This window comes from Natrix helvetica (genome assembly GCF_964273705.1).
Source record: "Natrix helvetica genome assembly, chromosome: 3".
Classification (NCBI taxonomy): Eukaryota; Metazoa; Chordata; class Lepidosauria; order Squamata; family Natricidae; genus Natrix; species Natrix helvetica.
In genome coordinates, this window is record NC_138549.1 from 32579697 (window position 1) to 32723875 (window position 144179).

The window sequence follows — 144179 nt, forward strand, 5'->3', positions numbered from 1 at the left end:
AGATGGTTCTGGCATGCCCACCATTGAATCCAGGGAAGTAAAGAGCATCTTAACTCCTTCCAAATCTCACTTCATCAACCTATCCTTCACCTCACTTTTGCCACTTGGGACATAGCACTTGCTTTTCTGGGACTGAAAGTATGGAGGAAACAGCGGCTGAGAAATTGTCTGTTGGGGAATGTGGTAACCAGAGGTGGGTTGCTCCCGTCTCGGCCCCTATCAGCCAAACTGGTAATAGCGGCAGTGGGAGGGTTCACTCACCAGCCGGATGCGCCCCAATGGGAGTGCGCCCGAACCAGTAGTAAAAAAATTGGCAACCCAGCACTGGTGGTAACCTGTTGGTTGGACTGAAAGTCTTGCAAGTTGCTACCAAAATATCTCACACTGGACATTTTTTCCCCCAAGGACCTGGATATCTAGTATGTAACTTTGTTACAAGGATCAGGAAAGTTGCTAAAGAACACCAACTATAGCAGCGATGGCAAACCTTTTTTGGCTCGCGTTCCATAAGTGGGGGAAGCACAGGGGGGTCGTGTGCAAGTGTGCTGCACCTGTAATGCAATGAGTGACCCCCCATTTTTGCATGTTTTTTTCACCCTCCCCAGGCTCCAGAGGCTTTATAGGAGCCTGGGTAGGGCGAAAACAGCCTCCCCCGCCCCCATGGAAGCCCTCCGGAGGCTTCAGGAACCTTCAGGAGGCTTCCCTGAAGCCTCCAGAGCAGTCAAAATGACCCTCCGAGCAAACAGGAAGTCCATTCCCGAACTTCCGGTTTGCCTGTAGGACCGTTTTTTTTTTGCGCTCCGGAGGCTTCAGGTAAGCTTATGAAGCCTCCGGAAGGCCTCCGGGGGGGGGGGGATGCTCCTTTCGCCCTCCTCAGGCTCCTATAAAGCCTCTGGAGCCTGGGGAGGGTGAAAAATGGCTTTAAAAAGGGTGAAATCAGCATGCGCGTGCTGGCCAGCTAACAGGGCAGCACCTTGCGTGCCCTGACAAATGGCTCCGCGTGTCACCTGTAGCACGCATGCCATAGGTTCGCCATCACTGAACTATAGACTTGAAATGTAAGCCGTCCATAACAAATGAATGAGCTAATTCTAGTGCTTCTTTCTCAAGGACTAATGTCAAAAACTGCAGAAATTTTATTTTAAAAATTGCACAGCTTACTTTTGTTTCATTCAGTTGCAAAGCTGAGTGGTTTTTTTTATTTGATTAAAAATGTAACTTTCCATGTAATATAGATCAGTAGCAGGTTCTTCTAGTATATGCTGAGGTGCAAGCTTAACAATTCAAGCTAAATTATTTGTGGCGTTGTGTGATCTGAAATACAAAACTGAGATATTTTGAAGTGTTTTTCTGCTATTTCAGACTTTTAAAAAGATAATGTGTGCGTGCATTTGTATAGCGCTTGGGGAGAGAAGGAGAGACAACTGAGTGTTTTTCAGGTCAAAGGAAAATGCTAGATTCAGATCTATGATAGGGAATACATGTGTGAGAAATCAGTATGAGTAGTTTATATATAGCTAGTATTGTGAAAGTTGGCAAAGTTTTGGATGTTGATGATTAGTTGAAACCTTGTAGTTCTGGAAAAAGGTTAGAAGCCCTAGCATTTTAGACTATGTTTTACATTTTTAGTCATTTGAATTAAGCAGATGGTTCCATAAGCACAGAATACATCATATGGTAGAAGGACAAATTACATAGGCTAGAACTATCTGTGTTCTTGCTTTAGTTTAAACTAACTACTAATTAGAGATATCTCGTGATTTTCTTGACTTAGAATAAGAGTAAGGTCCTTTTAATAGCAAGGGTAGTTCAAGGCCTACATAGATTCAAAGTAAGATGTGATAATAAATATACATGTGATTATTTCCAGGTGTTTCTGCTTTGGGGGGAAGATATTTTAGTGGGTTTAGGTTTTGTCATTTAAGTGTATATTACATTTGTTATGTAGTTCTCAACTGATGTAATCAGCTGAAGTAATCAATGACTTGTGGGCCAGTCTACTTTTACTGTAAAGTTAGTAACACAGTCTTGTAAATCTTCATATGCTACGCCTCTGACTTGACCTTCATATAAACCAGGCAGGGGCTTATCTGAGAGGTTTAGTCATGTTACATTCTTGCTGCAATAGAGACTACTTTTATCATTGTTTTGGTAGATGCTTTTTCTCCTGTAGCTCAAGGACATTCTCTCTGCCCTCTACACCTTAAAATGGTGAGAAATAAGCTTAACGTGGAATTTGGTAATGACATGAGCTACAGAAATGGTTGTCAGAATCCACAAATACTCCTGAGGACACTAATGGTCCACCCACCCAACCCTGCTTATAAAGTTAGTGCACCATAATACCTGTCTCATATGTAATACATGTGTTGTTATTTATCCTGGATATTAGTATGAGCCAGGGAAAAATTCAAGTACTTTTTCTCTTTCAATTATCCCTTTGCTTCCAATGACCTTACATCAATTTTACGTGGCTTTGCTTTTATATTTATAATAAACATAAATATGATAGTCTCAAATGACATTTTATTGGTCAACACCAACACTATGAACTGATATCAGAAATAAAATCTGAACCTGGAAAAATAGAACAGAACAGAATAACAAAGTTGGAAGGGACTTTGGAGGTCTTCTAGTCCAACCCTCTGCTCAAGCAGGAAACCCTAGATCATTCCAGACAAGTGGCTGTGTTCAGGCTTTTCTTAAAAGCTTCCGGTGATGGAGCCCCCATATCTTCTGAAGGCAAATCGTTCCCTTGGTTAATTGTTGTCACTGTTAGGAAATGTCTCCTTAGTTCTAGTTGCTTCTTTCCTTGATTAGTTTCCATCCATTGTTTTTTGTCTTGGTGCTTTGGAAAATGGGTTGACCCCCCTTCTTTGTGGCAGCCTCTCAAATATTGGAACACTACTATCAATAATAAAGAACCGGTGTGTTCATATTATCTGATTCCAGTCAGTATTTTTGCAGCAATGTCTGAAATAACTGAATGTTTTGAACTGTCTTCAACACATATCACATTGCATAGATTGTTATTGTGTTTTATATCTATCCAAATAAGAATATAGCTAGCATACCAGCATAAGACTGTGAAGAATGCTGCTCACAGAGACCATATGCGATTGTAATGTCAGCATGGATTCAGGAGCACCCACTGTTATATACTTGAAAATTCAGACTACCTGTTCATTTAGGGCAGGGGTAGTCAAACTTTTTATACCTAACGCCCACTTTTGTATCTCTGTTAGTAGTAAAATTTTCTAACCGCCCACCGGTCCCACAGTAAAGGTGATTTATAAAGTAGGGAAGTAACTTTACTTTATAAAATTTATAAAGCAGAGTTACAGCAAACCCCTACCGCCCACCATGAAAGCTGGAACACCCACTAGTGGGCGGTAGGGACCAGGTTGACTACCACTGATTTAGGGAAACTATAACCCCATCCACTATAGCTTAAATCCCATTCTTCGGGGCATATAAACCATACATGAAAGGCACATCTGCCTTGTGTGGATTAAGTTTGATAGCCAATCATTTATCATGGCCAGACACTGATTTAGCAATTAGAGTTCCACATCTGGATCTGATAAAGAGAGAAAGAGAGAGGGGGGGTGGAGGGAGAGATGTCATCAGCATACACAACATTTCTGAATGATCTCACTAAGTAATTTTTAGAGCATGGGGAATAAAATAGAACCTTACAGATCTGTAAGTGTCATGGAGTTATGTGGAAATCCTACAGCACCATGTTCTTAAAATGACCATCAAAATCACAGGTGTCAAACTCGTGTTGTCACGTTGCCATCACATGATGTTTTACGATGTTTTTCCTCTTCATGGAACTGAGGTGGGCATGTCCTGTGCATGATGCATCCGGCCCATGGGCCACCAGTTTAATACCCCTGATCTAAATGATAAATAGAATCACTTTAAAGGTATTTTAGCAATAGCTACCTGGAAGAACTTTTCAAGAGAAATGTCTTGGTCAAAAGCTGCTGAGATAGTTACAAGGATCAACAAGGTTGTACTTTCCTGTCAAGCAGCTAGTTTTATGAATGTTTTTGACATATTAATTAGTAATCTCAATTTATTTATTTATATCCCATCTTTATTATTTTTACAAATAATTCAAAGTGGCAAACATATCAGGTGTACCTTCTTTCTCCGATTTTCCATCTACGTTAAGATAAAGATTAAAATGATTAATGCTGCAGTTATGAGAAGAAAAATCTCAATAATATGAGCATTTATGAAGGAGCACTTTAGTAGTTTGCGCCTAATACTTGGAACCAGACACAAACAGATTATTTGATCTTTTTTGACCTGTAGAATGTTAAACGTGTGGAATGTTTATAAAGAGTCAACAGAGTCTGTCACAAAGGGAAAATACTGAATTTATGGAACAAAGGAGACAAAGAGTGCGCTAGTGGGCACTTGAGCATGATTTTATGGGTGCAGTGCAAGTTTTATGTTGAAGAAATTATGTAAAGTAACCTTTCTCAGACTTGGCAACTTTAAGATGTGGAAAATTCTTCACAATCCCAGAACTGAAGCTCGTACATCTTAAAGTTGCTAGGTTTGAGATTCCTGAAGCCAAGTTTATTTATGGATTAGATTTTTACCCTGCTTTTCATACTCAAGCTGGTAAACATACATAATTTTAAATGTGAAAACTACAAACAAACAAACAAACAACACTACTTCCTCCTCGTATTTTCCACATAACAACTATTTATGTTGTTTGTATTTTTTGCCATGGATTGCACCAGTGAGGTTAAAACCAATTTCGTTGTACATATGATGTACAATGGCAATAAAGGCTAAGCTATGCTATGCTATGCTATGCTATGCTATGCTATGCTATGCTATGCTATGCTATGTTATGCTATGCTATACCTCTTTGAGATGAGGTGGCCTGAGAAAGAGTGACGGTACCAAAGCCACACAGCTGGTTTAGCTTATTTTAAAAAAAAATGAATGAAAGTAAGCTTAATATGTTACTGTGAAGTAAATTGGGAATTTTTTTTAGATACAATAGAATGCATTAGGGTACAGGTACATCTGAGGTAACTTTATTAAGTAGAAAGAATAAAGAACCGCATGGTAACTTAAGGAGTAAAAGAATATTGTCACATGAAGTTTCATGGATCAGTCTCTGCTTCAGCAGATAGGCACAGGCCTTTGGTAATTAGATGTGATACAGATGGTCTTCTTTTGATGAGCTAGTTAATACATGTAGCATCATGCAATAACTTTGTCTCTGGTTAATTAATGAGAACTTGATAGGATCCGCATGTTAAAATACTGGCAATCATAATTGGATTGTGTGTATTTAATGATTTCCCCCATTCTCACTTCAGCATATTTTGAAATTTTTTAAAATTTTACTCTAATTCTACAATGGCTCTGACATGCAGTCTATATTGCTTTGAGTGTTACTTTAATGCAGAATTATACCACAATTTCTATCCATGCTACATCTACTGGTGCACATATTTTTTCTATTTGTAGTTCACCAGATTCTTGACATTAGAATATTAATGAAATTATAAATAATGAAATGAAATTAAGCTCTTTTATTTTCAAATCTGTTTATCAATTGCCACACATATCTATATCTTGTTATAAAGGACCAAAAGAAAGCTGCAGTGGGAATTCTATAATCACTCATCTAGATCGAATAAGAGTAAATCATTGTAGGATAAGCAAATTCCATAGAATTTAATGGAATTTGTCTTTTAGAAAGCATGCAGATTTTGTTAAGTGTTCTACTTTAGTGTATAGTACAGAAGGCATGTTTTTGTTTTTGTAACATAATATTAAAGTTATAGTTGACTTTATTGCTAAACTTCACCTGGAATGGTAGAGTTGCTTCATAACTAAAAGTTAATATTGAACATCAAACTGTCATTACTGGATGTAAGGCCCACTGACCTAAGTAGGATGATTCAGGAAAATACAGTATGTCTTGGAAACAAAAGGAAGCTAAGGATGACCATTTGTGACATTTATTAAAGTCTTGGTTATATTATCATCCATCTTATTATCTATTAAAAGTTCATTTTCATTCTATTTCCTAGTTATTTTCCACTAAGTAATTTGCCTCAGATTTAAAACTTACATCACAGTTGATGTCATTTATAGCATGTTAACAAGATATCAAATATACTTTAGTAGATCTTGCTTTTCTTTCCATTCGCCTCATATATTTCCTTTTATCTCTAATTTCAGTATGAATAAGCTGACTCTGATAGAGGGCAGGTAGGCTGAACAACGCTGGCTTCATGTTTGCAGCAATATATGTTTGCAGCAATACATAAGAACATATTAACTTAGAGAATTTAACACTGTATAATAAAATGGAAACATATTTAAACTCATTCTCACATTTGAAGCCCCAAATATAACCATCGAAGACTGCTTTAATTCTAAAATTATGAGAGGTGAATGATTGGCTTAAAGCTGTTCTTGACACAGAATATTATTCTATTACTGAAAATTCTCTAGAGTAATCTGCAGTCATTTTCTGTCAAGTTCTTCTTGGTAAGATCTTTTGAAGACTTGGTGTCATTTTTGCTATCATTTTACTAAAAAAGGAAAGACTTGAAAGAACAATGCCCCTTTTTGATGAATGAAAAGTCAAATTCAAAAAACTACTTGGAGATTAAGGAACACAGTTCCTCCATAGTGTTACAACAAACTTAATGTTATTTATCATTTGTATTTTCAAAATAATTTTCAATTTGTTTCCAAAATAACAACAGAAAAAGAAGAAAAGAAACAAGAAATTAAAAATAATAAAAAATAGGACTACTCCTATACAAAAAAAAAAGTCACAAAGCGCATCAAACTTCTGTGAATGTACTGCATTCTGAAATGGACTGAGCATAAGTGGTATGATATGACAGAACCCTTCCTGACTGACATTGCTGCTAAAACTTATTACTATACGTAATGGAGTTCAATCTCAAAAATTTTGAGAACACAACATTCTCTAGAGCAGGGGTGTCCAAACTTGGGAACTTTAAGACTTGTGGACTTCAACTCCCAGAATTCCCCAGCTGGGGAATTCTGGGAGTTGAAGTCCACAAGTCTTAAAGTTCCCAAGTTTGGACACCCCTGCTCTAGAGTATAAGCCAATGACCTTCGTCAAGGACAAAGGAAGCTATTATCTTAAAACTGTCATTCATGGAATGTCCTGTGAATGTTCTCAATATTGCTTTTATTTGTTACTTTCTATCAAAAAAAATAAACAACAATAATAAAAGAAATGAAAAAAAAGACAGGAAGGCTGCATAATCTTACTATTTGTGATTCTAGAGATTATAATACAATTTATCTGGAATCAGAAATAATTTCTCCTTTTAAAACAAACAAGCTCACAAAATTTTCATACTTTAAATAAAGGACAATCAAAGCCAATTTAAATGCTTTGAGAATAGGATAAAATAGTTAATTAGGACAGATAAATAGCTATAGGGAAAAAAAGCTTAAACACCATGTTAACTGTTAGCAAATCCAATACACAATATTTTTCCAGTCCAGATGTCAGCAAATCCAAAAAGAACCACTTAAAGTAACAAACCACTTAAAGTAACAAAATGTCCCATTTTAAGCCTGATCAAATTAACTGACTTTATGTTCCTTCTCTTTATTTAAAACAATCATGCTCTTTAATCCATTCAAATGGTTGTTGATCTTTGTTTTGAATTTCTTCAATTCTTTAACAGTCTCTTTTGTATGTCCAGCAGAAAGAAATTATTTCAATTGCTTTCTAAGATTGTCAGTTTTTATTTCCTTCTTAATTTTTAAAGTCTCATCTATTTTTTAAAATGTTTAATGCCAAATTCTTGTTCTTGTATAGACTTAGTTGGATATCTTTTTCTGTAACACTTTCTGAGGACAGACTGTCACAAGACATCTGACATTGCTGATTCAAAGTCTCAGTGCAGGTTCTCAAACGTGTCTCTGAATGTCATTATAATTTTTTTGTCTTGTTATGCCTCCAATATCAGAAAGTGTGAAAGGACTTGATCTATTTGTTGGATCCCTGTTCTTAACTGCATACATGGATTCCACTTTTCATGTTCATCTTCAGATTACCATTCTTTCCAAGAAGTCATGGGCAAGAAAAGAATTGTTGCAGAAGAGAAAATGTGGAATGCCACCATGATCATTCCATATCTACCTAGGAATAACTATAATAATAATGTATATGCTGCCCACTTCCAAAAGGCTTTGGGTAGTTTACAGTAAACATTATTTCTCTCTCTCTCCTAGTAGTCCAACACCTTAAAAGCTCCTAAACTAAAGATTTATCCTACCTTGAAAAAGGAGGTTTGCCCCATTTCTCTGCAGTCTCTCCCTAAATGTAAACTGCTTTGTTTTTAGGAATAAACATTTCTTCTTTCCTCACAGCTATCTTCTTCCATTTTTTAAAATAAACCTTTTGCTTTATCATAAAGAACAAAATATAAAACAATAAAACAAAATGAAACAAAACAAAAACATGCATTCAACCCTAATAACAACAAAAAGTGTACCAAAAAGAAGGGAAAAGTGTTCAATTAAATTTAACATTTAACATGTAGAATCTACCCTGGTTGGGTGCTGAAAAGAAAAGAAAAAGCAATAAATTCTGCTCCCTTTTTACAAATACACTCTGTGCACAATTATTAGGCAAGTTGTATTTTGGAGGATTAATTTCATCATTGAACAACTACTGTGCTCTTAATCAATCCAAAATGTTAATAAACCTCAAACATGAACATTTAAGAAAGTAAAAGTGAGCTTTGGCTTTCTTAGGAGAATATCTAAATGTGCACATTTATTTGGCAACTATTAGTGTGCAGCAGTGACGTGCGGTGAGCTTTAAGGCTGGTGAGGCTGGTGACATCATCAGCGTGAGCCACGGTCCCCTTCATGTTGACTCAGGAGTCAGGAGGGAGGGGAATTCCCCTCCTTCCTGACTCCTGAGTCAACATGAAGGGGACCGCGGCTCACGCTGCGTGATCCCTCCTCCGCAATCCCTCCAGCCTCCCTCCTGTGCACGTCCCATTCCCCGCCTTCCTAAGTCAACATGAAGGGGACCACGGAGCGTGCTCCGCGGGACCGCGGCTCACGCTCCGCGGTCCCCTTCATGTTGACTTAGGAAGGCAGGGAATGGACGTGTGCAGGAGGGAGGCTGAGGCTAGAGGAGCCTCCTGCACACGTGGTCCCATTCCCCTCCTTCCTGACTCCTGAGTCAACATGAAGGGGACCACAGAGCGCTCCCATTCCCGACCACGTGTGCAGAAGGCTCCTCAGCACCTTTTCCCTTTTCCCTTTTTTTTAATTTTCATGATGAGAGCGGTGCGGCTCTGCCTCCCCTGCCTCCCCTGACCGCACGTCGCTGGTGTGCAGAATTATTATGAAACTAAATGAAAAATCAAAAATTTTCCATCTCACTTGTTTAGTTGCATCTGTTAAAATGAGAATAATAAACAAACAACTCAAAATGTACAAATAAACATTTCTGACATTTCACACACACACAAAAATCAGTGACCAATATAGCCACCCTTTTCAGTTCTCTGTAGGCCTTATCACATAGCACAATTTTTGATGAGGCTAGATTTATTTATTTATTTATTTATTTATTTATTTATTTATTTATTTATTTATTTATTTAATATTGCCGCCTATTCGCCAATGGCGACTCAAGGCAGCTTAAAGAGTATAAAACCACATTTAAAACTAATAAAACTAATAAACTAATAAATAAATTAATGTAGTATAATATAACAAAATCACACACACACACGCCCTGGTGACAGCAGATCACAAAATTCACTTAATGGGCTCCATTCTGCGCTGGGTTCCCCAGGATGATGGCAGAACCAGGTCTTCAGCACCTTTCTGAAGAGTACTAGATGGGGGCTGTTCTAATCTCTGGGGGAATGATGTACCAGAGAGAAGGAGCCACCACAGAGAAGGCCCTTTACCAGGTGTATCTCCCTCGGGGATGGGACCCACAGTATTCCCTGCCTTCCCGCTCTGATGGTTCCGGTAGATGTGACCGGCAAGAGACGGTCTCTTGGATAACCTGGTCCCAAGCCATCAAGGGCTTTAAAGGTGACCAACAGCACCTTGAATTGCACCCAGAAGCAAATCGTCAGCCAATGCAGTTCCCGCTGGAGAGGTGATACATGTGCACACTGAGGTCTGCCCAAAACCATGTGGGCTGCTGTATTTTGCACCAACTGGAGCTTCCGTATGCTCTTCAAGGGCAGCCCCATGTAGAGTGTGTTGCAATAGTCAAGATGGGAAATGGCTAGGGCATGAGTGACTGATCGCAAAACATGGGGTCACCTAACCAGTTGTTAAACCGGCAGGATCTCATCACTAATGCAGATCCAAGCAGCGTGGCCTTTTGTAACAGACACATTGTAATTTTGCAATTTTGCACATTGACACAATTATAATTTTTGCAGATTTTCTAAGTGTCATCCAAGGCTTTATAATCTGGCACACAGTGCCTATTCTTTATTTATTATGTGCCATCAGGTTGTTTTTGATTTTGAGCAACCTAAAAACAACAACACCCCAATCTACTAGCAATAGATAGATTGTTTCCAGGCTAATGTATTCCTAACCTGTTCTTTCCAATCTCCACTTTTTTTTTCATGTCTTCCAAATTTCTAACTGCTTCAAGTAATAGTAAAAGTGAAGTTCTTTAGCTGGAGAAGAGAAACATAAAAGCAAGATTGTAAACATGCGTCCTATAATTGATGCTTGATAAGCACAAAATATCAATAAACAAATAAATTTCCTGGGAACTTTTGATGCTTCAAACAATTTCAGCAGATCAAATCAAAATTAATTACTTATAGTTGATTGCCACCTTCCTAAATCTTCCTAAGATGTGATTTATTATACTTTTATTGCTCCAACGTAGAGGTGAAGGTAGATGACACAATGGTAGCATGGAGCTAAACACTGTTCAAATAGGAAAGTACTGTTTAACCATTTGCACAGGTGTTTTCAGATGTCCACAATATGTTTTTAAAAGTCAAGATGGTAACTATGAATGTACAGTTGTGGCCCTGTACCTTTTTTTTAACCTATGTTGTGCATGTAACACATGTAAAAAAGAGGCAGGGCTTTAATAGTATAGTTGAAGTAACACCTTCACTTCTTGATACTATCGTCCACCTTCCAGATGCCCCTTTCAGTATCATGGTTAGCAATGGAGATGGAATACTATTGAAGACTCTCTTTTCAATATGTCAACATTGCTGCTACATCAAAGCTACTTTATCTTATCTCATATTAACTAAGATGTCAGATACTTGCTTAATTCATAAATAGAACGAAACACAGATACCTTCTGTTTCTCTCATGCCAAAATGTAATATTGCGTTGGTTTCACATTTTGCCTGTTTGTTCCTTAGTAATATTTCAAGGCTTATTTGTAAGGAGAGACTAAATTGCCTTTCAACAGCATAGCTGTATATGCTATTTGTTGATTAATTACTTTTCTTTTGGTGCTATGTCTCTGTGAAACAGCCAGGGCTACATAAAATAAGAAGCCCCACTGATAGCTTTTTCATAATCTATTGTAGTTCTTCTACACATGTTAGATTGGGTTCTCATTATCATATTTTGTATTATTCAGGCATTCAGGAATATATCAGCAGTTATGCACAGTACGTTCCTAAGTATAAAATGAGCTGTTTGCAATAAGGAGACCAGTAATATGCCTAGGTCTCCTTGATCAGCATGTCTTTCTTGTAGATCAAAATAACTTTGTTGAGCAAAAATACCAAAGAAGAGTGTAACTCCAGTTTTGGGGTTCTAAGAATTAAGCTGTTGTGTGTAATTAAAACATTGATGTCAGTGGTGTTTTTTTGTCAGATTATGTTTGATAAAAGAAATAGAAAGATTTTATGTTATTTCATAAAAGAAATACCAACACTAACGTTTTATTTCCTCTCTGCTGCCATCTAGTGGTCATTTGGATATTTGCAGCCCAGGATTTGGTCCCTCTAAAATAAATGATATCTCATAAGATTATGCCTTAAACTGATGTACAAAAAAAGAGAAAAAGGTAATCCAAATACCAAATAAATTTAACATTTAACATATACAATCCATCCTGGCTGGATGCTGAAAAACAACAACAGTATATTCTCTTCCCATTTTACAAATAAATATGGTATATATCAAAGATGCGAACCTTTTCAGCACCAAGTGCCGAAAAGGTCATGCGGAAATGTTGCATGTGCATTCGTCAGAACTGCGCTCCAGAAAAGCCGAACTTCCGGGTTCTAGCATGCATGCGTGCCCAACAATCAGCTGGCCCGGTGCACATGCACAGACTGTTTCCAGCAGCGCCGTGCATGCAAATAGATTGCGCTCCATAAAAGCTGAATTTCTGGGTTCTGTGCACCCAACAATCAGCTCACCAGCGCACATGCACACCCCAGTTTTCGGCACTGCTGCATGCACAACAGACAGCTGATGTTGCACGTGCATGCGTGCCAGAAACCCAAAAGACAAATAGGCAAGGTCGCGCATGCCTGGCAACATGGCTTTGCATGCCACTTTGGGCATGTATACCATAGTTTTGCCATCATGGGTATATATGAAAGAAGAAAGAGCAGTCACCATTTTTCTTCTTCTTTGTTGTTAGTGCTGAATGTATGGTTTTGTTTTCTTTGTTTTTCTGTTTACCTTTTATGATAAAACAAAATATATATACTTAAGATCATGTCTTAAACTGAGTCTGCCTTTATGTATTTTTTTAGTCCTAATACCGGTAGGTATCCTGTGTAGTCTTGTTTTTCAAGGAGTATTCCTCTCAAAAACGTCTAGGAGATCAATGGGAATGCCAAATAATAAGGTTTTGTTTCCAGTTTTAATAGAAGGCTAAGATCTGAACTATTATAGCTGTAAACTAATACCTACTGAATTAAGGAAGGTACCTTGTCATTCTCCAGCTCCCAGTTTCATCACTTATTTCCGTAAAAGGCTAGCATACTACTCAACATATTGACAAAGAGCTTTGATCGAACAGTGCAGTTATAGGATATAATAATGTGGGATATATGATATTCAGGATGTATCCATATCATAATTCTATTTTTATTTAAAAACACAGTGCATTTGTTAATAACAAGAGTCCTTAAATACTTCTGATACCTAAGTCTTTTCTGGTAATAAAAAATATGTGGTAGTTGTGACCAGGTACTGTATGTATCCTTCCACCATTTCCTCAGATAGGGCTTTGCATTTTCTCTTTTATTCGCTCCTGATAGAAAAATAGCATTGACAACTAGCTGCCTGGCAGCAAATAGAACTTCAATTCACAAAGATACTAAGCTCTCTTTATAGAAACTACCCCTGTGAAATTTACCCAATGGCTTTGCTACTTCCATGCACTGAGTAAGACTGAAATAAAAGGTCAGTACTAATTGCAATATCTTACATTCCCAAGAAAGCCATAGAAGAGGAAACATCGAGACCTAGGTGTAAAAAGCAAAATTACATCTGTATGTGCATTTTACAAGTTCTTAATTTCCCAATTGCCCAAGCCACAAATGGAGACAGGAGAAAGGGGAGCAAGAGATGATTTTCCTTTCATCAGTTATGCAGTGAAGGAGAATCTAGGTCATAATTATTTCATCTGAGATTCATAGTTCATGGGTTTTGAAGCATGCTTGTGACTAAGTAAAAATATCCAAAGTTTGTGCATGTTCCTTTTACAATAAAAATGGTTTAAATAGTCAACAACAATCATAATCAAGCCATCCATCCATGAAAGCATTGATGGGCAATTCATTATTAAAGCACAAAAGAGCTCCATGCTCCCTGACACTTTTAACACTTTCCTCCATGTCAGAAAACTCTTAATTTTTCCTGGACATAATTGTATCTGCTAGTAGAAGATTCTTTAGTAAGTATTCCAGGTTAACTCTTAGCACTAAGTTTTGATCTGTACTCGGTTTTGAATTACTGCAATCATCATCAAAGAAATTACAGAATATTCTGGGGAAAATTGTTTCTAATACAGTCACACCAAGAATTGTCACTCTTGGCAGCCAAAGTGTATTTACATAAGGAATTATCTCTATGATTATGTAAAGCAGGATTGCTCTGGAAATACTATTAAGAGGCAACAAATTTGATTGGCAATCAAAATATATATGCCTAGAACTGTAAGATATGAACCATATGGAACATTCTTGACCAAATCTCCAAGCAGTATACTCCCCACCCCCACCCCCCACCTCCAATGAAAGATTAGGGAGAGAGGAACTTTCAATTTATATTATATTGCTATAGGGCTCCCACATCTGTGTTGAGAAAATACAGAGAATTCGGTATCTCTTTGTAACCATCTAAGGTTTACCTAGATTTTTACAGCTTAAATATGGCAGTGCTAAGTGCAGCACAAAAAGGTTTAATCCTCCCAAACCAATCCCTTAATGCAATCACAGATTCACAGAAAATGGGATGGGAAATAGCACCCTGGCTGTGCAGCTAAAGCAGAACGTTCCTTGGAGATTAAGGCAAAGATCTGTACTATTTGTAGTCTGTAGTTTGAGCTAAGAGAAAAAGGAAAAACTGAAAGAATAGTTATCCCAAAAGATCCTAAGAGGAACCGGGTTAGAACTGGGTTCTGCGTATGAAATCTTATCTATTCAAAGAGGAATACTCTGAAGCAGGGACATGTCAGTTTCTATTTATTGGTTACTTGCAAAAATAAGGACAATCATCTATGGAATAAATGTTGGCTGATCATTTATGTAGGGAGCAGAAAACAAACATCTGGTTCACACAAATGTGTGAATAAACAGAAAATAAAGTTTTCTTTGATTACAAGAACTTCTATTGATTCTTTGCTGTCAGAGTTGATAACTGTTAGCCTCAACATAGAACTGGATGGAAAGAAGACTCAGAAAAGACTTAGATCTTTTCTAAATGGAATGTGGATAAAGTATTCATATCACTTTTCTTCTTCATCTCTACTCCTACATTATTCCAAACAGTTCCACCCAGAGGAAATTTGAGGAGTGGGGCTACTCTATGAGGTCCGCAAAGCAATTCCTCCAGTACAAAACTTATTCTGAATTAAAAGCTCATTCTTTCCTGTTTGATTATTATTATTTTTTTTGCAATTTTTTATTTTCATTAAACAAACAACACAAAAAAAATCACCTTGCATTACATCTTGTAGAAAGTGTGTCAATTGGTTACAAATAACTTTCGTGCATCTCTTCCACAGTCATTGCTTATATTCATATCAGATATTAAAAATTATTTATGAATCTTACTGTCAACATAGCATAATTCTCATTTGACTAAAATTGTTTTAACGTCCTTTTGCCTAAAATAATCCATAGTTAAAAACACAACCACCTGATGGCATTTCATTAGTTATTACAAAAATCATCCAATAACCTTAAGCCTTTATAACATATTCTAAAGATTAGTTAACAAAGTTTCTAAGCCTTTTTTTCCAAGTCACTATTTACAATTTGTGTCCAAGTTCATTTTGTTATGATAGTACATATATATATCATTAACTATATCCCTTATCATTATCATTCCATTATTTATTGTTATAGTTAATGTTGGTTAACAGAAAATCCTTTACTGTTTATATCCAATTTCTTCTCATCAAGCCAACACATATGTGTACCTTATTGACATTATCAATTATTTATTTAACATAACAATCTAAAAGTTACTAAATTATTACTTACTAATTATAAAATTTAGTTAATTTTTTGTTATCAACTTTCATATATCCAGGAACATTATACCTTTATAACACATTCAAAATAAGGATTAATTAACAAAATTTCTAAGCCTTTTTTTTCCAAGTCACTGTTTGCAATTTATATCCAAATTCCTTATGTTAAACCAGTACATATGTAAATCATTAACTATATCTCTTATCATTTCATTATTATTGTTATCATTAATATTTGTTCACAAAATCATTTACTATTTATATCTAACTTCCTCACATCCAGCCAACACAAACATGTACCTTGTTGCCATTATCAATTATTTATTTAATATAGCAATCTAAAAATTACTAAATTACTACTTACTAATCACCAGACTTTTTTATTATCAATTTTCATATATCAACCTGTGTCTTTCCAATAGGCATATAGTCTTATTTCTTTTGCCATTTGTGGAATTAATCTTCTGTTTATTTCCTTAGTAAAGTTTTTATGGACATCTCTCCGCACCTTACTTGTTGCATTTCTCAGGTAATCTCTGTGCCCTCCATTTGTTACTTTAATTTATTTATTTTTGGTTGTAGATCGTGCGTCTGGTAAGGTTTCTCTCCTTAAAATAAACATTTTTCCCTTTTTTCTTCTTCTGTGCCTTGAAACTTGGGGTAGAGCTCCACTCCATCAAATTCCCTTTTCCATACTCCCATTTTTTTGCTTTCAACCACATTCACTCCACAAATCAAATCATCTGTTTTCTTATCTTTGTATTCATTTTTCTCTTCATTTTTTGGTGCTCCATCTCCATCTTTTTTCTAGTAAAAACTCTATCTTCTCAATTCTCCCAGTTACCTCCAGTAAATTCCATCCTAAATATTTTGCAAAATTAAAGTTTCCTTTTCTGAAAATTGATCCATATTTCCAAATTGTACATTGCTGCCACTCTAGCTTTCCAGAGTTTTTAAAAATATATTTAACTTAAACACAAGATCATTTGTAATCTTCACAAGAAAGGGGTTCTATTTTTTCCCATCTCCCAGTGCTGATAAAGCTCTCAAAGGACACCTGTATAAACACTTTGTGCCCTTGGCTCGTATCACTTTTAATTACGGAACTTTAAAGTACAGAAACAGTAAGATCAAAGGAGAAACAAGAGAAAATGAGTAGTTTCAGAAATTCTAGCCTCTAGTCTCCGAGTGGCAGTATTGCTTCCTTTCACTCTCTAATGTTGTCTTGGGCTTAAGTGAAACAAAGTTCTTAGATGGAATTTAATAGCAAATAGTAGAAACTTTTGTTAAAATAGAGAAGGAGATTTTAATCATTAAGTTAAAAAGTAAAGCAACGAAAAGTAGAAGAAGAAAAACTGGTCCATTCACTTTAAAAAGAGGAGAGAAAAAAAGTTGCAAGCACTTCAATCCGCAAAGTATAATTACCAAAAAAGAAAAAGAAAAAAGAATATACTATTGAAAACAATCCAATGCAGGTTAATTTCACCATTTACTTCTTCTGCTTAAGGATTTAATTTAGCTTAAAAAGAGAAATTTTGGGGGGCAGCCTTTTTCAAAACAGAAAGGATTCCTCATCAAATGGACCCTTTCCGCTTTCCTTCTGTTCTGGAGCCCTCCCAACTTCATCAGCCTATGCTGCCTTTTGTCGCCAGCTTGAAAACCTTCTCTTGGATCGATCAGGGACTTTGTGGGGTCCCTGAGATCAGCAAGATGGAGTCTTCCTGTTCACCGTCTCTTCGGGACGGTTTAGGTTGGATTGGACCACCCAGCAGCAAAAGTATCGGTGGCAGTCTTGGAGCATCGAGACCGCACGTCCGTTCCGTTGCGACGTTGGCACCTCCTCCATATCTGCTTGATTATTGATGGACAAATTGCTCTCACTTTGGTCTGATTACAAATAAATCTGTATCTGATTACAATAGGAGAGAAATTTAGCAAGATGCTTTCATGTTTTGATGAGTTAAATTAATTCACTTCTAGTTGTTTTTGTTTTCTATTTTTATTCTGGCACAGACAATGATTGTCAGATTTTCCAGCCATCTTTTTATTATTTGGTCAGTCTCGTCTGCATACTCTCACGCTGATATTGCTACATATCTTTAATTAGTTTCAACACAGTCATCATCTTTGTGATTAGCTTTGCATCTTGAAACACCTGGTGTGATTTCAGAAATTACTTGCCATCTGGCTTAATATTAGATAATTATAGTAACTTAATGGCAGAATTTTAAAAAGGAGCACCATTTGCTGAGACACTTGTAATTTCTTCACTTTAAATCATTCACGCTTATTTACACTGAACCACATTTCAGAGTATAGCATACAGTATATCAAAGATTTTTAGTTGTAAAACATTAAGTTTCTTCTCTGCATGTCTTCTCTGATCATGTCCCCTTTGTGGACTTTCCAAGCGAAATATTTGGGAGCTTTAAAATCTCACTTTATTTTAATTGTTGGCAGTCCTGTATATTAAAAGGCCTGTATGAATTGCAACTTGAAATTTACTAGAATGGCATTTAATGACTTCTTTTGCTTATGAATAAAAGAGACAGCAAATGTGTCTTACTTGGCAAGTAAATGGCTAGACTATGTAGGGGGCTACCTTTGAAGCATACACATAAATGGAAAGTCTGTCAATGTGGCACAGATGTGCTCTTTCTTCCTTATAGAATGTAATGCTGTTAGAGGGCCAAAAACAGCTGGTTGATAATATTCAACACAGTGCTATACAAAGATCTCTCTCTCTCTCCCCCCCTTCCCTCCCTCCCTCTCCCCCGCTCTGAAAATCAATGAATGAGTAGTGAATTTCATGCCACATGACTTATTTTATGATTATTTCATTTTTTTCTTGTGATCAAGGTAAGGAATGAATCCTCCAGACAGACTTTTCTCTTAATATCTTTTAGTCAATGCTATTGTGAAAACAGCACCTTACGGCACGTGCTTTCCTATTCTTTGGTAATTTCTGAAGGAATTAATTTGTCTATTCTATGTGGATTCATAGGAGCTAACAAAGAAAAATACATACAGATAGTCCTTGATGTATGACCACAATTAAGCCCGAAATTTCCACTGCTAAGCAAGACAGTCATTAAGTAAGTTTTGCCTGTCAGTTACCAAAGCTGTTAAGTGAATCTCTGCAATTGTTAAATTAGTAACACGGTTGTTAAGTGAACCTGGCTTCCCCATTGACTTCATTTGTCAAAAGGTCAAAAAAGGTGATCTTATGACCCCAGGACACAGCAACGGTCATAAATATATGCCAGTCGCCAAGTGTCCAAATTTTGATCATGTAGTCGTGGGGATGTTGCAACAGTTGAAAATGTGAAAAACTGTTATCAGTCCCTTTTTTCAGTGCTGCTCTTTGAAAGTCACTATACAAATTGTTGTAAGTTAAAGACTAAGGTAAAGGTAATGGTTCCCCTCACACATATGTGCTAGTCGTTCCCGACTCTAGGGGGCGGTGCTCATCTCTGTTTCAAAGCTGAAGAGCCAGCTCTGTCTGGCCATAGAAGAGGGAGGAGGAGCTTCCTGGAGCAATGGCGGTCTGCCTGAGAGCTCCTTAGATCCACGAGCTCTTTTAAGGGAGCAGGGGTGCTGCCGGCCCCCTTTTTACATCATGGGGGCCAGGTGTCCAATAAACAGCCACCCTGGGTCTTTTTATGACCCAAGGGGGTCTCCCAGGGTGGCTTGAAGACCTGGAAATAGCTCGGAGAGTGGACCGGTGAGCTGCCGATGAGAGACGCCGCCCAAAACCGCCGTTTTTGAGACCGGAGGAGTTGAGTTCGCCGTTCTGGGAGCGGAGAGGTTTGGAGAGCTTGGAAGAATGGCGAAAGGCGAAGAAACGGCGCCTGGAGAGTGCGGGGGGCATGCTGTTGTCGTTTTGGGAGGCTTGTGGCTTGGAGCGAGCTCTGGGGCGGCGGTGAATGGAAATGGCCATCCCTGGGGCGGCGGCAATCCAAGCGGCGGCGGTGGCTGAACGCCAAATTCCCCGGCCTGCAGCAGATTGGGAGAGATGTTGGAGATGCTGGAGGTCGAGTTGGGAGGATTGGAGGTCGATAGGACTGGATAGGACTGGAGCAGGAAGGACTGGAGGCCGGTAGGAGTGGCGTTGGGGCTTGTAACGGTTTGGCTGGAGTGCTTAGAACATGGATGCAGGCCTAGGCAAGACCTAAATACCGAAGGCCTGGTAGGAGAAGGGCTGCGTTCCAGGAGGCTGCTTGGAGGCTGGGGGAGAGGCTTGCTGGGAACTGGCAGGCTTGTTGGGAACTGGCAGGAGGTTTAACATCAGACTTGGCAGGGGAGTTTTTTACCCCCTGCCAGCCACCTCCTTGACTGTTCCGTTTACCCCCCCCCCCCCTGCTGACTTTTGGACTAACAACTGCCCCTGTTTTTCATCCGTGCGTGCCCTGGAGGTTTTTACCTCCCTATCTGCATCTGACTGACCATCTGCCCCTTGCCCATTATCAAGCAAAAATCCATCTACCCCTCGCCATCCACCATTGACCACCCACTAGCCCCCACTTACTGACCGGCACCTGACCATCTTATTACCATCACTACCCCCCCCCACCTCATCTTGGACTGGACGATTCTCTTTGCACCAGAACCCGGCTTTTTCAATTTTATTGGACTATGGCGTATGACCACACCATCCCCGCCATACATCAGCGACCCTGCCTGAGCTCCTCGAGCTGATCTCATCGGTGGCGGTTGAGACCCCCAAACTTTTAGTGATGGGGGATTTTAACCTGCCGTCGGTGGGAGAAGCATCAGAGGGGGTTCGGGAGTTCATGGCTTCCATGATAGCCATGGACCTGACTCAAATGATTCAGGGCCCGACACACGAGGGAGATCACACCTTGGACCTTGTTTTTGTCTCTCGCCAGTGGTTGAGTGATCTGGGAGGAGTGAATTTAACCATCACTCCTCTGTCATGGTCAGATCACTCACTCCTCCGTCTTGACTTCCCTGGTGCTACCCCTCGCTGCGGGGAGGCGGAACCGGAAAACACTAGATGGTTCCGCCCCAGGCGCTTGATGGAACCAGACAGGTTCCAGACGGAGCTTGGGCCACCTCCTGCAGCTGGCTGGGGAATTCTGGGAGTTGAAGTCCACAAGTCTTAAAGTTCCCAAGTTTGGACACCCCTGCACTAGAGCAAACAAAACAAAACAAAACAAACAAAAAAACCCCAACCCCATTGATATTTGGCCTCAGCCCCTTTCTTGTCATGGAAGTCATAATCAGCTTCTCCAGGAATCTACACGTTAGAATTAATGCCCGTGTAGGGAGTCAATTGCACTTGGAATTACACCCAGAAATCTATTAGTAACACCCAGAAGGCCTATGTACCGGTAATAGGTGAAATATGATCAAGACCTTTCTAGATGGTCTTCAAAGGCAACTGCAGAAGTCCAAGTGATAAAGTTATAAGTTACTGTAGCCAGATTCTCTTGTATTAGTATATATATATATTGGTCTGTATATTTTCAGTAGTGTGCTATTTCTCCACAATTCTAATGAAGCTGGTTAGCCAAGATTTTGAAGCACTTCAGGAAGCTTATTGCTAACAGAACTATAATCGGAAATATGAAACAAATTCCTTCCAATGAATATTAATCAAGATTGAAAACATAGCCATTCATAACATCTGGCCAAAGCCTAAATAAATTATGTTCACAAAACCATGGAAAAGAGAAAAACAAGTTTTTATAAGACTAGCTGATAACATGGGTATTTATTTATAGGGGGAAAATGTCCGGACCAAACGTAATTTCTAATGTTGGATTTTCCCCCTTACCAGAGGGAGCCCCCTTGTGGAGTACTGTGAAGCTGTTACCATGGCAACTCCATTGCGCTGTACTATAGAAGCCGTTTTACGTCAGTAAAATTCATTTTAAGGACCACAGGCTGTATCTTAACAGAACGCACACCCTGAGGGGTTTTAGGGGTGTCTTACCTCCCACAGTGTTTTCAGAGAGTAAGCCATCTGTGTACCAAGTTTGGTTGAAATTGCTCAAGACGTTCCAGAGTTATACTGGAACATACGCACACAGCCGTTTTTTTTTTTTTTTAATATAGATTGGATTTATTTTGATTGGTTAAATTAACAACCTCCAAAAAAGCAAGGATAAATTATCAAATTTTATTTATTTATTTATTTATTTCTTAGCGCTTATATACCGCCGCCTCTCCCGAAAGGGACTCGGGGCGGTTTATTAAATAGGTGAGCAAGCAAGAGGCTGACACCGCTGAGGTAAATTAACAGGTTTAATTTCAATAGGTCTTCACAAGCAATACAGGAGAGAATCAAAGCTTTCCCTGCTTGACAGCTATTTATGTGGAGCTGTCAAGCAGGGCGACCAATCAGGGGATAGGAAGTGCCCGCGTTTAGCCAAGCCGCGTCTTGTCCAATCAGACGTGGCTTGGCTGTTGCCGGCAGTCAGGCAGGGAGAGCCTGACGTCACTGTAAGAACGCTACAAAATTATTGGTGTAACATGAAGAACAAACATGAATCTTACAATTGTGGCTGGAGTCATAATCCTAGCCTACATTTGGTACATTTATTTATAAAGTGTTTTTTCTTATCGGGGCAACCTGATCTACCTAAATATGGGCCAGAGCATATTGCTTCCATTTTCACCTTTCAGTCCCAATCGGGGAGCCTTCGCAGGCAGACTCTTTCGCGACCAACTATTTTTGTGTTTTTTTGTGGTAAAATATACATTGGAACACATTTATTTATAAAGTTTGTAGCTCCTTTTTATACAGAAGTTCGAGATGAGTGATAACATGTTCTTATTTTTTGCTACAATAACCACCCCGTAAGATGGGTTGGACTGAGAAGAGCCCCTGGCCCAAAGTTTCATAGAGAACTTATGTGGCTTAGGCAAAGTCTCCTAATCAAACACCCCAATTATTGCTCTCTTTTTCTCATACATACTGCATGGCTTATGATAGGGTTTTTCACAGAATATGAATTTTGACATGGATCCGGAGAATTTTGAATGACTGCCATTTAGACGAGACAATCCAGATAGACCTAACTACTTCCTTCTTTTTCTGTTAAGCTTCATCACTGATTTGTATCTCTGGTTCACTGATGTTCTGTGAATGATGGCATCATGGCAATTGCAGCAAATGGAAGGGGGGGGAGCTTTGCCCTTTGCATTGTGTGCGAGGGAGGGAGGGAGGAGATTGGACACAGGGAAGTTTATCTTCAACTCACAGTAATTCTTGAAATCACATCACTGTCAATCACTCCAATCACAGCGGCTTGGATAAGTGATGGGATAATGGGAGCAAACAGAGGCAATTCTTGGGCATGATTCAGAGTTCAGGATAACTAGAGGCATAAAAAAAAATGGTTGGAGCACTTTAGTTAAATTGCAGGCACTCAGTGGATTACAGGAAATTTTGGGAACATGGTGGAGGAAATGAACACATTATGTTTTTAGAACTGGAGATTAAATCCTAAACTACCGAACAAGCTTTCTCTGAACAGCAGCACTGAAAAAGGACAATGGTCTGACTGGCAAGACATTGGAATAACTGATGCCAGGATACTGTCAAGGTTATATTTGGAGAGAGGAACGTCAGTATACTTTTTCTTCCCACTTTACAAGAAAAGAACCCTGTTTTTCTTACAGAACTAGGCAGTAGGGCCATGATCGCGAACGTATAGCACGTGTGCCACAGGTGGCATGCAGAGCCATGTCAGCTCCAGTGTGCATGTGCACGTTGGCCAGCTGATTTCTGTCTTCATTTTTGGCCATTTTTCACCTTCCAGAGGCTGGCCGAGAAATAACTCAACGCGCAACCTGGAAGTTCGGAAACGTATTTCTGGTTTGCACGTTGGGCTGTTTTTCTCCCTCTGGAGGCTTCAGGAGGCTTCCCTGAAGCATCCGAAGGGCGAAAAACAGCCCAACACACAAACTGTAAGTCAGAAAATGGTCCATTTCTGGCCTCAGGAGAGTCTCTGTGAGGGTCAGGGGTGCGTTTTCGTCCTCCCCAGGCTCTTAAAAAGGCTCTGGAGCATGGGGAGAGCGAAAAAAGGGACTTCTGGTTTGACCAGAAGTCAGCAAATGGGCCATTTTTGGCCTCTGGGGGGGGGAGGGAGACCATTTTTGCCCTCCCCAGCCTCCTAGAACGGGTCTGGAGCCTGGAGAGGGGAAAAAACAGGTCCACCGTGCCATCGTGTGGCAAAAGCGGGCAAAGTGTAGGCGGCATGTGTGGAGGCTGGCACATAGAATTATGGGTGTGGGCATGCGTGCACACAACCGCCTGCACTCCCCCCACTTTTGGCACGTGATGGCAAAAAGGTTAGCCATAACTGCAGTAGGGCTTCCGTGGCCTTGTTTTTGAGCTGAAGAATTCCAAATGGTCACTAGAGGGTACCAGACAGAATCAGATTTTTTTATTTCTTTGCTGCCATTTATCATATGGAATTTGGAGCCCAAACATGATAGCCCTTATCATGTGGGGAATGCATGCATTTCAGTCTCTACATAGAGATTTGTTCCATAAAATATTCTAAAATGATAAAAGAGTCTAAAAAACAATGTATGGCTGCACCACATGTTTACTGTTTGATAGGGCAGTTGTCTCATTTTACTTCAAAATTAAAGAAGAGAGGAGAGAAACATATCCAGAGAGAGAGAGAGAGAGAGAGAGGGAGGGAGGGAGGGGGAGGGACTGTTTTTTTTTCTTTTTACTGCTTTGTGAAGAATTCTCTTTGTATCTGAATTGCAATCTTTAATTAAGAAAGACATCAAAACAGACTATCCCTGAACTAAGTCAGAAAAAGGACAAGTAGTTTCATAAACCTCAAGTTTATCCCTTGAAGTGGGCAGGACCTCTTTGTACAGTGCTAATATATTGCCAAGCCCAAGGATCATGTCTTCTTTCCCAGGGTCAGGCTAGTGGAGACGTTATTAAGAGACAAGGCAGTAGCAGAAACAAAAGCTGTAGTAAGCCTGAGCAAAAGTAGAAAGGGTGCAGCAATATGTAACTCCAGCAGTTCCATCAATACAGCCAGCAAAGCACTGGCTGAAGACAGTGGAAGTGCTTCCTTTGTTCTCCCAGCTTGAGACTAGGACTCAAAAATACTGAGAATAAAGGAAAAGGTCATAACTCTGAAGTGCCTCACTTAGCGGTGAGGGAGATGGGGATGATGATAATGATGATGATGACCACGATAGGTGTTGGCATCATTTGCAGAAGACTTGGTAGATTTGTCTATTCCAGTGCAGCCTGCGTATGAAATTAAAGCATTCAACATACCCCGTTTCCCCAAAAATAAGACCTCCCTGGATAATAAACCCTCCCCCAATCGGGCTTTTGAGCGCATGCGCTAAAATAAACCCTCCCCCAAAAATAAGCCCTCCCCAAAAATATTGCAACACAACAGCAGCCATGAGGTGACCACACTCGCTGCCTCCTGCACCTTAAAAATAATAAGACCTCCCTGAAAATAAAGCCAAGCAGTTATTCTGGGGGGTCAAAAGAAAATAAGACCCTGTCTTATTTTCAGGGAAACACGGTATGTCTATGGAGATTCTCAGTCATCCACATCAAGGTTGTCCCAAAGGTGCTTTTTCAAGAAGCAACTTTCTGGTTTTTGTTTGAGGATGTTTCGCTTCTCATCCAAGAAGCTTCTTCAGCTCTGGCTGAATAGTGGGGAATGGAAGGATTTTTACTCCTTGCAGACAGCTGGTCATTTGCATCCTTTTAGCATCTGTTAAGGCCACCTGGAGGTTTATCAGTGTCAACAGGGTCTCCTGAGTAGTGCAAATGGATGTGGAGCTTTCTTGGAACTGTTGAAAGGACTGTGTTGTAGACTGGAGATAGATGATGTCGTATCCCTCCCTCTCTTTTCAGGGAGGTCTGTTCAATTTTGACATAAATGGCCTCTTTGACTCCTCTTTCAAACCAGTGGTCTCTGTCCAAAATGTGGACTTTTCTGTCTTCAAAAGAATGGCCTTTTTATTAAAAAAAATGCAGATGGACTGCTGAATTTAGTCCCAAAGAAGCTTCTTGAATGAGAAACAAAACATCCTCAAATAAAAACTAGAAAGTCCAGTTGCCTCTTGAAAAAGCACCTTTGGGACATTATACATATGCTGGTTGTCACAAAAACATGCACATTTTAAAACCGTTACAGCTCCAAATATTTCTTTGTTTGTTAATATCCATATCTTAGTGAGTGGAGCGTTAAATTGCTGCTATGTGTAAAACAGCTAGAAACGAACCAGATCAACAGTCTCTTTCTAAGCTTAACCCCTCCCTCTTTCTTGGTCATCCCATATTAGGTGATGTTCTGCCAGATCACAGAGACTCCATCCTAGTGATTATTTCTTAATCAGTGGTGAGTTCCAGATCCTGTTCCAACTGGTACGGTTGGAACGGGCACAGCGTCGTCCACATGGACATGCGCAGCAGTGCACGCATGCGTTGTACTGTCCAGGGATGCCTCCGTGAACCTCCGTGACACTCCAGCTGCTCAGCGGAGTGTCACGCAGGTGCTGTACATGCTGTGCACATGCGCGGAAGCGGCAAAGACTTTAAAGACAGGTAAGGAGCGAGGGCAGGCGGGTGGGCCCTCCAGACACCGTACCGGAACAGTACCCGGTGCTCAGGGCAGGCTCCGGTACGCCCGTACCAGGGCGTACCTCCTGCAACCCACCACTGTTCTTAATCCTCCCACCTATGCCATGGAAACAAGTTGATTTCATTTCCGTGGGTGGTCATGGATAGACCTTTTGTCTGATATTTTTGTTAGTATATTTGCACTTGACAATTTCTTATCAGTGTGAAAACAGAGGAAGCTGAACAGGCAAACCGAATAGCATTGCTTGAGTTGATCCAAGTAGGAAGCCACTGCTTTTGACATAGGAGGAAGGAAAAGAGGAGTGTAAATTTTCATCCTGACAGATTAGGGCAAATAGAGTGTGACATTAGAAAATGGTTACAATCACTTATATTCATACTAAGGACACTTGGTTATGTACATTAAACTTTATAGAAACAACCAGGATTTTTGGGGGGAGGGGGGAGAGAAACTGGAAGAAGAAAAATAGTTATACATCACTTTTGTTTTTTAAAAAATCATGTATTGGCAAATAAAACCCCCTAATCTGGCTTGCCAGCAGTGACTCTACTTTCCTTCTTGGTCTCTGCCTCTTCCTGCCCACCACAGTACAGGAAGTTTGGGTCCAGACTACCATAATTAAGTGGATATTGCAATAAAGTGATTTTTTAAAGTTTCCCAATGTAAAAGTTATTTTTACCTTACACTGTAGTCTATTAAGTATGTAGTGGCATTATGCCTAAAAATGTATGTATTTTAATTAAAAAATATTTTATTGCTAGAAAATGTAATCGTCACCTGTGCCTTCAGGGAGTCGTAATCTTTTTGCTGGTAGGGGGTCTTGTTAAAAACAAAAAGCAATATCTTTGAAGCGCCATAAAGCAAAGCACAATAAAAGAATTTGGAAAGGCAAAAAACAGGAGAGAAAAATAGTCCCTATTTTTCTGGAACAAAAACCCAGAAGTGGAAAAGAGATAGTTTCATTGCTTTTGTTGTTCCCTGATGCCCATTAGATCCTGGCAATGAGAGGCAATAGCAGTGTCGGCATAGAGCCCATGAATAAGAAATACAGCGACTACAGAGAACAAGGAACCGGGCAGAAGAAGCTTTGTAACATCTCATTTCACTGATTCAATTTTTTTTTAAAGGCAAATCAACATAAAATAAAAGTTCAGCAATGCTCATTCTAAATCAGCATATGGGTTTGGGTTCTTGCTTGCCTATCTTCATTAAAAGATAAATACAAGCAGCTTTGGATCAAGATTTGAAAACTGTTCACATGTCAGGGTGAAGGGATTCACGCCTTATGACATCACGACATGTATTTTGTCATCTTGATGTAACGGCAGTGTGCTGTGGATTCAGGTTTTCTAGAATAAATAAAGGTATCTTATGATTAATGATTAAACTATGATTTATGACCGATGACCTATTCCAGTGATGGCGAACCTTGCACGCGTGCCCACCCCCATAATTTAATACCCCCCACGCTGTGCCCCCTGCGCATGCGTACGTGACACCCCCCCACTGCTGTCTCCGGAAGCCGGAAATGGCCCATTTCCTGATTTCTGGTAGATCCGTTTTTCACCCTCCCCAGGCTATAGAGACTTTCTAGGAGCCTGGGGAGGGCGAAAAATGGCGCAACACACAAACAGAAGTTTGGGAATGGACTTCCAGGTTGCCCATTGGGTGGTTTTTCGCCTTCCGGAGGACGAAAAATGGCCGAAAATCAAGGTCAAAAAGCAGCTGCGCTGGGGCTGACAGGGCAATGCCTCGTGTGCCCTCAGAAATGGCTCTGCATGTCATAAGTTAACCATCATGGACCTATCCATTTTGCTGTTTGTATGCACACTCCATATGCACTGGAGACTAATTCCTTGTGTGTCCAATTACACTTGGCCAACAAAGAATCCTATTCTATTCTGTTCCGTTCCATTCCGTTCCATTCCATGCCGTGCCATGCCATTCTGTTCCGTTCCATTCCATTCCATTCCATTCTATTCTATTCTATTATTTTTTCCCATCCCCAACCTGGATAAATGTTTATGCTGATTCAGTACTTATCTTGGCCAGTACTTTGTTAGGTGGCTTTAATCAGTTGACAGGCCTTCTTCTGAGTCTCCTGCTGGTATACAGTTGATGAAGCTCTTGTCTGCTGTATGGCACTATTCAGCCTTTCATAATCAGGATCTTCAGGGAGTATTTGATTTATACCTACATTTTTCTTTTTACTATGGGTAAGACCTTCCTTTAGATGACGAGCAACCTACTGTTATTGATTATTCAGCTCTGTCTTATAGTTTCCTCTATCTCAGCACAGAAAGGACACTTAGAAATTTTCACTGACTTAGGCAGGGAAAGCTGCAGAGAATTTGAAACCCAAGAGATAATTCTTTTCACAAAGTACAACTCTCTACTGTACATTCTAGGTGTTGGTGGTGATGGTATCTATATATTAAAGTTTCAGAAACCTTATTAAATCAGTATTTATATTTCATATCTTTCTTCATACAATATTCATAAAATTCTCCTCATGGTAGAACAATATGAAAGTAACTTCTATAAGTTTGGCAAGCCAGTTGAAATGAGAATAAAGCATCTTTTCCAGCATCTTATTAATAAGATTATAAAATATATAATGAATGCAGAAGAACCTGGAAGATGTCTGATGACCAAAGCTAGAAATGTTTTGAATTTCTTATGAATAATATTTTATTGATCATTTTAAATATTATACTGTATTGTTTTCCATACTAAGAATTTTAAATGAATCTGAATCTAATTTTCTTTTTAAAGCTGGCATTTGTGCAACAAGAAAATAAGATACTGAAGTCCCTTTTATCTGAATATTTTCTAACTAGGCTTATCATATTCTTATTTTTAAAGCAATGCAGCTTGTCTTATGAATAATTTTGAGGGCAAGTTTCATATATATTTCACATAAATAAATAAATAAATAATTCATAAATAAGTCATTCATATATTTAAATGCTTGGACGATAGTTTCCTTTTTACAAAGAAGTTGAGACCAGTTAAAAATAGCAGATCAAAGAATTTTAACAAAAATTAGCAACAATCCTTAATGCTCAATTTAAAGCATAAATATCTAACTGCGGTTAGCAGTTGGAGACACAAATGGCAGGGAAGGGAAAATGTGACATTAGATGCTTTTCCCATGATGCTTTTTATTCATGCTTGGTAATTGTTACTTTGTGTTACATCCTATTTCTTTGTATTTAATTATCGTAATAAAATGTTTTTAATAAATAATTCTATCATCACCTTCTATACTATGGAGAAATATTCCAGTAATTATGGAATAACATGTTAATGCTTTGTTCTTAATAGTTACAAATAATTGGTTTGTGTCAACTTGCCTAACAAAGGATGGCTGAATTAATCTTTAATTCAAAATAGTTTCCATTTCCATAAAATCAAACTAGGCTATTATTATTATTATTATTATTATTATTATTATTATTATTATTATTATTTATTATTATCATCATCATCATCATCATCATCATCATCATCATCATCATCATCACAATTGTATACATTTAATTTCTAATTCCACATTTTGTTCAACATTTGTGTTTATCACAATTTTAGAACTGTGTTACTTCCTTGGATAGAGAGAAAGGCCACACCTACAGGGTTCCAAGTAACACCCCCAACGAAATAAGAATCCCAGGCTCGAAGTTCGTCGAAGTTTTATTTTATTAGAGATGTTATATTGGCACATCTGGGAAAACCTGAAGCTGAAAGCTTCCAAGTTTTCCACACCCAAAAGAAAGTTCAAGCCCATGTCCCAGGACCCACATGTCTACCACATAGTCCAATCAAAGCACCCTCCCAACTGCAGATGCCTCCCAGTCACACCCCTCAAGGTATGGGGCAGAATGGCCTTGACTCTCAGAGAAAGACGTATTATTATGCCTATATATCCATCCAGCTCCATACAACCCCCCCTCCCAGTTTCCCACAGCACTAAATGCGGCAGGCCTGAAGGCCCAATGCAAAAGATGGCTTCCAGGCCTGACACATTTATAGATGCAAGAGAAAAAAATGAACTAATTAATTGTGGGTTTTATGATTAAGAAGAAAGTAGATAATAGATAAAAAAGAACTTTTCTTTTTGAAATGACAGAATAAGAGATAATTTTGTAATTATACTTGTATTTGCTGCAAATAAAATCAGTAGTTATTTTATATTTTTTTTCTTTCTGCCCATTTGTCTTTTTTCCCTTTTCTTCTTTTTCTATACTTTAACTTAGTTTTTGTGACTTACCTTCTTTTTAAAACTTTTAATGCAATTTATATATAACAAGCAAGTTTAAAACTGCCTTAAATCTTCCTTAAGAAGCATCTGTTATGCAAACTCTAAATTCAAGCTACCAGCATTGTTGAAGACCTGGATTATTATTTACTATGAATAATAACATTATTATTGTTAAAGAGCTATGGAAAGATACATGCTCGGCATCACAAGACAAAAACGAAAGACCTACACGTGGATTAGAGAATGAACAAAGGTATATGATGTCATCAAGAGAGTAAAAGAATGGAAATGGAAACGGGCTGGTCACATAGCAAGAAGAACTGATGGCAGGTGGACTATATAGGCAGTCATAGAACGGTTTCCACTTCATCAAAAGTGTTCACAAAAAAAGACCTAAAACCAAATGGAACAATGACATCAGCAAGTGTTGCGAGCCCAATTGGCAAAAGAAAGCTCAAGCCCATATTGGTTAGAAACATGTGGAAGAGTCCTTCATCCTGCAGTGAATAGACAATGGCTAGAATGAATAACATTCATTCATTCACTGCAGGATGAAGGACACTATTTTAGCCCAAGAATTAGGATTACCGTACTTTTTGGAGTATAAGATGCACCTTTCCCCCCCTAAAAGACATGGAAATGTTGGTGCGTCTTATACACCGAATACAGCTATTTTTGGCCTCCAACCCCCACATCCCATTTTTCAAAATACGAGCTGTTTTTTGCAAAAATGAAGGCATTTTTGCCTTCCCCCAGCCCCCAGCAGCACTCTGCAGGCTTAAGCAGGGCTGGGGAAAGGCAAAAATGCCCCCGTTTTTGCAAAAAACTGCCCATTTTCCGCCCGGTTTTTGCAAAAATGGGGGTGTTTTTGCCTTTCCTCAGCCATGTTGAAGCCTACAGTGTGCTCCTGGGGGCTGGGGAGGACAAAACATTTTTTTCCTTAGTTACCTTTATGAAATCTTTGTGCGTCTTATAGTCTGAAAAATATGGTATATATGTCTTTCAATAGGAGCTTTAGCGCCAGAGACTGCTAATTAGCTTGTAGCTTTCCTCTGTGGCACAGACATCTGCTTTGCCTATTATGGAACTAAAACTCTTTGAACTGGACTGTTCCATCCTCAACTTTTTGAGTTTTATATCCAAACTGATAACTCCCTTGTCTTTCCTAGTAGGTGGACAAAAAGAGCAGGCATTATTCCTAAGCATTCGAGGTCCTCATTCCAGGGATTGCATTTGACCTACCATAACTTGTTGGAGATTTCATGGCCACATATGCAATTTAATAGAAATAGTGAGCTTTCAGTTCACTACTCAGAGGTAGCCTTGTCATTTTCCCCCACTGGCCATAATTTGAATGATGTCAGGTCATTTTCCGAATGAGCTATCTTAGCAGTAGCTGCTTAGAGCACTGCTAATGCTGGATGACAGAGGTGAACAATGACTTCTTTGTCAAGTGACTGAATCATTTGAACAGCTGCAGTTCCTTGGAGCCGTACTGGAGCCCCGAGCACTCTATTGCTCTTATGATAAATTTGAGCTACACTTGTAAGCCCTTGAAACACACATCTGTTTTTCCTGTAAAGTGTTAATAAGTCAAGAAATTGTCAGACCATAATTTTTTTAATGATGTTTAATATTTTCACCATAGGTATGTATAATGACACATTGGCACCTTGACTAAGAGGTTATGGTGGAAATATTGTTTGCTCTGAAAAAGTTACTTTAACTTCATGCATGCGATTCACTCGAGCTGTGTGAACTTTTGCAGTTCCTCTCTTTTCAAAAATGCTGATTCTCCCATGACATAAGCCAGTGACGGCTAACCTTTTAGACACCGAGGGCCCAAACTGCACACACACATGCCCAAACGGGTGCATGCATGGGCATGTGTGAACATGCGCATACACAGAGATGCCCACACATGTATACCTGCATGCACACCCAAAGACCACCTGGCCGGCAAGAGGTGGGGCATCCCAACACTGGCAGTGCGGCAAGAGATAAGATATATATTTCTTGTGAGCTCCTGTTTCATCGTCTGCAGGGAAACAGAAGCTCACGAAAGAAACACCACAGAGATCTGACCTGGGGCGACGGTGCGCATGCCAGCAGAGAGGGCTCTACGTGTCACCTCTGGCACAAGTGCCCTAGATTCGCTATCACGGACACAAGCTGATTTTCCATATGTATTTATTTAATATTTTAAAAAATAAATATTACAGTCTAGCAGGGGTAGGCAACAAGGGCTCCAAGGGCCAAATGAGTGCATAGGAATATTTACAAAATCACATTAGATTCTTTATCCCACTAGGCATTATTTGTTTTTGAAAAAAATTCTTTTAATAATATTTTATGCATTCTGTCAAGGAAAGGGCCACTTTCTATCACCACCTGCATGCAAGAATGCCTTTGGATGCATGAATGCTGACATTGTAAACCACTCAGAGAGTGCTGTGAATTACTGTGGAGCAGTATATAAGTCTAAGTATTATTTCTATGGCTAATTTCTTTTCTAATCACCTTCAGAAATTGCTTATTAACTACTTGTCACTTATTAGGAACTTTTGGGTTAGCAAATCTGAAAACATAGGGTGAGTCTGCCTTCCATCCTTAATTGCAAGCTTAAGAAATTATTGTTTTAAATGAACAGCAAAAAGTTTATTACAATTTTTATTTTAAAATTCCACAAATGGACAGAGTCCAGATAAATTTGAAATCATATTTTGGAATTAATTATGATGAAATCTTCCCCCTGGGAAAATGCTTTTTTTTGTTTAAACAAATAAGATGAGATTTTAAAAATTGGATACTAAAGGAAACTAAATATGTCAGTTAAAGGAGAACACATACACTTGACATAATGGAGCAAAATATTCTAACTTTGGAAATTTCAAAAGGTTGCTTTCAAAAAATGAAACCAGAATTTAATATTAACAATGTCCACAGCAATATCTGTCTCTGTGAATAGATTGTGTATAAAAGAAAAGGAACAGGTTTTACTGGATAAGACAGAGACTGAGTTGAAAATACCATATTTTTCGCACTATAAGACGCTACAGACTAGAAGAGGCACATTAGCTTTAGAGGAGGAAAACAAGAAAAAAAAATCTGCCTCTACCTCCTAGCATTTATCCAGTATTCATCTGGCTAGCATCCTTGCAGTGTGTCTGCTGCCTCCTCTGTGTGTCTGCTGCCTATGCCAAGGAATGCTGAAGCCTTCACTGCTGAACAGCCAATTGGCGGGTGGATCAGCCTCCTGGAATATCGCCTATCAGCTGTTCTAGGTGGCGGGGATCACCGCTGCCACTGCCTATTACCATCCATTTGCTGCTGCCCATTTGCCGCTGCCTATTTGCCACTGTCCATTTGCTGCTGCCCGTTCGCCGCTGCCAATCAGTGGCAATAGGCGGTGGTGAACATGTGGCAGTGATTGGTGGTGGCGGTGATTGGTGGTGGAGAACAGGTGGCAGAGAAAGGGTGGCGTCAAACTGTAGCAGTGAATGAGAGGCGGCAAACGGCAGCAGCAAATGGGCAGCGATGAACAGGCGGGGAAAGTGCGTCTTATAGTGCGAAAAATACAGTAAATTACAAGAATGACATAGAAAATGATGTTACATTGGACGTACAAAAGAAATCAGCTGATGTTTCTTTTTAAAAGGGACAGATGAACAATAAAGCAACAGAGTGACCTGGATAATATTAGACCTTTTCTATATTGGTCTTACAAAAGATACAATACAATACAATACAATAGCAGAGTTGGAAGGGACCTTGGAGGTCTTCTAGTCCAACCCCCATGCCTAGGCAGGAAACCCTATACCATTTCAGACAAATGGCTATCCAACATCTTCTTAAAGACTTCCAGTGTTATTTGTTATTAGATATTTGTTAAAGTTTTGAAGAATCTTATGAGAAAGGGCAACAAAGAAATGAAAAGAATTCTACATTATTTTAATGGTTTTAAGGTGGTTAGGCATAAAAGGAAGGAATATAAAGTTGGTTTATTTGATCAAGGTTAAAATAGATATATTGTTATTTCTGGTAATTCTTAATGGACTTTTCCAGAAAGCATAACATAATGATGATTTATGGATTTGTTTATAGATAAGCATTTTGGAAGATTTTGGAAGATTTTGGAAGAAGAAATCATTTAAAATGGGGTGAAAAGTTACTAAGATTCTTTATGCTTGTTGTGATGAAGGTTGGGAATTCCTTTTTCATATATTTATTTTCTTATTCTTATTTTTTAATGCATTGTATCTTTCCTAGTTTTTCCTTTTACTCTTTTTTCTATCTTTCTTAACATGATTTGTATTATTTTTTTACATTTTAATTTTATATTTTAATTAATAAAATTACATGGAGAAAAAATAAAATAAAAGGGGAGATGGAATTACATTCAGACTTGCAATGTTCAGACTTGTAAATTTACAGTAAAAGTAGTTTTAGCATTCATGGTTTGTGCTTGTCTGGGCTGTCTCAAGGGCTGATCCCTGGGATCTGACTACTCAGTACTAGAGGAGGGATATTAGATCAGGACACAATTTAAAATATATCATTTATACAGTACTAAGGTGTTTATTGGATGGATGGATGGATGGATAAAATAAATAAATAGAATTAGAATAAGTTTACTGGTTAGCTTTAAAAGCAAAATGGCTCCCTTTTCAAACAAATACAGACACAGAATAACATAATCCAGTTTGTTTGGTAATATTTTGAAGGCTTCCTCTCAACAGTACATGGGCAAAAATCTCTCTTGGAACTAGATGTGTTTCAGCTCCTTTGAAATCAAATCAGCCTAAAAACACCTAAATCTGTGTTGGATTGTTGCCATGATGGTTTTGCATTATATTCCATGTTGTTATGTTCAGAGCTTATCTCCTGCCATTCTGTGCCTCTTACTATTTTGTCACGAGAGCCAATTAGTTGTTCATGACCACTCCATCTCTTTCAAACTGCTAATGAATATTGAGCACATCTAAATCCTGGTTAATGAAAAGCATGGATATTCAGCTGTCTCTCCATTCCAGTATAATTCCAGTAAAATGAATATGGACAGTTTGCACAGTTGAACTCAATCTTTAAATGTAGCTGAGTTATTATTAATATTTTGAATCTGATAACACAGTATTATGTCTCCCACCTCCCTGTATACTTCACATCTGTGTTACAAATCAGGAGAATGAATTGTTTAAAACTCCCAATTCTTCAGTGGTTTTGCAATAAAAATAATTGCAATAAACTGCCAGCAGCTATGCCGAGGATCTTGACAGGCCTTAGTTTGTCCAGCTGAGGAGCTCTGACCTTTCCTACTTAGCTTCTCCCTACAGCTCCTGTCTGGAAAAAAAAGATAGGAAGGGACTTCACCTATTTTCATAAAAAATACTCCACAGAAACACTCTAACAAATCTTCTGTCAATCCTGAAACATAAGGCCAGCCATGAAACTGTGCAATCTTGCATGTGGGAAAGGTTTTAATGAGAGATTATTTTCTAAAATAAGTGAAGCCTGATGTCCCAGGAAACAAGTTTGTTTAGAAAAGGGAATTATAGACAAAACATTTGAAATCACAAATTTCAAAACATTAATCAATCACCCAGAATTCCAAATAAAGTCAATTCAGCCAGCCTAGCTAAAATAGTTATTTAGGACCTGTAGCTTGGATGATGTGGGTAGACTCTCCTTCCATTTCATGTCTTTTTTCTTCTGAGCATGAAGGTTTATTCTAATGTGCAGCTGGACACATTTTGTGCTGGATGGGGAAAAAAGTGCAATGACAATTTATTGTAGACTTTTGTACAGTTGGATATATGAAACTTAATGAAAAGTACAGTTGCATAAATATTGGAGAAAAAATAATAAATTAAGACCAGAAGGAAACTCTCCTATAATAATTTCATATTACTAATATATTATTGGAATCCACTATCTGCTAGTCAAAGCATTTATTAACTGCCTGAATATATGCATTACTGTTATAACGTGTCATAGAAAAGAAAAGAAATCTGAGGTTTAACACTGTATGCCACCCTTGATTCACAATATTTTTAACATATCAACATTTCCTTTATTTCAAAGTTGCTTGGATAATCACCATTTGGATTTTGGTGGGAGAAGCACTGAGGGTTGCAAATCTCTGAGAAAAATCCTTTTAAATCTCACTTTTTATTTGCTTTGCTGTGCTATTGTTCTGTTTGCTTTGATTGATCCACAATTGTACTGATGCTTCAGGATTACTGAGAGTGAAGACAAACTTGGCAATTTTAAGACTTGTGGACTTCAATTCCCAGAATCCCTCAGCCAGCTTTGCTTATTTTGCTGTACCACTGGTGTCAAACTCTATTTCATTGAGGGCCTCATAAGGGTTGTGTTTGACCGGGGGGGGGGGGAGGCAGGATGGGCGTGGCCAGGATAGGCATGGCCAGCTCGACATCACTCATGTCAGGGGCACCTGTGCTGGCCTGACAGTCTGCCTCTGAAAACGGGCTCCTGAGCTCCATTTTTGACTGTGATGGCTTCCTGCAACCCTCTGCCAGCAAAAGCAGAGCGGAGGTCCATTTTCACTGGCAGAGGCATCGTGGGCCTGTCTTTCACTGTTTCTATGGCAGCCCTGTGAGCCAGATCTAAGCACCCCGCAGGCCGGATCTTGCCCCCAGGCCTTGAGTTTTACACCCGAAATATACAAACTAGTTTCACCAAATCCCCCCCAATGCTTAATTTTTTACAAAAGGAAAATGATGTGGCAGCTGCAGTCAGTGCTTTTAAGATGAGTCAAAAATAACTGAGGGCAGCACTTTTTTTATGATGTTATTTTGCTGCTACTATAGCTACATTCATCATTTCAGAAAAACAGCAAGGAGGAAGAACAAAGTTTCTGGGATAATAATTAACTAATCGTAGAAGGTGCTGTCATCAAGCTTCTTTCGAGGTTGAGATTCATGTATGGCGTTGTGTGTCCTTGACTGTCTCAGTGCTACATGTGAACTTTTGCTGTGCATGCCAAAGCATTTGTCATACACTAACATGGAGGGTTGCACCAGGGGGTTTATACTCTCAGCATAGCAGATGATAAGCTAAACGAGAATTAGTTTCTCAGTCATTCATTATAGATAAAACCACCTGCCACTGCCCATTCATTTCCATCTGAACCTGAAATATGTGGATCCTGGATTGAGCAGTCTTTCCAAATAACTCTGGAATTGTTTCATCAGTGAAAATCAGGATGGAAAATGTATAATTAGATACAAATAGTAAATAAGGGCTAAGATCTGTGCTTTTTCAAACTGAAAAGATATAAGGAGATCTATTATGTTTCGGACCACTATGAATAACATGTAAAACTCTCAAGACCTATCATTTCGCCTTTGCGAGATGCCTCCATGAACCCTCAAGGTTTATTTTTAGTGAAACTTACTTCTGGTAGCCACAGTAAGTAAATAAATTTATTGGAACTCAGGCTATTATGAAAAGTCTTATCTCATTTAATAATTGCAATAACCTTCTACAGGTTATTGATCACCAGGTTGATTTCAATATTTAAATCTAATGTATAGACAGCTTACTCCAGAAGGACCTACAAGTTTACAATATAAATAATAATAATCAATGTGCAACTATAATGAAGTGCTGGAAATTATTGGTCCTCCTTCCCTTGTAGTGGCCCATCCAAAATTTCCTAGACTCTAGACATGTAAACATCTAATTAAAGTTCCTCTGTATATTTTGAACTCATTCATCGTGATCATTTTGTCAATTACATCCAAACCACATTATTAAATATAGCAGTGAAAAACAAAGGGGACAATATTGTTTTTTTCAATAATAATCCAGCTATTATTACATTGCTGCTTTATATTATTTTGCCTCTTTCTCCTTCATCCTCTATTTACACCGTACTGCCTTTAAAAAAGAATATGAAATCCTAGGTATTAAGAATCAGCTTTCGTTCAGAAAAAAATAAAATAAAAATCCATAGCGGGGCAAGTTCACATATTCTGATTTCTGACACTGCTGTTGCTAATCAATTTATAAATTCAGATTATCTCATGTAACCTCTACAATACGTGAAGAATAAATTCTGCTTTGGAGAGGAATATATGTTTCAATCCTAGCTATGGTAATCAGGTCTGTACAAAAGTCATCAGCTGTTTACTTCTGATCAGATACTATTAATGAATTATTTTAAACTTCTGAGAAGAGGAATGAGCTAAGTCACAACTAACTTGTAGCATGGAATGCTATTAAGAAAATGCCTCTCTTCAAACAAAACAAAACTAAAAAAACACATTAAACAAATGTACATGGGAAAAATGATACAAAACAAACAAACAAACAAACCCCATATATACATAAATTGTCCCTCCAAGGTGAATACTGATAAATACTGATAAATATATTTCAAGAATAATATTCCCTCCTCCTTGTTAAATAGGGCAACAGGACTTCTTCAACTCTATTTACCCAATCAATTTGACCTGGCCCGTGTGCGCGCGCACACACACACAAACACACACACACACACACACACACAAACTGGATTTTTTGGACTATAAGAGGCATCGCAGTATAAGACGCATCAAGATTTTGAAGAGGTAAACAAGAAAAAAAAGGTTTTGCCCTCCCCGTCCCCCAGGAACACTCTGCAAGCCTCCGAAACCCTCGGTGTGTCCCATTTTTCACAAAACTGGCATTTGCAGAGGGTTTGGGAGGCCTGCAGAGTGCTCCTGGGGGCTGAGGAAGGCAAAAACGCATTTGCATTTTTGCATTTGCAAAAAAGTGGTCCTGTTTTTGCCTTCCAAACCCCCACACATTGCATTTTTGCCCTCCCCAGCCCTTAGGAGTACTCGGCAGGCATCCCAAACCCTCTGTGCACCCTGTTTTTGTGAAAAACAATGGGACACGTGGGGCGGGTTTTCCAGAAGCCAAAAATGGCTGTATTCAGTGTATAAGATGCACCTCTTTAAAGGGGGGGACTGTGTCTTATATTCCAAAAAGTATACAATACAATACAATACCATAGTAGAGTTGGAAGGGACCTTGGAGGTCTTCTAGTCCAACCCCCTGCCTAGGCAGGAAACCCTATACCATTTCAGACAAATAGCTATCCAACATGTTCTTAAAGACTTCCAGTGTTGGGGCATTCACAACTTCTGGAGGCAAGCTGTTCCACTGATTAATTGTTCTAACTGTCAGGAAATTTCTCCTCAGTTCTAAGTTGCTTCTCTCCTTGATTAGTTTCCACCCATTGCTTCTTGTTCTATCCTCAGGTGCCTTGGAGAATAGTTTGACTCCCTCTTCTTTGTGGCAACCTCTGAGATATTGGAACACTGCTATCATGTCTCCCCTAGTCCTTCTTTCTCTTAAGCTAAACATACCCAGTTCCTGCAACCGTTCTTCATATGTTTTAGTCTCCAGTCCCCTAATCATCTTTGTTGCTCTTCTCTGCACTCTTTCTAGAGTCTCCACATCTTTTTTACATCGTGGCAACCAGAACTGAATGCATTATTTCAAGTGTGGCCTTACCAAGGCATTATAAAGTGATATTAACACTAGCTAACTTTGTACAGTAGTTAACAGTAAAGCCAACCACTAGGTTAAACTTCAAAGTCCTCTGTTAACAACCCATTATTGTATATCATTTGAAGAAAGTCTACATTAGCTTCTAATCTACTATAGACCATTCTTATCTTGGGTCCGTCCAGGTTCACATATCCTCGATTGATTATTAATGATAAAACTTTTCCTTAAAATTTTAATTTTTCGTGGCATTTCCCCAACATTTGGGTCTCATTCCTGGAAAATCGTCTGTTGTATTTATCACCAAAGCATTTGTTGTTCAAAGAAACCTTTTCCAGTTGCATATAAGGTACTTTACTTTACTTTACTTTTATTTGGACTTTTATACCGCCCCCTCTCCCCAAAGGGACTCGGGGCGGTGTACAGTCAGATAAAACACATAAATAAATAGAAAATACAAACATAAAAGAGGAGGCAATAAGAAACTGTACATAAAGCAAAGCAGTTAAAACAATATTTAAACAACCCTAAAAATACCCAATTAAAATATCTGCCAGGAGGTAGAATAAGACTATGAATGGGCCAGGCCGGCTAAACGGAACAGGTGAGTCTTCAGTTTTTGTCGGAAGGAGCGGAAGTCGGTGGTGGTTCTGATATCGGGGGGGAGGTCATTCCAGAGGGTTGGGCCCATCACAGAGAAGGCTCTACTCCTAGGCGCCGCCCGTTGGTATTGCTTAGTGGACGGCACCCGGAGGAGTCCTTCCCTGTGAGAGCGAATCGGTCGCAGGGAAGTGTGTGGTAGGATGCGATCCTGCAAGTACCTAGGTCCTGAACCATGGAGCGCTTTAAAGATGGTAATTAACACCTTGAAACGCACCCGAAAGACCACAGGCAGCCAGTGCAGCTCGCGCAGGAGCGGTGTTACATGGGAGTACCTAGTACTCCCCATAATAGCCCGCGCGGCTGCGTTCTGGACTAGCTGCAGTCTTCGAGAATGGGAAGCCCCATGTAGAGGGCATTGCAGTAGTCCAGCCGAGACGTCACCAGTGCATGAGTGACCGTGCGTAGGGCATCCCGGTCCAGTAGGGGGCACAATTGGCGCACCAGGTGAACCTGGTGGAACGCCCCCCTTGCCATGGCTGCCACATGGTCATCCATTGACAGCCGGGCATCTAGGAGGACGCCCAAATTACGCGCCCGTTCCACAGGGGGCAATTGCTCGCCCCCTATGGTCAGTGATGGAATCAACTGACTGAACCGGGGTGCCGGTAGCCACAGCCACTCAGTCTTGGAGGGGTTGATCTTGAGTCTGTTGTCCCCCATCCAGACCCCGACGGCTTCCAAACACCGGGTCATCACCTCGACAGCCTCGTTGGGGTGGTCTGGGGTGGAAATGTACAGCTGCGTATCATCAGCGTACAGATGATACTCCACCCCAAAACCACGGATGATCTCCCCCAGCGGCTTCACATATGCGTTGAACAGAAGGGGTGAGAGGACCGACCCCTGAGGCACCCCACAAGTGAGTGGCCTTAGGGTCGATCTCTGCCCCCCTGCCAACACACATTGTGTCCGGTCAGAGAGGTAGGAGCCGAACCACCGCAGAACGGTGCCTCCAACTCCCATCCCCCCCAGCCGGCGCAATAGGATACCATGGTCGATGGTATCAAAAGCTGCGAAGAGATCTAATAGGACCAGGATAGAGGAACAACCCCTATCTCTGGCCCTCCAGAGATCATCGACCAACGCGACCAAGGCTGTCTCCGTGCTGTGTCCGAGCCGGAAGCCGGACTGGCGTGGGTCTAGATATTCGGATTCCTCAAGGTGTCATGGAAACTGCTGTGCCACCACATTCTCTACAACCTTCGCTAAAAAGGGAAGGTTGGAGACTGGATGATAATTAGCTAGCTCCATCGGGTCAAGGGAAGGCCTCTTGAGTAAGGGCCTCACCACCGCCTCTTTCAAGGCGGCAGGTAAGGACCCCTCGCTCAAAGAGGCGTTCACCAAGCCCAGTAGCCAGCCTCGTGTCACTTCCCAGGATGCCAGTACCAACCAGGAGGGACACGGGTCCATTAAACATGTGGTCGGTCACAGCCGTCCACGCAACCTATCCAAATCCTCGGGGGCAACAGAATCAAACCCCTCCCAGAATGGTCTCACAAGACTCACTGTTGGCGGCTCCTCTGGTCCACTGAAGGGGGCCCATCCGCTCCGGATCTGAGCGATTTTGTCCTGCAGATATTCCCCAAACTCCTCTGCTCTGCCCTGTAAAGGGGCTTCCCGCGTCCTCTGTGATAAGAGAGAGCGGGTCACCCGAAACAGGGCGGCAGGGCGGTTATCGGTGGACGCAATAAGAGTGGCACAATGTCTGCATTTGGCCACTCTTAATGCCACAAGGTAAGTCCGTGAATAGGCTCTTACCTGTGTTCGGTCAGATTCGGAGCGTGAGGACCTCCACCGGCCCTCTAGGCATCTCCTATGGCGCTTCATCACCCTCAGGTCCTCGGTAAACCAAGGAGCCCGGGTGGGTCGTCGCCGCAGGAGAGGCTGCAAAGGCGCAACTCGGTCCAGGGCCCCAGCGGCCGCCCTATTCCAGGCGGCCACTAGGTTCTCGGAGTGAGAGCGGGTCAGGGCTACAGGGAATGGCCCAAGCTCCGTCTGGAACCTATCCGGTTCCATCAGGCGCCTGGGGCGGTACCAACTTGGACAGTTTGGTTCCGCCTCCTCGCGGTGGGGGGTAGCGCCAGGGAAGTCCAGCCGGAGACATGAGTGATCTGACCATGACAGGGGAGTAATGGTTACATCCCCTCTTCCCAGATCACTCGTCCACTGTTCAGATACGAAAACAAGGTCCAGAGTGTGGCCACCTTCGTGTGTGGGGGCCCTGAATTAATTGGGTCAGGTCCATGGCTGTCATGGAAGCCATGAACTCCCGAGCTACCTCGGATGCTTCCCCCGTCGACGGCAAGTTGAAATCCCCCATAACCACAAGCTTGGGGGTCTCAACTGCCGTCTCTGAGATCAGCTCGAGGAGCTCGGGCAGGGCTGCTGACGCATAGCGAGGAGCCAAGTATACAATCAGCAAGCCCCACTGCCTCCCTGGGCCCCATTTCACACCAAGGGACTCACATCCGGGTATCTGAGGTACAGTGAACTCCCTCGGCTCTAGACATTCCCGTATAACTACCGCCACCCCACCACCCTTACCCAGGGCCCGAGGCTGATGGAATGCAAGGTAATAAGTCCATTCACCAGTCTCCATCAGTCTTCTTAAGAAAATCCAGTTCATCATTTAGTCAACCCCAAGTCTTTAGAATCCATTTCTTTTTCAATCTTCTCCAACAAGCCTGCAGTTTTCAAACTTCTTCTCCTTCAAATCCTTTTCTTGTTTTGGAGTTTGTATTTTAATATTGTGAATAAAAGAAAAAAAACTGCTAATAGAAAATGCCTCTCTTGATTATTAATTTTCTTCTTGCTGAAAAATTGAAAAATATACATTATGGATACCAAGACCCGAAGTTGCAGCATCTTCACAATTTCTTTTTTCTCTTTAATATTTATTTATTTATTTTTGTTTTCAAAACAAACACAACACATAAAATCTTCTTTTTTTCCTACTGTAGAAACAAATAATTGATAATGATAATAATGTACACAATGTGCAGTGTCATGATAAGTAATAATGGGATATGAATATTGAATGGTACCCATGAAAGGAAGATTAGAAACCATCTTGGATTATATATAAAGATTAATAAATAAATAAATAAAAAGAACTAAGTTAGATATAGTTAAGTTTTGAATATTAGGGGGGAAATGTAATAATATACGATATAGTTAAATAAAGGAGGGATAATGATAACAAGCTATATATAGGCATGGGTACAACATAAGGAAATTGAATGTAAATTGCAAATAATTATTTGGAAAGAAGGCTTAGAAAATATTGTTATTGAATATTATGGATGTTTAGCTAGAATAAGATATAAAGATTCAGTGTTATTGGAGGATTTTAGAAATAGTAAATGAAATGCTAGTACGTGGTTACGTATTTTGGTATATTTTATGATGAAGGATGTTTAAACAATTATAGTCAAATGTAAATGGAGGTATGATGATGGTAACATGTATAAATATCTGAGTTAAAACACTTGAGTGAATACGAATTATGCTTGATGACTGTGGAAGAGATGCACGAAAGCCTTTTGTAACCAACTGATACACTTTCCACAATTTCTGATAACTATGCAAGACAAGAGCAGAGATGATGGTTGTAATATTGGTGATCAATATGGTAGCTGGAATTTGTCCAACTTGTTGTGTCTCTCTTGTCTCCTTGAGAGGTTGGGGAGGTCTGCCATAAAGAGAACCAAAGATTCTGTTTAATAAATGCTTTTAATAAATTAGTGGCTACTTTTATGTAATAGAATACCATAATGATATGGGGATTAAATAGAAAGTAATGCCTCCATCTTTTTAAATAGGAATATTTTAATACATGAAACACAGAAATAATTCTTGAAATGAACTATTTTTATGGTTTTACTTTCTTTCCATATAACCACTGCCATTCATTGCACTTCTGTCAATCGTGGATAGGTTTCTTAGAGCATTTATGGAATACAGTTTGTCTGTTCAACCAGATCCTAAAAGTCCTTCCCATCTCCTCATTTGAATCAAACAGATGTCCACAAAAGTATTCTTTTTGTTTTGTGAAAAGGTTGTTGCATGGCCCCAAGTGTAGACTGAACAGCAGATGGAGTAAGACAGTGAGATCCAACTTTGCAATTGTCACTTTGATGGTTTATAAAATGATGGCCTACACTGTTACACTGCATAAAAAATTCTACTTGTGCTACTGAACTCCGCTTAATTGTTGTTTCAAAGTTTTGAATGTTGCAACGTAACACTCTTAAATTGATATAGTGGTGCCAGCTTTAGTGAAATTCATGTGAATTATACTATATGTGTCTCAAAAAAATAAACCCCAACAACCCACAAAAAAACCCCAGTACAGTAATGAGTTTTTCTGCTGAAGCTTGAGGTTTTTTTTGTTGTTGTTTTTTGTTTTGCAAGTGAAACTTTGTGATGATATTCCAGGAACTGATGCTTTGTTTCTGGTTTTTAATGAGGAACTCATATTTTATCAGCTGTCAGGATACTGTGAAGAAATTCCTCACTTCATTTTTATAGTGTGATAAATGCTGGCAAATTTCAACTTCTGAAACTTTCATTTTGAAACTGTCAGCATGCAAGTAACTCGTTATGGCAAACTGTACATTACGGAAAAAAATAATAATTATGTGACCACACCTTCCTGTGAAATGCCAAGCTTAACAACAATTACCCTCTGGGTGATCCATGATTATCCTTGATTGGTTCATCAACCTTTCTCATGTGAAATTCTATAATTCTGTGAAACTCAATGGCTGCTGTCACAAGTTATGTACCTAGTTCTTGATTACACAAATCGTTTTTTTTTTCTGGATCATTATCTTTAAAGTTTTGGCTCAGTAACACATAGTCATCAATATAAAAACTTGGATTTGATAAACATGAACAACAACACCTTGTTGTAACTCCCCACCAACTGAAGTAAGAATGGATGTCAAAGAACATATCAAAGTCTCCAGCTTGTCAGTACTGCCATCAATTGGTGAATTACATCATTGAAGGTATTACTTTTTGTTCAGTTCTCATACTTACATTTTTGTAAGCACAGTTTGCAAATTTCACATAACCTAACTGTGTCTGTGATATTTATTTCTACATTCAATTAAAACAAAAGTTGATTCAGGTTGAACTGTTTCTTCACAGATATTTTTATTTTATTTTTCATTAAACCTTTTAGAAATAGAATATAAAATCTAATAATTTCAGACCTGCCTCAGCTTGAGCCTCTAAGTAAGAATGATGCTTAACACCATCAGATGGAGAAAGGTATAGTTTACTAGAAGCCAAGTAAAATACAATAGTGCAAAGCCAGAACTGAAATTTTCGCGCCAAAACCCCAAGTGAAATTTTCCCCCTGCTTAAGCACTTCCGATTGCTTGTCCCCCACTGTCCAATCGATTTCAAAGATGTTTCGGAAATGGCCACTCTGATCGTAGGCTGACTTGCAGCAGCATTCTTTTCATCACAAAGCAACCTTGAAATGCCATTTTAGGAAGGCACTTTCTTTTAACTTTCACTTTCCCTGCAGGCCTTTACCTTCCGTCTCAGCCTCCCCCAGGGTTTATGGCAGACTGATATCGAAGCAATTGCAGAGAGCAGGCATGCAATGGCAGTTCTGACAAATACAAATGAATATACATTAAGGAAGAAAAAAAAGAGAAACCAGAAGTACAAGAAAGAAAGGATTCAAAGCAGTGGTTTCCAATATTCTTCACAGCAGTTATAAGTACAATTATACTTTAACCCCTCTCTCTCTAGAATTATATCACACTAGCCTTCTTTCTATAATCAATCTTGTCTAATCATCAAAACCATAAATCACAAGTTTATTTTTTTTTTTCATTTTACACAAGAATTCCTAAGAGGTATTCTGTCACCAGTATATGTAGATAGTGTTTTTTCTCTAATTAAAGAAGTTACTTTATCTAGTTCTCAAAATCTGTTCACCAATCATTGTTCCACAGTGGGTAGTGCCAAATCTTTCCATCTCCCTACATATCATAATCTTGTGGCAGTAATCATATACTGAAGCAAGAAGAACTATTTGCTTATGGCAGTGCAGATCCTAGTATATTTAATATCTCTGATGCTAAGTATTATTTGTATGCCTTTACATATCTTCATATCTGAAATGTAACTAAAAAAACAGTACAGCTTGGCAAGATAAATATTGTCCTCAGTGAATATAGATGGGCAGATACCCTCAAGTTGTGCTTGTTATCTTTTAAGTAGAGCAGTTGGCAAAAAGAGTCCTTGACTTTAACCAAGGTTATCCCAGGGAAGAAATATTGAATTCATGCATTGTACCATGTCTTACTTTTAACTTTAGCTTCTTGAATGACTTGCTGTGATTGAACATATATAGTACCCCAAGCCATAATGTGTTTTATTGAATTTTGGATGATATATAAGCTTCTGTGGCTTGTTTTGCATCCAGTGTAAAACAATCCATAATTTAGCACAATGGGTAAAACAAATAATTTAGGCAAGATTAATACAAGAAAATCCTGATTTCTGTCAGAGTATATCCAGAGTCAAGTTACCAGAGATTGGGTTTATGGGTCAAGTGAAGGTCAATTGCCAAGAAGTATTGTTCCAGAAGTCCATAATCCCGTTCAAAACCAGCAATTAAGATTAAAATCTGACATGCACTGTTGACCAAATAAGACTAAAACATCAGCTAAATATTGGAGGGGTTGAAAGTATACAAACTAATTTAGTAGAGATAGGAGGGCTATTTTGAAACAGCAGAGAAGAGATAGAATTGCTGGTTGGCTAAGCAAAACTTTCTATAGTGAAACAAAGCAGTTTTTGAGGTTGCAGTTGCCCAAACCTTACTGGAGTTGACTGGTTTTACAAAGAATTGACAAATTTAGGCAGCATATTATAGCATTAACAATATGCTAAATAATTCTGTTCATTGAAGTTTATGGCAGAATGATAATCTTGATGGTTTAAAGAGTTAAGAGGCTGTATGAAAACTTAAAAGATGTGGCCCTAGCACAGGATCAATATGGAAATATACAAATAATCAATAATTTTGTTAACAGTAAGTACATTTTAAGGCAGGGGTGTCAAACTCACATTGCGCAGGCCGGGAGTTTGACAGCCCTGTTTTAAGGCATTCTGAGACCTCTTAGTAGCCTAGTTTTCAAATAATGCTATTAAACCACAACGGTAAAGGAACTAAACCCAAATAAGCCACCCAACTTTTAATGTAATCAGAGACACTGTTTTATTATATACTACTGGAAATGGTACCGTTACTACCAAAGCAAATACATTTTTGCCTTTGATATAAGGATTTCTTTATATATTTTATATCTAGAATTAACCTATATTCTTTAGGTGTCAGTTAAGATAAAGTTAGCCTTGAAGACATCTTATTGTTTAAAATGCCTAGTCTGGAGATTCGAATTATAATCTATGTCTTGACAATGGCCTGTCTTTATGAATTTATGCTTCCCCAATCTCCTGAAAACCTGGTTTTGGGTCAAAATGATATACCTCCATGACCCTGCTTTGTAACTGGCTCCTATTTCCAGCTTAATGCTCTGACATTTAGGTTATGCATCTTTGTGCCTCCGTTCTTCTTTCCCTTTAGAGCCATCAATTATTTGTTCCCTGCTAGCTGTTCTCCTCTTAAAGGTTATTCCCTTTAGTTCTTTGCATCTTTACTGAAGTCCATTTTTTCGTTTAGATTCAAGGATCTATAAAAGTTTTGTTTCCCCTGGTCCCCTTGTGACTGGCAGCCCACAAACCTAATCATTAAAGTACACATTTCTCATGATCAATAACTACATTTTGTGTGTGATGAAGGCTGTGCCTATACTGGCTTGTACACTTCAGTTCCAAACTTAACAGTCTCATTCCAGGTTTCATTTGTCCATCCATCTTCAGCTTTTGGTCCTGTATGGATTTTATTAAAAAGCACAAGATATTCCAGGATTTTTCAAAAATATGTGCAAAGAAGTAACTTCCAACTTCGATCACAAACATATAAATAATTTAATAACTGTTCAACCTCTGTAAGGTTAAACAAGCATCTCTTCATCACATATCCCATCTCTTATCTATGAGCAAATCAATAAAACATCAACTTTTCAATCCTAGGGTGAAAAGAAAAGTCTGAAAAGGATGCCAGAACAGTGCAAAAAATGTCTTTTTAAAATCTTGATCAAATAAACCACTTTATATTCCTTCCTTTTACTTCTAACAATCTTAACTTTGAATTCAATCAAATATTGTTGTATTATTTGATTTTTTTTATTCCATCATACAGACTTTCCTTTTTCCAAATGTCTATCTGCTTATGCTGCATGGTGTCAACTCTCCCCATCTCCCCCCCACACACACACACAACCAAACACCCCAGGCCCAGCATATATGCCTTTGGCTTGGGTAGCAGTAAAGGCACAGTGGAGCAGAGAGTAGACAGAGAGGAAAAGACTAATCAAGCTCCCTTCCATTTCCTCCCCTCTTAGCCCTTTGGTTGGTCTCCCACCTTCCTTCCCCTCCTTTGCCTGCTCTTCTCACTTATGTCAAAGTTACCGTTCCTCTCTTTTACTCATACATAAACACCTTTCCTTCTCCCCATACCTGCATAGATTGTTCAAGGAGCAGGCAGCACCAAGTAGATTGGCTTTGCCTTAGCTTTCTGTTGGTTAAAACCATAAAGCAGATTCCTAGACAGAAGAACCTGCTTCCTTTCCTTGAATCTACTTGATGGATATCTTTCTTTCTACAAATATGCTTGATGGATTGGCTTTCTCTTTAGGGATCTGCTTAATGGTTTTAATCATTAGAAAATAATATTATTGGTTTCATTATATCGAAAGATGGTGGCTGTCCATAATCAATCAAGACCAATTACATGCTGGAATATAAGATTCTTAAGACTTTCTGACATGGAAGAAAGGATGTTGCCATCCAAGAACTGAAGTTCAAATTATGGGGATCACTATAAGGAAGTTCTGCAATTTAGCACATTCCCCCTGTACCTTTTCAGCAGAGGGATTTTGTAGCGAGACTTCTCTAAATGTTTGATGGGATGGATAGTCTCAGTCCCTGGCAATGCTATGCCTGATTACTCTTGGTGTGATGCTAAATAAAAGCCTGTAGCATTAGCAATGACTTTGATCTCTGCCTGGAAACCTACTGTCAATCAGTGCAGATAATGTTAAGGTGTTAGTCTGCCATTGTGTCACTTTTTTCTAGTTCACAAATTACTGAATAAATGGATTTAATCCCCAGATCTAGCATAAACACATGAGTTAAATCCTCCCCTCCCTCTTATGTTCTCTCAAAAATTATGAGGCATATATCCATGTTTCTTGTCAGGAGAAAAACAGTTATATAGTGGAATTCTGGATCCTTAGGTTGCCCAAATCCCTTTGAGACTTCATGAGAATTAAGATCCTTATGCTCACAAATATTATTTGCTATTGTTGTAGTATATGCTCCTTTCACAGAGCTTAGTGTATGTTGAGTTAGCAAATTTCATATGCACAGAAATATCTCCATGACTGTGGTGAACAGCTGCTTTTTCTCCTCTTCCTCTGTGACTGTCTCTTCTTCCATTCTCCTTAGATAAATATTATCCTACAACATTTGGATTGTCTTAAGGCTTGCTGTTGACGGACATGATGATTACAAAATGCTATTTTTTTCATGGATGCCGTATATACTGAAATGTTCAAACTATATTTGACCTCAAGCAGAATGTAATATTTTCTTGTTCTTACTAGCTGTGGGTGCTTATCCAGCTTGTAAATCGCTATTGTATTTCTGAGGCTATCCAATGAATTACTACATTTGACATTTATTACATGCATTAACACTAATTTATCCATCATTAATCAGAAGTATCAGATCTATACTTCTCAATCATTCTAAACCTTTCCTTTACTAGTTGGCTGGAATGATGTTATTCTTAAAATCTCAACACACATCCAGTAAATTTTAAAAGAGCCTGCAATCTTGAAATGCCAGTCCCCTCTTTGTCTCTAATTTATAGTCTGTGTTTATGTTTGTGTCAGATCCTGGCCCTTACAAGGTTCAGATTCTGAAATATGGTGTCATAAAGTTTGTTGTTTGGTTGGGCCATTAGATTAACAGGAAAAAATGGTTCTTTTTTATGAATTCATTAGTTTCAGGGTAAATAGAATATATTAGCATGCTCTTAAGAACAGCCTGAAATTAAAGTGCCTATCTCATGGCTAGCAAAAGGTCTTTTCTCATTATCATGTTATTGTTTTTTTTTTTCTATTGTTGTGTACAATCCTGGCAAACCACAGACAGAGGGTAACAAACAAAGTCAGTAAGGTATTGGTCACCTTCAGCTGAAGTTGTGCATATGGTGTACATTTAAAAAAAGGGGTTTTGATGGACACAGCTGCCTTCTTAATCTTTTTTGACTCCTTGAATTTCCCTGGTCCAGTTTGTATCTTTTCTTGTGTTGCAAACCTGAATCTCACCATCATATTGCACCATCAATCTACATTTCAGCAGATTGCATAAGAGTTACAGAAGAACAAACTATGGCTGCTCTTTCAGTCCTGCTCTTCCAGATCCTCTCTACTTTTAATCCAATTCATTGTTATTAGTTTATCAAAGTAATAGAAAACTGGTGGGGGGGGGGGAAAGAGAAAATAGAAAATAGAGATCCTTTCCACGTGACCCTTGGCTGTTTCACCTGTTCATTTTACCAAACAGTTATGTATCAAACAGAGTCGAAGAATTTGCTTACTTTTCATTTCTTTCCCTTTTTTGCTTTTTCTCTTTTTGTCTATTACATCTCTAAGCCTAGGGCAATTTTAGGAATGTTATCATTAGAATCAGAAAGTAGAAGCTATCAAAGTTCTATCTCTCTGGAATGTTGATGCAAGATAGGTTAAATAAATGGAGTTTCTTAGATCCCTGTAAAAATTGCAACACAAGAGTAAATGAGTGACGGTCTTAGTTTCTCCTGAACTGCATGGACAAGCCCATTCAAGTAAGTGAATTTTGGAGCATCTACAAAGCAGAAAAACTGATGGGAGAGATTCAACCTAGAGAAAGTGAGAAATGTCAAGTATTAGGTCATTGTTGGGAGTATACTCCTAGTGTTGGGTAGGCAACATATATCTATATACAATAACAAATGGTTGTTGTTGCTTTAAATGGGTGAATGTACTTATCAGCTGTAATTAACTTTACAATAAGAAGGAGTCAGGAGAGCTCACTCTCTCTCTGCTTGTCCTATGCTTGATAACTACTTGCTCACTTGATGACTGGAACGTGAACTGCGACTGTAAGCAATTGTTTGTTCTTTGAATTGTGTTTGGACATATATCTACTATCACTGCTTGTGAAGCAATTATTTTTAGTAAAGCAACTTGTTTTTTACTAGCAGTGTCTGAAACTCTATTTGTGTGTTTTTTCTACTAGCAACGTTATTTTTTTCTCTAGCTGTACATTCCGCTGCGCTATTTTCTGTCTCCCAACGGAGATACCCTTAACACTCATGTTTTGGTGTTGTATAGAATACTATTTTTTCATTAGTTATGCCATTATTCAATGTGATTGAGACGAACTATATGTGCCAGGATAACATGTTTTGCAACACAATTAAAATATAGGCCGCTTCCTTACCAATGCCTCTATTCATTCTTCTGCATTTCTGCCTTAAAGAGAGACCACCATTTTTTCCTAAGTATTTGCTGTTCACCATGTGAAAAAACTAGGCAGGAATCCTGGCAGCCTGTAGATCTAAAATAAGCCATTGTATGTTATCCAAAGTTCATTGTGTCACAGCATTTGGGTTGAATACTGAGCAGTGTTGATAATGATGATTCAGGGGTGGGCTTCAAAATTTTTAGCAAGGGGTTCTCTGCCCAGTGGCTGGGTGGGCGTGGCCATGGTGGGTGTGTCCTAGTTGGGGCCCAGCTTCCTGCACCACGGTGGCAGGGGGGAGTTTTTGCCTTCTTCAGGCTCCAGAGGCTTTTGTTGAGCCTCCGGGAGAGCAAAAATGGCTTCCCCAGGCTCCAGAGGCCTCTGGAGGCCAGAAATGGGCCTGTTTTCAACCTTCCCAAACTTCCAGTAGGCCCTTGTTTGGCCCTCCTTGAGCCTCTGCATGTGCCCTACACTTACCTGCCTCCAAAATGGGGCACATGGAGACTCCTGGGAGGGGTGGGGAGGGGTGAATGGAGCCAGCCAGGAATGGGATTTGGGGATTCTCCAAACTGCACAGAAACTTAGCTAGTGGTTCTCCCAAACCCCTGAAAACCCGCAGCAGCCCACCCCTGTCAGATGACTGTAATAACATCAACTTAAAGCAGAATTACAGTTATTCAAAAGACCCAGTTCTTCACACTGTGAACTGCTCTATCATGTTTTTTTTTCTTTGCAGTAGTTTCTACCAAAGGTTTTAAATCTACAGACACGTGTAAATTTGATAGTTATTGTTAACCCTCGGATGGGCCTGTAGCAAGCCTAAGAGAAGGCAGCTTAAGAAACATCTTTTATCACATAACTAGGTGAACAAGCCTTGACTTGCTCTGATACGTTTCTGAGGTTTTCCTGTGGAATATTGTTCTCTGAATGAAAGGGGGAAAAAGGGAAAGCAGTATCTTTTGTACAGTCCAAAACATGTAGAAATAAATATTCTCATGAAGCAGAATATGGTTATAAAGACTGTACTGTATTGAAAAAATAGCATTCAGTCCAACTCTTAATTACTTTTTGAAAAGCCCTTTTCATGTGCTCGTTTTCCCCTAAATAACAGAATAACAACAGGAAATTTCTCCCAGCATTATTTTCCCAATGAGCAACCCGCTCCTCTAAAGGTAGCCTCTGTTGAACCAAAGGAACACTTTTATTTAATGAGTAGCTCTGGAATTTGTTTGAAATGTGGTTCATTTTATTGCAGATTTTTGCAAGTATATTCCTTCTGGTTTTATGAATGGAACTGATTTGAGTAACAACCAAACAGAAAAGCTGCTCTGCTGTTCCTTTCAGATTATGGCTATTCTGAGAGTTTGAATATGCTAGCTTTGAATGTGCTCAGCAACCAAAAGGCTTACGTAAGGCTGGGTTATAATAATAGCTTGAAATCCTTTGAATCTGTAACCCCTGGAAAGGAATGGCCAAACTAGGAGGTAGATCTTTGTGAAAAGCTTCTTTTATTTTGCCTGAGAAAGACCTCCAGGTGCTGAACTATTAAAGGCTAATTTCAAACAGCAAAATGAAGAAGTTTATTCTCTGGCCCTAATGTTACCTCTATGTGTGGCAGGCAGATTGAGCAGGCATTATTTTATAACAGTCTCAATGTCGGAATAGCAATACATTTTGAATGTATAATATTTGCTACTGGAAATACATCCTGTAGGACATACTTGGGCTGTAATGCCATTGAAATTTAACCCAGTACTGATCCTATGGTGTATGCTTGGCTTTGGTATTTGTGTATGGAAAAATAAGAAGAAGAAATGTCTGCTTCTGGTTCTGCTGAGGCCAGCAATTCTGTCAGCAAAAGGCCAGCGTTAGATTCTATTCATGGTGCTTGCCAAATTCATCTCTACTTTTATTAATTTAATGGTTTTTTTTCTTTGCGGCTTTTGTTCAGTAGCTTTCTGAATAAGAACATTGTCTCATATCTCTAGAAGAAAATGTTTCAGAAAACTTTTGTTAAAAACGAAAGCTGGAAAATTAGAAAAGGCTTCCCTGGTTATCAGCCAACTGTTAATTACAATTCTTGCATATGTGAAGAACCATCTCCATCACCACCTAATGATGGCACAGAGATTCCCATTGACATATTTTCTTTTATAAATGCTAGGCCCTCATGATGTTCCCTCACCTCTCCCTTTCCCTCTCCTCTCTTTCCCTCCCCTCCCCCTCTCCTCTATTCTCCTCTCCCTCTCCTCTCCTTTCCCTCTCCTCTCCTCTCTTCTCCTCCCCTCCCCTCCCCTCCTCTCCATTTTACAAATTTCCATCTCTCCCATTACTGTTATGACTGAGGATATAATGTAGCACAATGCATTAACAATTGCTTCCTGACATAACGAGGGAGATGTAATTACCTTCTTTTTGCTACATCAGCTGCTTTGGACATGTCCCCTCCTCTCCAGTTGCCAGAAATTGCCCTCCGCGGATTGGGCTTCAGGAGACACTGGACATCGACCTTCTGTAGAGACATCTGTTGACTGATGCCTGACTAGCATTTTATGAACCTCATGTCATGAATCATGCTGGCTCCTTATAAAAATGGGATTAGTGGGGGTTTTTTTTTCTGAAAAAGCAGAATACTTAGTTTAAAATTCAGATTTATATATTTTATATATATTTATTAAATTTATAGACCGCCCCCTCTCCCCGAAGGGACTTGGGGCGGTGTACAGACAACACAATAAAAAAACAGTATACAAAATTAAATACTCTTAGATACCCATAAAATCAAATTAAATACTAGGCTGTACAGTATGATAAAAATTAAAAACAACCTAAAAACCTATCCCTAAAAATTTAAAATACAGGCTAGAGGGATTAAAACTACGATTAGGCCAGGCCAGGTAAGTTGAACAGGTGGGTCTTAAGCTTCTTGCGGAAGGAGCGGAGATCGGTGGTTATTCTAATATCGGGGGGGAGGTCATTCCAGAGGGTCGGGCCCATCACAGAGATTTAATGATCCCTTGGAAGAGATAGGAAAGATTTAGCAATGTCTGAAGTCACATTTGAAACTTAGCTTCGCTAACATTTCTGAACGTCAATTCTGGGCATTACTCCAGAATTAAAGTATGAGGGATCCCTATCATTTAAAATGAGGACAAGGTTGTACTAGGTGGACTCAAACCTTTCCAGTAGTCTTCCTCACACAGCAATGGGATGCATCAGGGCCAGTCATTTACATTTTCCATAGTTAGCTGTGACAGGACCAGTTCCTAGATGCCCATGCTTTCATCTCTTGTAGGAAAAGGCATAATGCTCTTCTGCATGATGGTGGCAAGGAAACTCCTATGGACGTTGCACTCCATAGAAGTGCATCAGAAACAGCCATCTTTCTGATCCCAGTGTTACATGATTTTCCCCTAGAGTAATCACGTATAAAAGATTATTAGATGCTCGCTGTTATGTTCTTAACTATCTAATTATAATAATTAGACAGAGGCCTGAATGACAAAATGAATAGAGCCTGTTGTGTCAGGCGCAAAAGACCATGAAGGTTCAATTAAGTGATTTATTGCTAAAAGCCTACGCACAGGAACCTTTGCAAGTAATGATCAGCTCCTGGTTAAAGTTAGATAAGGGTCAATGTCAAAGGGGGAGGGAGGGAATTGGATATAGTTTGTTTGTGGTTACGTAGGGATTCTAGGCTTATCCCTTTTTTCACTCTGCCATTCCTGACCCTAACCCCTACATGACGATACTTTTAAGATTAAACTGTAGCCCCCCAAATAATCTACTGTTTAGTTTGAATAGATTATCATACACAACGCACCAATGGCTATTAGTTGTCCTAGAAACCTTTTATTACTCTGGGTAGTGAAAACTTCCAAGGGCAGTGCTCTTAGATTTAAAACCCTTTAGATGATAGAACACTGGAGATTTACAGACTTCTCCAAGATTTGTTTTTCTCAGAGCAGTCAGGCAGAACATGTAGGCAATTTAGGTGATCCTTTGAGACTGCAGTTTTGCTATCTTATACTTTAACTAAGAAAGATGCTCTGTGTTACCAGCAGAACTGTATCTTTGTTGCTGCCCTTCCATTAAAAATATGTGCTTTTTAGGTGCAAACTAGAGACAAACCGCTCAAGTTCTGACTTGATTCAAAGATACAATGAAATTTCCTCCAAATTTTTTATTTCCTAATTATTAGCCCTGGAAGAGGATGAGTGTGGTTTTAGAAGTGGAGGAAGAAATATAAATTACCTGTGTTATTCTGGTGACACTACCCTGATAACCCTACTGTCAACATTCCAAATATCATGCAGAATTAAATCAGAGTCCAAGGCAGAGCTATCCTTAAAGTTCCAATTTAATAAGACAGACATGTTGGCAACAAACTGTGGAATCCCAAATCTAAAAGCTTCCTGGGATTCCACCCAGTTGAAAGTTCATGATCTTATCCCCACACCCATAAATCCATCACATGGTCCAATCTTCTTCGGCCACGTGGGCATTTCCACTCAGCTGGTTCTGGTCAGGTGCAGAGGTGTGGAGACAAAAGATGAGCGTGGGCTTCTACAAAGGAATGACAATAACACATTCCACAATTCTACTCCTTTCTATTCCCCCTCCCAATTACTACACTAATGAAATAGCATAATGAAATAATAGAGAGTGTGGCAGGCCAAAGATCCTAAAAAGGAATATAACTACAGTTCTGACACCTACTATTAAAAGTCAGAGCACAGTAAAATAAAAAAGGCCTAAAATAAACAAGACCAAACCAATGACAGCAGAACAACATTCCTTAGAAGTGGCAATGAAGATATCAAAGTGGTAGATAGTTTCTGCCTTCTATGATCAACCATCCACCAATGAAGGAACAAGCAGTCAAGAAATATGCCACAGATTAGCATTTGCTAATAAGGTCTCAGATAAGATATTCCAATGCCATTATGTATCTATGCCCTCAAAGTACAGAATTGTGTAAATTATGGTTTTCACTGTATATTCCCTGTATGGAAATGAAATGTGAACTTTGAAGAAGCAAGATAGGGGACTATTGATGCTTTTTAACTTTGGTGTTGGAGAAGACTCTTGAAAAGACCATGGACAGCCAAGGAAACAATCTGATGGATCATTGAGCAAATCAACCCAGTGTTCTCAAAGACACTGGGTTGATTCAAAGATAGTGTCTCAGAGACAGTGTTCTTTGAGACACTCAAAGACTCTAAACCACAAGAATCCTACTTCAGACACACTATGTGAAGACTCAGCTCTCTAGAAAACGCTCCAGTTCTGGGAAAGGTGGAAGTGATGAGAAAAAGGGGATGACCAGCAGAAAGGTGGATGGCTTCAGTTGCAGTGGTGATGGGTGCACCAATGGAAGAGCTAAAGAACCAGATTAGAGATAAATCATTGTGAAAATAAAATATATCTGGATGGCCATAAAAGCAAACAATGACTTGTTGGCACATAAATTAATTAAGTAAACAACTAAGGTCAGGGAGCACCAAGGATTCTGCTGTCCTAAATGAAGCCTGTTTCTGAAGCTGTGCCAAAATCAATTCTCTCGTTTGCATCACAACTTTTTTCTGCCTCATTTTCAGCTTTGTTTGCATTTCCTTTTATTGTGATAAACTAAGAGTGGAAAATATGCTTTTGTTTCTGGGTCTCCCACCTTTCAGAGTCAATTGGATGGCTCTCCATCATTCAGTCACTTGAGAATTTCAGGGAAAGTTGAAGTGTTGTCTTGAACTTCAACAGATGTATTGCTGCCTAGGAAGCTTGCAAGAAGTAGAAGACTCTTACACAAGCAATAATTCCTTGAGTATCTCAGGAGTCACGTAAGTGCATTTACAACAATTTCACTGTGATATTAATAGGCAATTCTTTCTTAATCGGTTTCAATGAGGTTGACTGAAGAATCTGGGTGTGAATGCTTTTAATGTGATTGACATATGAGCTGTATTTTTTGATTGTTTGTTTTGCATTTGAAAGAAAATGCAATTATTTTTCTAAAGAAATTGGGAATGACAATTGCTGGCCTGACTTATGGGGCTTTCTCCTATGGCAGAAATTGAAATTTTACAATGCCAGAAACAGGGATAATCATGGAGTTTGAAGGAGAACTACAATTTATAACTGCAATAGGAAATACCTGAAGTGGGCTAATGCCTCCTACCTTTATACAGGTTAAAATTTGGCAAGTAAAGATGCTAATTCCTAAATGATATTTTGCAGTCTTTGGATTAGTGCAAAATGATTATTCTGAAAATTAATGAAGAATTCTTCTATATTTGGGCTGGGTATAAACAACCTGTTTAATCAGTTTTCCACAAACCAGTGCCCTATAAATGTTTTGAGTAACAATACCCATCATTCTACCAAACAAACACATTGGTGGCCACATTGATAGGAGATACTGAGACCAATTAATCATGGCATCAGGCTGCACAAGGCTACTCTGACTGCTCTTTTCTGTTATGCATTTTTTGTCCAGGTAGAATATTATCAGTTCAAGAAATTGGATATGCATCACATTGCTTTGATTGTGGTTAGGATATTCTATTTTAAATACCTTTTGTTTGTTGACTTTGACAAAGCTGTGTTGTCTGCATTCAGTACAACTTGCAAAGGAACTGTTTTTAGCACTGTTAACTGTTTTGGTGAAATTTCGCCAATGGCTAGGAAAGCAATAGACTGGTTCTTCCTTGCAATGTCAATTCATTCACCACAAGCAACCTTCTTTTCTACCACTGTAATATAAATAATGAATTAACCCTGTTTGCTGAATTTTGAGCACCACAATCGGTCAGCACACCTTCCACAGAACAAGATATATTATATTGACATAACCTATGGCAGGTTATTATGCGAGTACCCTATGGTTTTTAATAGTGTATGAATTCCTAAGAAGACATTCCACTTTTTAAGTTTGCCCATCTACAGTTATCCAACCATCCTCTGCATTTGCTGAGCAAATGGAATAGAAATCTCAATGGATTTATTGCATTCATTATATGGTCATCAGTAGGTAATTGTTCTGTGTTTATGATACAGATGGTTAAATACAGAATTGGACAATATGCCCTTATGGAAAAGGTTTTCAAACTGCTATTCATGACACCTCTAGAGGTTCCAAAACTGGCGACATAGCAAACTCACTAACAATTCCATTTATTATGCAATTTTTTTTCGATTTTTTTTTTAATTAGTTTTACAAAATTTTAAGGAAAAGGGTAATGGGTATGGTTACAAATTTTGACAGCTACATCGTGCAGGAAATGGTATTTCCCCCCAATTCTCATAACTTTTACATAATGGTAAACAAGATGTTGTTGCTTAATTAGATTTTGACAGCTTATTTTTACATTGTATCTTTCAATAGTTTCAATCATTTATTTTGTATCAAACAAAAAGATTCCTTATATCAGCAATTGCACTATTTTTCTAACTTACTTCTGTGATCTGGTTTTTCTCATTGTTGCCTCCTCCCCCACGCCTGCCAGCAAAACCTCGGCACCTCCCATATCTTGTGTGGTGTCATCCGCTTTATACAATACAATACAATAGTAGAGTTGGAAGGGACCTTGGAGGTCTTCTAGTCCAACCCCCTGCCTAGGCAGGAAACCCTATACCGTTTCAGACAAATAGCTATCCAACATCTTCTTAAAGACTTCCAGTCTTTAAGAAGAACTTCTGGAGGCAAGCTGTTCCACTGATTAATTGTTCTAACTGTCAGGAAATTTCTCCTCAGTTCTAAGTTGCTTCTCTCCTTGATTAGTTTCCACCCATTGCTTCTTCTTCTACCCTCAGGTGCTTTGGAGAATAGTTTGACTCGCTCTTCTTTGTGGCAACCCCTGATCTAGGAGGGTTTTGTTTTTTTCCATGAAGGCCTCCGCCTCCGTAGTTGTATTAATTCTAACCATTTATTATGCAATTTTTATGGTGCCTTTGTGAGTTCATTGTGGGTGCCAGGGTTCATAGTTTGGGAACTATGGCCTTACTGTCTAGTGCTGAATAAAATGGGTATTCCTATTCAGAAATTTCAGTTTTTAGAATGGGAATAACAAGATGCCATAGACTCACACTTGGTATTAACAAAAGGCCGTAATTTAAATTACTGAATCTTGCATGGATGAGAGAGAAAAGAGAAATTTTGTAGCTCCAGCTATTTTTTCCTGTAAGAAAATCGCCTTCTATAGCTAGATAGATAGCTATAGACCAGGGGTGTCCAAACTTGGGAACTTTAAGACTTGTGGACTTCAACTCCCAGACTGATTGATCCTATGCAAGTGGGACAATAACCATGGCAAAACAACAATGTTGGAATACTCAGTCCTAATCAAGATTTAAGAACTAAGCACTCAAGGTCTGCATTCTGTTCCATTCCCCAATTTTTAAAATCTTAAGTACTCTCTGTGTTTCTATGAAGGCATTTGAGAAGAATTGGAAATATTTTAATTAGAAAACAAAACGGGGCAAAACGTGCTCCATCACTAGACTGAAGAATTTAGATTCTTTTTCTATAATACAATTTGTACCCCAAGATTAGCAAGTCACTTTTCAGCAGATTGCCCTGGACTAAAGAAATGTTTCTAGCGATTTCAAGGTATGAGCTTCATGTTATTATATATCCTGGATGTCAATACTGCTCATTTTGGAGTCTCTGGTATGGAGCGATATGATTATGAAATGGTGGCAGAAGAATTAAAGAAGATAAACCAAATTGTTACATATTATGACAGGATCATATATCAACCCTCTACCTGATATAACACACTTCTAATAGAAAATTAAGCAGTCAGTCTAACAGGGAAAATATATACATACACTTCTGCTAGTTCAAAAAGATTTTACTTTAATACACAGAGTCATCAATAAATGGCAACTATATACTACATGAATAAATATGGTTCAGATTTAGGGAAAGAACTGAAAAATATTACTATGCATTCATGCCTTTTGCAATTACCATTAGTCAAAGTTTCTTTTATTATACTAAACTGAATAGATAACCAAAAAAGAATAATTTCACAAACTCTTCAAAATCTTGTATTTATACCATTTCATTCAGTTTGAAGAAAGAGAATTTGTTTTCAAAACACCTTGTGAAGGTGAAGAGAATTTTTGAGAAAATTGTGAAGAAGTCTTGTACTGATATATTTATAAGATGGCAGAAAACTATGTGAATGTATGATCTTTAACCATCCAGTCATTTTCAATGTTCTGCAGCTTCCCTGGAGAATGGATTCTGTGAGAATGTTTCTCATAGGACTTTTTGGGGAACGGGAAGCGTGAGTGGTTCAGAGTGATGGAAAAATGTGTAAACAAGAATACCAGTAATTTGTCCCCCAAAAAACTAAAATGCCACCAAAAATTGAACATAATTTTCAAATGCCCTGAGAAGTAGGTAGAAAAAATAGATGTCTCTCTTGTAAGGGAAGATTTTTTTTTTTTGAAAAAGTGTAAGGCAGATGTAAACAGCACATTAATTGTAGCACATTGTCATATTGGATGAGGCGGCAAAATCAGGCCTTAGTGCAGGAATGTTTTGAACTTTTTGAGGCTATAGAATTTGTTAGGTTAAATAATGGAAATAATAACAATAATGAAAAGCCAAGAGCTCTTAATCAGGAGGCAAAGTACAAGCGACAGAAAATGGATAATAAAATGAAAATTTATTGTAAATGTGAATTAACATTTCCAATGACAGAAAATAAAATTGAATTATCTGGAAGTTTTATGTTTTAACTAAACAAGTCAATGGCATTTTTCTTATTGCTGCAGAAAAATGTACAAAATACTGCCTTCTTCTCATGGTGATGTGTACGGTTACTTTTGATATACTCAAGGTTTTTATTTTTCACTTTGGGATATTTGCTGTCCAGATGTGTTAATAATTTTGCAGGATTGAGATGACAGTCACCCCTTACTTGCTTAACATTCAACAACCATTCATTTTAGTTTACCTTGTTGGCCAGTCTATGCAAAGCCGAAGTTGATAAATCTTGGATCCTATTTCCGTATCTTAACTCGGTTGAAGTTCCAATTCTCAATAGTTCCGTCATAATGTAAGAAGAAGAAGCAATACCAGAAGCTTGGAATTCATTTTGCTTTTTCATTGTCAGCCAGTTACAAATCCATCTCGTGGTGATGCTTTTCTAACCCACATTTTTCTATTTTATCAATAAGCTTAGTCTGGCCAGATCTGTTTTTGATAAACCCAGGTTGGCTTTTGGTTATTACTTTGTTATTAGGTGTTCGCTGATTCGTTGCTTGATTATCTTTTCCAAAATCTTCCCTGGTATTGAGGTCAAACTGATTGGTCTATGGTTTCCTGGATCTATTTTTTTTCTTTTTTGAAGATGGGAACTACATCAGCTCTTTTCCAGGCCTCTGGCAGTTTCCCGGTGCTCCAGAATCTTTGAAAGATATACTTCAGTGGTTCTGAGATCAGACCTGCCAGTTTTCCTTCAGTACGTTGGGGTGCAATCCATCTGGTCCTGGTGATTTGAACTCATCTAGGGTAGACAGGTGCTCACTTACTATTTTCTTCCCTATTTTAGCTTGTGTTCCTAATCTGTGTTTTGTGGTGCTGTTTTTGATAGATTGGACTGGTTTTTTCCCCTTTGCGTAAAGACAGATGCAAAAAATAAGTTAAGTGTTTCAGCTTTTTTCCTGTTGCTTGTCACCTTCTTGCCACTTTCTCCCAGCAATGGACCAATTGTTTCCTTGACTTTCTTGTTTTTAACATATTAGATACATTTTCTTAAATTCAATGTACTGGCAAAGAAAATGAGAGCACAACAAGAGAGAAAGAAAACTTTGCAATGTGTGAACTCATTTTATGTACCCTACAGAGGTAAGCCTGGCTTTACTATAGAAGAGGCATCTCAAGGAAGATATGCAGTTCCTTACTGAATCACAATAAACATGCTAAGTCCTTTTTTTTTCCAGAAAGAAGGGCTCGCACATCATCATTCAAATGCTTGGAACATGAAATATGTGCATGATGAGTGAAGATTTTCTGCTGATAATCATATTAATGTATCAACACGCATATCATTGCAGCATATGTAATTCATTGATTAACGAAGAACTCTAATATACACTTAAAGGGTTTACGTTTGCTGCATTCCATTGTGTATTTTTAATTGCTTGGTTTATAGTTACTTAAGGAAAGCTTAATGAATGTTTTATAGGCCAACATTTGTCAGTTAAAACAAGATGAAGTTGGGAGCAAATTGATTCTACTGGATTCTGTCTCATAGTTTCTGCCAGACTGATGATGGAATAAGAGCAGTCTGTTCCTTAACATAATCAGCTTTCATCAATTCTGGAAAAGTGAATGGGAAAATGATGCCAGAAATGAGTTTGGTATCTCTTTTAACAAGCTCCCATAATTTATTTGTCTGTGCAAAAGACTTCTGTTTTCCAGCAATGGAACTCTATTATTCTGCATTTGCTGTCACGTCTGAATACACCAAATATGTCTTTGCAACTAGGAATTTCATTCAGATAAGGAAACAGAATTGGCTCTCATTTCCAAATAAAGCTGTATCCAAGGTCACATCACAAGGCAGTTGGTAATTAATATCACAATTCTTTTCATTCAGTTCTGCCAAATCTGGATCATTTTTACTTTTACTTACTTGACAATAACAATAAACAGGTTGAGCAAAAGCAGAAGTATGCCATTGTTTGTTGCCTGAATTTGAAACAAGGGACATGAATTGTCATTAAACTCTTTTTCAAAGGAAATGCTGATTTCATTTTCCTCTGTGAAATGAAAGGCAGATTAGATACTTTTAACATCTTTAATTACTTTAATCTGCTTCTTCCAGCCATATGAGAATTATAAAAATCCTGTTTAAACTACAGAAGACATTTGCAGAGTGAAAGATAGAAACAAAAAGCAGCACAACAAGGCAGGCATAATTAAATTATTTAGTTTAGTGCTGAAAATTACTGTTGAATGATAAATATTAATAAAATGAAAAAGTCCTCTCATTTTTTTTAAAAAAGAGATATAGAGTTTGGACTATAAAAATAAAGAAACTAGAAAAGGGAGAGAGACACCTGAAAACTGAATAATTGATGTAATTACTAGAAGGAAAAGATTGCTATTCTGATCATTTTCAGATATTTTTATCCACATTTTAGGACTGTATCTAAAATAGATTTGCAAAGCACCAGATTGGACAAGGCAGATTTACATGCTGTGGCTGCCTTTCAGGCTCTTTTTCCCCCCCGAGAATATTTCTGTAGTATTTCCCAGTACAATCCTCAATTGCCAGATAAAGCAATGAACTAGCTTTTGGCAGCAAATCTAGACTGTCACTATATCAAACTTGGGAGAGCTATAATGCAACAAGCAAACATGTTCATTGCTTCTGTGTTTCATTTGCCCTCAAACAAGGGTCTATACTGTACATTGGACACTATAAAGTTCTTAGGAAAAAAAATCAGTTCCATGAAAGAAATGAGAAAATACTTCTGTTGCACCTCCAAACAAAAGAATGGAAGAGAAGAAAACATGAGAATGTTTTCCCGACAACCCAACAACCCAACAAATTGGGTTTGTTTTTTTTGGATATTTATCTAATTTCCTTTTAACTTTTGTGATATGTGTTTTTTAATGTTGTACGCCGCCCCGAGTCCTTTGGGAGAAGGGCGGCATATAAATCCAATAAAACAAACAAACAACAATGAGAAAGAAAAACAGGATACTGAATATTTGCTAAGCTTGTATTTTCTTGTGTATAGAGAAAAACTGAAACCGACCGTCAGTGAGTACAAGGAAAATTCCAGCAAAAGTTAAAAAAAGGGGGAGCTAAGGAACATTGGTTCAAGACATAGACCAGTTCTAAAGGATACCTGCTAGAGGCTGCAGTAACGATTTTTTAAAAATAGGAAAGAATTCACACCTACTCCTTTCAACCATTTAACATAGGTTCCTATTTATCATTGGTCTGTGTTTAGGTTTCAATAAAAAGCACGATGGTAATTTTCAAGAAACATCTCTAAAGGAAGAAGAATTAGTTCAAAAAATACTCTAACAGAGCCATGGTGGTACAATGGTTAGAACACAGTATTACAGGCTAACTCTGCCCATAGCCAGGAGTTTAATTCTGTGAGAATCAAGAAATACAGCCTATTGATCTATTAGATTCAATAAGTCCTATAGATGATAGCAGGCCCCAGAAGAAAGAGATATGAACCAAAGTTTTTAGTTAGGATGGTTTCAAAATTTACCAGAAATATGTGTAATCCTGATGAGCTGTTGCTAACTGTGAAATATGTTCTTTCAAAGTATGCACTTGTATGGATACGTTTAAAACAGGAAGAATGAAATGTTGGAAATGAGGAACTGAAAGTAATGAAACTGAATGAATGTTGGAAATGAGGAACTGAAAATAATGTACACAGGTGTTTATGGAAAGTGACGGTTAGTGAAGTTGTGAAGCATGTATGTGGCTAGAAAAAAAGAATAGGGTTCAAGATCAGCTTGGGGCCCTTTGATTTATAGCAGCCCATGTAAGATGTGCTATATGTCATTGGACCCCATTGCAATGGCTTGTTAATACAAGTGTATTACTGCTATTCTATATTTTATATCTATTCATTTCTTATGTTCCAAATTATTAGAAACAATAAACCTCTGATCTTAAAGTAAGAATGATTGCTTATGTCTTTGTTTCCTATTGGAATTTTCCTATGACAATTCCCACCTGCTCAAGGTTGACTCAGCCTTCCATCCTTCCAAGGTTGGTAAAACGAGTACCCAGATTGTTAGGGGCAATATGCTTGTCACTGCGTTAATTGGTTTGTCAACTTGTGCTTATATTCTGAGTTATACAGTTTTGTTTTGTTTGTTTTTATTGGATTTATATACAGTAGACTGAATTGTTTCTTATCTGACAATGATTAATGCGCATGTCTCATAATACGTCACACATTCTTTCCTTTCCTTCTGATCTTCCGTTCGCCTGCCGAAGGAGGTGAGCAACATAGCTCTTGCCAAAATGTAAGATTTAGATAGTAAGATTTCTATTTTATTTTATTTTATATTAAAGTTGTTCATTAGAATATGTTTTCGAGTTTTATTTTCTGCTTATTCGGAAATATGTTGCTTGGAAAGCCTACGGTCCACACCTCATTAGTTCAGGGTGGAACTTCCCCTAACAATACTGACATTGTAATCCACCCAGACAGTGCTGTAACACACTATGGGGCAGTATATAAGTCTTCTGCTATTGCTCCTCCTTTGTGTGTGTGTCTGGTTGTATGTGTGCACGCGCATGCGCGCGCACGTGTATGTGTGTAGTAAATTGTATTTACCCTGCCAAAAGATTTTTTCCTAATCTGGGATTAGTAGCAAAAAGCAAAATGCTATTTAGTAAAGCTCTGTTGTGTGTATGGCCTCCGGTCCTTCCGACGCGCCCTAAAAAGTTGGCTTTTCCAGCAAGCCGGCCTGGCCTGTTAATTTTATCTAATTTCTAAAATGTTATTGTCATATTAATTGGGTTCGTTTTTTGGATTGTTTCTAATTTTCTTTTAACTTTTGTAATATGTGTTTTTTAATGTTGTACGCCGCCCTGGGTCCTTTGGGAGAAGGGCAGCATATAAATCCAATAAACAAGAAACAACAAAAACAAACAATATCTAAGAAGTTGAACCATTCGGTATAATGAAGAAAAAAAGTGGTTTTCCTTAACCTCTAGACAATATATATTCATTGGCACAAGAAGACATGACTGTTTTTACAGTCTTTTTTAAAATGAAAAATTTAGTCAAATAACAAAAGTGACCAAAAAAAAAAAAAAAAGGAATTGGTGTAAAGGCACCGCTTATAACTCAGATAGAACACCCTGAGGTGTTTGCTCCTATCATCACGTCATACCAAATGCTGCATTTCATGTTTATTAATGAGAGATTAACATGTAGGTCAGTGTGTCTTCTCCATCCTGTAAGTTTTTTTGTTGATTTCTGTCTAAATTCTGAGCTGATAGAAGGTGGATTGGTAGGGAGAAAGTGGAAAGAAAGGACAGAAAGGTAAATCAGGCCAGATTGGATGGAAGCAAAATTTGTCTTATTTTAGCAGAAAGATTTATTTTATGTGCTGACTCTGTCATGCTGTGCTGCTAAAATTTCTTTGTAGATTCATTCAGAGGTCTGCCTCAACCATCACTTCCATTTCTTCACCTATGCATGGGAAGGGGGAGGAGGGGTGGGAGGGAAGTGAATGGAGGAAGTTTGACCAAATTTCTCCTGGGAAAGAAAAATCCATAAATGGATTATGTAGTTGGGACACTTAGAATTAATAATGGCATTTCCTAATCTCACTGCAGTTGCAAATGATGACCGTAACAACTATAATGGCAACGCCTGCCATTTTGCACTTTTCGTACTTGCTTGAATTGTTTCGGGCAATATGAGAGAGAAAATGGCAACAACTACTACATGCTTATCCATATCTTGCTTATTTTGTTATGAACTATTTTAGACTTAAAGCTGTTAGAAAAGTCCAGAGTACTGTAAAACAGCTCCCCATTTTCTCCAGCTAAATGTGTTGGAACATGTCTGTATGCATTGGATTTCAACTCCGGGAAAACCCCACATGTCCATTGGCTGGTAAATTCTGGAAACAATATCACCTACCTGACCAGAAGGTCTGGGAAAAGTGGGCTACAATCTCCAGGCCTTTTGTTTACACTTAACTCCCTTGATCTTGTTAATATCATTTCTAGTTAAGGCAGATATAGATACAGAGAGCAAGAAACTCCAGTGTGTTCTTATAAAGAAACAAGTTTATTTAATTTATTTATTTTATTTATTTAGTTTTTCAAACATGTACGAGATAACAGGTATACAATTAAACATGGTTATGAACACAGGAAATGGGTATGAACAAATGAGGACAGTAACACAAGGACAGTAGGCACACTGGTGCGCTTATGCACGCCCCCTTACAGACCTCTTAGGAATGGGGTGAGGTCCATGGTAGACAGTTTAAGGTTAAAGTTATGGGGCTTTGAGGATGTAACAACAGAGTCAGGTAGTGCATTCCACGCATTGACCACTGCAATCGAGTTTGGAGCGGTTTACCTTGCGTTTGTATCTATTGTTTGCCCGTGTATTATTGCGGTTGAAGCTGAAGTAGTCATTGACAGGTAGGACACTGTGGCAGACAATTTTGTGTACTGCACTTAGGTCACACAGTAGCGGCATAGTTCTAGGTTGTCCAAGCCCAACATTTCAAGCCTGGTGGCATAAGGTATGCTATTGTGAGTAGAGGAGTGGAGTACTCTTCTCGTGAAATACCCCTGGACTCACTCGATTGTGTTAACGTCCAATATACAGTGTGGATTCTAGGCCGGCGAGTGGTATTTGAGAATTCATCTGGCAAAGGTTTTGTATGCCCTAGTTTGTAGTACAATATTACCAGAGAAGAAGCTTCACAAAAGTTGCTATTATAATCTCTTTCTTCTGTGAAAGCCCAAGCATTGAGAGCTAAAGAAAGCTTTGGAATGATGCAAAGGTTGCCTCCTGTATGAAATAGTCCTCAACTTGACCTGCAACCAGCCTAAGTTTATTATCTGGGTTTTTCCCACAGTTGCTAGATTTGTTTCACTTATTCTTTTTCAGGGGGAAGATCTCCCAGGGAAGAAAAAGCTGACAAGCTCTCATATCCTGCTTTGCTGAGAGTAGGCATAAGGGTAACAGGTTATGTACTGTAAATGTCCAAATAAAATTAAATTCACTATGCACATCAATAATTAATGATATTAAAATAGAATGAACCAAGGGACACCACAAATGGGAAAAACAGTATATAAGTTATACTACATATAATTAGAAAGTGAAAAAAAAAGGATTTTTCTGCCTAAAAACCCCAAGAAGACATTGTATAGTAGACATCCTTTTTAACAGAAAAATCAGAAATATGGGCTAAGTGTTGAATAGCCAATCTGTCAATGATAGTATTTCCATTTCATTATGATTTGGTTTATATCATCCATCATCACAACTCTTCTATGATGAAGAAAGGAAAATATACTTTGCTACTAATGTGGATAGTTCCCCCCACCCTTTAAAGCAATGGATACTTTAGGACAGATAAGTTTCCAGTTAATTTTCTAGCTATTTGTTTATTTGAGGCTTCGAGTCACTGTTAATTCCTGGACTTGTCTCTGTAGTTTTCTTGAAAAGATTTTCAGAAGTGCCTTCTTCCTAGGGCTGAGAAGAATGACAGTCCCAAAGTCACCCAGTCTCCTAGTTTCTAGCCCGGTGTCTTAACCATTACGCCAAATGGGTCTCACCTCCTTTATTGTGCTCTATTACAGTATGCAAAGACTTATCATTCTATTTTGTTTCCTAGAAAAAGCAAAAAAAAAACAAAACCCAAACAAAAACCATTGGAATAGAAACTGGAAAATAGCAAAGGACTATCATTAAAATATATTAATCTTAATTATAAAACTGCAAACTTATTTTCTTCTATCATAATTTCAGTCTATTATGGGCAGATTCTTTTTATGGGAAATGCTATATTAAAGAGGAAATCAGAAATACCTTGAATCTTTTTAAGGAGTATGAAAAAAATACTAATTAATTATGAAAACTGAATTATTTATATCGGTGGTATTTGAATGAATGGTGGGGAACAAGAACTTCAAGGTCACATCTTATTCATGGGTAATACTGAGCTATTATGTTCTTTCCATCAGCTTATCTCATGAGATTGTGGTGTAGGTACGGTGAAATCTAGACTGCGTATGTTTAGAAATCAGCATCTGAAAGTTCTTTGCAAAGGAAATGAAAGTATTAGAAACTGCAAATGCCAGACCATTCGGTGGCATTTTATTTTATTTAAAAAGAATAAAGGGTGAAGAGTTAGCAAAAAGGAAAAAGAACTGTTCTTTCAGAGTGAAATGATCAATAAGTGTGTTTAGTTAACTTAGTTTGATTTCTCTTACATTTTACACATTTTGTAAAATGGTGCCAGGCATCAGCTATCTTAATCCACGGCCATCACTTTCAGCATCCTTAGGTATTGACAGGTTGCTTTTTATAGCTTTTGTACTTAAAATCCTTCTTTAGCTTAATTAGTTCACTGTCCTGCATATAGACATTATAGACATTATTTTTTTTCAGATATGTATTTGTCTGAATTTTTCCTAATAAAGAATTGGGTGTTTTCATGGTGACGAAAACTAAAATTGTATTTTGGAAGAAGTGAGCAGATCTCATGCATTATGATTTAGCATAGCAAATGGATTATTTATATAGAGAAGCTAAAACTATCTTTTTTTTTTCATTTTATTCGGGACAGCTGGAAAGGGTTGTCTCCATCCTTTTCATCTCCATTATTCCTGAATTTCCTCTCCCATTTTAGAATTCTCCATTCCTTCCCCTTCTTGATTAGCGGTAGGAAGAGAGGGGATGTGACCCCTTATTATCCTTTGTCAGAAATCCATAATATTTCATATTTTTTTCTTTCATTTGAGGGTGAAGCAATCTCTGAATCTCACCAGCTATTATATCTTGTCTTTAGTCGAATCCTCTTCCCCTAAGAATTGGAGCTGCTGATTTTCTTATGAGTATTTTGCCAATGAAATTCTTAGAGGAGGAGGGATATGGATATGTTGTCTGTTGACTCCTTGGAATGAGCAGTCTGTGTGGTCCTCCCAATGAATGAAATATTCCTATAGGCTGCTTCAAAAGTCCAAAATATATCCTACTTCAAGTTCTTCATCCTCTGTCCAAGTTAGAGGGACAAGTCAAGAAGGATATTCTAGGATACAGGAATGGTAGGTATGGCAGGGTGTTTTCCACATAACTGGAAGCTGAAGTGAAAGGACAGAAGATCAGTCAGTGCTGTTAAAAAGAAATGATGCAATAGCCTGGTATCCAGTTTCTTCCTTAGACCATCATGTAGAGGGGAAGAATGTGGTAGAAATCCAGAAACAACTTTCAATAGCAACAGGGAAGCTTCATACCAATGCCAGCAGATACTTTGTAAGAAGTTCTGCCATGATTTAGGTCAGTGTTGGCGAACCTTTTCAGCACTGGATGCTGAAATGGGAGCACACCAGAAATGGAAGACCAGCTTCCTAGTGCGCGCATGTGTGCTGGGGAGCTGCTCTTCTGGTTTCTGGCGTGTATGAGCGTGCAAAGACCAGTGACCAGTGCTCCTGTGTGCACAAAGATCAGCTGGCCGGCATGCATGTGTGGACCCAGAAGAGCAATGGGCGACAGCTGGAGAGATGGCTCCGCGTGCCACTTCCTGAACGCGTGCCATAGGTTTGCCATCTTGGATTTAGGTGATTCTTAAAAAGACTTTGAAAGGCCTGAAATTCTTGGAAGTAGAAATCCTTGGAGGTAGAATGGGGAGATTTTAATTTAAACTTCTCTTATAATTTCAGCAGGTTACTTATGGGACAGAGAGAGATTCTACGGTCAGTGCAGAAATTTCCAATTTGCAGAGAGACTCCTACTGCAATGAATGTGCATAGCATTTTCCCTATTAGGTAGAAGACGATGAAAGACTCTCAGTTAACCTATGTACTACCATAGCTTGTTCTTTCTAAAGGAAGATTAATGCTAGCAGGACTTCAGTACAGCTTTTTCCCCCACATTGGAAATAAAATATTTAAATTCAGTCACAGCAAGATCTATAGGATGTCCTTTTTAATCTCTGAGCACTGGATACCATACACACTTGTGATTACGGCAGCCACTAAATTCTATGTAAAATCCAATTCAGCTGCTCTGTAGAGTTGACTATTTTGATATCCACTCAAATGGAAGAATGGGTCCAAGAATTTCAGATTGCACCAAACTCACAGAAATTAAGTAACAGGGCAAATTTGCTCCTCAGTTGAATTTAGAGTCTTCTAGATAATATTTGCCCATTAAAATACCCCCTAAATCTGCCCCTGATGTGTACTTTGTCAGTGGACTCATGGCAGTCTTTTAACTAAAAATAGAAAGTATTAAACTGTGCACTCAAAATTCCAGTAGGAGACTGCATATTATAAACCTTTAATTTCCATTTCCTCAGATGCCCAGGCTTAATAGATTGCAATTTGAAAAGGTAGTTGTGAGATCCCTAGAGATTAAAAAAAGCCTCTCTCCCAATTTAGTAATTATGTACAGTATAATCTATGATAAACTGATTTAAAATGGGAAAGTTGTGTTTCAGAAGAGCATGAAAATGCTGTTATTTCTTTGCCTTTTGTTTAAGCATGTTATTTATTCTAATTACAATCAAAAGTAAACCTGAATGAAGAGCTTGCAAATATCTAACTTTAACTCTCATCCCACCTCCCATTATTAATAAACAGGATGCCCTTGCCTTAGTGGATAAATCATGCAGTTAAGGCCATTCAGAATTAAATATCACAAAAATGATGCAAAGTATAGCTGATTTACAACTAGTTCCAAATTAAAGATGTTAGCTACTGCCTGCATTTAAGAGCTGTGTTTCAGAGTCTGCAAATTATTTAGCTATAATGAAAGAGCCACTTAAGGTATTTGATAATCTTGACCTGCAATGAAAGCTGGATGGTATATTCATAGATCTGATCACAGGATTCCGATACAGCTTCACTATTTTGGAGGACATCGTGTTTCTCCAAAAAGATGGCCCACCTTGAAAAGAAGCCCTATTACGTTTTTGAGTGCATGTGATCAAATTAAGCCCCCTATAAAATTGGCCCTAATTAAGAATGCTACCACCCAGGGGTGCAGGGAGCGGGGCGAGGCACACAAGTAAAAAATAAGCTAGAGTGGGGATGGGGGTTGGAGCTGCCTTACTTACCAGGCCTCGCACACCCCGACACCTGCCTCACCTTCTTCTGCGACTGCTTCTTCTGCGACCAATTGCCGCCATTCGCATGCATTGCCCCAGCCTCCATTTCGCCTTCAGATGCAGGTGAAACCGAGGCTGGAACGAAGCATGCAAGTGGCAGCAAGAAGTGGGCCAGCAGTGGGCTCCTGCTGGGTTGGGCTCTCCGTGCTACTGCTGCGAGGTGAGTCAATAATTAGAACCTAGCCATTTTTGGGGGAGGCCAAAAGAAAATAAGACCCTGCCTTCTTTTTGGAGAAACAGATATTGGTTGGTTCTCTTCCAATATGGTTTCTGATTGTATTTGGGACAGAGACTGTTTAGACCTCATGTGTTATTTATGCCATATAACAGTTGTGTAAAATGTTTCTCAACCCCAGTGACTTTAAGATGCATAGACTTCAATTCCAAGTATTCCTCCGGCCAGCATTTGAAGTCCACATATCTTAAAGTTGTGGAGGTTGCATGGAATCCCTCTTTCTTTTTGTTTTTCAACCATTAAATAGAGATTTTGTGAACTAGAATGGGAGAACAATGATAGTAGCTCTATTCTTACCAGGAATGAGGGATTGTGCTAGATCAGGGGCATCATGAAGGCATCTCGTGAATTATCAGGACTTTCCTCCCCCCTCCTTTGCTAAACTGGGTGGGGGCAGGGCCAACATGGGATGCATCTGGCCTGCAAGTTTGATACCCCTGTGCTAGACGAAAAGACTTATCTTGCTCTCTGTTCTTTTCAATATCTACATACAGTTAGTATGTCATGTGGAGATGTAATCCAAAAAATTACTGATTATAGATAATCTGCAAATGTATTAAGTAAACAAATGCTTTTTATATCAACTAATCTCAAGGAGATGATGTAAAAAGAGTTTGGGAGTGAATGATCGCAAATAAATGTTTGGTGGGTGGTCTTCTTTCTTTTGAAAGGGGTGCATCGACATTTCATTTTAATGGGGGCGATGTGTATACAGAAAAATGACAGTTAAGGTTATATTATTTTAATACACGCAAGAAAGAATTGGGTGTGTGGAAAATAACTGTTGTTGATAAAAATATAAAGCGGATTCTTACTTCCTCCTAAAGAGACAGGTAGGCGATTTGAGGGTTCTCCTGAATATAGCCTTTGTAAAGGAGGCACCAATAATACCTTTCTTAGAAATATATTTTGATCAGTGTTGCTGTTTCACAAGTAGTGCCCTTCTCTAGAGGACTGGTATCTCAATTCACCAGTGCATGCTTGATAGCTGTAATATATTGTTCAGAAACCACCAACCAGAAGCAATAAAGCTTGCTAGATTTGGTTCCTGCTACACACACTATTGTGTGCCCCAGTCATATTAGCAGTTTATTAATATGTGAGACAGAATACACCCTAGTGTGGTGCCTTTGTGTGTGTGTGTGTGTGTGTGTGTGTGTGCTCCTTTTATAGCTGTAGGTCATTCAAATAACCAACTGCCCTCACATAAGTCTTTCATAGCTTTAATGTCAGCTCTATAAGCCTTGCTTTTTAGTCCATCAATATATAGCTGTGGGATTAGCCAGCATTAGAGATAACACTCTTTTCTGCACCCCCCCCCCCCATCTTTCGAACATTAAGGCTTCCTGTTGGCTGACTTTTTAGAATAGAAGGCATTTTAGCTTTTTGTTGGTTGTTTTGATTGACATTTATGAGTTCTGTGTCTGCCCAGCTGTATTCTGAACTTTGTAGATTTTGTAGATTTCTTGCTTTCTGGTGATTGTGAAGATTTACTTGTTCTAATCTCTGTTTGTTTAATTTTTACATGCTGCACTTTAAACTAGGAATTATCTACCTCTGTTATTTTGTTGATAATTTGTTTTACATTTTAATTATTTTTTACTGTTTTAAAAATTGCTTATCTATCCTGCATTTTAAAGTAGAATCTGCTACGTCAAAGTTCTTAAGAACATGGCTATAACAAACCTACTAAATATATTTAACAGCTTCAAATAATTGTTACTAGCCCTTCTTTGAGTATCACTGCTTGTGGTTAGAGAAAGAGATCCTTGTTAGCTAAAGTACTGTGGAAACCAAACGTACAAAAGTCTTGAGAAATTACCTGGTGCTTATTTTATAGCATTGTTGTTTCCTGAAGGAAAAAAAAAACATTTTAACAAGCAAAGAGTTTGGGCTATCAGATTCCTGACCACTAGAACATTCAGGAATGGGTCAAGATAATTTAGCATTTCTTGGCTTTGGGAATTTGAGGTAGAAATTGAGTGCTTAAACACTTGCAAATGTTTAAGACACTAATATTATACACAAAGTCCTCTGAAATACAGCCTAAAACTACTTCCAATGCTTTTGGAATAAAATCTCTACAAAAAAGAGCTGGTACAACCCTCTAGTCATTGGAAGATACCTCCTACTGTCTTAAATTTTAAGGGCCCTTTGGGAAATGTCTAATTTCTTTTAAAGCAACCAAAAATGTCTACATACCGTATCTAATTACTTTATCGCAAATATTATTTATTGCAAATTATACTTTGTACCACCGTGTCTTCTAACATTAATATATAAGACTGAGTTGCACGTTTTCTTATAATGATTAAAATAATATCACTTAGCTAGAGGCAGCAACTAAAGAACAAAGTAAATAATGAATAATGGTTGAAGGAAAACCAATAAACATTTAAAGTCATATTCTTTAACATCAATCCTTCATGAGTGAATGCCCTACCTAATTTTCATGATACAAGAATAACCTCCCAAATTATTCCTTGTGCCTGCAATAATAGCTTGGTTTAAATTAATGGGACATGTACCAATTATTTTTAACAGAAATATAACTAGGACTGATTCACTGGCTTTATGTGAGTGATGACTGTGAAACAGAATGCGTGACTGAATTCCAAAGGGCCAGATGTGTGAAATGTTTAAAACACCTGTTTATATCTTTTGCATGAAATAAAAAGAAAATGTTTGCAATTAGAATCACTTACAATTTAATGGACAAGGCTGATCAAATCATCATTCTTTAAATAGACCTAAGGAAAGTTGTATGCATATGGCACATATTTACCAATGCAGTTTTGTAAATATCTTATAACATATTGGGGTGCTGAAACTACTGTGGTTTTCTAGTTGTTTTGGAAAGACATGTATCCTTCTCAACTATGGTGAGAATTTATATGATATTGCTGTCAGCTAAAGTTAATCTTTCTGGAGAATACAACCAGCCTAATCACCAGGATCAGATACTTTATAATCAGGTACAAGGAAGCATGGGTCTTCCTGTTTCACATAGATGTAGTGATAAAAATCTGCTATCTTGATGCAATAAAAGGCTCTATTCTTCATGTGTAAGCTAGTTAGAAGAGGAGGTAGAAAAACTAGATGTAATTGAGAAAACAGAGTCCTAACCCCATTGATTTTTCCAATTGTGTAAACCATATAATATTTATTATGGATAATGTTTGACAGATTGACATAAGATTCTATGGACTACTTCTTTGCTAAAAATAACGTAAGGGCCTTTTTCAGAGACAGGATGAAGGTGGATCTTCAAGTAGGCTATAAACATACCCAAAGAATAAATTTTGAATGGCTAAGAAACATAGGGTCAGATATAATAACATTTGGTGAAAACAATAACTTTTGGTATCCATATTTCATAAATTTCAAGGTGGTATCATCATCATCATCATCATCATCACAAAATGTTATTATTACAAGATTAGTGAACTAGCACCATGGTGTGGATATAATTTGCTTCCACTTCAGTAAGGCATTTGATTAAGTTCACCAAAATTTACTACTTGATAAGATAGAAAAATGTGCGATGGATTTGCAACTGGCTGATCAACCACACTCAATATGTGCCATAGTTTTTGGAGTATAAGACACTCTGAAATATAAGATGCACCTAGCTTTTGGGGAGGAAAACAAGGGGGGAAAAATCTGCCTCTGCCTCCGAGAAATTTGACTCCTTGCAGCAAACAGCAAACAGTTGATATATGATATACACTATTTGTGGTGTTGTTAGGTTCTGAAGGGTTAATGAAAACAACCAAACATGGAGATGGTTTGAAAATGCAGTTTATCTTCTTCCTCTGGCACAAACTGACCAACAAAGCACAAAGGCAATGAATAAATTGTCAGAGCTGGTACCTGGTGCTCCCCACCACCTTTTATAGTTACTTGGTCATTAGACTAAACCCCCCCCCCTGCGCGCACACATCCATCACCTCGTGACTCAGAATGAAAACCACCTGGCAATCAATCACGGATTGTTCGCAGTCAGTTATCAGTTCTGGAATGTTCTGAGTGGAAACCTCCCGGCAGTCAATCATGAAGAGCTTTCTAGAGTTCTCATCTGGACTGCTTGTGGAGGAGGGAAATCTCCATCTGGTAAGCACGAGTCTTGGCAGCTGGCCCAGTTGTCCACCCATGTTACATTTCTGTTAATGCTGTTAAAATTTATCTGGCTTTCTGGAAGGATACATTATTCTCTTCTATTTAAAAGAAGATACAATAGCACTGGGCCTCCTCAGATCAAGCATTTATTTTAAAAAGCTTCTTCATTTTGTTAAGTTGTCTAGAACAATAATAAAGCAGTCTTTTAAAAAAATAAGTCTCATAATTTGGACATTCTATAGGCATTTATAGTTAGTGACTTATCTCCTTGCAGCAAACAGCCTCTTTCAGTTTAGCCTGATTAGAAGAAGAAAAAAAATCTGCCTCTGCCTCCCAGCAATTTGCCTCGTTGCGGTAAACAGCAAGTTTCACTTTCAATTTCAATAGGCGCCTCCCATCTGTTTCAGGCTGCAGGGATTGCCATAGCCTATAGCCACCTCCAGAAGCCCCATTTTCTCTGTTTGCTGCAAGGAGGTAAATTGCTGGGAGGCAGAAGCCAAACAGTGGGGGGCGGTGGGCGTGTGGGGCTGCATTCAGAGTATAAGAGGGCTATACAAGATGCACCCAAATTTTCACCCTGTTTTAGGGGGAAATGTGCGTCTTATACTCTGAAAAATACGGTAGTCCTTAATGGAACTGCATTTATATGGAGGGAAGTATGCAGTGGGATACCCCAAGGTTCTGTCTTAGGACCAGTATTGTTCAATATCTTCATCAACGATTTATACAACGGGATAGAAGAGGAACTTTGTGGAAATAAGCCAATCCATGTTTTGAAGTGGCAGAACCACATGCAGAGAACAGGATAAAAGACTGAATACCACTTTCACAGTTGAATTGAATCATTGCAAGGAAAGCTGCTCTGTCTTTCATTTGAACTTCAGTCAACTATTTTACACTGTATTAGTCTTATGTAGCACAAAGACACGGCGATTCAATAACTTTTTCAAGATTAAGCAGTTTATTGAACCAAGAAATAAAAGATCTAAGAAGACAAAACTGATGTATCTCTTTCATGATGGTATATAATAAAGAGGAGCATTGCTGGAATGACCTTGTTTTTAAATATGGTCACCTTTAGTTGTGAATGAATGGAGCATAGAGAAATAAAAAGTTGTCTCAAACTTGAGGGTGCTTCATAAGGTCCAGACTTAACATTTTCTGTAGATTTTCACTGCTGGCAGAATATACCTATTGCCAGCACTATCTTCCCATATTACTAAGTTCTGGTCCCTCCATTTAAGCAAAGATGGGAAAAGAAATGCAAGGAAAAGGACTAGCAGCCAGCCTCCACTGACCCTACCCTTAGACCTACCTCTGCTGTCTAGTGCTTCCTTTGTAATTTTTCCTTTTTGTAGCAAAGAGAGAAAAAAGGTTAAAAAAATAACCCCTAGCTATTGAATTAGGGAGATAGTGGCATGACCTCTTGGTTACAAAAAGGAGGAGTTTTCCAGTCACAGGAAACATGGATTCTGAAAATTTGGATGTGTCTTATACACCGAATGTAGCCCCCCTCCCCCCACCAGAGGCCCAAAACGCGAGGCATGGAGGCAGCAATGGTCTGTGGCAATCCCTGCAGCCTGGAACAGCTGATTGGGGGTATTCCGGCAGTCCGATCCACCCGCCAATCAGCTGTGCTGAGTCAGGCTGCAATAAGTGCTGAAGCTGACCTGGCTGGTGAGAGTTTGCAGCAGCAATCACATTCAGAAAGCGCAGTAACTGATTCAGCAGGATTCAAATTAATAATAATATACAATACATTATCAAAAACAGGTTTTCCAAGGTAGCAGCAAACACAAGCAAATCACAAGCACTTTCACTTCTCAGCTAAGCCAGGCTCCTTCCAGTCTCCTTGTTGCTCACACTGGAAATACTGTTTCAGAGTCCAAATAGCCCTCATGGGCTGACTTAGTTGCTGTACCTATTCTTTGGCTGACCTTCTACCATGTGGTCCAAGTCAAGAAGCTAGCCAGATGGATGCTGGTAGGCAGGGGCAGATTTTTGCTTCGTATTATTTTCCTCCCCCAAAACTAAGTTGTGTGTTATACTCCGGAGCATCTTATATGTTAATACATTAAGATAGGGGTATCAAACTCAAGGCCAGATCTGGCATATGGGGTGCTTAGATTTGGCCTGTGGAGCTACCCAGAAAACAGTGAAGGACCAGCCTGTGGTGCCCCTGCCAGAGAAAACGGCGCTCAGGAGGGCTGCGTGTGCCACTGCAGGAGGCCATCACAGCTGAAAACAGAGCATGGGAACCTGTTTTTGCTGGCAGAGCACTCGGGCCCCCAAAGGTACCCCCGACATGAGTGATATCAAGCCGGCCATGCCCACCCTGGCCATATCCACCCTGGACCCCCAAAGTCAAACACAATGCTGATGTAGCCCTCAATGAAATTGAGTTTGACACCTCTCAGTTAAGACATAGAAAGGGACTTGTAGTCATCAAAAGCACAAAGGAGGAATAGATCCATGGGAGCTAGGTGTGAAAAATAACCTTGGATTCAAACTTTCAGGCAGTGAGAACGTTGTTCCATTATTCAGGGTGTGGATATCAGTATAAGAAAAGTGTTAGTGTGGTGAAGTTTTAGAATTTGTTGAATATGTTACTTATATCTAATAATAGTATATATTGAGAAAGTTCAGCCTTATTTTTATGTGAGCTGTGTAGGAGCAGATATTTCTCATCTCATTTGTGGCAGGATGATCTGGTTACCTTTATTCTGCTCACATTTCTTATTGTCAGCCTTTTCAGAAAAATACAGTAAATGCTTCAACATACACATTCCATTAATTTTCCTTTCTTGTCCTTGGTTCAATGATATTTTAATTGTAGCCTTTTGGGATTAGTTATGAATACTTGCCTATAACTAGGCTTCATTTTGTTTTCCATTTTAATTTTGCTACAGTTGAAAGTGTTTTTTCTTAAAGATCAGATATTCTAAAGTGCACTTTCCTGCAAAAAAAAAAATGTTTTTTGAAGAAAAATACTGTTAGATGACATGTGATGAGGTAGTGCACATACAAAGCATTACAAATGTTAGCTTGGTTGGACAAAAGCTTTGGTCTCTTATGTACCACGTGTTAGATATGTAGAAAGTTTGACATCAGTAACCTAATAAACTTCTACAGGCAAGCCACATCTGTCTTTTTAATCTTTTTTGTAATTCAAAAACTGTAAAAACAGAGCTTATTTTTGATGTATAGCATTTTTTTATAAAGTAGGAATATGAAATAGGATAAATGAGGGTTTTTTTCTTGTTAGTGAAAACTCTGAACTGTATAGTCTGAAAAATGTAAACAAATACTAGTAAAATGAATCCTTCCTTCCTTCCTGCCTTCCTTCCTTCCTTCCTTCCTTCCTTCCTTCCCTTCTTTCATTCTTTTTCTTGAGTTTGTGTATACATGTGTAATATTTTCCAAAATCAATAATATACTCATCTGGTCTGTATCTACATGTAAAGCTTAATATAATTGCACGTACAATTAACATACGTATCCATTTATGGATTTTTTATAGAGTATGCACTTTTCTCAAGTCTCAATTCATTTAAAAATACATATTTGCATAAAAACATGGATTGAATGAAATTCTCCTCCATCCTTAAAGCCAGGCTAAGGAAACGAGTAAGCTGGAAAAAGATCAGATAATGTGGTAATAACTCATTTCCCTTTCTGTACTACTTTTTACTGTCATGTTTAAATAAATATCTTGGATAAATAAACCTGGTTTCTTAGGAAAATAGAATGGTCTCTTTCTTCCTTCCTTCCTTCCTTCCTTCCTTCCTTCCTTCCTTCCTTCCTTCCTTCCTTCCTTCCTTCTTTCTTTCTCTTTTGAGACTGATCCCAGAAGACAGTAGTAGGTCTTTGCTTGCCTAGAAAAAGCATCTCAGTAGGATTTGTTGTGAGATGAATTGGTGACTAGAATTTCACCACCCTCTAGGGAGTACTTAATGAGCCGGCTTGCTTTATTGGGGGGGGGGGGGGGATGAAACAAAGCATGAAAAGATTCCAATCAAAAGAGGTGAGATGATCACTTATTTATTAGGTCTTTTCCTTTCTCCAGGGTACAGTTTAGCTAATTCAGTGCAGACATTTGAATGTCTTCCCCTGATTTTGCCTCTATATTATTGCAGGTGACGTAGGTTATTTGCTTGAACTTTCTAAAATGTTGGCTAGTGCTGCACTGCCTACAGTCTGGGAGTTCTGGGCTTGGACCCTGCCATGGAGAATATTGTCCAGCTCATTCAGAAATTGCAGAAACTGCGGAATGTGCTTAAGTACATGCAACAGACCCGTGGTAAATAATGAGTAGAGATCTGTAAAAAGGGCCATCTGCCTGCCAAAGGACAAAGCAGCAGGGAACAAAGAAGCCCTTGTAGGTTTGTTATTGTTAAAGTGGTGATTTGTAATTAGAGACTGTACCCTCCGTGACATTTTCAATTTTCAATAGAATTTTGATAGTAGAATAGTAGATAAATAGTAGAATCGAAGGAGCTGTTTGTGTTCTTAAAAGAAATAAGAGAACATTGTGACATTCTGTATAACAATAAGAACAGCAGATACCTTCCCATCCAACTTAAATGTCATGAGTCAGAGACATTCCAATGATTAGGTAGAATGTGGGCATTATTAAAGGTGGGTGAAATCTTTGTAACCATTTCTTGAACTCCCTTCCATTAGAAAATACAGTTGTGTGGTCTCTTTAAATTGTATTGCTGCTATTGCAAATTATTCTGCTGTCCTCACATGGAGGCATCAGAGTCTCTTCAACGGTACTGATCTTCCAACTTGTTCTTTTACCTGTCCTCAATCTACCAATTAATTAATTATTTCCTAAAACTATAAATGCCAACATGCAACTATATTAGTAAAACATCACCTTTACGATATATCTGAAAGGCCTAGGGCAGCGATGGCGAATCTTTTTTGGCTCACGTGCCATATGTGGGGGGAGTGCAGAGAGGTCATGTGTGGGCGTGCCACACCCATAATGCAATGCGTGACCCCCCAGTGCGCATGCGCGCACAACAGACGCAAACCCCCATTTTTACATGCATTTTTCACCCTCCCCAGGCTCCAGAGGCTTTATAGGAGCCTGGGGAGGGTGAAAAGAGCCTCCCCCGCCCCCCAGAGGCCCTCTGGAGGCTTCAAGGACCATCCAGAGGCTTCTCTGAAGCCTTCAGAATGCTTAAAACGACCCTCCGAGCAAACCGGAAGTGACCTAGGCCCTAGGGCAGCGATGGCGAACCTTTTTTGGCTCGCGTGCCACAAGTGGGGGGAGCGCAGGGGAGTCGTGTGCAGGTGTGCTGCACCCATAATGCAATGTGCGACGCCCCCAGTGCGCATGCGCGCACAACACGTGACCCCCCATTTTTACATGCTTTTTTTGCCCTCCCCAGGCTCCAGAGGCTTTATAGGAGCCTGGGGAGAGCGAAAAGAGGCCCTCCGGAGGCTTCAGGGACTGTCCGGAGGCTTCCCTGAAGCCTTCGGAACGCTTAAAACCACCCTCCGAGCAAACCGGAAGTGACTTCCGGTTTGCTCGGAGGGTCATTTTGAGCGCTCCGAAGGCGTCAGGGAAGCCTCCGGATGGTCCCTGAAGCCTTCGGAACGCTTAAAACGACCCTCCGAGCAACCCGGAAGTCACTTCCGGTTTGCTCGGAGGGTGGTTTTAAGCTCTCCGAAGGCGTCAGGGAAGCCTCCGGACGGTCCCTGAAGCCTCCGGGGGGGGGGGGGCGGGGGGGCGGGGAGGCTCTTTTTGCCCTCTCCAGGCTCCTATAAAGCCTCTGGAGCCTGGGAAAGGCGAAAAATAGCTTTTTAAAAAGTGAACTCAGCTGGCCAGCGTGCGCATGCGCGCTGGCCAGCTGACAGGGCAGTGCCTCACGTGCCCTGACAAATGGCTCCGCGTGCCACTTGTGGCACGCGTGCCATAGGTTTGCCATCACTGCCCTAGGGCAACTCACCGTGGACAACTCGCTGTGGCCAACCTGCCAAAACCAACTAAAAGTGGCTAACTCACTGCGAGACAACTCGTAACAGCCAACTCGCCATGGCATAAATTGCTGCGGGACAAGAATTACACTAATATCAAAGAAATGGTGGAATAGACTCATAAAAGAAAGGATGCAAAAGGGGGGGGGGGCAAAATGAAATGTGAATATCAAAATTTAAAATAATTTTTAAATTATTTTAAATAAACTGAATTGTTGAATTGTTGAATTATCTCACAGTGAGTTGTCACGTGGCAAGTTGTCCTGCAACAAGTTGGCTGCAGTGAGTTGGTCATGGTAAGTTGTCCTGTTCCGTGTGTGAAACTTATATCGTAAGCAATGATTTCTTTAAATGAACCTTTTAGGATACTGGCTTTAATTTTCTAGCATATGTTTCAAGGTCCTTTCTTTTGTCGCATCAGTTTTGGTCGGCATCAGTTTGTGAAGGCCAAACCATTTTGGAACTATGCCAATTGACTGCAATGATTAGTAGACTCCATAGTATAGGGAACCATACAGAGCAGGATGAGCTGTAGCTGGGGCTGACAGAGGTCGAGGGTACAGCCTCGTTGGCTTCAGAGGAACATGGGGAGGAGCAGGATAAGGCAGGCCCAGGCCCCTTGGGCTTGGGCTGGTTTGCCAGTAAGGAGGAAGAGTGGCAGGACAACCGAGAGAGGGCAGGCAATGGAGATGAGGAGTGATGGAACTCAGGTGATGAGCAAGGACTGCCTCCTCCTGATCTCCAAGCATGGAGAGTGGACAGGAGGCAGGAACAGCACAGGCCAACCTGACGACTCAGGAGGAGAGCGCCCCACCCCTCTTCACAAGGCACACCTGGGAACTGAGACTTAAGAAGATGCTGTGGGGAGGGACGTTTGTTGGGAACAAATGCTGAATTCGCGGAGTTTTGTGTGCCATTGCCTACGTCTGGAGTTTGCAGGATTTCTTGCCTTGTTCCTTGTTTTGTTGACTCGTTGCTTTATTCCTTACCTCGTGGACTCATTGCTTTGTTCCTTTGCCTCGCTGGACTTCTTGCTGTGAAGCCATTTTGCTAACAGCGTTTTGCTGAACTACTCGCAGCCAGAGGCGGCTGTGTGTGTGTGTGAGCGCTTTGCTCTGGGATTTGCCATAAACGTGGGAGTGTTTGGGGGAAAGTTGGAGCAATAAAGGGGAGTTTAACTATCAGCAGGCTGTGCCTTGTCCTGGGTCACCACACACAAACAATTATTTACTATTCACTGTAGAAGCAGAACAAATGAAATGTTAAGTAGAACAAATAAAATGCTCTGATGGGGAAACTTGTAAAGATGCTTGAAAAAGAGCATTGATCTTTTTCACAATCCATTCTTGCAACAAGCTTGTCCTCCATGCCCTGAATCTGTCTTTTACCTTAATTTGTAGCTTGGTGGTTCCCACTGCCAGCTTCCATCTTCTAAGAGTATCTCATATGACATCCTTCGTCTATGCTGGTATGATTCTCTAAAAGAATGCAAATGACCAGCTGTCTGCAAGGAATATAAATCCTTCCATTCCCCACCATCCAGTCAAAACTGAAGAAGCTTCTTGAATGAAAAGCAAAACGTCTTCAAAGAAAAACAAGGAAGTCCAGTTGCCTCTTGAAAAAGCATCTTTGGGATAATAGAAACAGGGAATTATGTACAGCTTTGGAACAAAATGAAGACTAAGGTGCCAACTTTATATGCCAACTTAAATACAGACAGCAACGTTCAATGTAATGCTATTAGGCAAACAGAATGATTACTGGTGGGATGAGAATGTTGAAATGTTCTCCAGGGAGATTCCCAGTAGGGAATCTGCGTCTCCACATTCTAGTTCAACATCATAACCACCATGCCACAATGGCTCTCCTATGAAGATAATTTTCCTCCACCAAGCTAGCATTATTTTTGGTTCAGAATTATGTATATTTTTCTAGGTTCATTTCCTTCACTATGGTGTTTAAGCCCAGACCTTGATCCCATTATGATTCTCATGAGATTCTTAAAATTGTTTTGAGAATCCTCAACAGCAATTTAAGGATGCATGAATGAATTGCTGGTAAAGATAAGTACTAGAAGCTGATATTTATGTGCCATTCGCTTAACAGCCTCACAACCATAATAATAAAGATTCTACCATTGTAATTTATCTCCTTCTCTCTTATAGGCACCATAAGTGTTTTGAAGATAAAAGGCCCATCGACGAATAAGGAGCCGGGCTTAAAAATACACAGCAATATAGCATTAACTATTAATTTTAGAGATAAAGCAGTTGGAAATAATTTGCAAGATAAGACACACCTGTCAAGGAGTTTAAAGTAAGAAAGTTTGTGAGCTGAACAGCATTGGAGGCTGATGCTGTTGTGAATTATTTCAGAGGCAATAAATTACAATATTTAAAGGTTGCACTTATTAATTATTGTTATTTGATGCATTCTGTCTTTATTTGTTTATGCTTATTTTGTTTTGGCTTTTTATACCATTCCTATGTCTGGAGATATGAAGAAGTGCTGTACTAGAACAATGCTTTTTAACCCTTAGTTCACGTACCACGGGTGGTACTTTGGTGCCTGGCAGGTGGTACGTATACCACGGGTTGAAAAACACTGTAAACAAGGGTAAAAGTGTAGTGGGGGGGATGAGCTGAAGTGGCGGCACTGCTGCACAGGCCTATGGGAGAGTCAGCTGGAGCTGTGGTGTTGCTGGGGCTCTGCTGAGCGCCCAGGATCGATGCATGGGGCTCCAGCTGATTGGTGCTTCTGGGAGCAGCGCACGGCCTTGGGAAGAGGAGTCAGCTGGAGCTACACCAGAAGAGAAATGAGGGGGGGGGGGAGAAGAGAAAAGAGAAAAGGAGGAGGTTTCGGCAGGAAAGGGAGACAAAAAAAATGATAGGGGAAGAGAAGGAGGAAGAGTGACAGAGGAGAGAGAAGGCAAGCAGAGGGAGAGAAGGGGATAGAACCATGCAAAGATTAATGTCAGAGAAACAGGCACACGTTTCCCATTGAAAGTGTGGTAAGTGGGTGTACAGATCGTCCTCAACCTACGATCACAATGGACCCCAGAATTTATGGTGCTAAGTGAGAAATCTTTATTTATTTATTATTTATTTATTTATTTGTCAGACATGTACAAGATAACAAGTATAGGTATGAACATAAACATGAACAAAGGAAGCAAATCAGTGGTGGGTTTCAAAAATTTTTAGAACCTCTTCTGTAGGTGTGGCCTGCTTTGTGGGAGTGGCTTGCCAGCCATGTGACAGGGTAGGAGTGGCTTGCCAGCCATGTGACAGGGTAGGAGTGGCTTGCCAGCCATGTGACAGGGTGGGAGTGGCTTGTCAGCCATGTGACTGGGTGGGCGTGGCCAACTTGTAAAATGTGGTGAAACTCACTTAACAACGCTTTTGCTTAGCAACCAAAATGTTGGCTCAGAAACTCTGGCATTGAAGCACGCAAGTCTTAAAGCTGTCAAGTTACAAGACCCTTGCACCCCTAACCCTTTAGAAAAAAAACCCAGGGGTGTTCAAACTTGACACCCTTAAGACTTGTGGACTTCAACTCCCAGAATTCCTCCTCTCGCTCTTCATCGTGATGATGTGTGGACGGGCGGGGGGAGGGAGCTGGAACCGGTTCTAAACGGCACTGTAGATTTGTGGAACCTCTTCTATAGAAGAGGTTAGAACTGGCAGGAACCCACCCCTGAAGCAAATGCAGATGCATGGGGACAGCAAGAGAGAGACGGTAGGCATGCTGATTGTTTTTCACTGCTGTTATAACTTTGAAGAGTCACTAAGCGAATTGTTGTAAGTTGAGGACTACCTGTACTTCATCACTTTTTTCCTCTTTTCTTTTTTGTCGTCAAGTTTTTGACACCTTGCTAGGCAACTGATGGTACTCGAATATTGCCATATCCTAAAAATGGTACAATCTGTAAAAAATTTTTAAAAAAGCACCGTACTAGAAGACTCTAAGGTCCCTTCCAACTCTGTCATTCTGATTTTCCATTACTCTGCTTTTTGTACAATCAATGAATGGATGGATTTCAAAGAACTCCTGTACAAACTGCAGAAAGAATTCCTGTATGAAGTATATACAGAATTCTCCTGTATAAAGATCTCCTGTATAAAGTGCATAAAGATGTACTGTGTGTGCGCTTGTATGTGCGCTTGTGTGTGTGTGTATGTGTGTGTGTCTGTCTGCCTGCCTGCCTGCCTGCCTGCCTGTCTGTCTGTCTGTCTGGCTAGCTATTAATCATCGTGGAAAAAAATGATATCCCTGCTGTTTGAACATACTTTCAATATTCCAAATGTGAAATGAACTTCTTCAAAGGAAAAAAAATGGTGCAGAGACATAGATGTAAATTGTCATGTTTTTATTCCTTACGTTGTAAAAAAAAAACTCAGCAATATCAAAAATATTGGTGGAAGTGGTAGAAAGATTTAAAATACTACTGCTATTTTGTATTAAAGATAGGTGCATAAAACTTGTTGAACTTGCCTTAGACTTTAATTTTTGTGGAAGAATCCTGCTCTTTTCTGGAAATTCAGTAACTCTAAAGTCGGAAAGCGTACATTTTTCTGCATCCTGTAGCCCTGCCGGGGGAGGGGAGAGATTTGCATGCTTCCATCTTCTTTCTTTTTCATTTTTAAAGTTTCCTCTCTTGTGGCAAGGTATGACATGAAAATTACCTGAGGCAAAATAAGTAGCACAGTTGAAATTTATCAGTTTAAAATTACTAGGTTCCCAAGGTTTATAATATAATAAAATAAAGAAACTAGAACTTAATCTGATGTCACAATCTTTGCACTTACCTTGATTATTACTATGAGACAGTCAGTGGTATCAAGTTTAACTTATAACAATTTATAGAATAAATAGATAGAATACCAAACTCATAGATTAAACAATTAAGAACAGAAATCTGTGGTCTAACCTTAAAGCTTGAGTATATATCATATCATTTTATGCTCTCATTTTTTGCTATAATCCCTGTAATGTTTTCAGAACTTCTCATTATACAGTTAAGAGACTTTAAGCCAAATTCAAAGGAAAAGAAGAACGAGATCTTCTTTGGAATGTACCTTGATGGAGAGGGTAGAACATTAATAATCTGTGATTTAGAAGTAGACTAAATCATATCAATATAAAATTTAGGGGAAATCCAAAATAAGTCAAAACCTACCTCAGAACTTCAAAGAAGCTGTATCAAAGGATTTCTCAGCATCCTAAGAAATTATAGCTGCTGGGTCTAATCTATTTTGAATTAAAGCTGGATCTGTAGAGCATCATTGATTAAAAGTCTAATATTGTCAGAAGCTTGACAGCCCTGCATAAAACCAGCCTCAGCTGGATCCTTAATAGTTCAAAGGACTGCTGTGGTGTAGGGGCTAAAGTGGTTGTTAAAATTTTAGCATCCACTTTTATCAAAGAAATCCATCCATAATTAGAAAACATAGTAGAATCCTTGCTGTTTCGGCACAATGGTGATAACTGTCTCATCGTCAGCAAGGGAAAATGCTACCATTTATTTTCAGTAGAATATGAGATCAGAAGTCCAATGTTTGTATCAGTCCAGTATGATGCAATCAGAATAGGGAGTCTTCCCAATTTCATCTGTAGGATTTTAATGTCAGAAACTATGAAGCTTATTTAATAATTCCCCTCGAATAAATTATTTGCTGGTGTCCCTTAGCAAATGTAATTGAGTTTTTATTTCTATGGAAATAATGATTCTTCATAAATGATTTCTATTTATACAGGGGGAAAATGATTCTTCAGGTTCATATTTCCTGATAAATCTGCTCCAGTGTCACCGCAGTGAACAGGTGCCCAGGCAATTGGTTCCTTTGGCTCCAGAGACAATACGCACACCCAGTGAATAAAGGGATTTTAACCTTTGTTATTAACTCAAGCAAACAAATTGGAAAGCATAATATAAAATAGCATAAAAAGCATATATACAAAGCAAGATATGTCTCACAAAATGTCAAGTATGCCTTAATAATGACAGCAGAAATACCCCAAGAGGGCTGGCTAATTTCCACAGTATTCAAACACCAGATTCTTTGCAAAAGCTCCCAATTAACAAAACCCCAATATTTTTATCAGAAACGGGCTTCCTGACTTCACGGTCCTGCTATGGTCAGGAGCAGGGGTGGATTTCAAAACTTTTTACTACCTATTTTGTAGGGTAGTCTGGGTAGGGATGGCCAACTTGATGTCACTCGCCAGGAGATGTCATTGATTGGGTAAAATGTGGTGAAGCTCATTAAGTAACAATGCTCTTTTGGGCTCAATTGTAGTCATAAGTCGAGGATGATCTCTGCCTTCCTCTGCATGGCAGTCTTGTCCTAGTAAACTCCTTCTCCTTTCTGGCAATTTTCCTCTCTGTTAGAAGCACCAAAATAATTCTAAACTTTGCAGTTAAGTGAAGACTACCGCCCCTTCTCCTTTATTTAATAAACAAGAGTTAAAAACCATAACCATCCCCAGGCATATTAAACAGGTCTTACTTACGTGGTGGCACAGTGGTTAGAATGCCGTATTTCATGGCAATTCTGTTAAGTGCCAGCAGTTCGATTTCACTGTCTTAAAGTGAATCCTTCTGAGGTCGGTAAAATGAGGACCCAGTTTTGTGGTGGCAATATGCTGACACTGTCAACCACTAAGAGAAGGCAGTGTAAAGCACTATGAAGTGGTATGAAGTCTAAGTGCTATTGCTATAAGCAAACTATATATATAACTGTATATAATTACAGTATATTTAACTATAACTATAACTATAACTATAGCTATAGCTATAGCTATAGCTATAGCTATAGCTATAAGCTATAGCCATAGCCATAGCTATAAGCTATAGCCATAGCCATAGCCATAGCAATAGCCATGTCTGTCTGTCTGTCTGTCTGTCTGTCTATCTATCTATCTATCTATCTATCTATCTATCTATCTATCTATCATCTATCAATCATCTATCTATCTATCTATCTATCTATCTATCTATCTATCTATCATAACTATAACAATATATATGTGTGTGTGCTTGTGCACATGCACTATTGCTATAACCAAATGATATCTATAGTTTGCTTATAGCAATAGCATGCACACACACACACACACACACACATATGTTCTGTCCCATGATTCCAATGAATATGCAGACACAGGCTTGGCTGTCTGCCACAACTAATTACATAGATAAAGCCACCCCTTGGCTAGGAGCCTAGAAAGCTATCTTCAAGAAACCAAGATTAAACTTACGGAATGCTTTCTCAACGGCTAGTAAAATGGACTGTTGTTTCCTGCAAAGTTCCCCTCCCGTCACTCCACCTATAAACTCGTTGGGAGGGGCCACAACCTTAGCCAGCTGTCCCTACTTCCTTCTATGATGTCTTCTCCACAGCTGTTCCTTTCTCCTCTCAGCTCTACGCACACGCACATCAGGAACAACCTCCCTCTGTTCCTCTTCACTGCTCCTTGATTCAGACGCCACCTGGTGGCCAACAGGCCTCTCTAGTTCCTGCTCTGACTCCAAACACCCTCCAGAGTCTTCCTCATCCTCCAGAGCAGTCCCATAATGGTCTGAGCTGTCAGAGTCCACCAACGGCTCAGCCGGCCACTGCTGGGCCACAACAACATATATACATTTAGTTATAGTTATAGTTATAGTTATAGTTAGTTACAGTTGCAGTTACAGTTAGTTACAGTTACTGGTTGGCATTATAAATAAATACTGCAGGAGAATTTTTATGTAGGTTTTTTTTTAGAGTTTTTGGTATGTTAAGATGGCATCTTATTACACAGTTTTATTTAGATGTTTAAGTGGTACTGATTGTAACTTTTTCACTTCCTTTCCCATCCTTTTCATGTACTCTTGCTGAAGTTGTATAAACTTTAACTGAAAGAAATCTGAGTATTTAATAGGCCTCAATTCTGAATAAGGATGTCTTATATTGTATTACTAAGCCTGTAGCTATCATCTCTTAGATGTAGATATTATTTCTGGAGCACAATACTAATCAATTTTTCTTTGTAAAATGAATTTGATTTAATTTTCATGGAAGAATAAAACTGTTTTAACCAATACCTTATCAAATATGTTGCTACTGCTATGGCTACTGTATCTAGGCTGCATAAACCTACAATACATAGCCATTAGATAATCCAGAGATATAAAAAGCACTTAAATGTTGCTATTATCTATTGGTACTTTGGATTTTTGCAGCTAAAATATTATAGACCTATATACTATAGTTTATTGCTACTCTCATATATTTTAGACTTAATGATTTTGAAAAGTTTCTGATAATGAGTCACTGTTGCTGAATTATTTCAGCTTATTCTACAAACAAGGATGGCAGATTTTTATGCTGGATTCATTTTTTTAAAAAAACCCTAACCATAGACTTACTGTGTTTATTTTATTTATTTACTTGCTAAGACCTAATATGCTGCTTGAATGCAATATAACTTTGAGCATCTTACTGTCCCTTCTTTCAGTAGATTAAAAGAAAAAAACACAATATAACAAGGTAACTGTGAGCAGTTACCACTAAAATTATAGCAAGTGTCAGCAGCTGAAGATTACTGCAATACCAAATGACACCTATTCCTTCAACGTTCCCTTCACGTTCCCTTCTTGGCTGGGTTCATGAGCTTCACCAATTTGTTTTCAATGTTTTTCCAAGACCAATAAAAAGTAAACAGGATTCTAGACCATTCTCTGATGTTTTGCTCCTTGTCACATTCCATTCATTTATCAAGCTGGTCATTTAAGAAAACAGCAGGCGTCTACTTAAAATTGGCTGATAATTGCTTTTTGCTCAATGACTCAGGCTGTCAGGAAGCATGTTTTATTATTGTGACTTTCTATTTATTTCAAGCTGTCTTTAAATGTGCTGGGATAAGCATGGAAAATAAAGCTGATATAACTTCTGATATAAGTGATTTTTTTTCTCTATTGTCCCTCTCTTCCACTTTCCTCTCTCTGTTTAGATAGGATAAAGGAAGGGCCTTCCAATGTCATTTTCATCAAGGCTGACGGGCAAAATAGCAATTATTTGCTGCCTGTTATCTGAGAGTCCATCAATTCTCCCCTTTGGCAGATGATCCAATGAATGTCAGGAAGAAATGACTTGATGGTTTGTGATGCAACAGAGGGATCAGAGGACAGTATGTGCAGAGCCCCAGGGAATAGGAGACTAAAGGTCCTGTCAAATCATTCCAATTGGCTGGATAATTAGTATAGATTTCAGACATAAAAATGGAAGGTTTCAAAATATCTTGTCTGGGAAGGACATATCAACACACTGCAATTTCCAAAACAGAAATGTACACAGTTGTGCACACAGAAATCATTGCTTGTGAATTATTTTCACTGAGATTGGTATATAGGTAGTCTTTGACTTACAACCACAATTGAGCCCAAAGTGTTTGTTGCTACCAGTGGTGGGTTGCAGGTGGTACGCCCTGGTACGGGCATACTGGAGCCTGCCCGGAGCACTGGATACCATTCCGGTACGGTGCTACGGAGGGCCCATCCAGCTCCTTACCGGTCTTTTAAGTCTTTGGCGCTTCTGTGCACACGCGCGGTGCGTACAGCGACTGCACAACGCTCCGCTGAGCAGCTGGAGCGTCGCAGAGGCTCGCGGAAGTGGTAAGAGGCATGTGTGTGCTGCGTGTTTGTGTGCGCGTGCACCGCACGTGTCCATGTGGATAACATTTGTTAAGTGAGTTTTGCCCCATTTTTACGACCTTACTTGCCACAATTCTTAAGCAAATTACTGCTGTTATTAAGTTAGTAACAATGGTTGTTAAGTGAATCTGGCTTCCCTATTGACTTTGCTTGTGAGAAGATTGCAAAAAATGATCACATGGCCCTGGAAGTGTAACAGAATGCATGCAGGCTGATGTATCCATACTTTTTCTGGGGGTTCGTGCGGGTTTGGGCGATCCTCTAGCTAGGATTCTGCCCAATTCGGCGAACCCCCAAATGCCACCCCTAGCTGGCCACACCCACCCTTCCCACCCACTCTGCCCATCCCAGGAGTCTTCATGCAGCCCATTCATCATGCCAGGTAAGTGCAGGACCCAAGCAAAGGCTCGGAGAAGGGGGGGGGAACATGCCTACCAAAGGTTCCAGAAGTCCAGAAATGGACTTGTTTCCAGTCTCTGGATGGCCTCTGTTTTCACCTTCCCGGAGGTTCAAGGAAAACCTCTGGAGCCTGGGGAGGGCAAAAAACACCCCTCCACCTGCCGTGGTGCAGGAGGCTGACTAGGCCACACCCACCATGGCCATGCCACTCAGCAATGGGGCAGCGAACCTGTTGCTGCAATTTTTGAAGGCCACCCCTGCTTTTTTCCATAAACTGTAAAATACATCTGATTATGGCAAAGTGTTCTCTCCTTGTACTGCTGCCAATAGAAAAAAAAACAAACCTGTCTTTTCTCTCAAAAACAACCCTGCTTTCATCCAGGTATGTTACTCAGCAAGGATAACCAACATGTCACATGGATTTTTTGATCACGTGGTCACAAGCACCATCTTGTCTTTTTGACCTTCCTTCTTGAAGCCTCTGCTTTCATCCTAAGTGGAACAGAGAGAATGAACTTCTCAGGCAAAAGTGATGGAACTGAAAAAGGCAGACTCCTATTAAGAATTTTTATGGAGAAGCAGAAAAGGGGAATCTAAATGTCCTTAAGGAACAGTCTTTTGGACCACATGGGCACATTTTCACCCATTAAAGTCCATTAAGGAACTCATTCCAGATAATTATTTGGAAATAAATTGAAGAGAAAACTCATCACTGTAGGTGCTCCAGATATTGGAAATAGGGAAACATACTAGTGTGGGCTTTTTATTATCATGTGTGTTTAGAGTCCCTATCTGCCTTCAAATATTCATTATTCTTACACACGGATAATATCTCATCTTATCAATCATCTACAATCTTGATTTCAATCCCAGGTCACTGAAGTGATACAAAATTCAGATGACCTCACTAGCCAACTGAGATGGTCTGAGCCAAGTTTTTCTTGATCAAGGTTGGCTGCTTTTTTTTGCTGCATGAACCTAATGTCTTTCTATTGGTTTTCTTGAATTTGGTCCAGAACTTAAAGGACAGAATACCGCAAGTCTAAATTATAAAAGAACTTGCTGAGGAAGAAATCAGCTGGATATCAAATTAATTACCAAATGTTAATCCTATTTTTTTAGTAAGAAAAGGGTAGAAATATATTAACATTATAAAATGTTGGATTTTTTCCAAAGGGAATTTATGTTAGAGCATTGAATGTTGTATTTGAGAGATTGTTTTGGATCCAAGCAGCAACAAACTAGAAACAAAAACAACCCGTGGTTGAAACATTTATTAGTGTGAGGATGATGCTCAGCAAAGACATAGAATTTATGAGTTTATGAGCAACTGAGGCACAAAGAAAACTTTTAATAAGAGCAAACGTCTTGACTAATTAAGACTAGTACAAAGATCTGCTAACTTTGCAGCAGATCAATAATGCTCCTTAGCGGAGAGAGTATACGAATCAGCCAGAATCCCTACCAACTTTATCCTTATTTTTAATGACCACATTGCAGAAATAAAGGTTTTGTAGCATACAGTGATTTTCACAGTAATTGCTTTTGCTATGAATATTTAATCACCCTAAGAATGGGGAAATTGCTATTATACAAATGTGCTTTACATTTACTATCCAAAAAGGCCTCAAGTGCTATTATATAAGTGGCTTTTATTGTTTACAAGTGAACTAAATAAAAACAGTGAGTATCTTCCAGGGAAATTTAGGCACACTTTAGACTTACTGAATTAAATGAAACAGAAGCATGCAAAATGAAAATTAGGGATATTAGGTATCCCTAATTTTCCATGGGTTGCAGTCCCTTTCGGGAGAGGGGGCGGTCTATAAGCGCTAAGAAATAAATAAATAAATAAATTTATTCCGAGAGCAGGGAGACTCCAATAGTCTCCTTCAGCCATATCATCTTGGGCTAATTGTCCCATGGGGAAGTGTCCTTCATATTTTCTGTTTCATTTCTTGGTCACACCAGACTTAAATCCGTAGTTGAGTTTGGGCTCCAAATGTCAAACTGCTAAGACGATATCGCCGCTATGGTGTAATGATTGCCGCGGTGGTGCAGTGATTAGAATGAGCACTGCAGGGTACTTCTGCTGATCACCGGCTGCCTGTAGTTTGGCAGATCGAATCTCACCAGGCTCAAGGTTGACTCAGCCTTCCACAGTTGGTAAAATGAGGACCCAGATTGTTGGGGGCAATAGGCTGACTCTGGAAACTGCTTAGAGAGGGCTGTAAAGCACTGTGAAGTGGTATATAAGTCTAAGTTAAGGCACCAGGCTAGAAATCAGGAGGCCCTGAGTTCCAGTCCTGCCTTAAGCACAAAATCAGCTAGGTGACCTTCAGTCACTTCTCTCTCAGTCCAGGAAGGATGCAGTGTCAAACCACTTATAAAATATTTGATAAGAAAGAAAGAAAGAAAGAAAGAAAGAAAGAAAGAAAGAAAGAAAGAAAGAAAGAAAGAAAGAAGAGCATTCTATTTTATTAAGAAACCAGGTTTATTTATCCTAGATGGTTATTTAAACATGACAGTAAGAAGTAGTACAGAGAGGGAAATGAGTTATTATCACATTATCTGACCTTTTTCCTAGCTTACTCATTTCCTTAGCCTGTCTCTAAGGATGGAGGAGAATTTCATTCAATCCACGCTTTTATGCAAATATGTATTTTCTAAATGAACTGAGACTTGAGAAAAGTGCACACTCTAGAAAAAGTCCATAAATGGATACATATGCTAAATGTACATGCAATTATTAGTATTATTACAAGTGTTATTAGTGATGGCACAAGTATCATTGCTGTCATTCTTTGTATTTCTGGAACAGGGGGAGGGGAGAGAGAAAGAGAAGCAGACTGGTAATAAAAAGAAGCAACGAAGCACTGTGGACACATGATTTGATAGCAAAACCTAGAGTTAGCATTAAAATATGGGGCATCTGTATATTATCAATTTCTTATATGAAATATTATAAAACTAATAGATCTCATTGGAAAGACTTTTGAACAAGACTTTTTCAAATTGATGCATTTATTTTCTTATTTACTGCAAACATGCATGAGTTCTATAAATCTGTGCAAGTAAAGTGAAGTGTTTATGTATTAATTCTGAAATCAAAGATATATCAGTCTGGTTTGAATTAGTGCTAAATTAGGTTTGAGTGCTATGCATTGAGACTCTCAGAATCTTTCAATTCTGATCTTTCCACACAATTCGAGTGATGAGCAACTCCTGCAAAGAGTCACCTGCTTTGAAAAACTGCAGGATTGATTGACGTCCTTTGGAGGGTGTTTTTTTTAAAATTCACCTGTTTATTCTGTTTGGATTTTAAGCAGCCTGATTTCTACTTATAACCAGACATGGCAAAATAGTGTATGTGTGAAATAGTGTATGCCCCAACACTGGAAGTCTTTAAGAAGATGTTGGATAGCTATTTGTCTGAAACGGTATAGGGTTTCCTGCCTAGGCAGGGGGTTGGACTAGAAGACCTCCAAGGTCCCTTCCAACTCTACTATTGTATTGTATTGTATTGTATTGTATTGAATGAGAAACAGAAATTGGCTTTCAGATCTTCCAGCGTTCCTGGTTCTGAATCAGAGATGGATTGCTCCTGCTTCAGCCCGGATTGGCCTGGATCAGCCAAACAGGTAGTAGCTGTGGCGGGAATGCTCTGCCCACCCACCCGGATGTTTCTGCACTAGCTGAACTATTGTAAGTCGAAGACTACCTGTAGTAAGTGATTGCAGCATGAACTATTCACATTGCCAAATATGCACTCTAACTTTCTGGTCTTCTCTAGACTACATGCTTTCCATTCTTCCTTGGTGCAGTCAGTGGATGAAGAAAAAAGGGGAAAAATCAATCACTTTAAGTCTGAATTTTATGGCATCACAGGAGGGTCTAGTGCAGTGATGGTAACCTTTTTGTCATGGGGGCGCATGCGCATGAAACTGCATGCATGCGCCCCGCACCCATATTGTAATGAGCATGCAATCCTCCCCACATGCCCTGCCCCTGTGTATGTATGTGTGACATCCCCTCCCATGTGTGCCCTGCACCCTCCCTCCCCTCACCCATTTTTGGCTTCCAGTTTGGTGCGAGAGGCTTTCCAGGCCCAAAATGGGGGCCACACACCCACCCCATACCATGTTTTGGGCCTGGAAGGCCTCCTGCACTAACCTGGAAGCCAAAATGGGGCGTGGGAGGGGTGCATGCACTCCTCCAGGACCCATTTTGGGTCTGCAAGGCCTTCTGCACCAACCTGGAAGCCAAAACAGGGCGAGGAGCGCTGCACAAAGTTCCAAAATGCAACATGACCTCCCCCCACGGATCTGCTCCACCGCCCATGCATGCACGCGCAACCCCCGTATACAACTCAGCCCCCACGCATGCGCAGCAGATGTACCTAGTGAGATGTGAAGATTGCAGATTCCCCACCATTGCCAATAAATGAAGAAATGAAGATAGTGAATCCACGAAAATATCATCTATCTATCTATCTATCTATCTATCTATCTATCTATCTATCTATCTATTATCTATCTATCTATCTATCTATCTATCTATCTATCTATCTATCTATCAATCATCTATCTATCTATCAGTCATCAGGACTGATCTATGGAGTCCCTGGTGCTCTCTGAGCTTGGTTGTTTGCTTGCAAACATTTCATTACTCCACTAGGCAATATTTGTTTGTTTGTTTTGTTTGTTTTTATTGGATTTATATGCCACCCTTCTCCCAAAAGACCCAGGGCAGCGTACAACATTAAAAAACACACATCCCAAAAGTTAAAAAGATTTGAACCTGGGCTGTATTATATCTTAGGCAGGAGTCTTATCCACTAATATATATATATATTTACTTCAATATATTCTGAAGTAAAGAAATGGTCAGCAAGCAAACAACCAAGCTCAGAGAACCCCAAAGAACGTTAAAGACCGTGAATGCCTTTCCAAACAGACAGGATGTGTTTTTAATCCGATGCCATATGGCTGAAACAATCCATACACCAACCTTTGTCATCATTGTGCCGTACAACTGTTTTGCTATTATCCCCAGCAGTCAAACTGACTCTGGCCCTGCTGGTTAGGGATTGTGACTGCTGTAGTCTAATCCATCTGTGGAACATTTGGGAAGGTTACTGCGCCGCAAGTTCTTACAAAAATAAATAAATAAATGATACCAGGAGGAGCGTTGAGATCCTGTCTGTTATTCATTAGTGCTTAAGATGCAATGCCAACTGTGTGAGAAAAAACGTTGAGAAGCTCTGCATAGATATATTTAGATTGTAACTCTATATGCATTCTTTGGAGGCTGACACTCATGTGTGCCCTCCTGTGATGGATTTGCTAAATATAATTTTTTAGGATTATTTCAGTGACTATATTTTAAACATTCATTTTTAAAGTTAATTTTCGCCCCAGTGCTGTATATGAGCGCTGTGGCTACTTTTTAGCAGTGTTTAGTTTGAGTTAGATATTATTTGATATTGTTGGAGTGGCTTGATGGAAAGAAGAAATGTTTACTATATTGAAAGCTGCTTATTTTTTTCTTGACTATTTAACTAATTTTCTTTCTCTCTAATTCTGTTTTGTTTGTTGCACTTTATTTTTCTTTTGCTCCCCCCCTACCCAAACTGGGTGGAAATGTCTGTGCATCTTATAGAGCAAATGTTGCCAAAGCCCTGCCCACCTGCCCCCAACCTTCTGCCTCTGCCTCTCAGCAGTAGCCACCACCAAACGGCAATCGGTGATGATAGGTGGTGGTGGTGATCCCCAATGCCTGGAATGGACCAAAAACAGGATGAGCAGAGGCTGAAAATGGGGTGCACGGAGGCCAAAAACAGGATATACAGCGGCTAAAAATGGGGCATGCAGAGGCGGCAATGGGTGGTGGCAATCCCCAAAGCATGGAACAGCTGATCGGCAGTATTCTGGAAGGTTGATCCAACTGCCAATCAGCTGCTCATGCTAAATCAGGCTGCACTGAAGCTGACCAGGCTGTTTGCTGTTCGCTGCAAGGAGGCAAATAGCTGGGCGGCAGAGGCAGATTTTTTGCCGGCAGAACACTCAGGTCATCACAGGTGCCCCCAACACGAAGACATAAAGCTGGCCATGCCCATCCTGGCCACACCCAGCCAGCACTCCAAGGTCAAACACAACCCTGATGTGGCCTTCAATGAAATCGAGTTTGATACCACTGCATTAGTGAATGCAGTTCTATGTTATCCAATAAATAAATCATGTTGACAGGGTCATTCTTCTAAGCAGAATTTGTTGCATGGTTAATTTTTATATCCAACATGTTTCTTCTAGATTTTTCTTCATTTTTTATTTCCAGTTATGTGGGTATTCTATTTTCAATGCATAATATTATGCAAGAATCCACCTGTGGAGGCAAGTGTCCAAACCTGGCATTCCTTTGCGCCTCCAAATTCCTTAAACCAGCTTTGCTTTTGTGAACAAAGAAAAGAAAATATTTTTTCATGCATTTGATAAAGTAAACTAAAGTCCAAAAGAGCTTATCTCATAATACACGGGTTAATCTTCAAGGTGCTAACAATTCTTTATTGTCTTCTGAATGACAGAGATATGTGTAGCGGACAGCTAATCAATTATGAAGACTGATATATTTAGTGAATTTATTGTTAAGCCTGACAAAGGGAGAATGATCGCTTGGAAAAAGCTACAGCTCTGTAATTGTACATTGACTTTTAATCAGAGGATCTGTTTCATTCCTGGGTCTCCAGGAAAACCCAGACCTTGAAGGACCCAGTCTGATGTCAATCAAATGTAGATAATTTTGGAGCAGGTGGACCTATAGTCTGACTCAGCATAATACAGTTTTTTTTATATTCCTGTACTGGAGGCCATTTAGACCAGTAGGAGAACGTGGCTCTTTTTTTTTTTTTCACTTTGTTTGGCAACTGAGCACAATTGTGCATTCTTTAACATGAATACTGTGAGTTACAGGCCTATAATTCAATTCATAAAATGTATTAGGAAAAAGAACAAGAGCCATGGTGGCACAATGGTTAGAATGCAGTACTGCAGACGACTTCTGCTGACTGCTGGCTGACTGCAATTTGGCAATTCAAATCTCACCAGGTTTAAGGTTGACTCAGCCTTCCATACTTCTGAGGTCGGTAAAACGAGGACCCAGATTGTTGGGGGCAATATGCAAACCGCTTAGAGAGGGCTGTAAAGTACTGTGAAGCAGTGTATAAGGCTTATTGCTATTCCCTTATATAACTTTATATATGGACAATATATAGACAATTCAGAACAGCTACCATCTAGTTTTCAGGGGGGAAGGGAGAAAATCTGCATCTTCTGAAAACGGGGCCAATTTGCATTTGGACATTGTTCACAGAATGATTACTAGCCTCTTGATTAGCATAAGCCCACTCTCAAAATATATTCACTTAAGACAGGGGTGTCCAAACTTGGGAACTTTAAGACTTGTGGACTTCAACTCCCAGAATTCCCCAGCCAGCATGGCTGGCTGGGGAATTCTGGGAGTTGAAGTCCACAAGTCTTAAAGTTCCTAAGTTTGGACACCCCTGACTTAAGAGTATATATGAGTATATATGAATATATTCTCATTGGAATTATGTAATCTTTGGAACTCCTTAAGCATGTCAAAGCCTTCTCTCAGGTCTCATCCCTTTATGAGAAAAATGTTTATCCTTGTCCTTCAGAGATGATAGAAATAGTCAGGCATGTCCTATTTTACTCCTTACATTATAGGAATCCACAGAATAAATTTATTATTGACTTTTTCACAAGTTTTCTTAGCTACCTAATTGAATTTTGCCTCTCGTAGAGTGTATGAAAGATACTTAGGGGCCACCAACAGAGGTAGTAATCTATTTTTCTCAACACCTGTAGGAAAACTGTTTTGTCATTTAGTTTTATGAAGATTCTATATATTTTATTATATATTCTTTATTGTCTGGACATTTTAATGCTTTTTGGCTCTTTTAAGTTCCTGGTCTTTGGCCATAATAAGGTGTAGGTTCAAAGGTGGTATTCAGCAGGTTCTAACCAGTTCTGGAGAACCCGTAAATTTTGAGTAGTTCGTAGAACTGATAAATACCGCCTCTGACTGGCCCCGCCCCATCTATTCTCTGCCTCCCGAGGCCCAGCTGATCGGGAGGAAATGGGATTTTGCAGTAACTTTCCCCTGGAGTTGGGAAGGAATGGAAATTTTACAGTATCCTTCCCCTGCCATGCCCACCAAGCCATGCCATGCCCACCAAACCAATAAACCACATATCTTCCAGATTCCCCCAAAATTGACTTCATGTTCTGGAACAGATAGGGGGGAACATTTTTCATAAACCACTTTCTAACCTCTCTCATAAAATAGGACACCCATTGCTTATAAAGCATTAAAACTAATGATCCTTCCCTAGAGACTTTTAGCTATGCCCTACTTCTTCACACTGTAGAACTCATGTGTCAAGAAAAAAGCCTGCATGGCATTGCTCCTGTTCAAAGTTGTATGATGAAGCACACTTAGACTGCCAAAATCCGCTCCCAGAATTTCTCTTTTGTCACTTCATAGTTTGAAGGATGTTTCATCTCACTGGCAACCTTTCGTTCCATTCAATCACCCCTCATTCAGCACCTGACTCTTAATCCATATTTGATGTTGCAAAGCAATCACACGGCTAAGTTTACAGCAGAATTTATCTTCCCTTTGATTTTTCAATATTCTAAAATTGCATCCCGGGTAACAATAGTCTGTCACTCTCAGGATACCACTGAAGCATTGCCATCATTTCTACATAGCAAAGTTTAAAAAAAAGAAAAGAAAAGAAAGGAAATTCATTCCAATTCCATTTTAAAATTGCTTTCTTTCTTTGCTCCCTTGAAAGAATTGTGGGACTAAAATCCAATATTTTAACATTTATGCAGCCCACAGGTGTTTGAAAAGAAAAGAACAGAAGATGATCTATTAACAGAAATTCCATATAAAGTCCTTTGTATATTGGTGCAAGAGAATATTTTTAAAAAAGATCTTGTACTTTTGAAATAAAAGGTGTACATGAATAACACTTTCTTTATACTTTCTTTATACTCTGAAGAATAAGTTTCGGTGAACTAAATAGCAGCAAGCAAGGCTAATTGAAAGGATAGAAGATACCTATCCTTCTCACGTAGTAAGGGATGCTTTGTATCTCTGCTTTTATTGTTTTGTACTCAACACCAGCAAAACAGAACAGATTCTGAGACAAAGGGCAAAATTATCCAAAATATTATCTTGCATAATCATGATTCAAATGAATGGGAGAAAGCTAATAGCAGCTGTGTGCCGTTGTGCTACTTCAACTTCATTTGTTTTTTCCCCTGCAGTAGCAACAGTAAATGACTTTACAAACGACAAGCTAAAACCGAATAAACAACTACGGTTGTGAGTGTATAATAGTAATAGTAGATTGGTTCAGGCTTTGCTGAAGCTGAAACGCAAGTAGGCCGTGAGAAAATGACCTTAAAAAGTGCTTGCATAGGATGTTGGCTAACTGCAACATTTAACTATAGCTGTTTGCTCGTTACAATATTTGATAACTGTTTTCTTGTTATTTGTGGGAAATTACTGAGTGTACTTTTCTTGTACGTGCTTATCTCCCAGCCTTTGTAAAACTATGCAATAAATGGGTTTGTGCAGAACACGTCAGGAGAAATGTAGCTTTCACATTCTCCAAGCATTTCTGCGCTTGCCTCCCTCGAGAAAACTCTTTGTGTGATGTCTTGAATTGCGGCTTTCGTCCACGCGTGGACCCTCCAAATTCCCGGTGAGGACCGGGGCTCGTTCTCCCTCCCATGGGAGAACCCTGAAGACCCAAACAGGCGAATCCGGACTTGAGTGTGTCGCAAACCTTGCAGCGACATCTGGGGGCTCGTCCGGTCCTGTCTTGGCGTCTTCATGGGCACGATCGTTGTCTAGCGGTGTGCTCTCTTTCACTCCTGTGACCTTACCCGGCCGGACGCGCCACTGTGCACACGTAAGTCATGGGCACCCCGTGCTCTAAAGCTTCTGCTCGCCATCGAGAGGAGCTTTTAGCTCTTGTGAAAAGTGCAAATTGTATCCAAAAGATTAATGGCATTACTGTCTACCCGCTTTCTCGCAAATCTATCGCTTCCTTTCTGTCCTATGTCCGTGAAAAATGTCCTGCCTATCCAGAAGCAGGTAACCTTAAAAAAATTACTTGGACACGTCTCGGGAAATTCCTTCATGAGGCTCCCCGAGCGCCACCCGACATCTTGGTCACCTGGAGGGCTGTTATGTTTGCTTTAGAAACTCTCTATCCTAATCCTCCTTCCGAAAATTCCTTTTCTTCTTCCGTTCCTAACTCTTCCCCTTCGAACGAAACTCCGAAGGTGTCTCCACCTCCTTATGAGGCTCCTAAACTCTCAGTCGCTTCCTCCGCTCCCCCTGCGGAGCCCTTTGCTTCTCCCCCCTCTGAATTTCCTGTTGAATTGCCCGATGTGGATTCGCGGGCTGGCTCCTTTTCTGCTTTTGTTGCTTCTGCCAAATCCACACTTTCTTCCGAATCAGAAGCCTCAACCTCTGCCTACCCCCTATACTTAAATCGGGGAGGTGTGGGTCCCTATTATGATAATTTTAATCAAAGGGACCTGAGACATCTGAAGGAGGCTGTAACCCAATATGGAATCCACTCTCCATATGTGACAGGATTACTTGATTCTTTAACTGAAACTGATGTTGTAATGTTAATGTATGATTGGAAACTTTTGTTTTCTATGTTGCTTACCCCTGCCCAATTTGTCATTTGGTTTTCGGAATATAATAAAATGGCAGATGCTGAGATTGTTCGGGGGCTGCCCCAGGGCATCCAAGGTGATCACATAAAAGGCACCAGACAATTTACCAGCCTTGTTCAGCAGCAAAATACCCCGCGCCGAGCTTTTGCTATCATCCGCCTGTGCGCCATGGGAGCGCTCAAGCAGGTGGATGATGCCGATGGCCGCTCAGCTCAAAATTTTTTAAAAGTCATTCAAGAACCAAGTGAGCCCTATGCCACTTTCATCAATCGTCTCCAACTTGCTTTAGAAAGGCAAATCCAGAATCCATCTGCTCGTAACGAGCTCATGATAAAATTGGCTTTTGAAAATGCAAATGAGGACTGCAAAAAGGTTTTGCAACCCCTTTCTGCAAAACCAGGTGTTTCTCTTGCAGAATTTTTGCAGGCTTGTCGGGTTGTGGGTACTACAATTCATAAAATGTCTGCTCTGGCTGCTGCGCTAACATCCTCCATAGGGGGTGGGGAGAGCCAAGCTTTTCCTGTTGTTCGCAATGGCAATTGTTTCAACTGTGGTAAGCCAGGTCATTTCAAAGGCCAATGCCGCATGCCTGGCGGCAGCGGGGCTCCTCGCAGCCTACCGCAGAGCCCTCTAGCCGCTAACAACAAAAAGCCGAAAACTGTGTGCCCTAGGTGTCGGGAAGGTTTTCATTGGGCACGCAATTGTACAAAGTTTCCCAACTCCACTCCATCCCAGGGAAACTGAGTGGGGGGCGACCAGCCAGCCCCGCTCCAAAGGCTGACCTTCATCCCTTGGCCAATGATTCTTCTCTTGCTTTTCCTGTTCGTCTTTCTAAGGATTTTGTGTATGATGACCCAGGCTCGGTTTTTACCATGCCCCTGAAGGTCTCCTTGTTTGCCCCACTCCCTCCCGATGTTCCTGTTCTCCTGATGCCTAATTCCTCTCTCACGCTGGAAGGTGTGATTGCTGCACCCTTTCTGCATAACTCGGACTCTTTTAAAAACATTTCTTTGGCTGCCATTGGGGACCGGTGCTTCTCCCTGAAGGAAGGCACTGTAGTGGCTACTTTGATTCTCCTCCCTTCTCCTGAACACCCTTCTCTCCTTGCTCTTCAACAGCCTGTCCAGGACACCAAGCCCATAATTTCCATTCTTCTCAACGGGCGCTCCTTTTCCGGCCTTATTGACACGGGTGCTGACGTTTCCGTCATTCGCTCATCTGAATGGCCTCACTCCTGGCCTCTTACTGACGCCTCAACGGTGCAAGGCGTGGGCGGAGCACAGGCTGCTAAGGTTAGCACTTCTTGGCTAACTGCTTCCACTCCTCATTCTTCTGTTACTGCCTATCTCCGTCCTTTCATTCTTCCTCTTCATATTAATTTGTGGGGTAGAGATTTGTTGTCTCAACTTCACGCCACTCTCACTATTCCTTGAACCTTTTTATTATGTCTCCTGTTCCATTGCCCCTTACCCTTAAGTCCTCTGTCCCCATTTGGGTGGACCAGTGGCCCATGACCCAGGAAAAACTCGCAATTTTACAACAGCTGGTTGCCCAACAGCTTCAGGAGGGTCACCTTGAGCCCTCTACTAGTCCATATAATACTCCGGTCTTTGTCATTAAAAAGAAAAGTGGCAAACACCGTCTTCTTCAAGATCTGAGACAAATTAATCTCATTATTCAACCCATGGGCCCCCTACAATGCGGATTGCCAAACCCCAATTTGATTCCTTATAATTATGATCTAGTTGTCATTGATCTAAAAGACTGCTTCTTTTCTATCCCTCTCATGCCTGCTGACAGGATTTTGTTTGCCTTTACCATTCCTCAATTTAACAACTCTAGGCCTACTACTAGGTATCAGTGGAAGGCCCTCCCTCAGGGGATGGTCAATTCACCCACGATGTGTCAATATTTTGTTGATAAAGCCTTGCAACCTTATCGAGATGCACATCCCACGTTTTTAATTTACCATTATATGGATGATATCTTGATAGCAGCTGATGGTCCAAAAGGCACTGTTTCTCAGACTCTTTCTTTTTTGAATACTGTTCTTGCCCAATCCGGTCTTTATGTTGCCCCTGATAAAGTACAAACTTCATACCCCATGCAATATTTGGGACACAAACTTTTGGCCTCTGCTGCCATGCCTGTTCTCCCCATATTGCACCTCCCAGAAAAGGCCACACTTGTACAACTTCAACAATATCTGGGAACACTCAACTGGGCCAGGCCCTATTTGGCCATACCAACCCATGTTCTTTCACCCTTGTTTTCTGCTTTGGTGGGCCTCAAACATCCCTCAGACACTGTCTGCCTACAGCAGGAGCACAAAACCGCTCTTGCTCAGGTCAACACTGCGCTCACCCAGAAATGGGTGGACAGGTCACTATCAAATGTACCTCCTTTGTTTGCTATTTTTCCCACTCCATCTCTTCTTACCGCTGTTGTCTTCCAGTTATCAACAGAGAAGAAAATGTTTATTTTAGAGTGGCTACATTTGGCTCACACCCCTAGGGCTTCTATTACTACCAAAGCCCTACAAATGGCTCTCCTTATTGAAAAGGGGAGGCACCGCACTAAGGCACTGATGGGAATAGAGTTTTGTTCCCTTTATGTACCTTTTAAATTAAGCCAGTGGGAATTTTTGTTTCAATCTTCAGATGCTTTGCAAAGTGCTCTGGAGGACTGGAATGGCAATGTCTCCTGCCATCTCCCTCCAGATCCAAGAATTCAAGTCCTTAAGACTGTTCCTATTCTCTTTACTACCCCTGTCGCTTCTTCTCCTATCAAGGAGGCTCTTACTGTGTTCACTGATGGCTCAAAATCAGTGGGCGCTTGTGCATGGCAAGATTCTGCTAACCAATGGCAGACTCGCCAAACTTCCTTACAGCCCTCTGCCCAGCAGGCGGAGCTGTCCGCTTTTAATTTGGCTCTGTCAGTATTCCCGAACCAACCTCTTAACATCATTACTGACAGTTTATATGTTTTTCATTTGGTGTCTTGCATCTATGATGCATATATTTCTCCTTCCACCCCTGCCCCATTAATGAAGCTTTTTTTACAGCTCCAGGATTTGTTACACCTCCGCGCCCATCATCTGTTTGTGGCACATATTAGAAGTCATCAATATTTACCTGGTTTCCTCTCTGAAGGGAACCATATGGCAGATGAAGCCTGTCAGCATGCTTCACCAGTCTGTCTGTTAACTCTGACGGCTGGGGAAAGCCATGACTATTTTCATCAGAACAAAAAAGCACTTGTCAAGCAGTTTGGCATTACACATCAAGAAGCCACTGCAATTATTCAACAATGCCCGACCTGTAGTCTCCAGGCTGCTGCTATCCCACAGGGCGTGAACCCCAGGGGTACCTCGGCCTGTGAGACATGGCAAATGGATGTGACTCAATATTCCTCCTTTGCCCCTTGGAAATATATCCATGTTTCGGTGGATACCTATTCGGGTTTTATTATGGCTACCTTGCAAAGGGGGGAAGCCTCAAAAAATGTTATCAACCATAGTATTCGGACCTTTGTAACGTTGGGAGCTCCAAAAACATTGAAAACTGACAACGGCCCGGCCTATACTAGTTCTGCCTTTGCACAATTTTGCCACCGTTGGTCAATCGTTCATAAATTTGGCATACCATTTAATAGCAGAGCTCAAGGAATTGTTGAAAGAACTCACGGTACCTTGAAGCAAGCTCTGGACAGACATTTGGGGAAAAAGGGCCTTAGCCCCCCATCTCTCCCGGCGTTACAGAATGTGTTGAATGTTTGCTTATATTCTTTGAATTTTCTAAACTTGACTGGATCTCCTGCTTCTACTGCGGCCTCTCGACACTTTTCTTCCCCTCCCCTCCCCTCTTCTCGTCCACTTGTCTATTATAGGCATCTACCTGATCCTGCCTGGAAGGGTCCTGTTCCACTCATCACCTGGGGAAAAGGATACGCTGCAGTACAATTGCAGGATCGGGTCCTCTGGGTTCCGGCTCGCTGTGTCCGTCCGTGTCACCTGACCCCCCAAAAATCAAAAAAGGAGGAATCTCCAGACAACGAGGATGAAGACGATTCTGCTCTTTCTCTCACTCAGCTGTTTCTTTCTTCCTCTTCTTTCTGACCCATCACTTTCAAAATTTTCTGACTCTTCCTTTCCTTCTCCCACCTTCCTTGAACGACTCAGCGCATACATTCGTGTGCCTCACTGCAGAGTTGCTGCACCACAAGGAGGCAAAGCTGAACTGACCTGCAAACAGCAATATCCAGTAATACATCCGGCTAACTGGTACTGGTTTAAAGAAGGAAGAACTATCCACTCTTCTGATATTACCCATATTGTGTCTTCTCCTTGTTCTACTTCTCTTTTTCTCCTTAATATTTCTTTTCAGGACTATGGTACCTATAGGTGTGCTTTAGATTTTCCAAAACTAAAACGAGACTTTGGAATGGATGTTTCTCTCTTGCACCCCTCTGAGATCTCCCATGTCCGCCACCGGCGTGCCCTGCAGGAACGCCCTATCAATCGGCATCGTCCTGTAAACTACACCTGGACTATTTTGGACTTTCAAGGAAACATCCTTCATTCCATTTCTAATCGAACTCTGTGGCCTTGGTTCCCTGTGCTTTCCTTTGACTTTGCTGAAATGCTGGTCGGCGCTCATGGCTTTAAATACAAGACTAAATGTGATCCTTCCCCCCGAGGTGTTTGGAAGACTGGTCCAGGCCTGTATATTTGCCCTGGACATCCCACGGACCTTTCCCACCAGGATAAATGTGGAACCTACTTAGACTATTATTGTAAGTCATGGCAATGTGTGTCGACTGGAAAGATTTGGTGGACGGCTCCCTATACCTCGGACTATATCAAAGCAGTATTAGGCCCTGATAGTAATTTGCCTTGGAACTCATGTGAGAATTGGGCCTGTTGTGGTGTTCGCCTTAACCCCATGACTGTCACCTTTACCTCATATGGCAGAAATCTTCCAATCGCTGAATGGCTTGCAGGGAAGCAATGGGGGGGAAGGTCAAACGATAACTCTGACTATTGGTATCGGGGCCATCCAGGTAATGTTTTCACAATTCGCCTTACCAGGACTGAAGAAACGTCCCCACCTGTAGGCCCAAACATGCAACTTAGTTCACCTTTTTTACAGCCCTTGACTAAAAATGATAATCCATTGGTGACTTTGGTTTCTTCTGCACATGTTGCCCTCGCGGCGGCTGGTGCCTTCCCTCACAATGACACAAGGTGTTGGTTGTGTATGTCCTCCCAACCTCCCTTTTATGAGGCCATAGGTTCTGCCGTACCTTTTACCAATAGTATCACAGATACCACTTGTCGGTGGTCTAATTCTTCTATAACAGTGTCCTCAATTGAAGGTCAAGGTTGTTGTCTTGGGTATGTACCCTCTAACTTTTCTCACTTTTGTATTAATGCTTCTTCTGATGCTTATCACCTTTGCCAAATGTGGTTGCCTGGTGCAAGACTAGGACTTCCCACAGGTGGATGGACTACTATGCACACCCTCCTTCCCACAGCTGATTTCTCCCGACAGTATAAAGGTCAATTTTTTATTCCCTCCAATGGCTCTATTTGGGCCTGCTCTACCGGTGCCACTGCATGCGTCAGTGGGGACATCTTACACAAACAAAGAGCTTTTTGTATTCAAATATATCTTCTCCCTAAAATGTCTGTCTTTTCTGATAATGACTTTCTTTCTCGAATGGAAACACCTCAATACCTCCCACGGTCAAAACGTGAAATAGTCACTACTATGACTTTGGCCCTTCTTCTGGGCCTAGGAGCCTCTGGAGCGGCAACAGGCATCGCAGGAATGGTTGTAGCGGACCAAAACATTCGCAGGCTCAGTGTTGAAGTTGATGCCGATCTCAAACGCATTGAACAATCTATGGTTGCTCTCCAGAATTCCCTTACCTCCTTATCTGAAGTTGTTTTACAGAACAGGAGGGGATTGGATTTGTTATTTTTAAAACAGGGGGGCTTGTGTGTAGCTTTGAAAGAAGAATGCTGTTTTTATACCGACAGTTCAGGCATTGTACTCGATTCTATGGCAGAATTAAATACCCGACTGAAAGATAGAGAGACAGAACGCACCCAGTTTCACACATGGTATCAGGGAATGTTTAATTTTTCCCCATGGCTTACAACTTTGCTTTCAGCACTCATGGGTCCCTTGATTTTAATTTTGCTTGCTTGTGCCATTGGCCCTTGTATAATGGGAAAATTGCTTCACTTTTTACGCACTCGTCTTGGTGATATAGATAGAGAAGTTAGTGCTACTCGAAAAGATTTAAACTTACTGCAAAACTTGCTACCCTCCTCATATGATACTTGCAAACAACCATTGTTGACATTTTCAGATTTAAACTTTGACACAGAAAGTGATCTTCAGTTCCCGGATAAGGTGAGTGGTCCTTCTCGCTGCCTACCGGAGGGTGGGTCGTTAGAGGAATGCCTAGCCTTAGAGGGATACTGACCTTTCTTAAAAAAACAAAAACAGAGGAGATGTGAGTGTATAATAGTAATAGTAGATTGGTTCAGGCTTTGCTGAAGCTGAAACGCAAGTAGGCCGTGAGAAAATGACCTTAAAAAGTGCTTGCATAGGATGTTGGCTAACTGCAACATTTAACTATAGCTGTTTGCTCGTTACAATATTTGATAACTGTTTTCTTGTTATTTGTGGGAAATTACTGAGTGTACTTTTCTTGTACGTGCTTATCTCCCAGCCTTTGTAAAACTATGCAATAAATGGGTTTGTGCAGAACACGTCAGGAGAAATGTAGCTTTCACATTCTCCAAGCATTTCTGCGCTTGCCTCCCTCGAGAAAACTCTTTGTGTGATGTCTTGAATTGCGGCTTTCGTCCACGCGTGGACCCTCCAAATTCCCGGTGAGGACCGGGGCTCGTTCTCCCTCCCTTGGGAGAACCCTGAAGACCCAAACAAGCGAATCTGGACTTGAGTGTGTCGCAAACCTTGCAGCGACATACGGTGCTGGATATTTTGTTCTAATCAAAACCTGTATCTAATTACTCAGAAGTGGATACTGAATGCGGTTCTATGTTAGAATGCTTTGATTTGGGGAAAAAGATTAAAATATGAAGAGTAATTCAATAATGCCATTGAACTAGCAGTCTTCAATTTTGATCTGACATACATTGGATCCAGTGAACTCAGAGATACTGCATTGGTGAGGGATATATTTTGAGGTAGAATATTTCTGAAGACAAATTAAACATGATTTTGAAGAGTTTACCAGCCAACAATTTGTTGTGAACATAGTCAACACAGCAGCATCCTTGGAGGGGTAAAACAGGCAAGATGACCACAGGTACAGCAGGGTCCAAGCCATTCTCTTTCCCTATGGATGTACAAAGGAGATGGGGCTTTGACCATGCCACTTGCTTTGAACCTCTCTCCCTGATCGCTCAGGACCAGGTGAACAAAGCTAAGTTCAGTACAATTTGAGGGATATTTTACATAAATATTTTTGAACTTAACTTGTTAAACTTAAAAATGTACAAAAAGCTTTCCTCTTTGTGTCCTTTAATATTAAATAGAAGTTCCCATGTGATGGTCAGGGAGCATTGGAACACAAATGCTACAACTAAAATAAGAGCAAAATTAGGACCGATATGATTGATACAAATGATATACAGTATCTAAATCAATCATATGCCCATTCGGTAGAAATTTAATCACTCAATTCAAGAGATTGATGCTTAAAAGTCCATTGCTGTTAATCTAGAATAGAATTAGAGCTTTTTTTTTTTTATTAGCAATGATATTAAAGTCAAGACCAAGACAGAGAAAGATAAGAGAAATATGCCAGATGGTAAGTGGACAAAAATAATAACCCAATAATTGTCTAGCATTGAAAAAGTCATTCAATACACAGAAACTTGCTATAGCTTATTTCTCACTTCATGAAAAATGAACCACCTAGCTGCAACCTTTAATTGCTTCACCAAAAGACCTCAAAATGTATTTTGGAAAACAAGAAGGAATCTGTAAAACTATTTTTAAATCTATGTTTTAATATGGGTCTCCTTATATAGCAGGGGTGGCGAACACGCGGCTCGCGAGCCGCATGCGGCTCGCGGCCAAAATAAATGAGGCTCTTTGCCTCTGATCATTATTTAGTATGCTGTGGCTCAGATCGCGCGCTAAACCCGGAAGTACGGTCGACGCGACGACGCTCCAGGCAAGCGTCATCACGTCGACCGTACTTCTGGGTTTAGCGCGCGATCTGAGCCACAGCATACTAAATAATGGTAAGAGGCAAAGAGCCTCATTTATTTTGGCCGCGAGCCGCGTGTTAAGTTAAGATGAAGTCTTAAGTTAAGATGAAGTGGAAGATGGGTAATAATTAGGGGAATGGAAACTTTGGGTTGTGGAGTCCACTTTTTTAAAAAAATACAAAAAAACCAGCCCTTAGAACTTGAACTTTGCTAATCAGAATAAAATGCTAAGACTAAGTAGTCAGAGGAATGTTGTAGCAGTACTGTCAGTCACCTATTGCACCTCATCATGAATCAAGTATTCTATATTTTAAAAAATACAAACTTATATCTTAGTTACTAGAGATCAAAGTGTCCAAGGAAATAGATTAATTCAAATGCAATGAATTAATCATTATACTGAAGTTAAAAGACAAGCAATTATCAGAATGGTGGCTATGGCAGAGATCTTTCTAAATTTTTAACATTTCATTTAACTTAAAATACTGGAAGTTGGAAAAGATTGGTGATCTGCCAATCATTTGTAGATATACCAAACCCATAGAATCACAGGGTTGGAAGGGACCACAGAGGTGATTGTTCAATTTTATCTTTAAATAAGATTAAGACAATTTGCTTTGTAATCCAGTCTAAGATTAAGAAATGCTGCTCCTCTATATCTTTCTTTTGAGTCTTGTATGATTTTGAATCTTGCTCCCCCACCCCACCACCCAGCTTCCAGTTGGTGCCATTTGGAATAAAACATTTATCTTAGATAATATCTAAGTTTCAAGGAATTGTTCATTTCATTCAATAATTTGTTATAATTGTTTTCAAATGTATTATTATATCCTATTAAATAAGAGTTCTAGATATTTCACTATATTTTTCTCATATCCCAATCCCCCTTTTCATGTTTTTTTTTTCATTGGAAATTGAATGCCTTATTATCTTACTTTTCATTTAATTTTTTATCTCTAAAAGGTAGCCAAAAATCTTTGGATTCTGCCATTAGTATCTTATGGAGCTTTGTGTTTGCATAATCGTTACTACTATATCATTTGCATAGCATTTCATCTTGTATCTCTTTCTACCTGAATCTTTAGCTGAAATATTTGTTTAGCTTTTCAGTTCTGGCCCGCCAGGACCTCCTAACCCAGGGGTGTCCAAACTTGGGAACTTTAAGACTTGTGGACTTCAACTCCCAGAATTCCCCAGCCAAGTTTGGACACCCCTGTCTTAACCAATTATAAATAATAAAAGAGAAAATGCCCATCCTTGCCTTTGACTTTCCATATTAAAAGATTGTAGAGATTATTCCATTTACTGTGAATTTTAACTTGTCAAAAGCTTTGTGTCTAAAAATATTTCCGTTGCCTTCCGTTGCAGCTCTAATGGGTTTATAAAAATTTATAACAAAAAACACCTGACTGAGCATGTTATATTATGTGTTTAATATATTATTGTTAAAATTATATGCTTTTGTGTGAGTGTTTGTCTGTTTTGGCAGGTCACTGCGTGGTGTGGCTCTCTGACTCTCACAGTTTAAAATTTTGGCTCTTTTTGTCGAACTTGTTCACCACCCCTGTTATATAGCAATAGCACTTATACTTATTTACCACTTCATAGAGCTTTATAGCCCTCTCTAAGTGGTTTACAGAGTCAGTATATTGCCCCCAACAATCTGGGTCCTCATTTTACTGACCTTGGAAGAACGGAAGGCTGAATCAATTTTGATCTGGTTAGGATCGAACTCCTGGAGTGAGCAGTGAGTTAGCCTGCAGTACTGCATTCTAACCACTGCTTCACCACGGCTCTTTATTTTCTTTATTATTTTCTTTATTTTCTCCTCCATATTACAGACATATTACTGTTTTTCTAATATAATAATAGTAGTTTTAGAAATTAGAGTGAAGGACTAGATCTGCAAAGTACATTGGATGTAAAAACAGGTCAAAATATGGGCTGTGATGCATATAAAAAAGGCTCACCCATGTTAAATTTTTTGACTCAACCTTCTGTTGCCCAAGCAGACAGTTTATTTCTGTAATTTTACAATTGTAGATATTTTTCTTATCTGGCCAAATCTACTCATTTATGTACTTATTTATTATGCTACATAAACTTTCCAATAATTAGGATTTTGAGACAGATTGTTAAAAATAATTAAAAATCAAAATATAGACGATATTGTGCTTCCCATTACATCAATATCGCTCATCAAATGGCAGGCTGTTGGGCATTTAAGTTTTTTCTGTTGATTTAATCACTCAAAGATTGTCCAAATACCAAACTTGATTGATACTAAAACTTTGGGTGATTTACAGTCTTTCTAATTTGGAAACAAGAGAATTAAGTCTGCCAATGTTACTAATCATATACCTGCATATGCATATATAAACAACTAAAACAAAGGGAAGATAAAAAGTTCTAGGCACTTCATTTATTTAAAATGTAAACATTCACAAGAGCATACACCATATCTGTTTACTTGAAATATGACAGGTTGTTTAATCTGTTTTAGTTCTCTTGTATTAACAACTTTAAACAGTATCTTTTTTATTTTTTAATTAAAGTCATTCATGGTTTTCCTATGTTAGTCAATAGAAAGCATAAAGTTTGAATTCTCACATTCCATTCAGTTCCCTAATGTAATCAATAGAGCTTTCCATTAATCTAAATTGCATTTCCATTCTGTAAAATTTGGGACCAAAACCAGTCTTGTAGCGGGTTTTTTTTTTTAATGTTTATCCTTTAATTTTTTATTGAATGTATGATCTTTCTCTTTATTTGGCTGTCAAGATGGATTATAATCAGAGGTGGTATTCAGCAGGTTATGATCATTCTGGAGAACTGATAGCGGAAATTTTGAGTAGTTCGGAGAACTGGTAAATACCACCTCTGACTGGTCCCGCCCCCATCTATTCTCTGCTTCCCAAGTCCCAGCTTATCAGGAGGGAATGGGGATTTTGCAGTAACCTTTCCCTGGAGTGGGGCGGGAATGGAGATTTTACAGTATCATTCCCCTGCCACACCCACCAAGCCACACCCACCAACCCATGCCATGACCACCAAGTTATAATGTAAATAACACAGTAGCATTAGTACAATTAAAATCAATATTAAAAAACCCTTAAAATAATCTTTTACAAGCTTGGTGGAAGAAGTGTATTTGTTCCTACATCAGTTGGGTGTAAATTCCTCTCCATACAGAGGGCAGATTTATTAAAAGGTGCAAGAAACATCTCCGCTTCAGACACATCATGTTGACAGTAACTCATTTGTGAAGGAGAGAACTAGCGCCAACATAGGCAGTATAATAGATGTGTTCACAATGAGTAATCTTGTCTAACATTCAACCAAGAATTGAAACATTGCTTGTAAAATCCCATGCTGATTTCATATTAGGGTTTGTAGTCTCTGAGAAAAGAAATAGACCCATTTCATTTGATATATAAGAGAATATTGTAATTAAATAATGTTGATAACTACCATATTTTTTGGACACACCAGTGTATAAAACACACCAGTGTATAAAACACACCAAGATTTCGAAGAGGTAAGTAAGAAAAAAAGTTTTTGTCCTCCCCAGCCCCTAGGAAAACTCTGCAGGCTTCAGCAGGCAGGGGGAAGGGGGAAAAGCCCCCATTTTTGCAAAAAAAGGAGGCAAAAATGGGCCATTTTTCACAGAAATGGGGGCATTTTCCCCTTCCCCCAGCCCTGCTGAAGCCTGCAGTGTGCTGCTGGAGGCTGGAGGAAGGGAAAAACGCCTCAGTTTTGTGCAAAAAATGTCCCGTTTTCACCCATTTTTCGCAAAAATTGGATGCGAGGGGTGGGGCTTCGAGAGGCCAAAAATGGCTATATTCGGTGTACATTTCCACGCTCTTTTAGCGGGGGGGGGGAGTGCGACTTATACTCCAAAAAATATGATATGTAGAAGGAAAGACTGTCACAGGACAAATTAGAGTGGATATTTCTGTGGTATTTATTCTCAAGCTTATGAATTTAGGATCCGACAGGCAGAGGCTAGCTTTCCAGAACTGGTTTCCAATTTTCAGAGATTATTTATCTCATTATTATCTTTCAGTTTAATTTGTATGGTTAAATAATAAGGGGCAGAGTCTGACATAGAGCCCATCCTTCTTCTCGGTATGGACATGGCTGCCGTAGTGACCTTCATCAAGACATCAGAGGTGTGCAAAACATTCAGTTCCATCCACCTGCCATTATTTTCTAAATGTATGTATGAATCTATGAGGCATTTTGAATTTGTAAATTCAAATATTGATAGCTGGTGTCTCCTACCAATGATTTTTCTTTCAACTATTTTTAACTAAGTCTTTTCATTTTTGATGAGCCACAGAATCTGGTGAGCACCAAGGGAGTACTTTTTTTTTTAAATCTCTGAAGCCAACATGTTGGAAATACCAGTTACAGTGGATTCTTATTCTGTCCTTCTATACTTTTCCAGGTTTGCTAATTGCTTTCCGTAAACAAATTGTAATGTATGTTTATTTGTGGGAAGGTTTCAGTCTCCCCCCACAAACATAGTTTACATGTATAATGACATTAACCCTAAACAAAGTTTCATTTAGGCTGTTCTGACCTAGGCTTCCCAAAAGCATAAAGCCGATTCCTCATCATGATAAAACCCCTTTTATTTAGTTTAAAGTGAATTTCTTTCCAGCAAAGTCCTGGCCAACAGTCTTTCAAGAGATTTCACAACTACAGACTTTTATCAGACTTGCAGAGCTGCCAGGGTGATATCTTCCAAACGCCACTCTGTAGCAGACAATACTTGGCAAGAAGTCAGGAACAAATCTTCACTTTAATGAATTGAGCTAGTTGTCTCCTGCAAACTCCACTCCCCTTTACTTCTTATGGGAGGGGCCATTCACCTTCAAACTGTGGCTTTACTCATGAGTCGACCCTTGTTCCTTAGCTATTCCTTTCTCCTGGCAGGTCTGTGCATGCGCACACTGGGAACAGGCTCCAGCTGTTCTTCTGCCCCACTGATGTCTGACTCTGAAGGCAGCTGATAACTGTCAGACAGCCTTGGCCCCCTCTCTGCCTCCGACACAGAGCACTCATCAGAGCCTTCCCCAGACTCCAGGATTAGCCCATGTTCTTCCCCAACCTCCTCACTGTCTCAGTCTGCCACCAGCTCCACTAGCTGCTGGTTATCCACAACATAGCCCAACTGGAACAAGAGCTAGAGTAATAGCTTTTCTAGATGTTTTTTTAAATTACACAGCAATGTTATATTGTCCATTATAAGTGTTTATTTTTAATGGTTGGTTTTAATAAATTCTGCATACATTTTCCAGTTTTCAGGTATACTACATTTGAGCACTTGAGCGTTCCTCTACTGATATAATGGAAAAACTCAGTTGTATGATTCTATGGTCAAGGCTTAATTTGTTATTCAAAGAATGAACTATTACTTTTTAAATATAAACGATTTGTTGTATTTTTTTCAGTTGTTGTTATTCACATTTTGTTTCTCTTTATGTCACATTGAAGCAATTTAAAGAGCTCCTAGGGAACTCCATTCTTGCTGTTTGTCACTTTTTAATTAGGCTGTGTCAGGGTTGACTGTTCTGATTCCAATTGCAGTTTTAAAATTGGCATAGCTATTTTCTGACAAGTTCTATAAGGAGAACAGCTGCAACTAACAATTCACCCTTCTGTGGGTTCCACTTTCACTTAGCAAATATGGCACCAATCTTTTTGCTGGCTTCTGATTTTTCCCTTACTGTGTGCATTTATGCCTGCTAATTTAAGACACAGCAGAGAAGATGCAGCCCTAATCCACCCCATTTGATTAAGATTAAGCAACCTGCTAAATTTTGGGAGAGTAGACAGCTATGAAATAGTAGGAGGCTGGTTAGAGATTGCCAGGAAAAGACAGTGGTAGACTATTTCTGCATTATTGGGGAAAAAAACAATACGATTATCTCTTTCTCACTCAAAATTCGGTTTCTTTTTCTTTCTTTCTGCATTTAAAAAAACTTTTACATTTAAATTGTTGAAATGATTACATGATTTTGAATATATCTTTTAGCCTTGCAATTGATCTTAACATTTTTTCAAAAAAAATATCTAAAATCCTTTTCTTACTTAGGTGGTGATGTTTCCTTCCCTTGTTCTCTGCTATTAATAATTGTACTACATTCATTGCAGGTATTATGCAGATTAGGTCCTGATGTTATCATTCTAGCCTGCTTGCCTTTCGTTCAGGAAATGAATGGGTTTCTAGAGCTTGCTCTTACCATTCATCTTCAGAATAAGCAACCTATAAATTGGCCCGAGACAGAGTGACTGGTCCAAAATAACCATATGAACTTGGTAGATTAGAACCTCAGCTGTCTCACTTTCCCTTAGTAAGCTTGATCACTATACTGGTATTTTTGAACCTTGGCAACTTTAGGGTGGGTAGAATTCAACTCCCTGAAATCCCTAGTCAGCATGCTGGCTAGGGAATTCTGGGAGCTGAAGTCCACCCATCTGGATTGTCAAGATTGAGAAACATTGCAAAAAACTACATTGGCCTCTGAGAACACTCTTTTTAGGTAGTCCTTGACTTATGACTATAAATGGGACCAGAAATTTGGTCATAAGTCATTGTGGTTTTAAGTTGAGGCATCCACATTTCTATTACCCTTTTTGCAGCAATTGTTAAGTGAATCACACAGTCATTATGTGAATCCTTTCTGCCGAATGGGCATTTTGGAATGCCCATGGGCATGCTGGAAATGGACAAAAAAAAAAAAACATTGCAAATCACTATCACATTAACTAGGGGTTAATGTAGGGCCTTCTCTGTGATGGGCCCAACCCTCTGGAACGACCTCCCCCCCGATATTAGAACCACCTCTGATCTCCGCTCCTTCCGCAAGAAACTCAAGACCCACCTGTTTCGAGTAGCAGGTCTGGCTTAATTACAACCATAATCGTAAGTGCATTCAAACCTTCCTGGATGGCTTTTTAAATTTTATATTGGGGTTTTAATGGGTTTTAAAATTGTTCTTAATATTTAATTGGTTTTGGGATTTTATAACAGACCGTGTGTGTGAGTTGTTTATGTTGCATGTCTTATGTCTTATGTCATTTTATTGTTTTGATTACGAATGGTCTGTACACCGCCCCGAGTCCCTACGGGGAGAGGGGGCGGTCTATAAATTAAATAAACTAAACTAACTAAACTAAACTCGGGACAATGCAACAGGTCATAAATGCAAGCCGGTTGCCAAGGACCCCAACTATGGTGATATAACCCCAGGTGGGTCCCAATGTTTTACCACAGCCAGAAATACTTTAATGGCCATCATCACTTCAAATATCATTAAACTGGTTGTAAATCAAGGCCTATCTGTAATGAGCTACAGGTCTATATTTTTGACATGATTAGTCTATTTCCTCAGGACAAGCAATTCCTTTTATTTAAATTGTCCTTTTCTTCTGAAATCAAAGCAAGAAATTAATAAAGGATACTTCTATATCAGGTTTTCAGTGTATAATATCCTTTCATAATTCCTCTCAGATTGTCGCATTGCTTCATCTGCTATAACTTCTTAAGAGGTTTAGAACATTTTTGAAGGATAGAAGTGTTTGGCACTGCCTTTGGGTTGGTGGCACTTGAAGCAGATGGCATGGACTCATCCCAAATCCCCATCATTCCTTTGCTGAACAGCCAAAATGGCCAATGGCAAGGCATTATGGGAACTAGAGTTCAAAATAACTGGAGGGCACTCAATCACTTATCCATGAATTATAGAATGATTGGCATTTTAAGATGACTTGATCATACCTTGGGTACTGTTTAGATTTAATGAAGCCTCATATCTCTTGGTACCATAATCCCTGCAGACTGGGGAAAAATTAAATATGCATAGTGTATTAAAACATTTTTTTTTGCTCTATAGATACCGTAAATTCCAAATCTCCCCTACATAGGTTCTATATTTTATCACAAACTTTCATTACCCTTTCAATATGAATTGTATTCATAATTGTGGCAGTAAGGCTTTATTTCTTGCTGCTAAAGCTACTGAGTAAAATATAAATGATTATTGCAGGGCTGCTGACACAGTGACATACTCACTGTGCTTCTGGTCTATGGTTAAATATTGAATTGCCTTGTGTTTGAACTTTCAAGCTGTGAGGTAAAAATGTTTCTTATTGCTTTGCCATTTCCCAAAGAGATGGAGTTCTGCCTGATATTTAAGTACACAACAGATAATGGAGAAGCATCTATCAATCAATCTATTTATTTATGTTTCGATCACTGGTCGCAATGAATAATAAGATAGAACATGCACAAAAGTGACCAAGCATTAATTAAATAAACACATTAAAATAGACAACATTCAGTTAAAAAAATATTTAAATAGGGGTATAACAACAATTAAATATTTGAAAACATTAGGAGCTTTTCATAAAATATGCTCTCTCTTTAACAGCAGCTCGTGCAAAGCTTGCTAATTTCCACAGTATTGTCTCCTTGTCTAAAGTCATTAGAGATTCCATTTTACATGAATCAGGCCAAAATGATTTTCTTATCAGAGGGGGCTCCAGAATTTCTCTATGTGCTAAAGCAGAAATAAGGCAATTTTACCACTTATTGTAATAAATGGTAAAATTATCTATAATTTCCTTAGAGCCAGGGCAGAAGAACTTATTATATGGGATGTTGAGAAATTGGTCCCCTCTAGTTGATGATGTCATTTGCTGGAACCATGGTAAAAGCCTCTCAAAGGGCTGCTACTACAACATATCATAGATAACATTCACATTCGATTTTGACTTTATTGTGTTCCAAAAGGCGATTTTATCCTTGTGACAGATACTGCAGAATATTATAAATAAGGCTTTGGTGAAATTAGCCTGACCACAGAAAGCATACTGATGACCTTCATTCCCAATAGATGATGGCCAAATATAAGAGCCGACACCCCAAACAACAAATATCTTCTGAGCTACTGCTATATCTTGTTCATGCCTGAATTTCATTCCTTTCTTAATAACTTTGTGTTTTGTTTAGGTAAGAATGTGCTATTCCATCAGATCTAAACATGTACCACCTGTGAACTGGGTGTACTGGATGGCACTGATAGTGCATAATATTCTGTATAACCTGACTAGGATGTTGAAACAATATTTTAGAATAACACTACCCATAGAAACACAATCTTTGAACAACGCACATGAAAATCCTCAAACATGAATCCATATAATCATATCATCTTAAGATGCAAAGCCCATGAGTTCCAAAAGTAATTGCTAGCTCAATCAGCTCAGTAATTTCAGTAAATCTAAAACTTCATGTAAGAAATTAAGATCTTAATTTGTCGTCTTTTCCTCCATCCTGATCCACTATTTACATTCTTGATTGCATTCTTTAGCATTTTGGCTAAAGTTAATAAGAAGATTTGCTAATATAGCTAATTAATAAGATGAAGCAAAAGAGATATTTGTGCCTTCAAGTCAGTGTTGATTCCTGGACTAGTCTCTACAATTTTCTTGGCAAGAGGTTTGCCACTCCCTGCTTTGTTGGGCAGACAAAGAGTGCCCCAAGGGTCCCCCAGTTGGCTTTGTGTCTAAGATCAGGGGATGGAACCCAGAAAGCATACCATGACACATCCTGTAAAACAGATTGCCCCCTCCCCTAAAATTGGGATAGTCTCAACCCTATTTGTAAGGCTCTTAAGACATGGTCCTTCCCTTGGCAATTGGGCCAAAGTATTGTTTAAACCCACAAGTTAGTGTCTCCAGTTGCCAATTTGTTCTCTTGCTTTGATGTATATTAATTTTTTTAATGTTTTTAATTTGTAAACTCCAATCATATGCACTGTGAGTTAGAAGTTAAAGAAAAAGAAAATGAATGAACAAATGAATGAATAAATAAATATCATTTTACAATATGTTATTGTTATAATGCTATATTATTCTTTTAAAATGTAACTATTAAATATTTATGGTGATATGAAGTATCACTGGGAATAGAAAAATGCTTAATGATTCTTTTTATGTCAAGATGTGCCCATAAGCCATTCCCTTATTTTGATATTGAATTGTGAATATTTTTAAAACGTGAAAATATAGTAAAAATGGGTATTTTTTTCCACCCTTAAACTAATGGACACATTTTAAAATTAAGACAGGAGGGGAGAGTTAAAACTGGCGCATAAGGAGATTTCAATCTGCACAAAAGGTGGGGAGCTGATGGCCTTCAGTGGAAATGTCCACTCTGTACAACCTTAAATATATTTTGGAGCTCAGAGCACAGAACAAATAAGAATATATTTATGAATATGTTATTAAAATATTAAGTACCTTTACTGAAATTTGTTTTAAAAAATATTGAATTGAGGGTAATTCATTCTTAGTCCACAGATTTCTTATTCAAACAATTTCACATTTGTCACATAAGATTTCAAGAACTACAAAATATCTCTTATACAGATCTTCTTTTCTTAATCAACCAAAAAAGGAAGAAAATATTAATAGTTCCAGATACAGCATTATCTGTAGTCATGCAAACAAACAATCTGCAGAGATAAAAAATATTCAACAAGAAAAAGAAAATGGGATAGTTCGACTCTGTAAAGGACCTTGCTGAGATTTTGTGGTCATGGTGGACAGCTCCATACTACCTAAAGGTGGATTGAAAAAGAAAACCTCTTCTGATTTCTTAGGGGCCTAGAAGCTTTACTTCACTTGAACATGTAAAAAAATGTGTAACTTTAAACATATATCTGAATCACTAAGGAGATCCTTAGCTTTCTTTGAGTATTATTAAAAGACTGGAGCAGAGGCGGTATTCAGCAGGTTCTGACCAGTTCTGGAGAACCAGTAGTGGAAATTTTGAGTAATTAGAAGAACCAGTAAATACCACCACTGACTGGCCCTGCCCCCTTCTAGTCTCTGTCTCCTGAGTCCCAGCTGATTGGGAGAAAATGGGGATTTTGCAGTAACCTTCCCCTGGAGTGGGGAGGGAATGGAAATTTTACAGTATCCTTCCCATGCCACGCCCACCAAGCCATGCCACGCTTACCAAGCCACGCCCACATAATTGGTAGTTGAATTCCACCACTGGAATGGAGGTGTGGTATCCCTCCAACCATATATCATCCACTTCAATCTCCCCCCTTCCCCCCCATCTCTGATATTATCTACAGCACAAAGCTTTGGAGACAGGAAAACTCCAGGTGAGTCTTCTAGTTATCAGTGAACAGGATTCAGCAAATGATGTCTGCAACAAATGATGTCCCCAAAGAGAATCAATAATAATGAAAAGCAACTGTTTTATTTGAGGGTTAGGGTTGTTGATTTTGGTAAAACTATGCAATCTTCAAGCAAACCAGTGAAAGAAAAGTTGGAATTTTTCATAATGGGATATATTTCCATAGAAAAACATCATTTACATTTGTTAATGTCTGATGTTTTTAAGTTACAGGTATGCATAATCACATTAATTCATAAGTGCAGACTGCAATGCATACTTAGATGCCAAAATATTTCTGCCCAAGATAAATAGCAAGCCAAGAGAATTAATCTTAAACACTTAATTATTTGGTTTTTTTCTTTCATAAATCAAGTCAGTAACATTCTTTGTAGAAACTGATTTATCAGTGATCTCATTTTTATCCCCCCCCACAAAAAAAAGCCACGAACAAGCAAAGACTCTTAAAATGTGCTTATTGATTATTTACCATTCTTTCCCCTAAACAACATGAAGCAATGGGCTTTTTATATAATGATGCCTGGATAAAAGTATTCCTGTCTCCCGAAATTTGCTTCACATGATTAAACCAATAGAATAGAGATTACAGTTTGCCAGCAGAATAAAGAAGACAAATTGATTCATAGTTGTTGCTGGGTTTATAATTAAATTGCAGTTTTGCTACTTATCTTATTTATCTGCTGTAGGTGAAGGCTATTTAGACACATCTGAGGAAAATTAATTAAAATACCTCTACAATTGCTTAAATACGGAAAACTTCTAAACTATAAACCTAAAAACTAGTAGCAGCTCATTAGAGACTGCTTTGGTTAGACAAAATTTGTTTCTTAAGCCTGAAATATCCAGTGGGTTCCTTCTTTTCCCCCGTTTATTCTTCTTTTCTGTATTATGTAACCACTTAATGATGCTTGCAAAAAGTAGTTATACGTTGCCAAGCAGTTGCATATTCAACTTCTCAGGAATAATAAGCTATTCCTTAAAAATAAGATTTGCATCCCTAAAAAAGGACATACAATTTTATACTAAAGAGACTTAGATATTGCACAAGGGGGGAATTGTGCTACCTGCAGAGGTGGTATTCAGACGGTTTCACCTATTTGGGAGAACCGTTTGTTAACTTTCTGAGGAGTTCGGAGAACCCATTATTGGAAGAAATCTCCTTCCAACAGCCTTTTGGTTTTTTTCCCCACTTTACAGGGCTAATCCTGCCAGGAAGGCAACATTCTTCCTAATGTTTCTAGCCTAATCCTTATCTTCATTGCCCTGCTTACAGAAACTGCCTTATTACATTGTAACAGCTAATGGTTCTTAGCAGTATGCCAGTGGTGGGTTGCCAATTTTTTTACTATTGGTTCGGGCGCTCACACGCAACACTTCTGCGCATGCACAGAAGCATCTGTGCAGGTGGGCGGAGCCTCCCTCTGCCACTACTACTGTTTTGCCCAATCCAGGCCGAACCAGGAGCAACCCACTTCTGCAGTACACCCAGACTTTTGCCTTTTGCTTGAGTTTTTTTTCTTTGCTGGTATTAGTGGCTTGACTTTTGTAAAGGGGAAGGGTTGTTTTAAGTTTTTTACACTGCTTTAGTGGTTCCTGGCACTTGTCCTTTTTTTTTTTGGGTGGGGCATGTGATCTTTCTTTAAATCTGGATGATTTCCCTAGGATATCTTGTGAGGTGAGTGAAACCTCACAAGTGGTGCAAATGGATCTAAGGATTGCTTCTCCTGGGTGTGAAAGGGTGCTTTGTCAGTTCACTGACCACAGGAGTTTCTTGTCTATTGGGATTCTTCAGTCATCCAGGTCATGGTTGTTCCAAAGGTGCTTTATCAAGAGGCAACGGGACTTTCTTGATTTCCAGAAAGTCCAATTGCCTCTTTAAAAGTACCTTTTGGACAGGAGTCTCTTGCATTGCTTTAGGGTGGCCAAGGCACATGATTGCTCATTGATCGTAAGTTTTTTTTTTAAAAAAATAGGAGGTAGGGGTATGGATCCTCCAATTTGTTTTAGTTTTCTCTCATGATAATAAGGCTTAGTAACATAGCACCAGACTTGAAGTTTATTTAGATATCTGTGGCATGTACTAATTTTATTGTGGTCCTGACAAGCTTGGGAGGCTTGAACCTGGATCCCCTATATAATTTATTAATTTGTCTCTAGCTCAGGATTTTGTAGCTCAATATGCCCACCCATTTTCTGGAGAGCTTAAATGACCTCTGTGCTAAAGGGTTTCACTTTATGAGCAAGAGTTGGCTGCTGATAGTTATCATTGCATTTTAACTATTTTAATCCCTCAAGGTGCTCTACAGTGGTGGGTTACGACTGGTACGCCCTGGTACGGGCATACCGGTGCCTGCAGGGAGCACCAGGTACTGCTCCGGTATGGTGCTCCGGAGGGCCCACCCACCCACCTGTGCTCTTTACTGGTATTTGAAGTTTTCAGGGCTTCTGCACAGGTGCACGGAGCACACGGTGCCTGCGCAACGCTCCACCGAGCAGTTGGAGCATCACAGGTGATAAGCACGCATGCATGCGCCACGTGCGTTCATGTGGTGGGCATCCAGCCCCATTGCACCATACCGGTTGCATCAGGATCTGGAACCCACCACTGGTGCTCTAGCATCCTGCCTGATTTGTAACTCCAGCTTGCAGGTGATTCTAATCCAATGATTGGTATTTAGGGCAGCTTTTTGCAAGCAAAGAAGCTTTTTGTATTTTTGTACAGGTAACCCTTGACTTACATCAGTTCATTTAGTGACCATTCAAAGTTACAACTGCATTGAAAAAAGTGACTTATGACCATTTTTCACACTTAGGACCGTTGCAGCATCCCCACGGTCATGAAAAATCGGGTGAGGTGAAGTAGCCCTCAATGTGAGTGATGTTGAGTTGGCCACACCCACCCAGTCACATGACCACCCAGCCACACCTACCCATCTGGTCATTAGGGCAGAGAACCAGTTGTTAAATTATTTGAATGCCACCACTGGCTACCTGCTTTAACTAGCTCTAAAGAGAAGTGAAAAAAATGATGTGGAACCACAGTAGAACAGTTGTGCTACTCAGACTTCTAATTAGTTAGGTGACATTTGTGTCTGGTGTACTCATAAAGACCATATGTATGAGAAGCCCTGTTTCTGGATGAATGTTTTGGATGAATGTTAACATTGTCACATTTAAATCAAGATTTATTATATTTTCTGTGTCTCCGTATTTTCTATGCTTCATTTGATTAAGCAGCTATACTCTACCCTGTGAGAACTTTCGGATAAATATTGTTTGTTATAAACCATTAATTGCAGATAGAAATGGAGGGACAGAGATGCAATTATTTGCCTGTATGCATTGCTGACTTCTTTATAGACAGCGATGAGGTTTAAACCTTCCATTTAATTTTAATACCTTAAAAAAAAAACCTCGAGGAACGTAAGCACCCATTGTAGATCACGTGGAAATTTTTGCATCACCAAGGACTGCCCAGAAGAAATTGCTTGCACAAAATGGAGTAGGCATTTTTAAACGTTATTTGCAGATATATGTAATAAAAGTTTGCAGCTTGCCCTTGATGATTGAGCAAAAAATTCAAGTCTTGTGTTCTTTGAAGTTTATTTGTGCTATGACTGCAGAATGGAAAGGAAATACATTTTGGCTTTTGTCACTGAGCTGAGCATTAAGAATAATGGAAGGCTGCACTCTTGGTCATCCAGGAGGAATCTTTGGACAGCTTGAGGCCATCAACCAAGGGGCAAGAAGTTTTATTTACCCAGGCAGGAAGAATATTACCTGTTTTCTTCTTCTTTTTCCTTCCCTGCCTTTCTTTTTTTTAATGTTTCTCTAGCTCGTAAACTTTCAAACAGTGTTCAAATTCCAGTAGTAGAGAATACACAGTATTGGAGCCTTGGTGTTCTTTGGGCTGAGATGTTTTCTTACCTTTCTTTACAAGGCGAGGTATCATCCTATGTTAACAATGATGTTTATAGAAATTATAGAAACAAGCATAAAACTTCATCCTTCATGCACTGAGTAACCTAATCTGTTGCGGGAACATCTGCATGAAAACAACCCACTTCAAAGGACAACAAGAATATAATAGAGGTGAAGGTAAAGGCTCCCCTCGCACATACATGTTAGTCATTCTCGACTCTAAGGGGTGGTGCTCATCTCCGTTTCAAAGCCGAAGAGCCAGCACTGTCCAAAGACATCTCTGTGGTTATCTGGCCAGCATGACTAAACGTCGAAGGCACATGGAACGATGTTACCTTCCCACCAAAGTTGGGACTTGCACGTTTACATGCTTTCGACTTGCACGTTTACATGCTTTCGAACTGCTAGGTTGGCAGAAGCTGGGACAAGTAACGGGAGCTCACTCTGTTACGCCGTCTAGGGATTCAAACCGCTGAACTGCCAACCTTCTGATCGACAAGCTCAGTATCTTAGCCAATGAGCCACCGCATCTCTTATAATCTAACATAAACCTTTAAAAAAAATAGAACCAGCTAAAGATGCAAGAAAGGGGAAAAATAAAAGAAAAATACAAAAGAAAGAAAAAAAGAAAAATGCAAAGCAGTAGTTTCTGATTTTCTTTATACAGCAGTCATACTTAATTCTTGAGAAGTCTGGAGCATTGTTATGGGAAGCAAGATAATGCTTCTCTTGAAACACTATTGAAAAAAACTTCCCCTTTACAGTATGGAAACTCGATGCCCCTGTATCCAACCCAGCTGGAATTCAAGGTCTATTAATAAATCAGAGCTCTGAATAAAATTTTATATGTAGATGGGTACAAATTGAATCAGTTTGGAGAACCAGTTCATGAACACAAATGTTTATATCCAAATTAGCTCATAGTTGGAAAACCACATCAAAACAACAAAAGAAAATATTAATTACACACGAGTGCTGAAGCAATATACAAAAAGGAAATAAAGATTATTCAGGAAACACACATATACACAAATGCATATTATAGGATGCATCTACATTAACAAGGTGGCTCAGTGGGTAAGATGCTGAACTTGTCAATCAGAAAGGTCGGCAATTTGGCAGTTTGAATCCCTAGCACCACGTAACGGAGTGAGCTCCCGTTATTTGTCCCAACTTCTGCCAACCTCGTAGTTTGAAAGCATGTAAAAATGCAAGTCCAAAAATAGGGACCACCTTTGATGAGAAGGTAATAGTGTTCTATGCACCTTCAGCATTTAGTCATGCCAGCCACATGACTATGGAGATGTTTTCAGACAGTGCTGTCTCTTCGGCTTTGAAACGGAGATGAGCACCACCCCCTAGTGTCAGGAACGACTAGCACATATCACAGTTCAAATTAAACATTAAAATGAAATTTTCATTTGGTCAGGTGTGTTCTGAATTTCCTGCAATGCATTCAATCTGAAATTTATATTTGGAAGAGAGATAACTGAGAAAGAGGACTGTATAAAACAAAAAGGGCCATTTCTCATATCCATGTGCAACTTTGTTTAACTGTATGCTAATTTTAAAATGTTGCTGCCTGGTGAACTAAAAATAAATGAACCTGATAAAGCTGCAAAGAAAAAAAGTCTTTAGCAAATATGCAGTGACAAGTCATAGGCAGTTGGAAGAAAAATGCTGCTGTGACAGTCATTCAGCCCCTTGAGTTAATAAAAATGGAAAATATCCCAAAGTGATATGAGTTATGAACCCATAGTTTTGCAATAAGTTGAAAAAAAATCACTCTATGCGTTTCTGTCTCGTGGGCTCAGGCTTTTCCCATTCTCTTTTTCTTTCAGTGCATCATTGCAAGTTGCATTGTTCAAACTGAGCTGCAGCTCAGTTATTCCCTGATCGCTTTGGGAAAGGCAAGTTCTGAACAAGGTGATCCATGGGAGATGCTCAAAGTGTGAGAGGAGCAGCATATAAATTTAATCAGTAAATAAATAAATGGGAGCGATGGGGTTAAAATAATCGGGATGGTAGCCATGAATATGTGATCAAAACTCAGGGTGGTAGTCATGAATATGTGATCAAAGCTTTGTCTGTTTTTTAATGTACCGGTATTTCATAATATAGACTCCTGCTGTTGCCTAAGGCTGAGAAAGAACCCGTTCTAAAGCCAGGGCAGATGGTGAGAGTCAGTATAGCCAAGATTGAATGAGATGGATTTTTCTTCTGACTTGATGTAACCTTTTGTTGCTTGATATCATCCAGATGTTGTATGCTTTCACAAATTCTGGCCCAGAATTAGGGCTGATGGGAGTTATTGGAAAATATCTGGTTGCCTACTTCTGATATGTGAATAGATTGTTGTTATCCTTCTTATTTATCCTCAATCTTTATCACCCCTGTGGTTTCAGTGTTCTTCCCATCACGACTTGGTCTTTGATTTCAGAAGTCTCAATGCATTCTTATCTATTTCTAGAGACTCTAGAAAAAGTGCAGAGAAGAGCAACAAAGATGATTAGGGGACTGGAGACTAAAACAGGGGAGACATGATAGCAGTGTTCTAATATCTCAGGGGTTGCCACAAAGAAGAGGGAGTCAAACTATTCTCCAAGGCACCTGAGGGTAGAACAAGAAGCAATGGTTGGAAACTAATCAAGGAGAGAAGCAACTTAGAACTAAGGAGAAATTTCCTGACATTTAGAACAATTAATCAATGGAACAGCTTGCCTCCAGAAGTTGTGAATGCCCCAACACTGGAAGTCTTTAAGAAGATGTTGGATGGCCATCTGTCTGAAATGGTATAGGGTTTCCTGCCTAGGCAGGGGGTTGGACTAGAAGACCTCCGAGGTCCCTTCCAACTCTGCTATTGTATTGTATTGTATTGTATTGTATTGTATTCAATCTCTTCCTGCTCATTTTCTCTTCTCCATCAGCTTATCTGCTCTCCTTTCCTTAAATACATATTTTCCTTCCTTCCCTCCCTGCCTTTTCTTTGTTAAAGTCAACAGCTGCAGGCCAGACATATGTTGACCAGGCTCATATTTAATGCTAAGCCATAGTTTGCTTAGCCATAATTAACTAAATACACCATAATTGGGGGAGTTCCTGCAAAGCAGGAACCAAAGCGAAACAAACGACATCATGACTGATGGTCAGTGTAGTAGCCTATCTAGTAAGAATAAACGTGTATGATTAATTTTTCTCCCATTTTTTTTAAAAAATTAATGTGTTGAATCTTGATTTTCAACATAATTGTTCTTAAGCAATATTTTATTCATGAAACTGCTTTTATTGATTTATTGTTTCATTTAAGGCTTCATTAAAGTAGTCTGTTTTTAACGTTTGTTTTATTGTTATTCTTTTAGAATTTTGACTGATGTAATTTTCCTTGGAACAACCTAGTTTACTATAGAAAAAAAAAACAGAATGCGTCATCTTCAGAAAAAGTTGACATAACCATAACCTCATTTCACCAGCACCATAAAGAGCCTGAAAAATGTATAGCATGCCGACACCAACTATCTGTAAAATATGCAATCCGTAAGCTCTGTTGTTCTCTGTCCTACCCCTACAGTAGATGGCACAATTTTGGCTGTACAAAGATCTAGATTTGGCAAACATAGTAAAGAATACAGAAGTGAAATCTGAAGCTTACTATTTCTCAGGAATGCAGAGACCTTTGTATGCTATTTTCTCCCACCAAAGATCACTGTCTCCTCACTCCTGCATACCCCTGAGTATTTGCTGCCATTTATTCTGGACATTTATTCCAAGGTTCAATGACATATGTTTTCCCCAAAAGGGCATAGAATAACTTGTGGCTGAATATACATGGGTGCTTTTTTTGCATTTTTTAAGGGTCGGGAAAAAGAGAAAATCTCTTTTACTCAAGCTATGGTCCCAATCCAACCCGTTGCTTTTGCTACAAAGGATCAAAAGTGTCATGTCCTTGCTTCCTCTGGATTGCAGAATGGGTCCAGATGTATATGGTAAAAGCAGAACCCTCAAATACACTCAGAAACTTTTATTCCTGGAGAGGCAAATCTAATCAAAAGTTCTCCTCAAAAGTTATAGGGACAGAGATCTATTGAAAATTTAAAACAAAAAGGAACTCCTTTTGGAATTTATTGGAGAGGTACCATTAGGAAGTTCAAGAAGGAAGAGACTTGGCCTAAGGAGTGTATGCATTTATGCATTCTGCATTCTTCTTCTTCTTTTTTTTTAGAAAATCAAGTTGATTTTCAAGGTATGGGAATACATTGAGAATTTTACTACTGATCGAATACCCCCTCTGTTCATTCTGAAATGCCATTTTTTCAAGTGCTAATAGGATCGACCAATTAGAGATTAGACCTGACAAACTCCGAACTCCCAAAATTTCTTAAGGAAATCGGCACCGGATGGAATTCTGCCCAGAAATCTACTCTATGCTCCAAACTTTTTTCTGAAGTATAAGGTAAGGTGAAAAGAAGAGTTTTCTTTATTACATTAATTAATTTGAAGTATTTTATTTATTTGGACAATCTGCCCCAATATTGAAATCTACAAAGATATTTAGATTGTCTTTAGCCCTTCTGGGATAACACTTTGTAGAAAAGCAGAGGAAAAGAAAGGGCAAGGAGAAAGGGCAGTGAATGAATGCATGAAACACAGTCACAAGAAAATACATTTTCAGGTTTCCAAATCTGGATTGCACAAATCTACACTACCATTTCCCCCCCTCTGTGTTTGAATGTTTGAGTCTCAGAGACTGTCTGGACAAATCCCTGCAATTTTCTTCACCAAGTTTACCAGAAGTTAGCTTGTCATTGCCTCCTTCCTAGGGCTGAGAAAAAGTGACTGGCCCAAGGTCACCCAGCTGACTTTGTACTCTAAGATGCGAGTAGATTAAAATAATGGTTTCCTAGTTCCTAGCCTGCTACCTTAACCACTACACCAACCATTAAATAACATCAAACTGAGATAGATGCATTTAGAAAATATTGCCATTAAATGATTGTTTGGATTTATGAGCTCTATTCTGGTTCTGCTTATACTTTCTTCAAGTGATGCCCGTTGCTTACCCTGATTCATTATAATTTCTCCCTCCCACAGCCAACTTTTTACATCGTATTTTTATTCTAAAAATGTCAAGCAGATTTGAAACAGGTACCATTAGTTGTATCTCACACAAAGCATATAATTAGGAGGGAGAAATAAAGGGAGTAAAAACTGCACCTACAGTCAAATGCCTAGCATTTATTCATTAAATTAGTCTGTCCCCAGCCAGTTTCCTGCCCAAAACCATGACAGTGATATCCATGTCAGCTTTAATTAGAACAATCATTTGTGCTCTTAGTGTTTAGAACAGATAAGTACACCCTGTTATAAATCGCTGATACATTCTTGGACTCTTAGCAACACTTACATTTCTTCTGATTCTCTAAGTTGGTGCCAATTTACTAACCTAATCAGTGATAATTTTTTGTGGATTCATGACAGCAATTTAAAGGTGCTTAGTAGCAGATTTAATTATTTCTTAGCATTTCCTTGAAATATAAAGAGATTCACAGAGGCCCATGCATCAGAAATAAGAAGTTAAAGCCAAGGTGCTATGCACCAACCTGACTTCATAGGAATGCCACTGGATCCCACAAGGTCAAGAAGAATCTGTAAGAATAGAAGTTAGGGGGCAGTTCTTCAAAAGACTACCATTTGCTTGATGGAGAAAAGAAAAGCAGGATGGCATTTTGCAAGCACACTGGGGTATACATACCTGGACCTTCTTTATGAAGCAGAGTTGGAATATAGTTACTATTGGTAGATGCCACATATGCAGGATCACTGAAGAAATGTGGTAGGAAAGAATTAATACAATTTCTTTCTATCTTCCCAAATCCATTCTCCCCATCTTATCCAGGGTAAAAAAAAAATGAGTCATTTCAGTGGCGGGATCCTACCGGTTTAACAACCGGTTTGGTGATCATGTGCTTTGCTCACGCACGTGCCTAATGCACACTGCACGGGTGTGCACAGTTTGGAGAACATTTACCTTCCACATTACTGCTGTGAAGGAGCAATCTGCTCTGCCATGTGACTTACCTGAAAAGATGTAGGCAAGTAAAGCCCAGGGGTGGGCAGGCGGTCAGAGCAAACTGGTTCACTCCCAGCTGATTGTTGGAGCTATTGGTTCACCTGAACCAGTCCGAACTGGTAGAATCCCACCCCTGAGTCATTTGCTGAAAATGAGTAGCAGTGAAGGGGAAGCAGGCAGGTTAGACAGCCATATCTTAGTGAGATTAGCTGAGAATAGCATGGCATCCTGGTTCTGAACTTTCTCCTCCAGGAAGAGATGCTATGGGAGATTAATCAGTGGTAGGTTGCCATTTTTTTTACTACCAGTTCAGGCATGCTCACACACACGCTCACATACAGGTGTGATGCTTCTGCGCATGAGCAGAAGCGTCTGGGTGGATGGGCGGAGCCTCTCGCCACCACTACTACCGGTTCACCTGATCCGGGCTGAACCAGGAGCAACCCACCTCTGAGATTAATATACAAGAAAGATGTGGTGCTGTCCGTTAGCTTACCAGCTCACCGTTCCTACTAGCCTCTACTGTCCTGTCCTGGAACTAATCATTCTAGGGTTAGGGTTAGGAGACAGTTCAGGGTTTCTTATTTATCCCTTTGTATTTACATGACCTGTGGCTACCAGTGGTTGAGAAAGTAAACATCCTGGGGAAGAGAAGACAGAACAGAGAGTTCCTTTTCAAACTTCAACTGGAATCAAGCTCAAGAAGGTGCATTGCATATCAGCTGCAGAAACTGTTTTTCCAGAAAAGGAATCATAAGCCTCATTTTTAAAATCATAATGTGTATGCGGTAAATTCCAATATGCTTGGAGCTAATCTTAATACATTTGTGTTGTTATTATTCAGGATCCATTAAGCTGCACAGCTGTATTCTACACCCCATCAGATGGCATGAAATAGTTGTTTGTAGCACTAGGTGTTTTACTTTCAAGGGCTGAAATGCATGTACCGTCTTTTATATCAACATTAAGATTAGATCAACTATGCACATTTTCTCCAAACTTCAGGATGTGCCTCTCTATTCATTCAATAGCATCTAATTTAAATACTGATTCTTCATAAAGAATGGAAATTATGTTAAAAGCTTGGAAAGTTAAAATGCAAAGACACGGAGGGTTGGAGTGGGTAACATTAGTTGTTTAAAAAATTGCATAACAGAAAAACTTGGATTATAATACCCTCTTGCAACTCTAGTATGGCATGTTTAACTTACAGTAGTGTATTGGCTTGAAACTGTTATTCAGTCTCATTGGAAGTGGCTCCATTTCACTTCTATAAGCTGTTTCAAACTCTATTGAGTATGATACTGAGAATACATTCTGTTTTTCACAGGCTATGAAGAAGAGGAAGAAGAGGAAAAAGAACAACAATACTTTCCAGCATTTTGCCTATTGAAGTGTACGTAATATACCATAATTTCATTGAAACATCAACTCTAATATACTATTTTTGATTCTATCATCCAAATTCTGCTTACAATTATTTTTTAATTTCAAAATGCCTATTTGGATAATTCATTCTACAAGTGAAGACAGGTATCAAACTTGAACATTGGGCACTATCTAATAAAATGAAATTCAATGGTGAAAAGAGTAAGGTTCTACATTTAGGCAACAAAAACGGAATGCACAGGTACAGTATAGGTGGTACCGTGCTCAATAGTAGTAACTGTGAGAGGGATCTTGGAGTTCTAGTGGACAACCATTTAAATATGAGCCAGCAGTGTGCAGCAGCTGCCAAAAAAGCCAACACAGTTCTAGGCTGCATCAACAGAGGGATAGAATCAAGATCACGTGAAGTGTTAATACCACTTTATAATGCCTTGGTAAGGCCACACTTGGAATACTGCATTCAGTTCTGGTCGCCACGATGTAAAAAAGATGTGGAGACTCTAGAAAGAGTGCAGAGAAGAGCAACAAAGATGATTAGGGGACTGGGGACTAAAACATATGAAGAACGGTTGCAGGAACTAGGTATGTCTAGCTTAAGAGAAAGAAGGACTAGGGGAGACATGATAGCAGTGTTCCAATATCTCAGGGGTTGCCACAAAGAAGAGGGAGTCAAGCTATTCTCCAAGGCACCTGTGGACAGAACAAGAAGCAATGGGTGGAAACTAATCAATGAGAGAAGCAACTTAGAACTGAGGAGAAACTTCCTGACATTTAGAACAATTAATCAGTGGAACAGCTTGCCTCCAGAAGTTGTGAATGCCCCAACACTGGAAGTCTTTAAGAAGATGTTGGATAGCCATTTGTCTGGAACAGTATAGGGTTTCCTGCCTAGGCAGGGGTTGGACTAGAAGACCTCCAAGGTCCCTTCCAACTCTACTATTGTATTGTATTGTATTGTATTGTATTGTATTGTATTGTATTATCTTCCAGGGATCAGCATTAAGTAGCAGAGTAACTTTCCGTGTTGAGATTTCAGCTCCGATGTCCTAACCAAACCAGTCATCACGGAAGAATTAAAGGGAAGGTATTCAAAAACACTGGAGAATAGTAGATTGATCAGAATGAATCTAGAACGTTATGAAAAATATGAAAAATGCAAACTTAAACATAGATCACATCTTGGCTTAGGATCTCTGTAGGCTAATGGTAATACATTTTTTTTTCATTCTGTTACCTATATTTCAGTCAATGATTAGAAATGTTTCTCAAAAGGCAATCTGAGTTTATACACAATTGCAATGCGGTATGCCTGTTTTGAAATAAAATTGTTCCAAATATTAATGTGGTCCTGAAAAACCCCTTTGCTTTTTAAAATAAACATTCAAGTTCTTTTGAATTACATTCCAGATTAGAAATTTGTGGGCTACAGAAATGAAGAGCACATGTTTTTTATGATTGAGAAAGAACTGAATATGACAAGGCTATTTTCCATTAATAAGACAGAGATATAAATAGCTTGTCTCTTTCTCTGTATCTGAGCAAATCTTTCCTTCCCAGGAAGAACTTCCTTGGAGATTATTTCAAAATTTGGACAGTGCAGTCTAATATACTTGATTTCCCCCAGTTTTGGTTTAATAATGTGAATGTTTTAATTGTATAATATGACATAACTATATGCAAATATGTCAAAAAGTATTTTCATGTAGTTAGGTCACATTATACAATGAGGGGTGTTCTTGATGAATATTCTCCTTTGTGTGTATTTTTGGGTCTCTCTATATATGTCTATATGTGTGCATATGAATGTGTATATGTGTGTGTATAATGTGTGCATTATATGTGTATTTTGTCTATCTATCTATCTATCTATCTATCATCTAAAGTTTTTTTTTTCATTTTTTCATTTTCATAACATATAACCACATGTAAACTATTACATAGCCAACATCATATTGTATTATTAAATGTTTACATCAATTCATCTTACCATCAATTCCCAAAAACAATCATTGTCTCTTCTGCTCTCCATACACCATATTTAGGAACTGTTAGAGATCTTGATGGTGACCAGCAAGTATTGGCCTAGCATTATATATGTTAAGGTTCAAGCTGCTGTTCTGCAATTTCAGAATGATATTTCAGGATTGCATTGTTTATGTTGTCTCTTATTCAGGCTTTTATAATATTCTCCATATAAGAAAAAAATCTTAGGAATTGAGAAATTGGAGTAATATCTATCTAATTATCTATCTATCTATCTATCTATCTATCTATCTATCTATCTATCTATCTATCTATCTATCTATCTATCATCTATCTATCATCTATCTATCTATCTATCTATCTATCTATCTATCTATCTATCTATCTATCTATCTATCATCTATCTATCTGTGTGTGTCTTTGTGTTTGTGTTTGAGTCAATATTATTTCTTGGCAATTGCCTGAAAATTGGCCTGCAGTTTTTTTGGGAAAATTTTGGAAGTGGTTTCCCTTTGCCTCTTCCTATGGCTGAGAGAGCGCAATGGAATAGCCCAAGGTCACCTAGCTGGCTTTGTGCCTAAACTGAGACTAGAATTTACGATCTCCTGCTTCTAATCAAGTGTCTTAACCACTACACCAGGGGTGTCCAAACTTGGGAACTTTAAGACTTGTGGACTTCAGCTCCCAGAATTCCCCAGCTTCTGGGAGTTGAAGTCCACAAGTCTTAAAGTTCCCAAGTTTGGACACCCCTGCACTACACCAAACTGGGTCTCTCAACTAGAGCAAAGGGGCATCCCAGAATCAGAAAAAGCAAGCTAACTATCTATTATCAGTAGCTATTTCTGTCCTTCTTTTCTTCCTTATATACATTCTCTGCTTCTTTTCCAAGGACTTCTCATGCATATTGGAAATAAGTGAGATAAATACCGGGTGTCAGAACTCATTTGCCCTGATTTACTTTGTGCCCTTTTCAGCATGGTGGTCCTTGAAGCACAAGGAAATCACATTTGATGAATATTACTTTGAAGACAGCCATATAGAGACAGTCAAAGATTCAGCAGATACAGGGAAACATTGCTAACTTCATTGTAGTAGACCATTCTTTGGGGCATTTGCTTTCAGAAATATTTAGACCATTTTATGGCTTATGCCAAGGATTTTCAATTTATGGTGTGAGAATCCACCAGAGCATCTCAATCTGTTAAAATGAAGCTAGTTACTACATATGGACAGTGACAAGCAGAGGACAAGAGAGGCATAAAATTAGCCATATTTGAGATGTTTGTTTATTTGTGTCATCACAATTACAATAAGGAATACTATATGACATAAAATTTAAAAGAAAAAAGAAAAAAATGAGTTGAAAAGTCAACGTTCACAAACCCAGGGGATAGATCTATAAAGAAACTAGCTGCATTTAAAACACTGGACTGTGAGAATTACATTTGAGACTAGCTCCACTAGACAAAGGGCAACTAAGCTTTTTATTTTTTATTTATAATTGAATTTATATTGTCGCCTATTTGCCCGTGGTGACTCAAGGTTTGTCGCCTATTGTCGCCTATTTGCCCGTGGTGACTCAAGGCTTAGTATACAGTATAAAAACCCATTTAAAACAGCAAAACTAATAAAAAGACTCCAATAAATTAATATAATAAAATCACCCCCCACCTCCCACCCCAGCAACAGCAGATCATACGAGCCATTTAATGGGCTCCATCCCACTCTGGGTTCCCCAGGCCCTCTGGCACAACCAGTTCTTTAATGCCTTCCTGGAAGAGTATTAAAGTGGGGGCCAATCTAATCTCAGGGGGAATGATAGCAGAGTTCCAATATCTCAGGGGTTGCCACAAAGAAGAGGGATTCAAACTATTCTCCAAAGCACCTGAGGGCAGAAGAAGAAGCAATGGGTGGAAACTAATCAAAGAGAGAAGCAACTTAGAACTGAGGAGAAACTTCCTGACAGCTAGAACAATTAATCAGTGGAACAGCTTGCCTCTAGAAGTTGTGAATGCCCCAACACTGGAAGTCTTTAAGAAGATGTTGGATAGCCATCTGTCTGAAACGGTATAGGGTTTCCTGCCTAGGCAGGGGGTTGGACTAGAAGACCTCCAAGGTCCCTTCCAACTCCAATGGGCTGCGGCTACTATTGTCCTTGCAACAACTAGAGGGGGGAGTATCTAACAATAGCAATAGCACTTAGACTTATATACGGCTTCACAGTGCTTTGCAGCCTTCTCTAAGCAGTTTACAGGGTCAGCATATGGCCCCCAACAATCCAAGTTCTCATTTTACCAACTTCGGTAGGATGGAAGGCTGAGTCAATCTTGAGCCGGTAAGACTCAAACTGCCGAACTGCTGGCATCCGGCAGACAGCAGAAGTACCATAGCTTGCTGTACTGCATTCTAACCTCTGTGCCACCACGACTCAATATATACTGAATTTAAACTTAGAAAGAGGAGACGTAACTTTGCTTTGACTTTGTCTAGTTATCAGCTGATTTTATTTCCTTACATAAATGTCATTTGTGAGTCTCATCTATCTTGGAGACACTATTCAAGGGTACAGCCTGTAATGAAGATGATCTTTCATTATCAGAGCTATTTAAGTTCATTAAGGTTCTGAGAAGATTGTCACTTCTCAGTTGAAAGTGATGTTTCTTATACCAAAAAACACATTTTACAATTCAACTTGCACTCATAAAACGTTTCTTCAAATCCCTCTGATAGATGTTATTTTTTGCACATGTAAGATTTTACTCATAGCCTTCATTACCATACCAAAATATATTCACATAAAAAGGTCAAGATTTCTTTGCATCAACTTTAATTTCTGGGGACTGTATGGACATATTTGCCTAGATTGTTAGCTATAATTGCAGAAGGGATTCACCACTGTTTTCTTCCAAAATGTTTTTCATCTTCCCAGTTAGCTACTTCTGATCTACTTCTTTATTTGTCATTAGAACATCTGCCTCAAGAGACAACTAGTCTTCATTGAGAGTGATGGATTCAAATATGTATTCTCAGATGCCCAATCAGCTCTTTCGGGTAAACCAGACAGAAAATAGGACTAGATGAACTAATTCTATTTTAATATGAAGCAAGATCAACATATCTTGCAAGTTTGAAGGTACAAATCTCCCATCATCAAATTTCACCATCCAATTAGGGTGAATCCTTCCTAACTTTCTTTCTCTGAAGAAGCAACTGGGGCTCAACTGGATGTTCTTCCATCTGTTGTCTGATTGCTCCTAGGATCATCTCCTCCCCTCATTCCTCAAGGTCATTTCCATATACCATGGCACCACTCTTCTGATTATCATTCTGTACCAGAGAATTTCTCAGTGAAAAATACTAAGAATCCAATGCCAATCCAGCTGGATCTACTAGGAAGAGAAAGAGTGGCTCGAGTGGCTCTGGGTTTGGGATTCGTTGGCTCATGGAGAATTGCCATCTTTAATCTTGGATGGGGTGGCACTCCCTCAAACGGACCCGGTGCTTAACCTGGGGGTTCTCCTGGAATCGTGACTCCTGCTCAAAGAGCAGGTGATGGTCATGGCCAGGAGGGCCTTTGTGCAACTGCAGGTTGTGCAACAATTACACCCTTTCCTGGACCGAGTTGGAGCCATTCCCTCCTGAGTCCCAAATGATTGGGAGGGAGTGGAGATTTTACAGTATCCTTCCCCACCTATGCCCACCAAGCCATGCCACGCCCACAGAACCGGTAGTAAAAAAAAAAATCCCACCACTGGTCCTTACTCTCTGTCCAGTGGTTGGTGTTGATTAGAGGAGAGGTCCAGGTTGCAGTGCCTACTTTGTGGGGTGTCTCAGTGTTTGAAATTTTCTCCTTTCTATTCAATATCTACGTTTAAAACCAATCACTCAATCAATCAATATTACAGGAAAGGCAAAGTCTTTGTCTTTGATTTTGTCTTTGATTTTATTTAATTGCATCACATGATAAACTAACAAGAACAATTTAATTACGTTGTAGCTTTATTACACTGGCTGTATTTCTCAGCCTATCTCAGGAAACCTCTGTTTGAAATAAATGCACTGCAACTATTACTGTTACTACTTATTACCATAAATGCTTAAGTTAGTAGTAATAAGCAGCTGATAATAATGGTGAATATCATACTGTATGAAGAATCTTCCATCCAAGCATATTTATAGGAAAATGTGGCAGTTCTCTTATTAATGGAAGCCAATGCCACCAGATCAATAGTAGTCAATCTAACACATGCTTACCACATGTTTTCATGGTTCATAAGAAAATAGAACAGATAAAATATTTAAAAAAATATTTATCAGTTCCAAGGCAAAATCAATCTTCTCAATATTCATTAATCCTACCCATTTCTGTAACAGACACAATCTGAGGTTGTAACACCTAGCCCCTTATTTTTGTCACAGGAAAAGCATAACAAATGCCTAATGATCATAAATGAACGTCTAATTTTCAAGCAATTAAAATAAAACAATTGCTGAATCAGTGTCTTTGTTTTGTTACAAAGATTTGCTTGTTCTAGCTGACTTCTCTATGGATGATTACAATCTCCTTGGAAATATGATTTTCTCTTCAGAAAACCTTCTTTAAACCTTCTAGGGAAGAGAGATGGCCAGAAGTGATTTCCTTTATCAGCATCTGAGTACTCTATTAGAGACATAGAGAACAGAAAACATAAAAAATATGGAACATCTTATATTCCAAAAAGACTTGCTGATCATTTGAAGTTCGCATATAGTTGCCAATAAATGAATAGTCTAACTTTTCCTTGTGCCACTCTAGAAGCTGCCATAATTGTCCCTTACTAATATTGATAGGAAGTCTATGTCTAGTTGCATATTTCAGGCACTGTGTGGGATAAAGAATGGTTATAGCTGAGTGAATAAATTGTCCTATTTTGATGTAATTGGACATCAAGGTCAGTTTAGATCTCTATTATGATGAATGTGTTTAACACGGGGATAAATTAATAATGGCTTTGACTTACTTTTGTACAATAACTATAGCTGTCATTGCTCTCTCTCTCTTTAAATCTTATCTCTTATCTTATCTTGTCTCTGATCTGAAATCTGATCTCATGCCAGATTTAAAAGGCAAGTAAGTCACTGATTTTTTTGGAAAAATTCTGCTTTGACAGTCTTGTGCTTTGCTTGAAAAATGTACAGAAATATTTAATGAGGTGACTGTCAACAGTACAATGATAAGTTTATAAGTGGACCTTATGATTAAACTAATGCATATTGGGATTTATTTTCTGATGCCTGAAACTTACTGTTCACTTTGGTTATTTTAGCCTCAAATATAAAAAGCACCATAATGCTTATGATAAAATACCATGTCAGAATCTGATATGCTGCAGGGGAAGGAGAGAGATGGAGAATGAAGGGATGTGTGGGGAAAGATCTTGATTTAGGAATGGAGATTTTTACTTCATTGCTAGAGGTAATACCCTGAGGATTTGGATATGTTTTCACATATTAAAATATAGTTTTAACTTATAACTAACTTCAGTGTTTTTTTTCAAGACATTTTGCATTGTCCCCCAAAAGGTACCAGTGCTATTAGCTGTTATTGTCTGTTGATTCACAGAAGAAGATGCTTTGTTTTTGAACCTTCAGTTGGGAGATCCACAGAGCAGGGCCAAGTGGAGGTGAATGACAAAGCATTGGGATGCTGAAATGCAAGAACTGTAAACATGCATACAATTACACAGGGAGTGAAATGTGTGCTATGACATTACAAAAGTTTTTTCACCATTTTACTGAAATCGTGGCTTGCTGCAAATGCTGTTGTTGATGTTACAGATATGTTGTCCTTGCTTTAGTACCATCCCCATGATTTCTGATGTCCTCCATGTGATCAGGTTTTCAATCCCCACACGAAAGTGGAAACTACATTTCAAACACCTGGGGGACAGACTCCACAAATGAATATTGAATCAGTGCATTTGTTTGAGATGTTTGAGAAGGGATTGTGAAGTGTGTGTTCTGTGAATAGAAAAATTAGCAAAATGAATTAGTAATTAGCAAAATGAACAATTGATCCATATTTGTGTGATGATATGTAGTTAACTAAGTGTTTAATGAAATGAATGTAATTGTTCCATTATTATTATTATTATTATTATTATTATTATTATTATTATTATTATTATTATTATTATTATTATTATTATTGCATCAACAGAATTGTATCACAGCAGCCAGTTGTTTCGCCGGATTTGGCATTAATTACTAGTCGGGCCCCACCCAGGGGCCTAGGACATCGTAACGTATTTTTGTAATATGTGTGCGGATCCAAGCAGTGCGGCCTTTTGCATTTGACTGATGGTGATTTTGTCAATTTTTAACTGTTTTAAATGTAATTCCAGTGCTTTTGGAATAGCACCCAGTGTGCCGATTACCACTGGAATTACCACTGCTGGTTTGTGCCATAATCGTCAAATTTCGATTTTTAAGTCCTGGTATTTCATGATATTTTCATATTCCTTCTCGGCGACCCTGCTATCACCTGGTATTGCGATGTCTATGATTGTAACCTTAATAAATCGCCTTTGATAAATAACCTCTTTTTCCAGGCTCTGAGTTGTAGTAACAAGCCATTATGGCATGGTTTTCATCTGCACTATATTTTTGTCGTTTTGTTGGCTGGTCCACTTGTAGCCCACTTGTCGGCGGATGTCCAGGGACCTCAACATCCGCCGTGGCCCTTGTTAACCCGCGCGACGACCGATGCGGTATAGAATTTTTATTTGTTTCCTTCACCATGTTATATG